The 136801-nt window shown below is 42.2% G+C and overlaps 2 protein-coding genes and 83 non-coding genes across 85 annotated transcripts; 84 read left to right on the top strand and 1 right to left on the bottom strand.

Annotated features, from left to right (window-relative positions):
* The first annotated feature begins 32894 nt into the window (after window positions 1-32894).
* On the top strand, window positions 32895-39054 carry LOC139452840 (grpE protein homolog 1, mitochondrial-like). The gene is made up of 3 exons (XM_071234475.1): window positions 32895-32980; window positions 36063-36240; window positions 38057-39054. Exons 1-3 carry the CDS (start codon window positions 32895-32897, stop codon window positions 38480-38482), a joined length of 690 nt encoding a protein of 229 aa, XP_071090576.1. The 3' UTR covers window positions 38483-39054.
* A 15386-nt stretch (window positions 39055-54440) lies between these two features.
* Window positions 54441-64760, top strand: LOC139452380 (dye-decolorizing peroxidase YfeX-like). Its single transcript, XM_071233840.1, is given in 10 exon segments — window positions 54441-54542; window positions 56450-56502; window positions 56504-56644; window positions 57735-57926; window positions 59267-59339; window positions 59594-59755; window positions 60338-60411; window positions 61265-61313; window positions 62601-62696; window positions 64489-64760. Coding segments are annotated over 10 exon segments (1152 nt in total). The 5' UTR covers window positions 54441-54481; the 3' UTR covers window positions 64740-64760.
* Window positions 64761-71627: 6867 nt separating this feature from the next.
* Trnak-uuu (transfer RNA lysine (anticodon UUU)) lies at window positions 71628-71723 on the top strand. The gene is made up of 2 exons: window positions 71628-71664; window positions 71688-71723. It is a non-coding gene; the product is annotated as a tRNA-Lys (tRNA).
* Window positions 71724-72028: 305 nt separating this feature from the next.
* Window positions 72029-72124, top strand: Trnak-uuu (transfer RNA lysine (anticodon UUU)). The gene is made up of 2 exons: window positions 72029-72065; window positions 72089-72124. It is a non-coding gene; the product is annotated as a tRNA-Lys (tRNA).
* Window positions 72125-72698: 574 nt separating this feature from the next.
* On the top strand, window positions 72699-72794 carry Trnak-uuu (transfer RNA lysine (anticodon UUU)). The gene is made up of 2 exons: window positions 72699-72735; window positions 72759-72794. It is a non-coding gene; the product is annotated as a tRNA-Lys (tRNA).
* A 305-nt stretch (window positions 72795-73099) lies between these two features.
* Window positions 73100-73195, top strand: Trnak-uuu (transfer RNA lysine (anticodon UUU)). Its single transcript has 2 exons — window positions 73100-73136; window positions 73160-73195. It is a non-coding gene; the product is annotated as a tRNA-Lys (tRNA).
* Window positions 73196-73769: 574 nt separating this feature from the next.
* On the top strand, window positions 73770-73865 carry Trnak-uuu (transfer RNA lysine (anticodon UUU)). Its single transcript has 2 exons — window positions 73770-73806; window positions 73830-73865. It is a non-coding gene; the product is annotated as a tRNA-Lys (tRNA).
* Window positions 73866-74170: 305 nt separating this feature from the next.
* On the top strand, window positions 74171-74266 carry Trnak-uuu (transfer RNA lysine (anticodon UUU)). Its single transcript has 2 exons — window positions 74171-74207; window positions 74231-74266. It is a non-coding gene; the product is annotated as a tRNA-Lys (tRNA).
* Window positions 74267-74840: 574 nt separating this feature from the next.
* Window positions 74841-74936, top strand: Trnak-uuu (transfer RNA lysine (anticodon UUU)). Its single transcript has 2 exons — window positions 74841-74877; window positions 74901-74936. It is a non-coding gene; the product is annotated as a tRNA-Lys (tRNA).
* A 305-nt stretch (window positions 74937-75241) lies between these two features.
* Window positions 75242-75337, top strand: Trnak-uuu (transfer RNA lysine (anticodon UUU)). Its single transcript has 2 exons — window positions 75242-75278; window positions 75302-75337. It is a non-coding gene; the product is annotated as a tRNA-Lys (tRNA).
* Window positions 75338-75911: 574 nt separating this feature from the next.
* On the top strand, window positions 75912-76007 carry Trnak-uuu (transfer RNA lysine (anticodon UUU)). The gene is made up of 2 exons: window positions 75912-75948; window positions 75972-76007. It is a non-coding gene; the product is annotated as a tRNA-Lys (tRNA).
* A 305-nt stretch (window positions 76008-76312) lies between these two features.
* Window positions 76313-76408, top strand: Trnak-uuu (transfer RNA lysine (anticodon UUU)). Its single transcript has 2 exons — window positions 76313-76349; window positions 76373-76408. It is a non-coding gene; the product is annotated as a tRNA-Lys (tRNA).
* A 574-nt stretch (window positions 76409-76982) lies between these two features.
* Window positions 76983-77078, top strand: Trnak-uuu (transfer RNA lysine (anticodon UUU)). The gene is made up of 2 exons: window positions 76983-77019; window positions 77043-77078. It is a non-coding gene; the product is annotated as a tRNA-Lys (tRNA).
* Window positions 77079-77383: 305 nt separating this feature from the next.
* Window positions 77384-77479, top strand: Trnak-uuu (transfer RNA lysine (anticodon UUU)). Its single transcript has 2 exons — window positions 77384-77420; window positions 77444-77479. It is a non-coding gene; the product is annotated as a tRNA-Lys (tRNA).
* A 574-nt stretch (window positions 77480-78053) lies between these two features.
* Trnak-uuu (transfer RNA lysine (anticodon UUU)) lies at window positions 78054-78149 on the top strand. Its single transcript has 2 exons — window positions 78054-78090; window positions 78114-78149. It is a non-coding gene; the product is annotated as a tRNA-Lys (tRNA).
* A 305-nt stretch (window positions 78150-78454) lies between these two features.
* Window positions 78455-78550, top strand: Trnak-uuu (transfer RNA lysine (anticodon UUU)). The gene is made up of 2 exons: window positions 78455-78491; window positions 78515-78550. It is a non-coding gene; the product is annotated as a tRNA-Lys (tRNA).
* Window positions 78551-79124: 574 nt separating this feature from the next.
* Trnak-uuu (transfer RNA lysine (anticodon UUU)) lies at window positions 79125-79220 on the top strand. Its single transcript has 2 exons — window positions 79125-79161; window positions 79185-79220. It is a non-coding gene; the product is annotated as a tRNA-Lys (tRNA).
* Window positions 79221-79525: 305 nt separating this feature from the next.
* On the top strand, window positions 79526-79621 carry Trnak-uuu (transfer RNA lysine (anticodon UUU)). Its single transcript has 2 exons — window positions 79526-79562; window positions 79586-79621. It is a non-coding gene; the product is annotated as a tRNA-Lys (tRNA).
* A 574-nt stretch (window positions 79622-80195) lies between these two features.
* Window positions 80196-80291, top strand: Trnak-uuu (transfer RNA lysine (anticodon UUU)). Its single transcript has 2 exons — window positions 80196-80232; window positions 80256-80291. It is a non-coding gene; the product is annotated as a tRNA-Lys (tRNA).
* A 305-nt stretch (window positions 80292-80596) lies between these two features.
* Window positions 80597-80692, top strand: Trnak-uuu (transfer RNA lysine (anticodon UUU)). Its single transcript has 2 exons — window positions 80597-80633; window positions 80657-80692. It is a non-coding gene; the product is annotated as a tRNA-Lys (tRNA).
* Window positions 80693-81266: 574 nt separating this feature from the next.
* Window positions 81267-81362, top strand: Trnak-uuu (transfer RNA lysine (anticodon UUU)). The gene is made up of 2 exons: window positions 81267-81303; window positions 81327-81362. It is a non-coding gene; the product is annotated as a tRNA-Lys (tRNA).
* Window positions 81363-81667: 305 nt separating this feature from the next.
* Trnak-uuu (transfer RNA lysine (anticodon UUU)) lies at window positions 81668-81763 on the top strand. The gene is made up of 2 exons: window positions 81668-81704; window positions 81728-81763. It is a non-coding gene; the product is annotated as a tRNA-Lys (tRNA).
* A 574-nt stretch (window positions 81764-82337) lies between these two features.
* Trnak-uuu (transfer RNA lysine (anticodon UUU)) lies at window positions 82338-82433 on the top strand. Its single transcript has 2 exons — window positions 82338-82374; window positions 82398-82433. It is a non-coding gene; the product is annotated as a tRNA-Lys (tRNA).
* A 305-nt stretch (window positions 82434-82738) lies between these two features.
* On the top strand, window positions 82739-82834 carry Trnak-uuu (transfer RNA lysine (anticodon UUU)). Its single transcript has 2 exons — window positions 82739-82775; window positions 82799-82834. It is a non-coding gene; the product is annotated as a tRNA-Lys (tRNA).
* Window positions 82835-83408: 574 nt separating this feature from the next.
* Window positions 83409-83504, top strand: Trnak-uuu (transfer RNA lysine (anticodon UUU)). The gene is made up of 2 exons: window positions 83409-83445; window positions 83469-83504. It is a non-coding gene; the product is annotated as a tRNA-Lys (tRNA).
* A 305-nt stretch (window positions 83505-83809) lies between these two features.
* Window positions 83810-83905, top strand: Trnak-uuu (transfer RNA lysine (anticodon UUU)). Its single transcript has 2 exons — window positions 83810-83846; window positions 83870-83905. It is a non-coding gene; the product is annotated as a tRNA-Lys (tRNA).
* Window positions 83906-84479: 574 nt separating this feature from the next.
* Trnak-uuu (transfer RNA lysine (anticodon UUU)) lies at window positions 84480-84575 on the top strand. Its single transcript has 2 exons — window positions 84480-84516; window positions 84540-84575. It is a non-coding gene; the product is annotated as a tRNA-Lys (tRNA).
* A 305-nt stretch (window positions 84576-84880) lies between these two features.
* On the top strand, window positions 84881-84976 carry Trnak-uuu (transfer RNA lysine (anticodon UUU)). Its single transcript has 2 exons — window positions 84881-84917; window positions 84941-84976. It is a non-coding gene; the product is annotated as a tRNA-Lys (tRNA).
* Window positions 84977-85550: 574 nt separating this feature from the next.
* Trnak-uuu (transfer RNA lysine (anticodon UUU)) lies at window positions 85551-85646 on the top strand. Its single transcript has 2 exons — window positions 85551-85587; window positions 85611-85646. It is a non-coding gene; the product is annotated as a tRNA-Lys (tRNA).
* Window positions 85647-86220: 574 nt separating this feature from the next.
* On the top strand, window positions 86221-86316 carry Trnak-uuu (transfer RNA lysine (anticodon UUU)). Its single transcript has 2 exons — window positions 86221-86257; window positions 86281-86316. It is a non-coding gene; the product is annotated as a tRNA-Lys (tRNA).
* A 305-nt stretch (window positions 86317-86621) lies between these two features.
* Window positions 86622-86717, top strand: Trnak-uuu (transfer RNA lysine (anticodon UUU)). Its single transcript has 2 exons — window positions 86622-86658; window positions 86682-86717. It is a non-coding gene; the product is annotated as a tRNA-Lys (tRNA).
* Window positions 86718-87291: 574 nt separating this feature from the next.
* On the top strand, window positions 87292-87387 carry Trnak-uuu (transfer RNA lysine (anticodon UUU)). The gene is made up of 2 exons: window positions 87292-87328; window positions 87352-87387. It is a non-coding gene; the product is annotated as a tRNA-Lys (tRNA).
* A 305-nt stretch (window positions 87388-87692) lies between these two features.
* Window positions 87693-87788, top strand: Trnak-uuu (transfer RNA lysine (anticodon UUU)). The gene is made up of 2 exons: window positions 87693-87729; window positions 87753-87788. It is a non-coding gene; the product is annotated as a tRNA-Lys (tRNA).
* A 574-nt stretch (window positions 87789-88362) lies between these two features.
* Window positions 88363-88458, top strand: Trnak-uuu (transfer RNA lysine (anticodon UUU)). Its single transcript has 2 exons — window positions 88363-88399; window positions 88423-88458. It is a non-coding gene; the product is annotated as a tRNA-Lys (tRNA).
* A 305-nt stretch (window positions 88459-88763) lies between these two features.
* On the top strand, window positions 88764-88859 carry Trnak-uuu (transfer RNA lysine (anticodon UUU)). Its single transcript has 2 exons — window positions 88764-88800; window positions 88824-88859. It is a non-coding gene; the product is annotated as a tRNA-Lys (tRNA).
* A 574-nt stretch (window positions 88860-89433) lies between these two features.
* Window positions 89434-89529, top strand: Trnak-uuu (transfer RNA lysine (anticodon UUU)). The gene is made up of 2 exons: window positions 89434-89470; window positions 89494-89529. It is a non-coding gene; the product is annotated as a tRNA-Lys (tRNA).
* A 305-nt stretch (window positions 89530-89834) lies between these two features.
* On the top strand, window positions 89835-89930 carry Trnak-uuu (transfer RNA lysine (anticodon UUU)). The gene is made up of 2 exons: window positions 89835-89871; window positions 89895-89930. It is a non-coding gene; the product is annotated as a tRNA-Lys (tRNA).
* Window positions 89931-90504: 574 nt separating this feature from the next.
* On the top strand, window positions 90505-90600 carry Trnak-uuu (transfer RNA lysine (anticodon UUU)). The gene is made up of 2 exons: window positions 90505-90541; window positions 90565-90600. It is a non-coding gene; the product is annotated as a tRNA-Lys (tRNA).
* A 305-nt stretch (window positions 90601-90905) lies between these two features.
* On the top strand, window positions 90906-91001 carry Trnak-uuu (transfer RNA lysine (anticodon UUU)). The gene is made up of 2 exons: window positions 90906-90942; window positions 90966-91001. It is a non-coding gene; the product is annotated as a tRNA-Lys (tRNA).
* Window positions 91002-91575: 574 nt separating this feature from the next.
* On the top strand, window positions 91576-91671 carry Trnak-uuu (transfer RNA lysine (anticodon UUU)). The gene is made up of 2 exons: window positions 91576-91612; window positions 91636-91671. It is a non-coding gene; the product is annotated as a tRNA-Lys (tRNA).
* A 305-nt stretch (window positions 91672-91976) lies between these two features.
* Window positions 91977-92072, top strand: Trnak-uuu (transfer RNA lysine (anticodon UUU)). Its single transcript has 2 exons — window positions 91977-92013; window positions 92037-92072. It is a non-coding gene; the product is annotated as a tRNA-Lys (tRNA).
* A 574-nt stretch (window positions 92073-92646) lies between these two features.
* On the top strand, window positions 92647-92742 carry Trnak-uuu (transfer RNA lysine (anticodon UUU)). The gene is made up of 2 exons: window positions 92647-92683; window positions 92707-92742. It is a non-coding gene; the product is annotated as a tRNA-Lys (tRNA).
* A 305-nt stretch (window positions 92743-93047) lies between these two features.
* On the top strand, window positions 93048-93143 carry Trnak-uuu (transfer RNA lysine (anticodon UUU)). Its single transcript has 2 exons — window positions 93048-93084; window positions 93108-93143. It is a non-coding gene; the product is annotated as a tRNA-Lys (tRNA).
* Window positions 93144-93717: 574 nt separating this feature from the next.
* Trnak-uuu (transfer RNA lysine (anticodon UUU)) lies at window positions 93718-93813 on the top strand. Its single transcript has 2 exons — window positions 93718-93754; window positions 93778-93813. It is a non-coding gene; the product is annotated as a tRNA-Lys (tRNA).
* Window positions 93814-94118: 305 nt separating this feature from the next.
* Trnak-uuu (transfer RNA lysine (anticodon UUU)) lies at window positions 94119-94214 on the top strand. The gene is made up of 2 exons: window positions 94119-94155; window positions 94179-94214. It is a non-coding gene; the product is annotated as a tRNA-Lys (tRNA).
* Window positions 94215-94788: 574 nt separating this feature from the next.
* Window positions 94789-94884, top strand: Trnak-uuu (transfer RNA lysine (anticodon UUU)). The gene is made up of 2 exons: window positions 94789-94825; window positions 94849-94884. It is a non-coding gene; the product is annotated as a tRNA-Lys (tRNA).
* A 305-nt stretch (window positions 94885-95189) lies between these two features.
* On the top strand, window positions 95190-95285 carry Trnak-uuu (transfer RNA lysine (anticodon UUU)). The gene is made up of 2 exons: window positions 95190-95226; window positions 95250-95285. It is a non-coding gene; the product is annotated as a tRNA-Lys (tRNA).
* A 574-nt stretch (window positions 95286-95859) lies between these two features.
* Window positions 95860-95955, top strand: Trnak-uuu (transfer RNA lysine (anticodon UUU)). The gene is made up of 2 exons: window positions 95860-95896; window positions 95920-95955. It is a non-coding gene; the product is annotated as a tRNA-Lys (tRNA).
* Window positions 95956-96260: 305 nt separating this feature from the next.
* On the top strand, window positions 96261-96356 carry Trnak-uuu (transfer RNA lysine (anticodon UUU)). Its single transcript has 2 exons — window positions 96261-96297; window positions 96321-96356. It is a non-coding gene; the product is annotated as a tRNA-Lys (tRNA).
* A 574-nt stretch (window positions 96357-96930) lies between these two features.
* Window positions 96931-97026, top strand: Trnak-uuu (transfer RNA lysine (anticodon UUU)). Its single transcript has 2 exons — window positions 96931-96967; window positions 96991-97026. It is a non-coding gene; the product is annotated as a tRNA-Lys (tRNA).
* A 305-nt stretch (window positions 97027-97331) lies between these two features.
* On the top strand, window positions 97332-97427 carry Trnak-uuu (transfer RNA lysine (anticodon UUU)). Its single transcript has 2 exons — window positions 97332-97368; window positions 97392-97427. It is a non-coding gene; the product is annotated as a tRNA-Lys (tRNA).
* A 574-nt stretch (window positions 97428-98001) lies between these two features.
* Trnak-uuu (transfer RNA lysine (anticodon UUU)) lies at window positions 98002-98097 on the top strand. Its single transcript has 2 exons — window positions 98002-98038; window positions 98062-98097. It is a non-coding gene; the product is annotated as a tRNA-Lys (tRNA).
* Window positions 98098-98402: 305 nt separating this feature from the next.
* On the top strand, window positions 98403-98498 carry Trnak-uuu (transfer RNA lysine (anticodon UUU)). The gene is made up of 2 exons: window positions 98403-98439; window positions 98463-98498. It is a non-coding gene; the product is annotated as a tRNA-Lys (tRNA).
* Window positions 98499-99072: 574 nt separating this feature from the next.
* On the top strand, window positions 99073-99168 carry Trnak-uuu (transfer RNA lysine (anticodon UUU)). The gene is made up of 2 exons: window positions 99073-99109; window positions 99133-99168. It is a non-coding gene; the product is annotated as a tRNA-Lys (tRNA).
* Window positions 99169-99473: 305 nt separating this feature from the next.
* Window positions 99474-99569, top strand: Trnak-uuu (transfer RNA lysine (anticodon UUU)). Its single transcript has 2 exons — window positions 99474-99510; window positions 99534-99569. It is a non-coding gene; the product is annotated as a tRNA-Lys (tRNA).
* Window positions 99570-100143: 574 nt separating this feature from the next.
* On the top strand, window positions 100144-100239 carry Trnak-uuu (transfer RNA lysine (anticodon UUU)). The gene is made up of 2 exons: window positions 100144-100180; window positions 100204-100239. It is a non-coding gene; the product is annotated as a tRNA-Lys (tRNA).
* Window positions 100240-100544: 305 nt separating this feature from the next.
* Window positions 100545-100640, top strand: Trnak-uuu (transfer RNA lysine (anticodon UUU)). Its single transcript has 2 exons — window positions 100545-100581; window positions 100605-100640. It is a non-coding gene; the product is annotated as a tRNA-Lys (tRNA).
* Window positions 100641-101214: 574 nt separating this feature from the next.
* Trnak-uuu (transfer RNA lysine (anticodon UUU)) lies at window positions 101215-101310 on the top strand. The gene is made up of 2 exons: window positions 101215-101251; window positions 101275-101310. It is a non-coding gene; the product is annotated as a tRNA-Lys (tRNA).
* Window positions 101311-101615: 305 nt separating this feature from the next.
* Trnak-uuu (transfer RNA lysine (anticodon UUU)) lies at window positions 101616-101711 on the top strand. Its single transcript has 2 exons — window positions 101616-101652; window positions 101676-101711. It is a non-coding gene; the product is annotated as a tRNA-Lys (tRNA).
* A 574-nt stretch (window positions 101712-102285) lies between these two features.
* Window positions 102286-102381, top strand: Trnak-uuu (transfer RNA lysine (anticodon UUU)). The gene is made up of 2 exons: window positions 102286-102322; window positions 102346-102381. It is a non-coding gene; the product is annotated as a tRNA-Lys (tRNA).
* Window positions 102382-102686: 305 nt separating this feature from the next.
* Window positions 102687-102782, top strand: Trnak-uuu (transfer RNA lysine (anticodon UUU)). Its single transcript has 2 exons — window positions 102687-102723; window positions 102747-102782. It is a non-coding gene; the product is annotated as a tRNA-Lys (tRNA).
* Window positions 102783-103757: 975 nt separating this feature from the next.
* Trnak-uuu (transfer RNA lysine (anticodon UUU)) lies at window positions 103758-103853 on the top strand. Its single transcript has 2 exons — window positions 103758-103794; window positions 103818-103853. It is a non-coding gene; the product is annotated as a tRNA-Lys (tRNA).
* A 574-nt stretch (window positions 103854-104427) lies between these two features.
* On the top strand, window positions 104428-104523 carry Trnak-uuu (transfer RNA lysine (anticodon UUU)). Its single transcript has 2 exons — window positions 104428-104464; window positions 104488-104523. It is a non-coding gene; the product is annotated as a tRNA-Lys (tRNA).
* A 305-nt stretch (window positions 104524-104828) lies between these two features.
* Trnak-uuu (transfer RNA lysine (anticodon UUU)) lies at window positions 104829-104924 on the top strand. The gene is made up of 2 exons: window positions 104829-104865; window positions 104889-104924. It is a non-coding gene; the product is annotated as a tRNA-Lys (tRNA).
* Window positions 104925-105498: 574 nt separating this feature from the next.
* Trnak-uuu (transfer RNA lysine (anticodon UUU)) lies at window positions 105499-105594 on the top strand. Its single transcript has 2 exons — window positions 105499-105535; window positions 105559-105594. It is a non-coding gene; the product is annotated as a tRNA-Lys (tRNA).
* A 305-nt stretch (window positions 105595-105899) lies between these two features.
* Trnak-uuu (transfer RNA lysine (anticodon UUU)) lies at window positions 105900-105995 on the top strand. The gene is made up of 2 exons: window positions 105900-105936; window positions 105960-105995. It is a non-coding gene; the product is annotated as a tRNA-Lys (tRNA).
* Window positions 105996-106569: 574 nt separating this feature from the next.
* On the top strand, window positions 106570-106665 carry Trnak-uuu (transfer RNA lysine (anticodon UUU)). The gene is made up of 2 exons: window positions 106570-106606; window positions 106630-106665. It is a non-coding gene; the product is annotated as a tRNA-Lys (tRNA).
* Window positions 106666-106970: 305 nt separating this feature from the next.
* On the top strand, window positions 106971-107066 carry Trnak-uuu (transfer RNA lysine (anticodon UUU)). Its single transcript has 2 exons — window positions 106971-107007; window positions 107031-107066. It is a non-coding gene; the product is annotated as a tRNA-Lys (tRNA).
* A 574-nt stretch (window positions 107067-107640) lies between these two features.
* On the top strand, window positions 107641-107736 carry Trnak-uuu (transfer RNA lysine (anticodon UUU)). The gene is made up of 2 exons: window positions 107641-107677; window positions 107701-107736. It is a non-coding gene; the product is annotated as a tRNA-Lys (tRNA).
* A 305-nt stretch (window positions 107737-108041) lies between these two features.
* Trnak-uuu (transfer RNA lysine (anticodon UUU)) lies at window positions 108042-108137 on the top strand. Its single transcript has 2 exons — window positions 108042-108078; window positions 108102-108137. It is a non-coding gene; the product is annotated as a tRNA-Lys (tRNA).
* A 574-nt stretch (window positions 108138-108711) lies between these two features.
* Trnak-uuu (transfer RNA lysine (anticodon UUU)) lies at window positions 108712-108807 on the top strand. The gene is made up of 2 exons: window positions 108712-108748; window positions 108772-108807. It is a non-coding gene; the product is annotated as a tRNA-Lys (tRNA).
* Window positions 108808-109112: 305 nt separating this feature from the next.
* Window positions 109113-109208, top strand: Trnak-uuu (transfer RNA lysine (anticodon UUU)). Its single transcript has 2 exons — window positions 109113-109149; window positions 109173-109208. It is a non-coding gene; the product is annotated as a tRNA-Lys (tRNA).
* Window positions 109209-109782: 574 nt separating this feature from the next.
* Window positions 109783-109878, top strand: Trnak-uuu (transfer RNA lysine (anticodon UUU)). The gene is made up of 2 exons: window positions 109783-109819; window positions 109843-109878. It is a non-coding gene; the product is annotated as a tRNA-Lys (tRNA).
* Window positions 109879-110183: 305 nt separating this feature from the next.
* Window positions 110184-110279, top strand: Trnak-uuu (transfer RNA lysine (anticodon UUU)). Its single transcript has 2 exons — window positions 110184-110220; window positions 110244-110279. It is a non-coding gene; the product is annotated as a tRNA-Lys (tRNA).
* A 574-nt stretch (window positions 110280-110853) lies between these two features.
* Window positions 110854-110949, top strand: Trnak-uuu (transfer RNA lysine (anticodon UUU)). Its single transcript has 2 exons — window positions 110854-110890; window positions 110914-110949. It is a non-coding gene; the product is annotated as a tRNA-Lys (tRNA).
* Window positions 110950-111254: 305 nt separating this feature from the next.
* Window positions 111255-111350, top strand: Trnak-uuu (transfer RNA lysine (anticodon UUU)). Its single transcript has 2 exons — window positions 111255-111291; window positions 111315-111350. It is a non-coding gene; the product is annotated as a tRNA-Lys (tRNA).
* A 574-nt stretch (window positions 111351-111924) lies between these two features.
* Trnak-uuu (transfer RNA lysine (anticodon UUU)) lies at window positions 111925-112020 on the top strand. The gene is made up of 2 exons: window positions 111925-111961; window positions 111985-112020. It is a non-coding gene; the product is annotated as a tRNA-Lys (tRNA).
* Window positions 112021-112594: 574 nt separating this feature from the next.
* Window positions 112595-112690, top strand: Trnak-uuu (transfer RNA lysine (anticodon UUU)). The gene is made up of 2 exons: window positions 112595-112631; window positions 112655-112690. It is a non-coding gene; the product is annotated as a tRNA-Lys (tRNA).
* Window positions 112691-113264: 574 nt separating this feature from the next.
* On the top strand, window positions 113265-113360 carry Trnak-uuu (transfer RNA lysine (anticodon UUU)). Its single transcript has 2 exons — window positions 113265-113301; window positions 113325-113360. It is a non-coding gene; the product is annotated as a tRNA-Lys (tRNA).
* Window positions 113361-113665: 305 nt separating this feature from the next.
* Window positions 113666-113761, top strand: Trnak-uuu (transfer RNA lysine (anticodon UUU)). The gene is made up of 2 exons: window positions 113666-113702; window positions 113726-113761. It is a non-coding gene; the product is annotated as a tRNA-Lys (tRNA).
* Window positions 113762-114335: 574 nt separating this feature from the next.
* On the top strand, window positions 114336-114431 carry Trnak-uuu (transfer RNA lysine (anticodon UUU)). The gene is made up of 2 exons: window positions 114336-114372; window positions 114396-114431. It is a non-coding gene; the product is annotated as a tRNA-Lys (tRNA).
* Window positions 114432-114736: 305 nt separating this feature from the next.
* Trnak-uuu (transfer RNA lysine (anticodon UUU)) lies at window positions 114737-114832 on the top strand. Its single transcript has 2 exons — window positions 114737-114773; window positions 114797-114832. It is a non-coding gene; the product is annotated as a tRNA-Lys (tRNA).
* A 574-nt stretch (window positions 114833-115406) lies between these two features.
* Window positions 115407-115502, top strand: Trnak-uuu (transfer RNA lysine (anticodon UUU)). The gene is made up of 2 exons: window positions 115407-115443; window positions 115467-115502. It is a non-coding gene; the product is annotated as a tRNA-Lys (tRNA).
* Window positions 115503-115677: 175 nt separating this feature from the next.
* Trnak-uuu (transfer RNA lysine (anticodon UUU)) lies at window positions 115678-115773 on the top strand. Its single transcript has 2 exons — window positions 115678-115714; window positions 115738-115773. It is a non-coding gene; the product is annotated as a tRNA-Lys (tRNA).
* A 15984-nt stretch (window positions 115774-131757) lies between these two features.
* Window positions 131758-131853, bottom strand: Trnak-uuu (transfer RNA lysine (anticodon UUU)). Its single transcript has 2 exons — window positions 131817-131853; window positions 131758-131793 (listed from the first exon to the last, which is right to left on the bottom strand). It is a non-coding gene; the product is annotated as a tRNA-Lys (tRNA).
* Between the last annotated feature and the right edge of the window lie 4948 nt (window positions 131854-136801).

The following is a 136801-nucleotide window of genomic DNA, read 5'->3' as shown; positions in this document are numbered from 1 at the left end:
TGCACTAAACAAGTAGACGACTCCAATCTGTGATACCATGTTTGGAAATAAATATCTCTCAAGGGTCTTCTAGATGCACACAAAACCATGTTCTTATCACCAACATCTTGGAATAACCACACATACGCAAAACCACTATTAAATCATGTTTGTCTTACATGTGATGCCCAATTGACTCAATTGACTTTACCATTCTCATCACATACTTTAAGCACAAGATTACCTTTGGAGGGGTAATCGACTTACATTCATTTGCAAAAGCTTAATCCAGTTTTAAATTTTCCTTATTTGTGTATTAATAAACGTACAATGACGCCCATGCTTGTATCTTTTCAATTCTGTCATGATATTTAATGCCCATGGGTGGATGGATGGAGTGATTGATTGATTTATCTGGGATATAGATGTACAATTTCTTCCTAAAAAGGAATAGTGTTCTATAACCTTACAGTTAATGGAATAAAAGAACACGCTGAGTGTTTTAGAAAATTATTTATTGTCCAACTGGCTCACAGGAGATGTTGAATGTGTGAAAGCAAACACTATCTTACAGGACTCGTGATCAACTGACTCTCACAGATGTTGAATGTGTGAAAGGAAACACTATCTACCAGGACTCGTGATCAACTAACTCTCACAAGAGATGTGATCAACTATTAGACAAATGGCGCAAGTGTCAGCTTGAGGTTGAAATGTTCAACTCTTAACACAGGTGATTCTATTGTAGATTCCCGTTTACTTAAAAACATATTTTCATTCATTTCAAATCCCACTTTTTCAAAATTGTTTATTTTATCAGATTGCATATTTCTCAATTCATTTTACTGTATAATTTCAAGATGGTCTGAAATGTCGACGTATTCATTAATTGAAGAGCTTTGAGCCAAAAGGGCCGAAATGCATTTTGGAACTTTTTACATATTTTTGCATCTACTTGCATCTACTTGCAAGCATACTTGCATCTGGAAATAACAAGTTCACCCTGAAGTTTTATTCAACTCATTCCAAATTCCCCATTGCACAAGTGGCTTCACCTCGTGGAAATACCACTGACGAACAACTGCACGAAATGCATGCAATATTGACAGCGATATTGAAGTCTGGTTATATCCAGTTTCACAATCACGTGCACCTTCCCTGAAACTACAATCATGGTTCTTGGTCTTCATTCACCAAATGTATTTTGTCAGATTGTATCGCAGTTGTGTAAATATTGAATAATTGTAGGTTTTGGTAATAATTAATTATTTTTAATAGTGAAACTGAGTTGGGCCCTTCCTTTTTGTTACTTGAGACCATATGTCAGACCCGTGAAGATCCGGGATAGAATAGGTCTTCAGCAACCTATACTTCCCGTAAAAGGCGACTATGCTTGTCGTAAAAGGGGACTAACGGGATCGGGTGGCAAGGCTCGCTGACTTGGTTGATTCACGTCATCGTATCCGAGTTGCGTGGATCGATGCTCATCATATTAATCACTGGATTGTCTGGTCCAGACTCGATTATATACAGACCGCCGTCATATAGCTGGAATATTGCTGAGTGCGGCGTTAAACAACAAACCAACAAACAAACATACATATGTCGTATGGTGAATCAACATAGTCGTTCGTAACCACTATTAAATGATAGTTTTTATATTTTTAGAAAATTTCTACTCGTTTTCAGGTAAGATGCGTTTACGAATCGCATTTTTCGTAGAAATTGTTTTCTTTTGTGATGATGTTTTCATACAATCGACTTTCTTCCAGATGCTCCACATGGCAATATCGTTTCCCACAGTTACGTCCCTTGTGCATGCAAGGATCTGATCAAATCGAACCCTAGATTCACACTGAATAAGACCCTAAGCTTGTTCAGATAGTTCCGGTGATCAAAAATAAATATTTAAAAAAACGTACCAAAAGACGTGTCTCTACGGCTTTATCATGTATTTTGAGAACCTGTATGTGGTGCCACGATGCATGGGTATCATAGACCAAATTCTGCAGACCAGTCCAAATAGTTTCAGCTTCGAAAAGCAAATGCATGCCAAAAATCAAGCAAACAGTAAACTACGGTTATAACGAACACGCATATAACGAACTTGCTTTTTTGGTCCCGACGACTTGCTGTAGTTATGCTTTATATGAGCTTATAACGAACTACGGTTATAACGAACTAAAATTAGTAGTCCCTTTGAGTTCATTATAACCGTAGTTTACTGTATTGTGAAGGAGTTGTAATTCGGTTTCCAAGCGAAACAAGGGCAGTTTGTCTAGACCCCCTAATGTGTCGACCCTTTCTGTATAAAGAGCACTTTGGTGTCATATATCTAGCGTGCTATAGGCAGGGACAAGCGCCGTGATTATCAAATAGAGGATGCTTGTAAGGCACCGATAAATCGGCCAGTTTCGGACCTATTTTTGTAATTCTTTAATCACGTGACCCATTCTACCCGATGCCCAATTCCATTGGCTAAAATGGCGGAATCCCTGACTTCCGGCTTAAATGCGAGCAAATTCAGAGAACACTCAAAAGCTTGGTGACTGACAATTAAATCTCATTGAAAAGCCCATCGCTAAGTATCCTTCAAATGGCTTATTTAATTGTGAAATAGACTTTATTGAGGTCTTTTCAATAAGATCAATAGCGCCTGCTCAATCCGCCTATTAGCGGTAAGTGAGGCCGAGTGGGATCCTTCATTTGTATCCGCCTTCCCGCGACATGGCGGACAGTATTCCAGGTTTTGACACTTGCAGTTTTTGTCGTCATGACAACCGGACGCCAGTGGCAGTGCCTCTTTTTGCTGTCTTTGTATCGAATATTGACTATCGAAGCGTTATGGCTGGAATCACATCTTGTCAGAACATGGACATTTTTTGCTCTAAGCCGATAGATTTATCGAGTACGTATACTTCAGTACACCAGCAAGACGAGACTTGCTGGGTGGGAGTTTCCTGGTGGGGGTTTAGAGAGAAATCTATCGGCGTGTCAGAGTTACCCTGTCAACTGTTACATTGCGAGTTGCATCGATAGAGTTGTGACTTAATATCAGATGTAACCAGCACCGTGGCCGACTCTTTAGGGCAGCGTTGAGCTCACTACGGCTGGTCTGGGTATAGGCGTGTTCACACGCGTGGTGGGAACAGAGAGTTGAGCTCCCAAGGGTGGACTGTGTAGAGAGTTGAGCTCACAAGGATGGTTTGTGTAGAGAGTTGAGCTCACAAGGGTGGTCTGTGTAGAGAGTTGAGCTCACAAGGATGGTCTGTGCAGAGAGTTGAGCTCACAAGGATGGTCTGTGTAGAGAGTTGAGCTCACAAGGGTGGTCTGTGTAGAGAGTTGAGCACACACGGGTGGTCTGTGTAGAGAGTTGAGCTCACAAGGGTGGTCTGTGTAGAGAGTTGAGCTCACAAGGGTGGTCTGTGCAGAGAGTTGAGCTCACAAGGGTGGTTTGTGTAGAGAGTTGAGCTCACAAGGGTGGTCTGTGTAGAGAGTTGAGCTCACAAAGGTGGTCTGTGCAGAAAGTTGAGCTCACAAGGGTGGTCTGTGTAGAGAGTTGAGCTCACAGGGGTGGTCTATGCAGAGAGTTGAGCACACACGGGTGGTCTGTGTAGAGAGTTGAGCTCACAAGGGTGGTCTGTGTAGAGAGTTGAGCTCACAAGGGTGGTCTGTGTAGAGAGTTGAGCTCACAAGGGTGGTTTGTGTAGAGAGTTGAGCTCACAAGGGTGGTCTGTGTAGAGAGTTGAGCTCACAAGGGTGGTTTGTGTAGAGAGTTGAGCTCACAAGGGTGGTTTGTGTAGAGAGTTGAGCTCACAAGGGTGGTCTGTGCAGGGAGTTGAGCTCACAAGGGTGGTCTGTGCAGAGAGTTGAGCTCACAAGGGTGGTCTGTGTAGAGAGTTGAGCTCACAAGGGTGGTCTGTGTAGAGAGTTGAGCTCACAAGGATGGTCTGTGCAGAGAGTTGAGCTCACAAGGGTGGTCTGTGTAGAGAGTTGAGCTCACAAGGGTGGTTTGTGTAGAGAGTTGAGCTCACAAGGGTGGTCTGTGTAGAGAGTTGAGCTCACAAGGGTGGTTTGTGTAGAGAGTTGAGCTCACAAGGGTGGTTTGTGTAGAGAGTTGAGCTCACAAGGGTGGTCTGTGCAGGGAGTTGAGCTCACAAGGGTGGTCTGTGCAGAGAGTTGAGCTCACAAGGGTGGTCTGTGTAGAGAGTTGAGCTCACAAGGGTGGTCTGTGTAGAGAGTTGAGCTCACAAGGATGGTCTGTGCAGAGAGTTGAGCTCACAAGGGTGGTTTGTGTAGAGAGTTGAGCTCACAAGGGTGGTCTGTGTAGAGAGTTGAGCTCACAAGGATGGTTTGTGTAGAGAGTTGAACTCACAAGGGTGGTCTGTGTAGAGAGTTGAGTACACAAGGGTGGTCTGTGTAGAGAGTTGAGCTCACAAGGGTGGTCTGTGTAGAGAGTTGAGCTCACAAGGGTGGTCTGTGTAGAGAGTTGAGCTCACAGGGGTGGTCTGTGTAGAGAGTTGAGCACACACGGGTGGTCTGTGTAGAGAGTTGAGCTCACAAGGGTGGTCTGTGTAGAGAGTTGAGCTCACAAGGGTGGTCTGTGTAGAGAGTTGAGCTCACAAGGGTGGTTTGTGTAGAGAGTTGAGCTCACAAGGGTGGTCTGTGTAGAGAGTTGAGCTCACAAGGGTGGTCTGTGTAGAGAGTTGAGCACACACGGGTGGTCTGTGTAGAGAGTTGAGCTCACAAGGGTGGTCTGTGTAGAGAGTTGAGCTCACAAGGGTGGTCTGTGCAGAGAGTTGAGCTCACAAGGGTGGTCTGTGTAGAGAGTTGAGCTCACAGGGGTGGTCTGTGTAGAGAGTTGAGCTCACAAGGATGGTCTGTGCAGAGAGTTGAGCTCACAAGGGTGGTCTGTGTAGAGAGTTGAGCTCACAAGGGTGGTCTGTGTAGAGAGTTGAGCACACATGGGTGGTCTGTGTAGAGAGTTGAGCTCACAAGGGTGGTCTGTGTAGAGAGTTGAGCTCACAAGGGTGGTCTGTGCAGAAAGTTGAGCTCACAAGGGTGGTCTGTGTAGAGAGTTGAGCTCACAGGGGTGGTCTATTCAGAGAGTTGAGCACACACGGGTGGTCTGTGTAGAGAGTTGAGCCCACAAGGGTGGTCTGTGTAGAGAGTTGAGCTCACAAGGGTGGTCTGTGTAGAGAGTTGAGCTCACAAGGGTGGTTTGTGTAGAGAGTTGAGCTCACAAGGGTGGTCTGTGTAGAGAGTTGAGCTCACAAGGGTGGTTTGTGTAGAGAGTTGAGCTCACAAGGGTGGTTTGTGTAGAGAGTTGAGCTCACAAGGGTGGTCTGTGCAGAGAGTTGAGCTCACAAGGGTGGTCTGTGCAGAGAGTTGAGCTCACAAGGGTGGTCTGTGTAGAGAGTTGAGCTCACAAGGGTGGTCTGTGTAGAGAGTTGAGCTCACAAGGATGGTCTGTGCAGGGAGTTGAGCTCACAAGGGTGGTCTGTGTAGAGAGTTGAGCTCACAAGGGTGGTCTGTGTAGAGAGTTGAGCTCACAAGGATGGTTTGTGTAGAGAGTTGAACTCACAAGGGTGGTCTGTGTAGAGAGTTGAGCACACACGGGTGGTCTGTGTAGAGAGTTGAGCTCACAAGGGTGGTCTGTGTAGAGAGTTGAGCTCACAAGGGTGGTCTGTGTAGAGAGTTGAGCTCACAGGGGTGGTCTGTGTAGAGAGTTGAGCACACACGGGTGGTCTGTGTAGAGAGTTGAGCTCACAAGGGTGGTCTGTGTAGAGAGTTGAGCTCACAAGGGTGGTCTGTGTAGAGAGTTGAGCTCACAAGGGTGGTTTGTGAAGAGAGTTGAACTCACAAGGGTGGTCTGTGTAGAGAGTTGAGCACACACGGGTGGTCTGTGTAGAGAGTTGAGCTCACAAGGGTGGTTTGTGTAGAGAGTTGAGCTCACAAGGGTGGTCTGTGTAGAGAGTTGAGCTCACAAGGGTGGTCTGTGTAGAAAGTTGAGCTCACAAGGGTGGTCTGTGTAGAGAGTTGAGCTCACAAGGGTGGCCTGTGCAGAGAGTTGAGCACACACGGGTGGTCTGTGTACAACATTGAGTTCACCATGTGTGGTCGGTGCAAAGAGTTGAGATCACCGTCTGCACATTGCCCGCCTGTTGTTGCGAGTGGTGTCTTTTATTAATTTAAGTTGACACAAAATGAAACTGTGTGAAATATTTTCAGAGTCGTCTTCTAAGGAACCGCACAGTCCAGGAATTTGAAGCAACACTTAGTGTTTCAGATTTGCTCAGATTTGTCAGTCCCAAAAATTCATTCAAACTTTTGAAACCACAAGGCCCACAGAAGCTGAACTTTATTCATTTGCCCAGGATCATAACGTAATTTGGAATTCTCTTTTTCATTTGTATTTTATGAAATTAAAAACAAACGCTTCTTATTCATAATCTTCTCAGAAAACAAAAGGCAAAGTAAGCTAGTATTTTAGCGGGGAACATTTTTTAATCGTGACATTTAGATTATGAATTAAAAGACGTTCTTATTTATACATTCCTAGGCGTTTTACGAAGACGAGAGTGGTTGGTCAGAATCATTTTCTTTCATCTGCCGTCTCAACTGTTCTTATTTGTTTCCTAAAGATTTCACTACAAGTACCACCCAGCCTAGTCTGATTGTGCTGGTGAGCTACAGAGCATTGTAAGTGTTTGTTCTCTTTCCTCGACATGTGAATCTCTACATGTGATTCTAAACATACAAGTGTGCGAATGTCTCTTCATTTCTGATATAGGGCAATCTAAATGTGAACGGGTCACAAATTGACTTCTATTTAGTGTCAGTGTCAGTAAAACAGAGACCAAAAATATTTTATGGTCTCTGGTAAAAGTTACAAAAACAGTATCAGTCCAAACTCAAAAACTGAAACTATTATACAATTTGCCATTCTGAATGTTCTTGCACGCCCACCACCTCGGGTCAAATCGCCGAAACGCACCCTGGAGACAGCGCACCGACGTTGCCTCTGATATTCAGCTACCAGCACAATGTTCCATGTACAAAAGATGTATATTTTCATCCCAGTGCTGATGATTCGGCATTGATTGCGCTGCAAAACTAGATTTCTCCATCAGCGTCCTCTAATCGTTCTTAGTTTTCGCTTCTGTCAAATCTAACGTAACTGGGAGATCTCAACAGCGGCATTGTTGACCATTCTCTTAAGATCCGTGTTCACTTGCCTGGCCATTGTCGCCATTGTGTGGCCCTACCGTGTAGTCGGACATGGAGGGAGACGGGCCCCGACTCTCTTCCTCTCGACTGACTTCACCCTGACAGGACAACGGGGCAGAGTCCTGGAAGTGACGAGCTTATTGGCTGGGTTTCGTCCACAGAATGTGGTCTGCGCTAACGACAGGAAGACTATTGGCGGCTTTATTCGCCTACAGCAAGGGAAGGAGACCAAGAATATGAATTATGCATGGTACTGTAATATGATGGCGAGCAAAACTGACAAATGGTGAAGAGGTCTTACAGTTGACCAAGGTCATCATCTTGTTAGAACTTCGTTGGGTATACATTTTTGCCTCATAGATCGGGCAATATGTTTAGTGTCGATGATAAATGATTTCCATGTAAAACCGCTGTGGCCAAGGGGAAATAAGCAAGCATAATACAGAAAATAGTATTTTTATTCCTAATATGTAATATTTACTGTACGGAAACATGCGAGGGTAATAATCGCTGTATCATGTCAAACCTATCGAAGTTTTAGACATATTTTCACTAATAGTAACACTAAAAGTAACACTTAAAGTTCAATGACCTCGTTTGCACATTTATTGGCTCGTGTTTCAGAGTCTAACGGACTTGATAATCACATCGATAACAATATCCATTAAATAAATTAAAATGAATGAAACTGATAAATTAGTGGCGATAAAAATAAAAAATTACAACCGTCAACATTTCGGACACTCTTTGGCAATTGAGGTAAGGAAGCAGTCAAACTTCCAGTGACGGTCTAGACGGTCTGGACATATTGTCTCTATGAAACCAGGGCATAGACGGTCAAGAAACATTACCTCTATGAAATGAGAGTCTAGACACATGGTCTCTGTGTAATCGGGGTAATTTACGGTCTAGACACATGGTCTCTATGTAAACAGGGTAACTGTCTGTCTAGACACATTGTCTCTATGTAATCAGGGTAATAGACGATTCAAACACTTTGTCTCTATTTAATCAGGGGAATCATTAAATGGTTGATTAATCGTTATTATAAATTTTGAGTTACTGGTACACGCGCGACTATATCATAGGCAAGTGTTGATGACATAGTGATGATACCAGGTGCATGTTCGCGAAAGGTTAGCGTATCCTGCCCCACTGTTGACGTTCGTCACAAACACATGCAAGGCATGTTAACTGTTCACCAGAAAAAAAACACGGGAACCTGTCCCCAACATGTCTTCCATTAAACGTTTTGAAAGCATTGCTGAGACCTTGAATGTTATGTCCTTGATTAAGGAGCTTTTGTGTCGTGTAACGCTCTTTGAAGTCTTCGTAGAAAGGGCATGCACAATACCTGTGAATTTTTTAAACACTAAAGACGGGAGCTGCTTGGATATTGCTCTACATAAAGGGAAAGCCGACTTTTGGAAAGCTGAAATCCCTCTTGTTGATCCTTTTTGTTACTCTGAATCTAAATGAGGATGATACTGATGAGGATGCTTCACTGGTCTGTTATTAAGCACTGGTAAATATGAAACATCGACGCCAGAGAATAATCAGTCTCGATTATGTGCCCAAACAGACACCATCGGGCACACAAGGCAAAACAGTGGTGACAATTACTTCAACACCAGTGTTCCATGTCTAGTTCCCGACCGCCTCCGTGGTCTAGTGGTAGAGCGTCCGCCCGGAGAGCGGAAGGTCCGGGGCTCGATCCCCAGCCGCGTCTTACCAAAAGACGTTAAAAGATGGTACTTGCTGTTACCCAGTCTGGCGCTCGGCATTAAGGGGCTAAAACAAGGACTGGTCGGCTCGGAGTCAGTATACTGTGTCTGAGTGGGGTATCCATGTTAAACTGAGGCATGGTCTCTCAGTGTGATAGCACTATAAATCGGCATCAGTCCGGACTAGTACAAGCAGCTACACGCACACACGTGCATGCACGTCGCTATATAAGTGCAATAATCTTGGACGCGACGTTAAACCCCATTTCACCTCACATCTAGTTCTCGAATACTCGCAAAGAAAAATTGTTTTGGACACACGCCAACAATTCAGAGCTGCAGTCGCAATGGCTCTGGACGACCCAATCACATATTCTACATTGTCAAGCGTAGCCCCGTTAACACGGACGGTACCGTTCCGAATAAAAGCCGCCAGATTAACCAATTTCAGAACAAAACATGGGTATGAAATAGTGTCCTAAGTTTTATGTCTGGACGTCCTTATTTTGGGCTTCCAGATCAACGGGTTCCTTAATTCTGTATATATGAGATTGAATTTGGTCATAACTAACGAAGACAATCATAATTTTGACCCGTGAAGAATCGGGTTTGAATTGATTTTAAGAATTGATGCGTATAACCCATGCGTGTCCCCTGTGAACATCCGGGTTAGAATTGGTCTTCTGCAACCCTTGCTTGTCCCCCGTGTAGATCTGGGTTAGAATTGATCTTCAGCAACCTATGCTTGTCCCCCGTGAACATCCAGGTTAGAATTGGTCTTTAGCAACTCGTGCTTCCCCCATGAACATCCGGTTTAGAATTTGTTTTCAGCAACCTATGCTTGTCGTAACGGGATCGGGTGGCCAGGGCTGATTGATGAATGTCAATCGGGTAGATCGATGCTCATGATGTCAATCACTGGATTGTCATGTCCAGATTCGATTATTTACAGACCGCCGTCATATAGCTGGAATACTGAAGAGATAAAAAAAAACATTTGTTTTATACTCATGTGTGTAATAAATGTGACATTTAGCATATTTGTTAACAGAGCTTTGGAAACTATGTCCTATAGTAACATGAGGCTTAGTAGAACTGGAGTTCAACTAATATTAAGGACATAACAAATTAAGGAGTGTTCTCGGTTTCTATCGTGTCGCAAATAATGATAGTGCCTTGATTAACAGTCATATTTTATGTAGTTGATGAATATCGACTTCCCTTTCACTCCTGTTTGATGGCAATCGTTTGGACGCTGCTAAGCAAACAGAAATAAATGACATCAATATGTTTATTTCATCGACAGTACAACACATTTCTGAGTAATGCAATTATTCATTCACTAACCTAGCTGTTAGTAACATTTAGTGTAAATCAAGATGACCCGCTTCAAACAGAAATACTCCACACAAAATCGTTTCATTTTGTGAGCTGTCAATAACAAAAGTTCTATTTCCGGATGCTAATTTACTAAAACAAAATGAAATTATTACCTGTCCAAAACATTTTATCACCATTGTGTTTAATCCTCGAAGGGAATAAGTCCCAGTTTATTGAAGTATTTGCGCAGCAACAGAAATTAATTTTCCGACTCACTGCAAACAAGACAGCAATACAAATGATGTTTTATTGAGTCTACCCGGTGGGAGTGATGGTTGTGATAAAACAACTGTGACATAATGGCTTGCTGCCGATGGCTAAGATTATATAATACGCTGGTTGGGTGTTATTGATACGTGATGTATCGATTAAGGGCAGGCACGATGCTAATCAGGAACTTTGATCTACAAATAACAATTGGTCATTGATCATTTAATCCTGTCAACGAAACACACTTCATTCCTGATTGCAGATTATTGATATAATTAAGTTAGAGGCCGGTATACATGCGTGCGACATTTGTAACCGTCTAAATCTGCAATGACACGTATCCTATAATCTAACAGAAAGAACGGTGGGATATCTGTGAGATATTTGTAAAGTATAATAGATTAATGTAAACGCTAATTTTCGATATTCCACCCAATTTTGGTCCTTATCATTAGCTGTTAAGAAAGATCATTTCAAACAAAGACATAATTCCGTTGAAGACACACATCTGATCTTTTTTTTATTTTTTCAGAATAAATAGTGAGTCATTCATTAGTTTCCGCATCTTCCCGAGGCAAGAGTTTTCACTAGCCTATATATGAAAGTATAGTTTCCACCCTCGCCAAATAAGGCTCACTTTCCTGTGCTAAATATGATTGGACTATCGCACATATCAATAGTCCAATTAGAGAACATTTCACAAAATCAACATCCGGGTTCCAAAAACATGGCCGCTGCCACAGATTTTCGAATTTGTGCTGAAGTCTTTTCAACAATTAAGCGAAGACAAGTATTTTTCTAAGTCTTTCAAAGTTTTAAATCAAGTCGCCCCAGTACTGTACGGTGCGATTATTAGAACAGTCATTCCCAGAACTGGTACACATTCGTATAAAAAATGAGGTACCGCTGCCGGTCTTCCTTGGTGCGAATGTGTCTTTTTCCATCATTTACATCCCTAAACGATTGCCTTTGTTTGTCTGTCAGGGATGAAATCGCGTTATCTGATCGACCAGGTCTTCGTCCGTGGTAGTCGCCATCTTTAAAGACTTACACGCTAAGAACAGCGATCTGATTGGATATCGCGTTTTCATTACAAGGGGCGCAACTCGTGAAGATCTGTCACGCATTGTGGGTATTTTTTACATCCTGTCGTTTATCAGCATGCACTAAGGTGTATTATTGACCACATTCCAAAATAGAAAGATGTTACACACAAAAACAAAAGGAGGAGAATATATGGATGTCAATCTCTTTATTATGAGGAAGACAACGTTTCGGAGTATATGCTTACTCCTTCATCAGGTGAAGATGGAGTCCAATTCACCTGATGAAGGAGTAAGCATATACTCCGAAACGTTGTGTTCCTCATAATAAAAAAGTTGACATCCATATATTCTCTTCCTTATGTGTATCACTTCTCAATGCCTTTCAAAGATATAAAAACAATATTAATATTTCATCAACTCAAAAGTCATGTCGTCTTACCATGTTAATAATTGTGCCCTGTTGGGGTTTTTGGCAGGTTCTGTGGAGGTGACCTTGATCTTGACGCAGACATCAAGACAAAGATAGTTCACCAACTTTGAACGAAGTTTCCAAGGACCACGGCTTCAAAGAACTTCCCAACTTTAAGTGGGGATGAATTTTGTTTTACACCAGAGGCAACTCTAAAAGAAGTGGTGTCTGGGCCAGACAAACCATTTGTTGAACGACCCTCGTGCTCAGTCAAGTAATACCTTATACCTGTTTTATTCCGTTCTTACAACGGTCTTGTGTGCAGACTCTGATATTGCGGATACCGGGAAAATCAACAAAACTCTTAAACTCATATTATAGAACTATAGTAAAAAGGAATTTTTATAATTAAACCCATCTAAAAAAACAAAACATATTTATTGAATCGACTGTAGCTGTGTGAAGTATTGAATTGATTATGTAATATTGCCCTGTAAACAAAGACGCACGAACGAGTGAGCTAGCTGTTTTCAACATATTCTTGGAATAGTATTTCACACATATCACGTCGTGCCAGCTCGACATGGGAGGAAGGCTCGGGTGGTGCCCACAACCTAGATATCGAATCACAACCCATGCCAAATATCGTGTCACAACCCATGCCAAATATCGTGTCACAACCCATGCCAAATATCGTGTCACAACCCATGCCAAATGTCGTGTCACAACCCATGCCAAATATCGTGTCACAACCCATGCCAAATATCGTGTCACAACCCATGCCAAATATCGTGTCACAACCCATGCCACATATCGCAAAACAACCCATGCCAAATATCGTGTCACAACCCATGCCAAATATCGTGTCACAACCCATGCCACATATCGCAAAACAACCCATGCCAAATATCGTGTCACAACCCATGCCACATATCGCATCACAACCAAGATAGCCTATCACAATAGTACAAAGAGTGAGTTCTTGTTCCAAAATGGAACACACGACCAGCGGATCATGACCCGACAAAGGGACGCGACTCTGCATAACTGGGCCAATAAAACTCAAATGTAACTAATTCTTTCATCATGCATTTTCCGGATCACGGAGAGATATTCAGTGAAGGCATCTCATCTGACGAGGGGAGGCCACGTCGATGACATTGACATGTTCCCTTCGAGACATTTGCTTCATGTTTTGAACCCAAAAACGATTGTCAGATAAAGTGCTTTTTTGTAGGGTTGAGGATGAAATCCACCATCTGTCACCTGTGACATTTGAAGAGACAAACATGCAAAACCCCTGCTCCCAAATAACGCGACAGCATTTTCCGAGCCTGATGTCAGATGCAATTCCTTATTCTGTCTTGTATCGTATGTTCCCATGTTTAATTCACTTGCCTTTGCATGTGTTTATGACAGGTGCCACCGATGGTGCAGGATACGCTCATTTCTTAGCAAACACATTTATCGTCACATGCTTGGGATTAATAAACACATGTGACCCGTGAAGATCTGGGGGTAGAAAAGGTCTTCACAAACCCATGCTTGCCGCAAAAGGCGACTATGCTAGTCGAAATGCATGCAATATTGACAGCAATATTGAAGTCTGGTTATATCCAGTTTCACAATCACCTTCCCTGAAACTACAATCATGGTTCTTGGTCTTCATTCACCAAATGTATTTTGTCAGATTGTATCGCAATTGTGTAAATATTGAATAATTGTAGGTTTTGGTAATAATTAATTATTTTTAATAGTGAAACTGAGTTGGGCCCTTCCTTTTTGTTACTTGAGACCCTATGTCAGACCCGTGAAGATTCGGGATAGAATAGGTCTTCAGAAACCTATACTTGCCGTAAAAGGAGACTGTGCTTGTCGTAAAAGGCGACTAACGGGATCGGGTGGTCAGGCTCGCTGACCTGGTTGATGCCTGTCATCGTATCCCAATTGCGTGGATCGATGCTCATGATGTCAATCATTGGATTGTCTGGTCCAGACTAGATTATTTACAGATCGCCGTCATATAGCTGGAATATTACTGAGTGTGGCGTTAAACAACAAACAAGCAATAATGAACACATGTTCATGATGTAGTCGAAATTGTACAATGGACTATGACAATTCTTACGATTATGGTAATATGGGGGTTTCTTTTCGCTTTTATTTAGTAATAGGGTCACCTTTATGGAACTAGCATTCGGAGCCATTAGCGTAGGTATACACTGTTACGTGGAAACAGGGAAATTCACTCTAACTTCAAATCAATGCGAATAAGGAAATTAATATATGAACACACACACATTTCCAATGTGGATTCGAATCAATAAATCTCAATCTGTGTGTCCCAGTGTCGTGGCGGACAGAGAAACGCCGCCATGTCGCCACTCCACTAGGCCAACCGGAAGTGCATTAAAATGCACTTTCCCATCAAAGACATACAACTGGGAATTAAGTAGATAACTTGACAAAAATACTTCTAAAATATCACGTATTGATCAAATATATTAAATGCTGTTTCACTCCTTGGTGAGCATGTTCGATAATTTCGCCTCTAATTTGGTCAAATTGGCATATACATTTCCATAACGCGTTCGTTATCAAGCGTAAAATGTGACAGCTAGACATAAACGTCAGAATCTTTCAGCGGAACATGGTTGAAAAATACGATATTCATGAATTATAACTCAATGATACATTGCGCAAGAAACGGAAGTAGAATAACTCCAGACGACAAATGGTCCAACGCTTTTGTTGAGAAGTAATGGACGAACACTAGTGCAGAAAGTTAAAAGTGAAATGTGCCAATTTGTCCCAGAAATCGATTCCATTTATCATTTGTATCGATAAACGATTTTCCTTTTAACGATTAGCGTGAAATGTAAGCAACAACGACGACCTGGAAAGGAAGACGTAATGGATTATGACGATTCCAATATGAAACACTGTTTTGATATAAAAAAAAATAAATGTTTTTGAAATAATAGTTTCCCTATGCATGTAAAAACATATTGTGTTCTCTTCTCAGACGTGACGACCGCCTCCGTGATCTAGTGGTAGAGCATCCGCCCGGAGAGCGGAAGGTCCGAGGTTCAATCTCCAGCCGCGTCATACCAAAAGACGTTAAAAAATGGTACGTGTTGTTACCCTGTCTGGCGCTCGGCATTAAGGGGCTAAAACAAGGACTGGTCGGCTCGGAGTATTCATGTTAAACTGCGGCATGGTATCTCAGTGAGCTAGCACTAATCATCGGCATCAGTCCGGCCACACAAGCACATGCACGTCGCTATATAAATGCAATAATCTTGGACGCGACGTTATACCCCATTTCACCTCACCTCCCAGATATAACGCAACTAAATCATATCTTGCACGACAGGCAATAGGGTCTAAAATACAAATGAACCGTGAAATAGTTTATGTCGGGGGACATCTTAAAATGCATTGACCGTGTAGGAACTCAAACTTGGATCTTCGGCATGGCAAGAGCCCTCGTATCAGTCACTGGGCTACCCCTCCGCCTCTGACAACTGCATGAAACTTTAAGCGACTGTAACAGTAAGGAACCAATACGGTTACAAGCACATACGTTAACGTTAACGACTCATATATTGCTGAACAACCAATGTTTGGTGTGCGGGTAATCTACCCTTCTGTCTGTCAGTTGCAGATTGGAATAACGGGTATGATAATAATCATATACATTATATTCACAATAATGATGATAATAATAATGATCTTGTACCGCGCCCAAACTGCAACAAATGAAACATGCGCAGTATTAAGTCGAAACATCTGAAGAAAAAAGTTTTCAACAGATGCTTGAACTGAACTGGTGACGTGTCAGACTTCAGCTGCTTTGGCAGGGAGTTCCAAAGGTCGACAGAGAAATGGGCAAATTTGTTTGTTTGTTTGTTTGTTTGTTTGTTTGTTATTCAACGCCGCACTCAGCAATATTACAGCTATATGACGGCGGTGTGTAAATAATCGAGCCTGGGCCAGACAATCCAGTGACTGACATCATGAGCAGCGATCTACGCACTTGGGATACGTCGACATGCATCAACCAAGTCAGCGAGCCTGACCACCCGATCCCGTTAGTCACCTCTCACAAACATAGTCGCCTTTTATGGCAAGCATGGGTTGCTGAAGACCTATTCTATCCCGGATCTTCACGGGTCACGGAAAGATGTACAAGAATCGAATGTCTTAAGTTTTGAAAAAGGAACACACAGTTTAAATTGAGAGCTTGATCTGTGAGGAAGTGCAGGTCGAGGTCACACAGGACGGCAGGAGCTGATGGACACACTGATAAATCAGTGATAATATTCTAAAGTTGGTTCTCTGATGGCTGGCCATTGAAGAGTTTATGAGGAGTGTAACATGACAATCTTTGACCTGTTTACAATCCGTGAGGCATTGTTCTGGAAGCTGTGTAGTGGATGTATGGGCCGAGGTGACGCTCCGGCTAGAAGACTAGTAACCTAGCCTGGATAGAAAGAGGGGTCCCGTTCATAGGGATGCTGTGGATTGAGAAGGTGCTCAAAAGAGCCAATGTTCCTCACGTGATTTTTTGTTAGTTGTTTAACGCCGCACTTAGAAATATTACAGTATGGAATATAGTCTGTCTTACAGACCCTGATACAAATATATCAACTACAGCCCATGCAAGTCTATAATGTTTGGCAAGTCTAAATCTGAAAATGAAGAGAATCACTGGGCTCCCTTTTTATTATATTTTTATTAAGATAACTGAACCACTGTTTTTTCTGTACGATATGTTCATTTCAGAGACTGGATGTTAGTCTATATGGAATACTGTAAGGGACATTCTCGCGATAACGCATTCTCGTGTATTGGGCACATTTAGCTCGTTTCCATAGGTCGAGATCGCAAGAATCCAAGATCGTGAGAATGTCCCTTACGGTATTCCATATTCCAGCAATATGACAACGGTTTGTAAATGATAGAGTCTTGACCAGACAATCTAGTGACTGACGGCATGAGGATCAATCTACGCAATTTGGATACGATGACATGCATCAACCAAACCACCCGATCCCGTTAGTCGCCTCTTACGACAAGCATTGTCGCCTTTTACGGAAAGCATATGGGTTTGTGAGGACCTATTCTACCCCGGATCTTCTCGGGTCACATGTATTTATTAATCCCAATCATGTGATGATATACGTGTTCGCTAAGAAATGAGCGTATCCTGCACCGCCGGTGGCACCTGTCATAAACACATGCAAAGGCAAGTGAATTAAACATGGGAATATACGATACTAGACAGAATCCTGCATCATTCTAAGTCCTATTCTACCCCGGATCTTCACAGGTCGTTTCTCAGATGAAACCAAAGGTATACTAAATAACGTCTTCAAATATGAAAACTCATGTACCGTTGTTTGTTTGCTTTCCTTGTTTGTAATTGATGACTTGTTCAATGGTGTTCAAGCTGCTACCTTCGTGAAAACTGTAATATCAAATCAATGGTGATGCTTTGTAAAGAAAAACTTTCGTAATTAAGACGAATGTTAATGGATGTCCATGTGTTCCAATAGTAATCCAACAATAGTACAACCGACATTTCCAATCAATGATAGTGACCCCCCTCCTACGCCGCAATCTACCCTTCATATCAGTAGCCCTGATCGAACCCTTTGTCTCATTGCCCTTCTCCAAGGGTCAGGGGTCAGCTGCTATGACGTCACAGGGACCTCCTGAATTGTGAGGCTCTCCACATGGGGATTACATTACGCTTGTGGTGAAATATTGCCGTATATGATAATGTTGGTTGACAGTGACACATTATCAGGGCTCAGATAAAGGCCGTATTGGCGTATGTACGGATGAAAACGTGCACGATGCGGGGGGTTGGGGGTGTGTGTGTGGGTGTGGGGTGGGGGTGGGGGGTAATTTGAAAAACGTATCAGATACGCACCACAGCATACATGTACTGTCTGACATTCATTTATAGACGTATTACCCCAAAATTCTATTCTGATTACAAACAGCGTATTTTCTTGAGTATAGCGCGCACTTTGTTTCCCAAAGACACAGCTGTATAAAGGGAGAGCGCATTTTACACACCATAACGAGTTTTGATGGGTTTTTTCCCCAACGCAAAGATATTACCGTGAGCATGTAACACCGGAAATACCATGTCAACAAATCTGTACTGCAGTACGCAAAATAAACATGTAATTACAAAAAATCCTCATTGTATACCTGGACTTATGTTTGTAACCTATTTTATTATTTTGTTCAAAATTTCATTCAATATTGCTTACATTAATTTTGGCGAAATCGTGTGTGAAGTGATCGGTAGATCACACAATTCACCGTGATTTACAGCAACCACGGTCGTATTACCGGTATTGACGCATTGAAACGAACTTAAGTTGACATAGAATAGATGCATATATCATAAATGCCATACTTTGACTCGTTAACAGTCATATTTGTTATAGTTCGACTGTTATATGTTGACATAGAGTTTTCGCGAGCGCAGGAGCCTCGTCGGTGATTGGTTGTACTGTTTAATACGTATATAATATAATAGCGATCAACTGTACCAAAGTTATTGCTACGCATGTGGTTATCATTATCTTAGATAGATAGATAGATAGATAGATAGATAGATAGATAGATAGATAGATAGATAGATAGATAGATAGATATGATTCCTTATTTTCTTTGTTCACCGTTGATGAGAAAGCAGGCGATGCCATAGATAGATAGATAGATAGATAGATAGATAGATAGATAGATAGATAGATAGATAGATAGATAGATAGATGTTTTATCTCAAATTTCAAATTTGACCAAGTTTATCATCACCTGTTCGTTTACATGACTTTGCTAAAGGGATACGATGTAAAATAAATCTGCTCATGATACTCGAATCCCACCCTCACACACACACATATAAGAATACTGTTCTATGTTACAATAGACGACACGTCAGGTTTATACCACATCCATTGTGGAGTTTTTAATTACAAAATATACTCACTCTAGATGTCACCAAGTATTTATGTCCGTGTTATTTTGAATGACTGCGGCCGCCTCTGTGGCGTCCGCACGGAGAGCGGAAGGTCGGAGCTTCGATCCCCGGTAGCGTCGTACCAAAAGACGTTAAAAGATGGTACCTGTTGTTACCCTGCCTGGCGCTCGGCATTAAGGGGCTAAAACGAGGACTGGTCTTCTCGGAGTCCGTTTGCGTGTCTGAGTGGGGTATTTATGTTAAACTTACGGTATATCAGTAGGCAAGCACTATAAAATCGGCATTAGTCCGCTCCAGTACAAGCAGACACACACACGCACAAACACACACACACACACACACACACACACACACACACACACACACACACACACACACACACACACACACACACACACACACATAAAAATTCTGAATACCCTAGAGGGGGGACGCATTATACAATAGCCATACAATAATGAATGACCGGCCTCATTTCCTCATCGTAATGCTGTGCCCGACTGTCGAAACTCTCGTACATTAACAAAGACTTACGAGAGTCGCAAGTCACATACGTTAAAATAGACTTGCATTATCGTATATCGTAACTACCACGGGTTAATACAGACATACGGTATCGTAACTACAATACATTAACATAGACTTACGATATCTTAACTCCCATATATGTACATGTATTAACATACACTTACGATAATCGGATATGTTCATATAGACTATACATCTTCGCTCAAATATAATGACATAGTCTTGCGATAATTGTAAGTCACACATATTAAATAGACTCACGATATCGTAACTCACATTCCCCAAGATATACTTACGATAATCGTAACTTCCAGACATTAATGTAAACTTTGATGTCGCAGCTCACATACGTTAACAAGACTTACGATAGTCGCAGCTCCAACACGTAAACATATACTTACGATAGTCGCAGCTCCAACACGTTGACATAGACTTACGATAATCGCAGCTCCCACACGTTAACATAGACTTACGATAATCGCAGCACGCACACGTTAACATAGACTTACGATAATCGCAGCTCCAACACGTTAACATAGACTTACGATAATCGCAGCTCCCACGCGTTAACATAGACTTACGATAGTCGCAGCTCCAACACGTTAACATATACTTACGATAGTCGCAGCTCCAACACGTTGACATAGACTTACGATAATCGCAGCTCCCACACGTTAAGATAGACTTACGATAATCGCAGCACCCACACGTTAACATAGACTTACGATAATCGCAGCTCCCACACTTTAAGATAGACTTACGATAGTCGCAGCTCCAACACGTTTATATAGACTTACGATAATCGCAGCTCCCACACGTTAACATATACTTACGATAGTCGCAGCTCCAACACGTTGACATAGACTTACGATAATCACAGCTCCCACACGTTAACATAGACTTACGATAATCGCAGCTCCCACATGTTAACATAGACTTACGATAATCGCAGCTCCAACACGTTAACATAGACTTACGATAATCGCAGCTCCCACACGTTAACATAGACTTACGATAATCGCAGCTCCCACACTTTAAGATAGACTTACGATAGTCGCAGCTCCAACACGTTTATATAGACTTACGATAATCGCAGCTCCCACACGTTAACATATACTTACGATAGTCGCAGCTCCAACACGTTGACATAGACTTACGATAATCACAGCTCCCACACGTTAACATAGACTTACGATAATCGCAGCTCCCACACGTTAACATAGACTTACGATAATCGCAGCTCCAACACGTTAACATAGACTTACGATAATCGCAGCTCCCACACGTTAACATAGACTTACGATAATCGCAGCTCCCACACGTTAACATAGACTTACGATAATCGCAGCTCCCACACGTTAACATATACTGACGATAATCGTGCAGTTTTATGGAACGATGACTTGTTGTGTATGACGGGTGTCCATATAAAATACCTTGCTCGTGCCATAAACCGCTGATTTGTGGGCCCTAAATGTTAGGTACTGGGTACCGTGACATAACTGTAATTATTGCCACCGAAAACTGCACTCACTGACTCATTCATTCAAAGCTTCGATGCTCGGGGACATTATGAATAATTCCCCAGATCAGTTTCTCCAGATTTGTATCCGAACATCGATATACATACATACACATTCATAGCTGTTCCCGTGTTTGATGCGTAGATCACGGATGTCAAAGCTGTCTTCCAGCTGAAATAGGAAGTTGTCTCTTCGAGGGAACCACAAACTGTCAGCGTTAACTCATACTTTGAGTTGAACACAAGAAAAGTGGCATATTGATATGGATCTATGTATATGAATACACGGGATAACAAAAGCGAACATCTCGTTGATGGAGTGGTGTTTAAATACACTGGTTGTTAGTTTATCTGTTACACGTGAAGATCCGGGGTAGAATAAAATTTCAGCAACCCATGCTTGTCGTAAGAGGCAAGTATGCTTGTCGTAAGAGGCGACTAACGGGATGGGGTGGTCAGGCTCGCTGACTTGGTTGATGCATGTCATCATATCCCAATGGCGTGGATCGATGCTCATGATGTCAGTCACTGGATTGTCTGGTCAAGACTCGATTATTTACAGACCGCCGTCATATAGCTGGAATATTGCTGTGTGCGGCGTAAAACAACATACAGACAAAAACAAAAACATTTGCCCATTTCTCTGGCGATCTTTGGAACTCCCTGCTAAAGCAGTTGAAGTCTGACACGTCACCTTTTCAGTTCAAGCATCTATTGAAAACTTACTTCTTCAGGTGTTTCGACTAAATACTGCGCATGTTTTATTTGTTGCAGTTTGAGCGCGACACAAGCATCATTATTATTATCATCATTATTGTGAATATAATGTATATGATTATTATCATACCCGTTATTCCAATCTGCAACTGACAGACAGAAGGGTAGATTACCCGCACATCAAACATTGGTTGTTCAGCAATACATGAGTCGTTATCCAAATTGCGTGGATCGATGCTCATGATGTCAATCACTGGATTGACTTGACCAGAGTCGATTATTTCTAGACCGCCGTCATATAGTTTGAATAATGCTGGGTGCGGTGTTAAACAACAAACAAACAAACAACACGGGGATAACAAAATGCGAACACTTCCTTCATGTAGTGAGATGTCACCGTCTCGTTGGTTTTTAAGTAGTGTATTAATACCCTTGTTATTCTTTTATTTGTAACCGGAAGTTTTAGTTCGAATTTGTTTCATGCACGTGTCCTAGTATAGCAATAGTGCCTTGGGGGTCTTCTGGACAAAACGCGACCTTTGGAGAACACATGGTTGATGAATATACGGAAGTGGTTAAGAGTGGTGACGGTGTTTTTTACATAGCTCTTATAGACCTTCTGAACAGCTAACTGGCATCGTTAGGCCGGGTAGATGGACAAAACGACGTCGTTCGACCGATTGGATGAAGACAATACCACATAAAAGAGCGGGTGGATTAACGTTTGGACGTCGTTAGACATGGTGGCTAAACATTGACAGGGAGGGTGAACAGATTCAGCGGGTGGATGAACATGGTGACGTGGTTAGGCCGGGTGGGTGAACATGGTGACGTGGTTAGACCGGGTGGGTGAACATGGTGACGTGGTTAGACCGGGTGGGTGAACATGGTGACGTGGTTAGACCGGGTGGGTGAACATGGTGACGTGGTTAGACCGGGCTGGTGAACATGGTGACGTCGTTAAGACAAGTCAAGGAGAAATGCATCAATAAACGTTACATGTGAATTAATGTGAACACCTAAGGAAATTTCATAAAAGACATGCCTGCTTCTTCTGTAAACAAATACAGCATCTGGTGTTTTCCCGGACATATATCCTTGTGACATGTCACAACAAGGTCAGATGAACCATGTATTGTATCATTACACAGTGCGTCAGATGTGTCTTCTCATGGCTGTCGGGATAACGCCAGATCAACCATCTTGTGAAGAGGGTTATAAATGACAGATCTTATCATGCTTTCTCGGATGAAATCGTTATCCGAAAACATAAAATCGACAGTTCTTTGGAAAAAAAGACGTTATACCGGTGCCACTTGCAGATTGCCTCAATGACGCAATGGGTTTTAGAGTAGAGGCATAAATATCGATATGTTCATCAAAATATCAACCTTTGTCGATCACACGGTGCGATAAATATCTTATTTGACATGGAAAGACAAATGTACTTTTTATATTGCACAGTGCTGAGGGAAAACCGGTGTCAGGGGCGGTCGGGTGGCCTAGTGGTTAAAGGGTTCGCTCGTAACGCCGAAGACCCGGGTTCGATTCCCGACATGAGTACAATGTGTGCAGCCCGTTTCTGGTGACCCCCGCCGTGATATTGCTAAAAGCGGCGTCAAACCATACTCACTCACTCACTCACTCACAACCGGTGTCACTGTCAATACCTTCTAATACGTCGGAGCGGTAAATGAAAGCCACAAAACTGCCATAAGCAGAGTCCGTCGTACGAGTCCGACTATATCATGATCATGTGTTTATGAACCAAATAGCGATGATACCAGTTGTTCGCGAAAAGGTGAGCGTACCCGGTCCTATTGGTGGCACGCGTCACAAACACATGCAAAGGCAAGACAAGTCAAATGTTCACTTAAGAAAACAGGAGACCATATGGTACAACTCAAAATAGGGAATTGGATCAGATAAACCTTTTGTCACTTATGCCAAATGGGGTCAGTTTCGGCGGATAATGAAGGGTTTTCATTTTCGTCTCTCGGGTACAAGAAACAGTACAACGGCAAAACAAAACAGTGGCGGCAAAATCAAGAACCTGTACGTTGTAAAGTAAAAGTGATGACGCCTGGTGTTCGCGGAAACAGTACGCATGTCATCTTATATAACACCTAGGGCTGTTACGGGTGAGGTGAGGTAAAATGGGATTGAGCGTCGCGTCCAAGATTACTGCACTTATATAGCGACGTGCATGCACGTGTGTGTGTGTGTGTGTGTGGCTGCTTGTACTAGTCCGGACTGATGCCGATTTATAGTGCTAGCACACTGAGATACCATGCCGCAGTTTAACATGAATACCCCACTCAGACACAGTATACTGACTCCGAGCCGACCAGTCCTTGTTTTAGCCCCTTAATGCCAAGCGCCAGACAGGGTAACAACAAGTACCATCTTTTAGCGTCTTTTGGTATGACGCGGCTGAGGATCGAACCCCGGACCTTCCGCTCTCCAGGCGGACGCTCTACCATTAGACCACGGAGGCGGTCTAGGGCTGTTACGATTCACTCGCGTATTCGGTGAATCGAACCGTATCCATTCATGAATTGAACTCGTTATTCGTGGTCACTAGAATCGAAATATTCATGAATATGCAGTAATGTGCATTTACATACCCTGACCCTTAAAATATCCATAAGAACATATTATATGCATAGATTTCTTCAGTGACAGTATTTTAGTCACTGGTCATTGTCGCATTTGAGCAGACACCAGTACCTGGATAAGTGAAGTATATTAATGTATAATAAATTAATAATTAACAAACCATGTCAAATAATTTATTTTGTTATTGTTTTACTGAATATCATAAATAATACATCAACTGCTGACTTGTTATTATTCTTGAATAAATATTCGTATTTGTTACCCTATCTTCATTATACGAATCGTATTCGCCTTATAGTGTATTCGTTGCAGCCCTAAAATTAACACCCATGTGATTTCTGACTCTATATATCAATGATGTATTCAAGATTTTGGCTCCATTAAAATAGAATTAGTCTAGAGTAAGTGAGTGAGTATGGGTTTTCGCCGCTTTTACCAATATTCCAGCAATCTCATCTCGGGGGACACCGCACTGCGTTTGGAAGACACACATGTGTATTGAGAACATTCTGTAGAATAATTCTTTTAAAGTATACACATACGCATAAAACTGTTTACTGTCGGGTGGGATCCGTGGAGGTCCGGGGTAGAATGGGTCTTCAGCATGCTTGCCGTAAAACGTGACTATGCTTGTCGTAAGAGCAGACTAACAGGACCGGGTGGTCTGCCTCGCTGACATGGTTGATGCATGTCATCGCATCCCAAATTACGTGGATTGCTGCTCATGGTGTCAATCACTGGATTGTCTGGTCCAGACTCGATTATTTACAGACCGCCGTCACATAGCTGGAATACTGTCAGTGTGGCGTCAAACAACGAACAAACAAACACTGTCGGGTGGTAATACATATCACTAAACTTTTGATAGGCATACTGAAATGTGTAATAGTGTATACCATTAATACATGCATATTAGGAGTAATCCGTGTTGTCTAATTTAATGATGGAAATAGGACATATTTTATCTCAGCGTGCAATCAGTTAAACAGTGTCATTGCTCTCTGTCTTTCGCGGTGACGACTACAAAATACATTATAACAAAAGAGTATTGCACATCTAAAATGAAACGTAAAACAAAAATTTATTTTTTATATTTTTTGTGTTCAGGCATTTCACATGACTTGACGTAGGAGGTTGGCCAACCACAGCGTGAAATCAAATATAGCAGGGCGTTGATTTGTACAAGGAAACTGATGTACTTTTTCGATTTTATTCAAAACTTTGAAAGTCTTAAACATCAAATCAATATGAAAGTATGGGGTTGATTTGAATGTAGAAACATTTTAAAGAATAGGCTCGACATTAACAAGCCTAATGTTAACAGCTGAGAAACCACCGACTGTTTTTCACATCGACATTAATCATTCATCGATTTGTTCAGATTTATCGCACATAAAATACCAATAAACTTTCATTTATGATATCGATTGGATTACATTTTTATGCTTTTTTTCAAAGAAATCATCACATTTTCTTTTCTCCTGTTTTGAAATTCAATATTTGTTTGAGGCGGGCAAACAGTTATAGATCAAGTTCATCCTTATCAACTGTTTTAATTCATAGTCATTTTAAACAGCTCGGGGCACAATATTTATCCTTGTCTTCGCCCTTTAAATGAACTTGTCTCGAGGGGCTAGCCACATTCAGTATGGACTTGAGGTAGCAGCCGGGTGAGTGTTTCAGTGTTAAGCCCCGGCTTATGTGGGTTCACTACGCATGCGTGTAGGTGAGCACAACACACGTGGGTGACAGAGATTGGAATACGTCAAACATAGTATTCAGTCATACATGCTCGCGGACGTGCGTGCGTGCGTTAAGCAGCAACTGCATACATGCATTTTGGACCTAATGTCATTGGTAACCTTCATCTCTAAACCCAACCAGCACTTTGACAGAGTTTCGGTGTAGAATATTGAGTAAAAACTCATGAAATGGTTGCTTTTACAGGAATATATTGTACAAATATAAGTAGATTTCATGTCAACATACGGTGATTGTTCTGTTCACCAAAACATATTCAGAGTAATTAAAATCAAATATAAAATTACAAGTACTAAAACACCACACCAAGCCACATCCAGCCACACCCAGGCACACCGAACCACACCAGCGACACCCAGCCACAGCGAGTCACACCAGGCCACCCCAACCACACCCAGCAACACCCACACCAACACCCACACCGAGTTACACCCAGCCACACCAAACTACACCCACACCCAGCCACACCCAGCCACACCTAGCCACACCAAGTCACATCCACACCCTGCTCCACGCCGAGTTACACCAAGTCACACCCACACCAAGCCACACCGCGTTACACCAAGCCACACCCAGCAACACCAAGCCAAGCCACACCAAGCCACACCAAGCCACACCAAGTCACACCAAGCCAAGCCACACCAAGCCACGCCCGGCCTCACCACGTTACACCAAGCCACACCAAGCCACACCAAGCCAAGCCACAGCAAACCACACCCAGCTACACCCACACCCAGCCACACCGAGCCACATCTAGCCACACCAAGCCACACCAAGCCACACCGCGTTACACCAGGCCGCACCAAGTCACACCAATCCACAGCGAGCCGCCAAGCAACACAAAGCAACACCCAGCCACACCGAAACACACTGAAACACACCAAGCCAAACCGAGCCACACCCAGCCACACCGAAACACACTGAAACACACCAAGCCACATCAGGCCACACCCAGCCACAGCAAGCCACACCCAGCCACACCAAACCAAACCAAACATCAACAACCCACACCGACCAAGCCACAAGCCACACCAAGCCACGACAAACCACACCAAGCCACACCGACCAAGCCACAAGCCACACCAAGCCACACCCAGCCACACCCAGCCACACCGAAACACACTTAAACACACCAAGCCAAACCAAGCCAAACCAAGCCGCACCAAGCCGCACCAAGTCACACCCAGCCACACTAAACCAAACCCTGCCTCAACAACCCACACCGACCAAGCCACAAGCCACACCAAGCTACACCCAGCCACGACAAGCCACACCAAGCCACACCGACCAAGCCACAAGCCACACCGAGCCACACCCAACCACGACAAGCCACACCAAGCCACACCGACCAAGCCACAAGCCACAAGCCACAAGCCACACCCAGCCACGACAAGCCACACCAAGCCACAAGCCACAAGACACACCAAGCCACACCCAGCCACGACAAGCCACACCAAGCCACACCCAGCCACGACAAGCCACACCAAGCCACACTGACCAAGCCACAACAAACACCGAGCCACACCCAGCCACGACAAGCCACACAAAGCCACACCGGGGATAAGGTAGAGTAGACATAAGCAAGTTCATTCATTGTAATAATTTACGAACAAAAATACTAATGGTCATTTATGTAAAATCCCGCCCTACGACCACCCCTGTGGGGCCTCGCAGTACTTCCCTTGTTTCACCAATCAATGGCGTCCAGTCATAAGCCTTGTCATGCCCGTTATAGATTTCCCATAATGGAAGTCATAAGTGTGTTGATAAATATTCATAGTATTTATGGTAATCAAGCCTGTTTTTCTTCGAATGTGGGAACTGAGAGACGCTCGGATTTGGGGAAGCCTTGGCGTTTTATTCACGATTCCGCCCGTCTCTCTTGACGAGCCTTCAACCCAGACGATGCACTGATGTCCTTCCCCAGTTTTCTCATCTCCGCTCAGGCAGATAACCCAGGGATAGGGGGTTGGGTGTGTGTGTGTGTGTGGGGGGGGGGGGGGGGGGGGGGGGGGGCTAGGGTTTGATGGTCTAGGCTATGCTGACTGTGTATTATAAAACAGATAGGAATGTTGTGTGTTAATTCATCAAGCTAGAAAACTTTTTTTTCAATGCTTTTATGCAACTTGGATTTACATTGTAATGACAGCATTGGTCTGCTTGTGGCGTTATTGGTTGGTGGTTGTATGGATAGAATGGCGTCTGTTTACGTGTTTCCCATGAGGGTGAGACTGGGTGTTGTGAAGGGAAGGCCACAGCAGACAGACAGACATATTGATGGAGGACGACTGATGGATGGAGGATGGACCGATATGAATGGTGATTGATTAATAAATAAACAGACAGATAGATAAATAAACAGAAAGATGGATGAATTAACATAGATGATAAATGAACGGATAGATGGAAGAATGTTAGTGGATAAATAAACAGATAGATGGATAACTGAAGAGAACGAAGGATAAATAAACAGAAAGGCGGATAAATAACCAGAAAGATGGATAAATGAACAGAAAGATAGACATCAGTAAATGGCGATTTACAGATAGATGTGTGGATGGATAATTGACAGATACATGTTTGGATGGCTGATTGACAGGTAGATGTGAGGATGGATGATTGACAGGTGGATGTGTGGATGTAATAGACTATTTGACTATTTGGAGAAAGAATATTTTCCCCGCCACTTCTTCAAGAAACGCGATGTTTGTCTGAAACACACATGTGTCAAGGACTCCTTCATATCCAACGAACAATTTGCTTATGTTTGGTAAAACCTGTCTATCTATGTTTGGTAAAACCTGTTTATCTATGTTTGGTAAAACCTGTTTATCTATGTTTGGTAAAACCTGTTGATCTATGTTTGGTAAAACCCGAGGGCATAGAACTATGGAACAATGAACCGGTTAGTTCTGCTTCCTGGGGATGTATTTTGTATGGAAATGTTATGTGATATTGTTTTATCAGAAATTTATATCTGAAAGCACAAGTCACGAAAAGCAGTTATGCAGACGAGCGCACCAATGGCTCAGCCATTAAGAATTATCAAGATTGCATACTGGACTGTTAGGCCCCGGTCCTCCCCACGCCTAAAGTAGGACGCGCCACAACCACCATCAGTACGAGGCACAGTGCGGCTGACATTCATTCCGTACATACACTGCCGGACAAAAGAAACTATACACCCATGTTTGATGGTGGCTAAAAATGAAACACACAAGAAATGGGTGTTTGATTGTGATGTACTTCACACTGGTATTACAGTTGTGCTAGCCACCGACAGATCCATCAGTCAATCATCCATCCACACATCCATCTATCAATCATCCATCTGTTCATTCAGCTCACGTACGCATGCACCCACGCACGCACGCACTCAACCACTCACTGACTCTCTACTCCCCCACCCTCCAACTCACTCGCATTTGTTATTGGGCTGTTGTACGCACTCAGCAATATTCCAGCTATATGACGGCGGTCTGTAAATAATGGAGTCTGGAACAGACATTTCAGTGATTGACATCATGATCATCGATCCACGCAATTGGAATACGATGACATGCATCAACCAAGTCAGCGAGCCTGACCACCCTATCCCGTTAGTCGTCTCTTACGACAAGCATGGGTTGCTTAAGACCTGTTCTTCCCTGGATCTTCACGGGTCATCTAATTTGAAAACCTCTTGCGTCATGTCCCCTCACAAGTATTCTAATGCACCAGATATTACCTAACTTCTTCAAAGCCATCTGAATAAATTACTGAGGATTCCGTGGAGCTTGATTGGCTGACCAAGTAATTTGTATTGCGTTTATATTTCCATAAACCGACAGAAATGTTAGGCAAATCCCACTAACGGTACTACTTTTTCCTGATTGGCGATTCATTTGTAAGAGTTGACTTCAATATGTTGTTTGCGTCTCTGAAGGTGTACATTCATACCTTCGTGAACAAGAGTGAGTAAGTGAGTAAGTTGGGTTTTACGCCGCTTTTAACAGTATTCCAGTTATATCACGGCGTGTCAGCTTAATGTGGGTGGAAAGCCCGAAGTGATGCAGGTCTCAGGCGTTTATCACTTCAGTGAAACCCACTGGCACGAGTACGGTGCTGACAAACCTAGAAACATAATCGGGGCGAACCGGGTTTCGAACCCACAATCATAGATTTCTGGCGTGCCCAAGGGACGCAACTCTGCACAGCGAATCGCGGCACCTTAGACGACTGGGCCACCCGTGCCCACTTCGTGAACAAGAAGTCGGTTATTTAGTAAACAAACTCTCTCTGCTACTGGTTCAACTTGAGCAATAGTCTCAATACTTAACGTAATTTCGTGTCATTTACAACAGCTTGGCTTGTGTGACAGGTGACATGATACCAGCAAGCATGGTGATTTAAAGAGGCCTAGGCTCGACTAATTAGCAGTCATTGCACATTTGATTTACGTCCCCCAAGTAATAGTTTATTTGTTTGCTAGTTCACAGTTTATGAGGTATACCACATCAGCAGTTAATGATGACCCTACCTACACAGGGACAATGTCTACACATTTAAAACATGGTATTAATTACAACATGGCAGAACATGGTACCAGTCAGTGGAGCATCAGCATAGACTTACACAGTCTCCCTTTAAACATAGCACAGTATAGACCAACACACTTTCCTTTTAAATCTAGCATAACTTAGACAAACATAGCCTCCTTTAAAACGTAACGCAACCTAGGCTACCGCATTCTTCACTTAAAAATAGCACAATAGAGACCAACACACTCTCCCTTTAAACATAGAACAACAGAGAGCAACAGTCTTCCTTTTTAATAGACCAACACCCTCTCCTTTTGTACACAGCACAACAGAGACCACACTCTCCCTTTGCAATAACACAACAGAGACCACACTTTCCCTTTGCAATAGCACAACAGAGACCACACACTCTTCCTTTATAATTGCACAACAGAGACCACACACTCTTCCTTTTTAATAGCACAACATAGACCAACACACTCTCCTTTTTAACACAGCATAGCAGAGACCACACACTCTTCCTTTTTAATAGCACAACATAGACCACACACTCTCCTTTTGAACACAGCACAACAGAGACCACACACTCTTCCTTTTTAATAGCACAGCATAGACCAACACGCTCTCCTTTTTAACACAGCACAACAGAGACCACACACTCTTCCTTTTTAATAGCACAACATAGACCAACACACTCTCCTTTTTAACACAGCATAGCAGAGACCACACACTCTTCCTTTTTAATAGCACAGCATAGACCAACACGCTCTCCTTTTGAACACAGCACAACAGAGACCACACACTCTTCCTTTTTAAATGCACGGCATAGACCACACACTTTCCTTTAAACACAGCACAACAGAGTCCACACACTCTTCCCTTAAGCAATAGCACAACAGAGACCACACACTCTTCCTTTTTAATTGCACATCATAGACCAACACATTCTCCATTTGAACACAGCACAACAGAGACCACACACTCTCCTTTTAAACACAGCACAACAGAGACCACACTCTCCCTTTGCAATAACGCAACAGAGACCACACACTCTTCCGTTATAATTGCACAACAGAGACCACACACTCTCCTTTTAAACACAGCACAGCATAGACCAACACAGTCACCCTTTCAACATAGAACAGCATAGACCAACCCAGTCTCCCTTTTAACATTGCACAGCATAGACCAACACACCCTCACTTTAAACATTGCACAACATAGGCCAACATTCTTCCTTTAAACATCGCACAGCATAAGGCCACCACAGTCCCCCTTTAAACATAGCACAGCATGGACCAACACACTCTCCCTTTAAACGTAACACAACACAGACCAACCAGTCTCCCTTTTAACAAGCATAGACCAACATAGGTAGACAGTCACACTACTAATTAAAAAATGTTGAAATCTAGGATCTTGTGTTTCGCGTGTGTTTCTTTTGAGGGTTCGTTGTGCGCTAGGGTAGCCTAGTGGTTAAAGCCTTCCCTTGAACGCCAACTGCCCGGTTTTCGATTCCCCACATGGGTACAATGTGAAGCCAATATCTGTGGTCACCCGATATTATATTGTGAGAGTATTACTTAAAGCTTCCATAGTCCATTACCCACTCACTATTGAAAATCTAAAAATGACGTTTTAATCAGGCTGTAGGCTGCAGTTGTATATAGCCGTATTATATTGTAGTAATAGATTGTAGTAATATACCTACAGTAATACATCTGTAGTATAGCCGTAGCTCAGCAAGTAAAAAGTAAAAAAAAGCAATTCTCTCTCTCAACAGAAAATATTTGACCAACAAACAGATCAGAAATGCAACTGACATGAGAAATGTAATAGATTTTACCACCGCTTCAAACCTTGGTCAGTCTGGAATCAAAGACGTTTGCAATGTTTCGGAGGCGTTTGTTATTATTGTTTGTTTGTATTTCAAATCTGTTTTCTTTGTAGTGATAATGACAAATGTTAAAATAACGATAAATCATGACAGAATCACTTCCATTAACGACGTACATTAGATGTAGATTTACTTACCCTATTATAGGCAGATAGTATTAATTAATTTACAATAAATCATAAACATCATGGAAACTTATAACGTTATTTTTGCAAAGTATGCTGAAAGAAATCGGGTTCATTGCTTATGTAACCTTTGGGCGTTCTAGATTTTTCTAGCGTGATGCAAGAATGAGAGAATAATTCTATATTTGAGTTAGCCCCCTTTAGCTAACGTGACTTTCAACATGGCTGCCACGATGAGCATGTGTGTTCGTCAAGTGATGAAGATTCCTTATTTTTCACAATCTGTTTTGATTCGAAGTCCTTCAAGGTATGTCATTTGATTACGTCAAGTTACTTTTAGAATGTACAAGAGTGGCAATCTATAGGCATACATAAACGATCGATAGGCGGAGTTCTTCAGTTCCGATGACATTCACTGGTTGAGTGTTCCAGAAACTGCACTTTTTTCAGTTTTTACAAAGATTCGTTGACTGGTACGAGGAAAACAGACAATTCCTTCTCACTGGCAGCTGTATATATTTATCATATCAACAGTGTTTAAATAGTTAAGGGAAATATTTCTTTTAATTTCATGTTTAGCAATATTATCTAAACAAGGAAAAGTCGGTCAAAAGTTAGAGTAAAACTTTAGAATATGACTAGGCCGTATGATCCTGTTTCTAGTATGTTGTACTTAAATCATGGGTGCTATTTCAAAAGCACCAAATTCATCATTGTTAATCTTAACTGGAAATGAGTGTTATTTAATATGTTATATGTTATGTAAATTTTCGGCCCCAATTGTCTGCTGTTCCACCATGTCCACAGTGGGGGATATTTCATGAAGGAAGGGATAAACATTTCAGCTAGCCTGTTAGTCCAAGACTAGTGTAAATCTAGATATGGATCCCTTGTGGATAGGACTAATGGAACATTGTTTACATTAAGTTGACATCACTGAAGATAAAAAAAAAATGGGGGTTGTGGAGAACCGCAAATTACTTGGTAATCCTTACTCTCAACGTAGCATCTCAGTTTGCTTGTTCAGGAAAAATTACAGTTTATCATATGATTGAATTTGATTTTTTTAATGCAATTTAACGTCATTAATTTCCTATTTTGATCATACTGCAACCATAAAAAAGAACCAACGACTTCTCTTGGAAAAAGTTGTCAGTCCAAGACAATGTTTTACCCAGACAGCAAGCTATAATTGGCTGACTCTTTCACATGCTGTTTGGTTTGCTGATCAAAAACTCATCGACGGTAGGAACCGTGAAGATCTGGGTTAGATTAGATCTTCAGCAACCCATATTTGCCTTAAAAGGCGACTATGATGTCAGACTGATTTGGTTGATGCTTGTTATTGTATCCAATTTTGTGGATCGATGCTCATGATATCAATCACTGGATTGCCCGGTCCAGGATCATGTATTTCCCAAATGATTTATTTATCAAATAGCTTGAAAGGTTGTTGAGTGCTGTGTTAAACAACAAACAAACATGAATGTAAGAGCAGCATTAGAAATTGGCTCTCGTCCTATAGTCCTTGCCAAACTGCCCAATAGTTAAGGTATGATAAGGACTGTCCTTTTGTCCTTTGCTATATGTTATCATTATAAGGACTAGTTGACTAAAACTGTTAGTTTCTATTGCTGGAGAGTATGCCTTTGACTGTCCCATCGCAAGATTTTGCCATAAATTGTTTTAGTCAAAAATTCAGTTGTGTCTTTAGAAGCTTTCCACTACCGCTGTGTTGCTGATTTTCCGACATCCATATTAAAAGCTTTACCCATGTTTGCATGCAGTTGGAGTAAGGCAAGCATAAGATTTTCTATAACTGACAAGAGCTAATCAAATACTTGGTTTGCGTGTCAGCTTGTTCAACAAAGCTCCTTACAACAATACTTCATTCCCTGTGCTATGATATGATAGTGGAAAGAAGGTCCGACACATTGTGATGAGCTTGCTTCATAAAATTGCACACTGCTCACTTCAGCATAAACACCCGCAAAAGAAGTATGTTGATGAATGTAAATAAGATAACATGGGTCTAAAATGCATGTTGAGCTGCATGTCGGTGATAATTGTGTCATTCTTGAAGAAGATGCGGCTGTGCCGTGATGCCTCACACAAGAATGAACACTGCTACAGAGCTCCAGATAAGCAGCGTATCTGCGTAAAATATGCATCAGAAATGCAGAAATGTGCAGTAAAATAAAATCCAAGCGTATCAAATACGCAACGAACATTACAGATACGCTACAAAAATAAAACTTGTGCGTATCATCAAAATATTGTGAAGTAACCCTGTGTATTCGATTAGCAAATCAGCAACTTATTTTGAAATTATAAACGGACATTCCGTCAACCTTGCCAAACTCCACGATGACAGTTACATCATGAACATTTGCCATTACACTTTCTTGTGGAAGTATCGTGGTATTTTTTAGTCCTATAAAGCTCTCGAACCCACACGACACCTGTTTGCAGGGACTAGATGAAAAGTGTTTTCAAATATTTAACTTAAATACCCACATGTGTAAAAACTAGTGGGAAACAGAAATTTGAATACCCAGATAGAATTACTGATACCCAATGATTTTAAGATGCATGGGTAAAATACCCACAACACCAAAAGCTTATATGTTCGTCCACCAAACCTTCAGGGTCATAGACATCCTGGAGTATAATCATAATACTATTCGTTTGTTGACCCATGTAGATCAGGGGTAGAATAGGTCATCAGCAACCCATTCTTGTCGTAAAAGGAGACTGTGCTTGTCATATGAGGCAACTAACAGGATTGGGTGGTCAGACTCGCTTGGTTGATGCATGTCATCATTTTCCAATTGTGTGGATCGATGCTCATGAAGTCAATCACTGGATTGTCTAGTTCAGACCCAATTATTTACACTCTGCCGTCCTAAAGCTGGAATATTGCTGAGCAAAATGCTAAGTGCGACAGCAAACAAACAAAAACAAACTATGCGTTTGTTCAGAAATAAGTGTCGGACGAGCTGTCACCCTGGGTCACAAATTGTGTTCAGTTGTTTTCTTTATCGTGTTCATCACCAACTGGTAAAAAAATCTCCTAACAATGCTGAAAGGAAAGGCAGTTAAGCCCCCAAGCATCAGTAGTTTCACAAGTACCTGAAGGGTCGTTGAAGGTATTTTGTCTGCACTAATGTAGTCTGTTTGTTACCATGATTAATTCCTACTTATTTTTAAGTAATGGAACCATTCAGATTTATCGACAGTCATTGATGTGATTATTATGTGAAAAGGTCATTGTATGTTCATGCAGAACATGGTGCCTAAATCATTAAGTGTTTCATTGCAATAGACAAAACTCTTCCCACTAGTTCCTTCGTCGAGTCACTTTTATCTTCCCTTACTGGTTCCCGCAGATGTTGCCGAGTCAGGATGACAACAACTGCTACAGATGGTAAGCCCTCGACAACGTCAGAGCAGAAGCCGGCAGAGGAGAAGCCATCTGAGTCTGCCCCCGCGGAAGACACATCAGCCGTGGAGAAACAGCTGAAGGAGGACAAGGTCAAACTGGAGGCGCAGGTATCCGACTTTAAGGTAGGACTGAACTGCTGCCTCAATTACCATGGTTACCCTGCAAAAATGATAATCTACTTAAGTTAAGATATCTATTCCAAGGATTTATTCACAAAGGACATTGGTTGTCCAGTTGGCTTACTGAGTTGCAAGGTGTCATGCAGAGTTGTGTCCCTTGGGCAAAAACCTGATCGTGGGTTCACATCCCAAATTCACTCTGATTATGTTTCTGGTTTGTCAGCACCAACTCATGATTGTGGTAGATGTGCCAGATAACTTCAGGCTCTCCTCCCACATCAGGTTGACAGGGCGTGATAAGTAGAATCTCACCCAAGTGCCTTTTGATGTCACTGATGAAAGCCTTTAAGATTTACAATTTTATCATCTTCCCGAGGCAAGGGCGTTAACTGACTATAGAAGTCAAGTTTCCACTTGCCGAATTCGGCTGAAATTTCCAGGCTCCATCTTAGCACCACCAGTTGCTACTAAGACTTATGTCCCGTCTATGTCCCTGCTAATGTCCTATTGACCAATCAGATTCCATATCAATTGCATTTGCTTCAAACAAATTGGCAGCACCCAGTCAAGACAATCTGATCGATAATCAAGATCAATATTGTAATAAAACAGGTTTTACCCCGCGAAGTGCATCAAATCGCGTGAGCACCTTGATTAAAAACATGAAAAGATTTGCAAAATATCTGTTGACGCCCATTTGACTGTACACATGCTTTGCAAATCCTGAAGTTCAAATCTGGAAGTTCAAATCTGTGTTGTTATGAACTGGATGTCTACTTTGTTACACGATTTTGATTGGGCTGTGCATAGACTTGTTAGCCCAGCAAAAATTTTACTCGGGTGAGATTCTACTTACAATGCAACATCATTCTTTCAATGTTGTCAGTTTGTAAACAGTAATTAGCTTGTCATAAGTGCAACAAACCAGTTTTAGTGATAGACAGATTAGTGATGTCATTTCATTGTGACATCATAGTAACCGATAACATTGGACTAGTCTGCAAAATCTACTTAAACTAGTCATGAGGAATGTTTTTCAGTGCATGTATTTTTTGAAAGTGGGATTCTTTACCTAACATTACTGGACTAATATTACTTTTATTACACCTGGGCTTCAGACAAGTGATGGGGTTGCAGACTTAGACCAACTGAAGTCCCAGCCCGTTTGTCCAGTTTTCTTGAGGCGGGTGTCTGATAGTTTCCTAGAATAGGTCTCTAGCAACCCACACTTGTTGTAAGAGGCGACCAAGCTTGTCATAAGGGGCAACTAGCAGGATCAGGTGGTCAGACTCGCTGACTTGGTTGATGCATGTCATCGTATCCCAATGGCGTGGATTGATGCTCATGATGTAAACCACTGGATTGTCTGGTCCAGACTCAATTATTTATAGTCTGCCGTCAAATAGCTGGAATATTGCAGAGTGCTGCGTTAAACAACAAACAAACAAGCTTATGTTTAAATATGCACTTTGATTAGATAACCTTTGAAATGAAAGACACTATCTATAGCTCGTGGGATGTACTGCCATACAATCTTAGCCATCTAGACCTTCCAGAATTATTCTTATTCAGTTTAACTCGAGAACTTTGTCAAAATATTTTACGAAGCGTAATCTGGAATGGAAAATTCAAAACTGTTGTCTTCATGTTAGTCATCTCATTGGTCAGTTAAAGTTCACAAAAAGTTGTATCAGGATGTCCTGACCTTCAGTATGACAGTAGCGAGCACCAAGATCTGATCTTAATGAGATTGTGTCATGATGTAGTTAGAATAATGCATAAAGTAGTGTAAAACCTCACTCACTCCTTGTTTCTTCAGGACAAATACATGCGTTCCCTCGCCGAAACAGAAAACGTCCGACAGAGGATGAAGAAGCAGGTAGACGATGCAAAGATATTCGGCATCCAAGCTTTCTGTAAGGACATGTTGGAGGTGGCCGACATCCTGTCCAAGGCAAACGAGAGTGTCCCACAACAGGAGATCTCTAGTAACCCTCATCTCAAGAACTTGTTCGATGGACTGACAATGACAGAATCACAGCTACAGAAAGTATTCGTCAGACACGGATTGCACAAGATAGCTCCATCAGAAGGGGAGAAGTTTGACCCCTTCCTCCATGAAGCGCTGTTCGAGGTGCCGACGTCTGATAAGGAGGGCGGAACGGTAGCAGTGGTGCAGAAAATTGGCTATAAGCTGCAAGAACGGACAATCAGACCAGCGCTTGTCGGGGTGTTTAAGTCCTGAGGTTTGCATGCAGTAGTTTGAATGTGATATGATGGCGTGAAAGTACAGACTGTAATTTTTGTTACGTGTTATACTGTATGGGTGTAACGATACAGCAAGTTATACACTGCTATATAATGTGTACAATGTTAGACCTCTTATAGTAAGGGTGTGATACATCGTGAATCGCCATGTTATACTGTGGAACAATCATTAAAACCAGATCTTTACTCCGATACGATACCTCTCTCTCTGCATCTGAGGCGGTATCAACTTCAGCAAACTTTGACCACCAAGCCTAAAAGAAGGCTGTGTGTGTTCTTGAGCCAATCAGAAGTCAGGTCCAAATGAAGGCTTTGTGTGTTCTTGAGCCAATCAGAAGTCAGCTTTTCGAAAGGATTCTGCTTCATATCTTTACCACTTTGAAAATCCACACAGAACACAGTTATTCAGTTATGGTACTACCATTTGGTGTAGATGAGATGTCACTCAGAGGCAACACTGTGTATAAAATGTCTACAACAATATAATGGACCGGCCCTGTTCAGCGACGTTCAGAGCTAGTTGTTCATTTGAGAGATATAAAAATCAGATATACCTGTGATAATCAGATATGTTGAAATATGCACTTTGATTAGGTAACATTTGAAATGAAAGACACTATCTATAGCTCATGGGATGTACTGCCATACAATCTTAGCCATCTTATACTTTCCGGAATTATTTTTATTCAGTTTAACTCGAGAACTTTGTCAAAATATTTTACGAAGCGTAGTCTGGAATGGAAGTCGCTGTTTCGAAACTGTTGTCTTCATGTTAGTCATCTCATTGGTCAGTTAAAGTTCAGGAAAAGTATCAGGATGTCCTGACCTTCAGTGTGGCAGTAGCGAGGACCAAGATCTCATCTAAATGAGATTGTGTCATGATGTAGTTAGAATAATGCATAAAGTAGTGTAAAACCACACTCACTCACTCATTCCTTGTTTCTTCAGGACAAATACATGCGTTCCCTCGCCGAAACAGAAAACGTCCGACAGAGGATAGTTGTTCATTTGAGAGATATAAAAATCAGATATACCGAGAATTTAGACATCCAATTAGAGAGTTCAGAGAGATATCATATCGGTGTAATAGATAAATCATAAAGTCAAGGATACTATCGCTGTTACATGTAATGTTTATCTCATGGAGTGTGTTGCTTTGGGACTGACTAATGGTTTGGTCCTTGTATGTCCTCAAATCACATTATGGGACATAGGGGTAGTCGAGTGGTTCATGCACTTGCTTGTCATGCAGAAGGGGTTTGATCCTCCCCAATGGCATCTGTAAAACCCAGCATCTACAGAGATGCCAAACATTCTGATTTTCACAGAATAATTATATCTTGAATTAAATTCCAGCAAGTTTTACGTGAAGTATTTGATAAGTTTTGTCATCTGTAATTTATACTAGATATTCATTTGGCAAAAGTCATTATCACAACCAATTAATACTCATGTTTTAGTTATGATACAATTTACTGCAGAAGTTGATCTATTTTCAACAAGAGCATAAAGTAAGACATGCTAATGTTTATGGTACTAATATTTTTAGCAAAAAAGCTTTCGGCTTGTTCAATGATTCATTTACATGTCTACAAAGTAAGAAGACCATTATTAGTGTGCCAGCTGTGATATTGCTGGAATATTGCTAAAAGTGGCAAAAAAACACAACTCACTATGAATGACTTTAATAGACAGAATCAAAACCATGGTCAGTTGAATTTTGTAATGTAGGGACATGATTCTCATATCTTCTTCCTCTCAGTACACATGAAACATAATTATATTTTATGCATGTTCTCCCGTCTCAACTAAGACAAGACCATTTTATTTTATTTTCAATTTTCAAGAGACCAAGAGCAATTTATCAAAAACATTTGAGGTTAATTTCTTCAAGCGATATCTTGAAGCATACTTTTATGTCAAAAGAAGGTTTTTAGGGTTGTTAAAAACTGTTGGATCAGTAAAGTGAGGAAGTAAACTGGTCTTGCCTAAATAAGAGTGTTGGAGATCATCTACTTTCTTATGGTGTTGTGTCATTCCAGTGATGTTCTTGTGTCCATACCTAGGTACAGAAACATATAACATGATGTGTGTCAGGAATAAATCAAACAGTAAGAAAATATGCCTTTGTTTTACCTCAGTTGTCATTGAAGCCGTTATAATGATTGCCACTGAACAGGAAAACATCTGAGTTTGTTTTATTGTCGCACTCGAATCTGGACCAGACATTCCAGTGATTGACATCATGAGCATCGGTCCACGCATTTGGGATACAATGACATGCAATAACCAAGTCAGTGACTCTGGCCACCTGATCCCGTTTGTCGCCTCTTAGGACAAGCAAAGTCGAGTTGTTGGGCAAGCATGGGTTGCTGAAGACCTATTCTGCCCTGGTAGAATGTGTACAGTGATGGGTGATCTTGAAACAGGTTGCTCTTTTCCAAGTGAGAAGTGTTGCTGCAAGTACCTGTATGAATCACTGACTCAGTTTCGCAAACTGAGTCCTGTCATGGACTCTTCTATTCACCCAAAGCACATGCACAGAAGTTGCCACTGTCAGCTGGCGTCGGAAGATTATTTTAACCAAGGGAGATAATTCTGTTTGGCTTGATGAAGACCGCCGGCTGTTGACATGCATGGAATCCATACACCATCATCTAAATAATATCAAAACGATGGTTACAGTCTAGCTAAAACAAGTGACGCCATTAGCAGTTTACCCAACTGATTTGTGGCTAAAAGCTGTAGGATCCATTTCCTGTAACTAATAGACTATAGTGAGCAGAAGCCATCCCGTGGCTCGGCGAGCTGGTAGCTTGTCATCGTACACCGATGGCGTTGTCGTTGTTCATAACTGGGTTGTCTGGTCAAGATTTTGATTATTTACACACAGACGTCATACAGTTGGAATATTGCTGAGTGCAGCGTTATTATGCTTAAACAACCAAGGATGTCTCATTTCGGAACATACTTTGATTACACTAAAATAGTCACCGAAATAAACTTATGAATACGAATTACTAAAACAAATCTGTTAGAGGAACCATTGCATATTAACCTTTGTCTCCTATTTCAGAAGTAATGAGACTGTGTGAGCTGAGAAGATGAGAATGCAGAGGGTGTGATTGTTATATGGCCTGTTAGAGACTAGCCCCTGATGGCTCCCGTTCGAGTTTGTGTGATATTGTACTCCAACTATTATAAGGTAGCAAACACAACAAATATAAAACGCTGAAAATCTTCAGAAGATAACCGTCACCAGAGTAACTAGAAAAGTATAGAATAGCAAGTCCGTATTTAGAACGTTACGTAAACGCACACAAGACGATAACAAGAAGAACGTTGTGTCATCCATATTTGAAGCAGCCGGAAGGACAGACTGTAAAATGGTTAGTATACAAGCCATGGAGTTGATAATATCTATTTTCCGTAATCTCGCTGCGAAGATGTCATGACCTTCTAGACACTTGACACAGCTTGAACAATCGTGGTTTGACAAGTACATTGTCACACCATTTGAATATTCTGTTGATTTGCCATTTATTGCTGTGTTAGGGTTTAATAGCTGATTGTGTGAGAGAGTATAGTGTTACGCCGCTTTTAGCAATATTCCAGCAATATCACGACACCAGAAATGGGCTTCACACATTGTACCCATGTCGGGAATCGAACTCGGGTCTTCGGCGTGACGAGCAAACACTTTAACCACTAAAAATCAAATCTAGCAATCATAAAAATCCTTACGAGACACGGATGTCTTAAAAAATAACATATTTGAAGAAAAAAAATCACCCTTTTCAGATGGAAATTCTGTCTTGACAACATCGAAACAAATGCTCGCCTAATAGCGAGGTTACAGCGTAGAGGGCCACCTGTTCTGGCATGTCAACCAAGCCATAAATACGCATACCTGACAATGTATTGTCACGCCCCCGGGATAGCATGTCACCTGTGAACTGGCAGTCACGCGTGGCGTGGAAAAGGGTTTCATAATTGAGTATAGTGTCATCAAGATGAGTTTACCTGAAGCCTAGCATATCGGGGTAGCGTAGTGAGCTGGTAGGGGTGTAGTTGTATAACACGAACTCAATCACTCGGGCGTAAACTGTCTTTTAAAGAAAGTTATATGTCAAGTTTGGTGATCCGTTTAATAAGCATAAAATATGAGTATATTTTGTGTAAAGAAGCACCGTTAGGCTCATATCATGCAGTGCATAAGTTGATGCACTCTCGGATGTACTTTCCGACAGGATGACGAAACATGAACTCACTGTCTATGTATTTAAGAACACGTGTCACGCGTAAGCATGTGTCGCCCTTGTCGATATGATGCATACTACTCAAAAGATGTTAAGGAATATAGTAATATGAAAGAATGGGGTGGTCCTTAACTTCTTTTGAGTAGTACATGTGTGGCCATGTTGGTTTTATTGTACCAATGCATATCTCAATATCACGACTGCGTTTCGGTGTTCAAATGTGTTGGACTTTTGTTGCATGGAGACTATGCAGTACGATTTGATGCCGCAGATCTGGATCAGCTAAATTGATAAACGTAATAACATTTAAGTTTACAAAGTTGGTTTAGATTGACCTGCATCAAATTTGTTGGTACTGCCAATATCCCAGATCAAGACTCTCTTTAACATCTGACAAACATCACAGGGCTGCAAATTGAGCCATCTCTGAGATGCGCCTTGATCGTACAGGTTAAAGTGTCCCTACATCAAGCCATCCATCCATCCATTCTTCGGCCAGCCAGCCACACATCAATCAATCCATCTCTGAGATGCGCCGAGATCGTACAGGTTAAAGTGTCCGTACATCCATCCATCCACCGCCCATCCATCCACCAATTCATCGTCCGGCCAGCCGTCCATCCACACATCCGTCCATCCGTCTATCAATCCGGGACTAAATTCCCAGTGTAACAATCCCTTGGGAATTCAGGGTCAGAATTGGTCCCAATCAACCGATGCTTGAAAGATTTCCGCATTACCCCTGCTTCAAATTTTAACCCTGACACTAAAATGAAATATTTGTAACTTATTATTAAATTATGTTTTAATACTTCTAGCCAGAGATAATGATTTTTAAAAAATCAAGGCAGGGGTTACGGTGGGAGGTTTTACCTCTTTGCTGGTCGTGAAAGGCGACTTAATAGACTTAATGGGTGGTTAGGGTCGGTGATTGGTTGGTTGACGGCGGGTCAACTCAACCCTACGGAGAACATCGTTTCCTACAATACCAGTCACTGGATTGTCTTACCCAGGCTCCGTTATTATTAGGTCGCCGCCATATAGCCGGAATATTGCTGTGTGTGGGGTTAAACAGTACGCGATACAAAGTTCAATTCAACGCGACGCCGAATTTATGGCTGGTTTGACAAATGATATATATGTGCTTGCACGATACACGGGACAGTGAAGGTGCTTTATCATGTCATGTACACACCCCGAACACAGCTGTCGAGACAAATCACTCCGCCAGACCCCGCCACGCAGAATGATACCAGCCTCAATTACGACTGTCATTGTCTGTGTTGAAACAAAGTTTATATTTCGTGATGTAAACTACTTGTCCGTCATACAGACCCTGCTACAAATTTATCCAATACAACCCATGCAAGTCTATAATGTTTGGCAAGTCTAGATTACTGTAGTAACAAGGTCTCTGAAAATGAAGAGTCTCTGGGCTCCTTTTTATTATGTTTTTATTAAGATAATTTAACAACTGTAAGATAAGATAACTGTAAGATATTTTCATTTCAGAGACTAGATGTTAGTCTAGTACAACTACCTGTGTGAGCGGTCGGCTAGTCTGTCTTACAGACCCTGATACAAATATATATCAAATACAGCCCATGCAAGTCTATAATGTTTGGCAAGTCTAGATTACTGCAGTATCAGGAAAATGAAGAGAGTCACTGGGCTCCCTTTTATTATATTTTTATTAAGATAACTGAACAACTGTTTTTTTCTGTACGATATGTTCATTTCAGAGACTAGATGTTAGTCTAGCGGTCGGCTTGAGGAGCAGCGGCCTCTCTATGGGGCGGGACCCTGACCTCGATATGACCCAGCTGTAGACGTGACACCGGTCTGTCTGGTCACAACAGCGAGATGTTTTCAGACCTCACAATAGGACGCGGTGGGGAACCACAGCATCAACGAAGGTTGCGGACTGGGCCACGTTGTTAGGTCCCATTGTGCCTACAGTCCCAATGTGCCCATTGGACCCGTGAAGATCCGGGGTAGAATAGGTCTTCAGCAACCTACAGAAAGTAGTGTACGCACAATGCGATATGACTTTCTCCCCTCTTAGAATAATGGAACATCCCTTATCGCTGTAAGTATCATCAATTACATGAAGTGGAAGACGTCATATCTCAGAATAAGGGAACATCCCTAAAAAGTGTCATGTAATTACATAAGTTGAGGACATATATCCAAATACATGTATACATTCTAAACAGATAGAGGGGTAGTACAATGAATTAGGTCCTTACCCTGAGTAGATACATCAATATACAATTATATATGTTTTAAAAACGCACATGGCATTGACATTGTTCTCTATTTGTATCCATTTCCCAGACTGACTTCACTTTGGTCAGTGCATGGACAAGTTCATTTATTATGGTTAAATTAGGTGCAAAGGGTTATACTACATCCTGACCATCCTGACTTTATACTGACGTGTGTGTGTGTGTGTGTGTGTGTGTGTGTGTGTGTGTGTGTGTGTGTGTGTGTACTAGTCCGGACTGATGCTGATTTATAGTGCCAAGCCCACTGAGATACCATGCCGCAGTTTAACATGAATACCCCACTCAGACACAGTATACTGACTCCGAGCCGACCAGTCCTTGTTTTAGTCCCTTTATGCCGAGCGCCAGACAGGGTAACAACAAGTACCATCTTTTAACGTTTTTTGGTATGATCGAACTCCGGACCTTCCGCTCTCCGGGTGGACGCTCTACCACTAGACTGCGGAGGCGGTCCCCTGAAATATTAGGAAGACTCAGCAAGTCTAGATGCGTTATGCTGCAGGTCGTTAATAACACACACAAACGCGGTCAGCATGATCTATATCCGACTACATAAGCGGTCATTATGTCAGTCACAACAATGCAACGATAGAGATTATTCTGGACTATTTAACCGCATGCCACATTCTAAACAGCAAAGTCTGAATTCGTAATCTAAATCAGGATACTTTTACATAAACCTCGTGTGGTGTGAATTTCGTGATTAAACTGCCTATAACCTGACATAACTGGCTACGATAAGAACAGGCGGCGCAGTAAAGAGGCCATGTTCCTCTAAAAACTATACCGTTATATTGTATGTTAATTGTTACCAGCGTGATTCAGTGTTATGTTGGTGTTGAATAATTACTGTATATAAAATAAGTTAATTACAATATTGTTTCTTTCATTACCTCATGTGTGGTTCCTAATTTTATTTCGACGCGTGGTATTTTTTTATATGAATTAGGCAAGGTATTTAGCATGCCTGTGTATAAAGTATTTAAGGGATGGGAATATTCGTGTGAATAGTATGTGTACAGCTTTAACCTTCAGGTACGCGCATGGTCCACACAGTGAACCAAATATGTGAGTGAGTGAGTTGGGTTTAACGCCGCTTTTAACAGTATTCCAGTTATATCACGGCGGGTCAGCTTAATGTGGGAGGAAAGCCCGAAGTGATGCAGGTCTCAGACGTTTACCACTTCGGTGAAACCCACGAGCACGGGTATGGTGCTGACAAACCTAGAAACAATCGGGGCGAACCGGGATTCGAACCCACAATCATTGGTTTCTGGCGTGCCTAAAGGACGCAACTCTGTACAGCGAATCGCGGCGCCTTAGACGACCGGGCCACCCGTGCACCCGTGAACCAAATGATCCAGAAGGACCGGGTGCATTTCCCCACACGTTTTCCATGTCCCAGGCCATGATGTATGGCTGGGTATTGTTTAAAACTACTCGCTCGCTCGCTCGCTCACTCACTCACTCACTCACTCACTCACTCCACGCTGAAAAACTGAAATGTTTAATTAAAAAATACAATACTTTCAATAATATTCAAAAACATTTCCTGCATATTCATGTATGCAAAATTATCCTCCTGGTCAATATCCCTATTGGGAGCCAGTCGTGGATAATAACATTTTACATTCAGAGCTAGATAGCCTCGAGTGATAATCATGAGAATGATTGCATTTAAGATTAGGAAATTTGCATGAATTCACCGAACATATTTAGATTCAATTAGACTGTATTGTGTCAGCACAACTGATGAATTAGATTTAATGACATAGCCTGCTGATCCACGCTTCTCTGTTGTAACGCACATAGTTTTAACTGTTGTGAGTGATGTCCGTCTTAGCTCACCTTGCTAATGTCTAAGTTAGCTTATGTCAGGTGGCTTCGTCCGTCTTCCATCAGTCCGTCCTTCCGGAAAACTCTCGCAATCCAATATCCCCCATGACACGTGTTTGATTTAAACATATTTTCTTCAGATTGAAATGGATTGGGAACAAGTTATCGAACTTAGGACTCCCTCTCCATGATATTTACAAAGCTTGTACAGTAAATCATATACAAGGAAAATAGAGAAGAATATGAGTGTAAAGATAACACAAAATGTACAAGAGAGAGACTAGTATAGTATATGTATATTAAAGTGTTACCCAAATCTCTTTGTATGACTTATAAACATTTGCACTGCTTTAAAGATGTGTTGATTTTCGATAATGGACAAACATTCATTTCCGTTTAACATCAAACTTAAATCTAATTTAACATTTTTGTTCACGGCGTTCTGTATAATGTCCTGAATTATTATTAACATAGTTTTTCTTTGGTGGACGTACAATGGACACTTTAATAAATAATTATGTGCATTTTCACATGGATTACCACATTGACATATTGGATCACATTTTATTTCTATTCTGTATAAAACATAATTTAACTGGCTCTTCATGTATCTTAATCGAGTATGATAAATATTCAACTTTCTAACACCATGGGAAAAATATGGAGGTGCATTGACTTGCTTTTTTTGTATGTATGTCTTGAATTGGGATGTACATGACACGTGTTCCAGTCCCGCCTGCAGCAGACAACCGTGTAGAAGGGAGAACCTTATCATTTAATATGGTCGCCGCCACGCCACATTTTATTGACAAAATACAACCTCCTCTCCAAGGTCATTCTGTAAATATTTTGGACAAACTGCTTTCAAATATTTGGAGGTTGTTCATAACAACTCCCTTTACAAAAGAGCATCGTTTTCATATTTTTTAAAAATTCAAAATGGCCGCCATAGTAAGAGTCTGACCCCAGCTGTACATCCAACTTAGTGAACCACTGCGCATTGTGTAAGTGAGGTTTCCGGCTATTAAACTGATCAAATATATGCAAAGATGATAGTTCTGAAATATGATAGGCTGACAAGGTGTCAAGGTCACTGCTTATGAAATAATCATACAAACAGATTTTGTCCCGGATAACTGGAGATTTTATGTATTGATATACATGACATCACAAGCAACGTATCTCTAGTTACATTAACTTTGGTCAAGGTCAAAGGCCAAGGTCCCCTGAATGCAGAAAGGTATTAATCAAAGTTAAAATTTGGAAAATGAGCAAAGTTTAAATGCTTCTTTTCAAAAAATACATCACTACTTCAAATATTCTTTTTGTTATTCAAACAGAAACACAGACAGGCAGACAGTGTGGTATGCCATGCTGTTATTATATTATGTTAGTGTCTGTCTGTCTGTCTGTCTGTTATTCCTACACATGCTGGAACCGCTTGTATCACTATTTTAGATTATACATTGTTATTAAAACAAAATTATCATGATTATACATGGGTAAAAAAGACTAGGTTTCAGGTGAAGGTGAAGGTTTTGCCACACTATTTATTTATTCCAATTTTTACAAAAACAGATGTTAGAATACAATTTATCAAACAACACATGTTGCTCGGATTCCCACAAAGAAACAACGACCCATTAAACGTGATACTAATACTCTCAAAACAACTAATATTCACGAATAGACAATCACAACAAGAATTCCAACTTTCCAGTTCCTACAGCGGGAATTGTATCAATCTCACACCATCACAAAATGTACGGCAATTTTAAGCTCAAAATTGGATATTTTTAAGAAATGCTGGTTGTTGAACCGATTCACCTTGTCGATTTGATATACCTGATAAAATTAGCTTTTATTGTAAAAGTGTATAATAACAGGAAATGTATATATAAAATGAATTTTGTTTTATAAAAGTTAAGAAAAGCTCTGTATTTCAGACATATTTCATTTGACGACTTTAAACTATAAATATTCGACACAGATATCTACTTTCGGCTAACCTCGCCCTTTTCCGTAACCGGAAAGCCTATTTTCAGCAGAAATGGCCGATCATGTTCAGAGTGAGATATCGGTACAGCATTCGTCCCCGCTTGCCTTTGTCCGAAAGCGGAATGACACGAGTAATCACGAACGATCTGTTCTGGTGAGGTGTACTTTGCCAATTCACTTCACCGTGGAGTTCAGCTCCCTCATTCATCCTATATTCGGGGGGCACGGGGGGGCCCAGTCGTCTAAGGCGCCGCGATTCGCTGTGCAGATTTGCGTCCCTTGGGCACGCCAGAAACCTATGATTGTGAGTTCGAATCCCGGTTCGCCCCGATTATGTTTCTAGGTTTGTCAGCCCTAAACCCGTGCTCGTGGGTTTCACCGAAGTGGTAAACGACTGAGACCTGCACCACTTCGGGCTTTCCTCCCACATTAAGCTGACACGCCGTGATATGACTGGAATACTGTTAAAAGCGGCGTTAAACCCAACTCACACACACACACACACACACACACACACATACACATACACACACATCCTATATTCGAAGAAGACAAATAATACGTCAGAGGTCACATGTGCTGACAGCTCTTGATAACACTGATAGGAGGTCGATATTATAAAAGGTCCCCCCTACACTACAGAGGATGATGGTGAAACCACGTGACCTTACATCGTCAGCAGTAAGTACTGAACCTGCATCCTCAGCTCCCTTGGGAGTATACATCCAAAGTTGCTTAATTAATTAAGTGATTCAACGTGGGAAAGGACCTCGGTACCCTCTGAGGTCAGGACCATTTCCCTCGGTACCCATAGGAGTCAGGACTATTTCCCTCGGTACCCATAGGAGTCAGGACCATTTCCCTCGGTACCCATAGGAGTCAGGAATATTTCCCTCGGTACCCATAGGAGTCAGGAATATTTCCCTCGGTACCCATAGGAGTCAGGAATATTTTCCTCGGTACCCATAGGAGTGAGAAATATTTTCATCGGTACCCATAGGAGTCAGGAATATTTCCCTCGGTACCCATAGGAGTGAGAAATATTTCCCTCGGTACCCATAGGAGTCAGGAATATTTCCCTCGGTACCCAAAGGAGTCAGGAATATTTCCCTCGGTACCCATAGGAGTCAGGACTATTTCCCTCGGTACCCATAGGAGTCAGGACCATTTCCCTCGGTACCCATAGGAGTCAGGACCATTTCCCTCGGTACCCTCAGGAGTGATGAATATTTCCCTCGGTACCATAGGAGTCAGGAATATTTCCCTCGGTACCCATAGGAGTCAGGAATATTTCCCTCGGTACCCAAAGGAGTCAGGAATATGTCCCTCGGTACCCATAGGAGTCAGGACCATTTCCCTCGGTAACCCCAGGAGTCAGGACCATTTCCCTCGGTACCCATAGGAGTCAGGAATATTTCCCTCAGTACCCATAGGAGTCAGGAATATTTCCTCGGTACCCATAGGAGTCAGGAACATTTCCCTCGGTAACCCCAGGAGTCAGGACCATCTCGGTACCCCCAGGAGTCGGGACCATTTCCCTCGGTACCATCAGGGGGTCAGGACCATTTCCCTCGTTACCCCCAGGAGTTAGGACCATTTCCCTCAGTACCCAAAGGAGTCAGGACCATTTCCCTCAGTAACCCCAGGAGTTAGGACCATTTCCCTCGGTACCCATAGGAGTCAGGACCATTTCCCTCGGTAACCCCAGGAGTCAGGACCATTTCCCTCGGTAACCCCAGGAGTCAGGACCATCTCGGTACCCCCAGGAGTCGGGACCATTTCCCTCGGTACCATCAGGGGGTCAGGACCATTTCCCTCGTTACCCCCAGGAGTCAGGACTATTTCCCTCGGTACCCATAGGGGTCAGGACCATTTCCCTCGGTACCCATAGGAGTCAGGAATATTTCCCTCGGTACCCTCAGGAGTGATGAATATTTCCCTCGGTACCCATAGGAGTCAGGAATATTTCCCTCGGTACCCATAGGAGTGAGAAATATTTCCCTCGGTACCCATAGGAGTGAGAATTATTTCCCTCGGTACCCATAGGAGTCAGGAACATTTCCCTCGGTACCCTCAGAAGTGAGGAATATTCCCTCGGTACCCATAGGAGTGAGAAATATTTCTCTCGGTACCCATAGGAGTCAGGAATATTTCCCTCGGTACCCCCAGGAGTCGGGACCATTTCCCTCGGTACCATCAGGGGGTCAGGACCATTTCCCTCGTTACCCCCAGGAGTTAGGACCATTTCCCTCGGTACCCCCAGGAGTCAGGACCATTTCCCCCGGTACCCCCAGGAGTCAGGACCATTTCCCTCGGTACACTCAGGGGTCAGGACCATTTCCCTCGGTACCCCCAGGAGTCAGGCTGCGGTCACCCACCCACCTTGTTTCCAGCGTTACTGCTCTCTGCTCGCTGGGTTGTGACATCCACAGGCCAGATGTCGCCAGTGTAGCGACATGCACTTTCAATATACCTGAGATAAGCAATGGCCATACCATCATCCATACATGTATCAGTCAAATGATCATTGTCTTTGAATTCAACATTATTAATTCAATATGTCACAATAAATGACATTCGGATTCAATGTGAACACAGCTGTCGAATTAGAGCATTCATTTTAGGATGCAAGGATATTCTCCTCGTTATTAAATTCACATACATTTACATACATTCACATTCACATGTATTGTTGATTATTGTCATGTCGAATATAACCCTGTATTGGCTCAGCGATATGGTATTAAAATGTTTCTAAATAGTCCAAATACCCATTAGTAATTTACAGCACTCTCGAGTGAGCCTGAATGTATTGTCGTTTTCAAGTAATCAGGTTATGTGACGTAATTATAGCTCTGACAACGAGGATAGGATGTTTAGTTGTTGAAATGGTTAAACCACTAGGCGCGGAACATTTCAATTATTTAACATCGGATCCGTGAGATCTAACCTATTTGACCATGGCCAACACAAACCTTAGAATCTAACAGGTTTAACAACATTGTTTTCATAACCGTATTTGAAGAGCTATTTAAGACGCGTTTGCTTAACAGTGAGAATAGGCCCCTGCGTGATGCACGTGACATTTGTGCCTATCGCACGTGCACCCTGCTCTGTGGTACAAATCGGGTTCCCAGAAGCCAATGCACAGGTTCCCAATGAAGGTTCTAGAGCAGAACAGTTTCCTTGTTTAAATCATTATGATGGCGTCACGCTATTGCTGTGGCAACAGATTCATAACCAGGAATGCACTTGCCATTCCAAACGTGCATCTTAAACAAGAACAACTGACGAAAAACTATAGGGATTTGAGCAAAAGTATAGAGAAATATAGATCAACTTAACATGGGTTAAGTCGGAGAAATCACTCGATATCTGGTGATTCCAGAAGTAGAATCCACAGATTCTCATGAGTTTTTCTATTACAGAATACGTTAAAGTTCTTAGCACGCTCTGCTTGTTGCAAGTGTCGATTAAACTGACTTCGCATTCACCCACTCCTTGCTGTGAATCTTTTTTTGTCAGTAGGTGATCTAGAGGCCTAAATAAATGCACTCCTTCTTTCAAACTATAGCAGGCACGGGTGGCTCAGTAGCCCAAGGCGTCCCATGTTGTTGTGGTAGAGAATAGGTCCTCAAGACCCCATGCTTGTCGTAGGAGGCGACTAACGGGATCGGGTGGTCAGGCTCGCTGACTTGGTCCATGCATGTCGTACCCCAATGCGTAGATTGATGCTGGTGATGTGAATCACTGGATTGTCTGGTCCAGACTCGATTATTTACAGACCGTCGTCATATAGCTGGAATGTTGCGGAGTGCGGCTTTAAACAATAAACAAACAAACAAACAAACCATGTCGTTGGGGTGAGTTGGACCCTCACGATCGTGTGTTCGGATCCTATATTCGTCCCGATTATAATTCTATGTCGTCAGCACCATACCGTGTTCCAGGGGTTGACCACAGTAGTAGACGAACATATAACCCGCATCACTTCGAGCTTTCCTCTCTTTCCCTACCTCAACCTTAAAAATGAAAGACACATAGCAGTAAAACTTCCACCCGTTATACCTGAAATATTGCTGAGTGCGACGTAAAACAACAAACCAAACAAAAAAAAATCATTCTGTTTTTAAATCATAACCCCTGGCTAGAAATGTTAAAATATATTTTATAAAAGACTTAAACACGACGTGGAACAAACAAACGATACAAGTACAGTAAACTACGGTTATAACGAACACGCTTATAACGAACTGACGGATATAACGAACTTGTTTTTTGGTCCCGACTATTTGCTGTAGTTATGCTGTATATATGCTTATAACGAACTACGGTTAAAACGAACTAAAATTAGTAGTCCCTTTGAGTTCGTTATAACCGTACTTTACTGTATTCGAATTTAGGGTGAGGGTCAACAATTTGAAGCAGGAGTTACGGGCATAAAAATCTTTCCCTCAAAGCGTGTTAAACCCGACACAAAGCTGGCTCCACTCCGCTGAAATGATTTTCTCCGTGAATTAAAAAGTCCGGTTTTTTTCGTTGGTCATGGTTTGAACGATTTCTACCCGGAAACACCGATAATACCCTGTCATTGGAGGATGTGATTCACCCCACGTAACAACGGAGGCGATGATCCACGCACCTGCTCAAGTACATGCTTCTGTCGGGGCAAGGCAACCTCGGGGTGTCTTTGGGTCTGTGTATCGTCGATTTGATTACCACTACGTATTCCCCTCATATATTTACAAATAACAATAATGTGGGTACTCGGGTAATTAAAACTACGTGGATCAATATAACGTCTGGTTCAGTTTTAACCAGTAACTTTAAACCTGAGCAATGTTCCACGCCATCGGATCACAATAACACGTCATCAGCCAAGTACAATTGAGTCGCCAGCTTTTTTTAGTTGTTGTTGTTGTTGTTGTTGTTGTTGTTGTTGTTGTCTTTAAAATAACTTTCATTGTGTTGGGCATTTCGGGAGGGATGTTGGGGTTGAGAGGGCGGTGTGTGTCTGTGTGTGCGTGTGTTTGGGGGTGGGGGGAGGGGGGGGGGGGGGGGGGCTGGTAAGAAGCATCGAGGTGCAGGCTGGGTTCTAACCCGGCTCACACGGAAAAGCTACATTAATTGAAGTTTCCGATACCCATGGGGGCGGGTGTGTGTGTGTTAGGGTAACTTAATTTCCATCTGTTTCTGAACAACACGGAGTCCCAGGGGATTTAAGCATGTTAAGTGCCTAGACTATTATATATTATGGTCACATGACCTTTAATTATTCCCATCAATCTGAAGCGTTGCTAGGTCACCGATATATATTTATAACCCTTATATGGCTTAAAAAACCGAGTGTCAGTTTATGTAATTCTCCGTCCCCCAGATGTCACCCCCGGGCTATATCGGGCTGAATAGATCATAAAATAAAATATTCGGTCGTAAATAGTTAATCATTCATTGATTTGTTTCATGCACCACTAACACTGCAAGTCACTGAATATTCGAAGCGATCCCAAACCAGTCTAGCTTGTCCTTACATCCCACGTGACCGCAGCGTTCTCCCACAAACCTGGAAGCTTCCCCGTTAGCGAGCAGACAAACATGTCGACTCTTCGTTCAACGCACAGCTTGTTGAGACAGGCGGTACGGTTTGGCAGAGCAGGTAAGATTGAGTACGACAACCATGCATCGGGAATTGAACATAGAGGCACATTTCTATGTGGTTGACAGGGTTGAAATAAGCCGGACTTGGTAAAAGAGCTGGGACGTGACATGCAGGACGAGTCGACCTATTTCCCTGTTATAACAACAGTTACAACATGCACGTCTATACGGCGGTGCTTGATCGAGCTTCTCACGCACGTACAGACGAGTCCGTGTGTACTTTGTCAACGCGTATTTCACGTGGGGTTTTCCTGAATTATTGCCACGATTCGAGATTGAATATACGGTGGAGGCGAGTAAATGCTATATCAGCAGTCTGTTAAATGTAAATGGTTATAAAAAAATGTGTATCGACAACGCTTTCGTCTTATTTGTAGCAGTTGTCAGATCTGTCAATCAACACCCAGTCTGTCAATCAACACTCAGTCAACACGCTGTATCTTGCATGGGATTAATGTATCGTCGTAGACTCACATACCCTAACACGCCTCGTCGTATTCACTCGAGATAAACTTACCACAAATTCACTTTTTTGCCGAATTCATTTATCTTATAAATGATACTTACATGTTTAAATATTTATATTAAAAAAACTATTTTTAACATGAAGTGATTTTTCCCTTCTCAATACGCACGTCGGCCCATTTTGCTGCGTCACGTTTGTATAACTGATCTATATTATATAAGGGCCAGCTTTGTGTTAATTTAGGTGAAAGGTTCACGACCCCCACATACCCGCTAAAGGAGTACATTAGCGTGAGTGTTTGCTGTGGGTTTTAAACCTTTAAGCATTATCACCAACCCATAGGCTTCAAAATGAGAAGATATTCAGATTTTGGTATACAAGTGTCTGCTATACATGTGTCATGCCGACCCGGACATGAAACCGACTTTCACACAACGAGCCCAATCCAAATTCCAATGCAAGCAGACAATCCCCGAGTTGCATTTCTACGACATGATCCGATGTGCATAAACATGCTTACAAAAGCATGAACGAATGTGTTATACTGTGATGCTTAAAGTGGCCCTACGTTTTCTTTATTTTTGGGGGCTATTTTTTTATAGTGTAAAAGAATGATGGAAGTCCCGCAAAAGAAACTGTGTTATAAGGGCCTAGGTTGTATACGTGTGACTCCTTGCACATTTTATGAAGATATTCAAAAGTTATAAAAACTTATAAAAAACACAACATGTTGGGTGTTTATCTATCAGGTCAGTTACCTGATCACCAGGAGATAATGTCCCCATTTGACACAAGTCACTATCATTACGTCTCGGCCCAGATAGCAAATGGGGCCTTGACCCCGTGGCCTTGACCCTTGAGCCCAGTTTCCTTGTAAAGCTTCATGAGATAACATGACGGTTATATATTTATAAAGGAACTCAAGTTTAAAGTGTTTTCATCGTAATAAACTGTTCAATAAACGCAATAAAATAGAGCCTAATAGTGCATGTATTTAAATAATGGTAATTATTATATCATTTTGACTTAATACAGAAATGTGCACCTGACTTCACATGTCTTGATGGTTAATTACAACAATCGCATTTATTATCTATGTGCAATTATTGCGTACATGTTGATTATCTCCCCCCCCCCCTCCCCCCCCCCCCCCCCCCCCACACCCCGTTATCTATTACTCTTCCCAAATGCAGTCACAGGGGCCTGTAACGCATCAAATAGCGAGATATATACGGTCACTGACGGGGTCATAGTACTATATAAAAGACGCATATGGTACTATGACCCTGTTAGAGACGGTATAGGTTACAAGCCCATGTGAATGATGTAATAGGCATCTATATACAACTAATAAATGTTTTTGCTTGTGTGATCTAATAAGATAACTATCGTTTGTCACTGATCATCGTCGTCTTTAAACCATGTTATTTTTTTAACAGCCAGCCGCTCCATCAGTGGGAAGGCGAGTTCAGGCGCCTACAGGAGCGCGCGACCCCCTCCTACTGGGCGCCATTACCGCAGGGGCGCTGGGGTACGGGGCGTACAAGACGTTCCCGGAGGAGGCGCGTGACACCCTCAAGTCCATCCAGCCAATGAAAGTACATGCTGCCAATGTTCCACAGAGCCAACCGTCTGTAAGTGATTATAGAAACCTACGATGGCCCATAAAGGACATGGAATCTGTTTTTCAAAATATTGAAAAACAGACTCCATGTCCCTTATGGGCCACCGTAGAAACCAGTCCAATACTGCCAGATTTGGCTTGTAAGATACTATTATTACACATAGACACCGAAAGCTCGTTGACTCGAATTTGCTATGTCCCTTAAGAAATTATGACGTTATTGTCCTCAAGTTCTTTGAATGCAAGATGCCATGGGAGCCGTGCTAATTTACACTTATCAGAGGGATACACAAAGTTCGTCATATAGACTACCAGTTGTCGGACGTTCATTTTTGTGGAAACCTCGGTGGTAGAGAGGGTTAGATCGCTGACTTTGTGTGCTGGCGATTTGGTGTCTCACTCTGAGAGGGATGTGTTCGAATCCCGGATGGAACTCAACCCTATAAAGTACTTGAATTTGTACTTCAGTGAGGAAGTGTTATCCCAAATATAATATTTGTTACTCTAAATTCTTATTTGGAATACGTCCAACAACACCGCCTGTCTGAGGATAAATCTGTGGAAATACATTGTCAGTGATACTGTGGCATTTTACTGGCAAGCCAAGCAGATTTTGTGTGTTTGTTTCCATGAACCAAATATAATTTAGGCCACGCCCGCTAGCAGACGACTGTTTCCTGATTGGTTGATAATAGAATGGGAGGGACTTGTGCCGTATTATTGCGCCGAACGATTTCATTTGTTTATCTACATGTTGCGTGTTAGTGATTAAATGTCCATTGTGTGATATTTTTGTTGACGTATATATTTATAAGAAGTTACTTCAACATAGTTTGGAGTTGTTAACGTTAAAACCTGTGTGCGCACTTTGCGGCGGATTTACATGGTATGCACACCGGCTTTACGTTTTAACCTCCATATTAGGAAATAAATGTTGACGTCAGTGTTTAAGTAGTTGATGATTCCGAGGACTGCGGTGTTACCAGATATCCCCGCATTAAGGATATGCAGTAACACCACATTTTTCAACATATTGCTTCTTCGCTAAATACTGAAATAACTGACTAAGCCGTAAAACAACATTCACTCTACTCCCCCAGGTGTACTCCCAGGGCAAGGACCACGCTGTCTACCTGTGGATCCACCTCAAACCCACAGCTAACTCCCGCGAGGTGGCGCGATCTGTGGCCAAGCTGCAGAAGTATGTCGACCAGGTCGTTGACCCAAGCATGCGAGACGAGGACGACGAGATCTGGGCAGGAGTCGGGTTCGGACCCAACTTTTATGGACAGGTGTGTTGTCTCTCTCTGCTGGCCCTTTGCGTGTAGAATGGTGATTGGATGGATACAATGGCGGCTGGTTAATTGGCTAAATAGACAGATGCATATCTTTGAAGGGGACCACTGAAGAGTTTCCGAGTTCGATGCTCACATTCCATTGATTGATTCGACCCAGGCCTAGTTGGTCCTGGGTTTTTTTCTATTTCAGCCTGTTAAATAGGTTACTAGTCTTATTCCGACTCACTCACTCATTTGTATGTATCCTCGGTTATCCAGGAAATTATATCTCCACATCTCCATGCTGAATACCCTGGACCCATTCCTTAACAGAGCTTCGTTTTAAATCTGATTTAAATGTCATTATATAAACATTTTAAGGCAATCAAATTTCACTCTTGGTGAGAGAAACTATCTGGTAAGTTAGTGATAAGAGAGATTGAGATGACTTCCGAAATGAAGCTTTGATGTGAGTGGGTCCAGGATATTTATCATAGAATAGAGATGTTATAGCCCGGATACTCGAGGATGGTATGTAACAGAAGATTACATATCTAACTCTGCTTGTCTTTGAAAGTAACCTCTTATAGCTTGTAACACATGTGAGTGAAGACTAGTTTCACAATAAAGTGGTGGTATTATTACATTTGTTAGCTCACCTGGTAGTTTTTGGAATAGCTGAAATAATAACTTTATTGATCGAGCGATGACAGGGACCATGACTTTAATATTTGAGTAAATTGGTCTCCAGTGTTTCGCGACTCAACCCACGGGACCAGACCAAAATTTTACAACCCGATTTAGTGTCCGTGTTAGAATAGGACCCCAGGGGCCCCATTCATGAAGCTAACTTAGAGCTAAGGTGATCGTAACTCAAACTTTAATACAGGCTTACGATAGTCGTAGCGCTAAGTTCGCTGCGTGCAACGCGGCCCAGTACCACATGCTGGTCATAACGAGGCCGCTAAAAACATCGTGTGGTCTGATTAGATGACTTGGTTCATTGCGGGGCGGTCGGGTAGCCAAGTGGTCAAAGCGTTCGCTCGTCACGCGGAAAACCCGGGTTCGATTCCCGACATGGGTACAATGTGTGAAGCTCATTTCTGGTGTCCCCGCCGTGATATTGCTGGAATATTGCTAAAAGCGGCTTAAACCATACTCACTCACTGGTTCATTTCGTGTCATCGTGTCACGAGGATGTGGATTGTTGCTCATAATATCAAACACTGGATAGTTTTGCCCAGACTCGATTATATACAGGCCGCTGCCATATTGCTGATACATGTTCATTACGAACTTAAACAATCTGACATTGATGTTTGATTCACACTAACCTCTACGTTATGTCTACCTAGGTCGCGGGGAAGACCAGGAAGAACTTCACATACCCCTACAGGAAAGGCGCCCTGGGAGAAATGCCGAGCTCAGGTGAGAGGGGAGCTAATCCTTATATGTACCGCCGATGTTCTTTAGTGAATGAAGAGTCCGCCGGGACAGCAGGTCTCGGGTTCGAATCCCGGCCGCATGGCAAGAGGATAAATTATATCTCGGTTTTTTTCTTTAAAAAATTAGATTCATTTTATAAACAGGGACTATCTATATATTCAAATATAGCTATAGTGTGAGCTACAGTTGAGTGTGCTGTGGAGAGTTGACATCCAAACAACCCTCTCTGTCCACAGGCGGTGATGTCTTCATCCATGCCAAGTCCAACCAAGTTAGCAAGTTGTTCGAGCTGGCCAACGTCGTCCTCAGAGGCCTCCCCAAGGACAGCGTGGACAGCTACGAGGACATCTACAGCTTCGTCTACCAGAACGGGCGAGATCTGTCGGGCTTCATTGATGGTAGGTAAATTCCATGGAAACCAGAGGCAGAATATGTCCCCAGTACCCAATGCTATACCCGTGGGATTCCAGGGCAGAAAAGCTCTATTAGTCTGAATTGGGTGGTTATAAGGTGTGACCACAAGGTCTTTTCCCAGGCACACGTTATTTATGGGGAGTTCGGTCTTTTTTGGCTTTTTGAGAGTGGTAATACCATATGTACAGGTGAAATGTCCTACCGTATTTTACCACTAAATAGTGCTGCTAATATTTTTGTCCGGTTATTGTGCCTGGTATCTCCTAGTCCGCCTGGCGATGTTTACTATGCTATTGTGATGTCCTGTGTTTTGACATGTATACACCGCTCCACTCTTGAATAGCATATTTTTCGCCTTCATTTTCTCCGATAGTTGACTGTGACCTCAGAACAAATAAAATACAAATAGAAATATTAACATTTTCACTTGAGTGAAATTTCATTTGATACTGGAACTCATTGGCTCTAGGATTGTCATTAACAACATACATATTCCCATCCAGGTTCTTATCTTATGAATTGACCACATTCTGATTGTTGTTACCATGGAAACATTACGTTGCCAGGCACCGAGAACCCCGCAGATGACGACAGCCGCCAGAGTGTTGCAGTGGAAAAGGAGACTGGAGGCAGCTACGTGGTAAGTCTATATCTCCATATAATGTGTATTGGTTGTTTACTCATCGAGACGATGAGTATTGGGTGGATTGTTAGGTAACCGCTACTTCAATGGCGTGTTAAGGCGCAGCAATATTGATGTTATAAGTTGCCTCCCTTTGCCGCGCCCGGTTCCGATTATCCTATGATCGATTCCAAAATTCGCTTCGTTTATGAACCTTAGTTTGTCAGTACCACACCTGTGCTTGTGTGTTTTACCAACGTGACAACTTTCATTACTGCGTGCTACGTTTCCACATTAAACTGACATGCAGTGATATAACACCAATGCTGTTCAAAGGTGCACTAAGCCCAACAAACTCACTCGCTAGCGTTTCCGGCTTAGCTCATTCTCATTCTAACGGGGGATGGTAGGGTAACCTAGTGGTTAAAGCGTTCGCTCGTCACCCTGAAGACACGGGTTCGATTCCCGACATGGGTACTAGTGAGTGAGTGAGTGAGTTGAGTTTAACGCCGCTTTTAACAGTATTCTAGATATATCACAGCGTGTCAGCTTAATGTGGGAGGAAAGCCCGAAGTGATGCAGGTCTCAGACGTTTACCACTTCGGTGAAACCCACGAGCACGGGTATGGTGCTGACAAACCTAGAAACATAATCGGGGCGAACCGGGATTCGAACCCGAAATCATACGTTTCTGGCGTGTCCAAGGGACGCAACTCTGCACAGCGTAAAACCACACTCACTCACTTACTCGCTCACTCACTCACTCTAACCACAGGGGAACTAACTCTTTCGCCTATTTATTTTTCTGTTTTATGTACATGAATATGTTAAAAACAAAGATTCACCATGTGATTTTTTCCTTGCATTTCAGATAACTCAGAAATGGCTCCATAAGTTGGATGTAATCCATACCGAAAAGGGTAAGGGCAGATAACCCATGTATTTTACCGGCAGACATTCACAATAGTGAAATATTATGTAGCCGATAAGTTTCCATGGCATGCTTGTTAGTTGACATGGGACATTGCTATCAAGAATACATTTGTGTTGTGTGATGAAAAGTAGGAAACTCGCCGCGATATATTTCAGGAGGAACCCAATGAATCAAATCATCTAATCAACAAGTCGATTCCTCCAGGTATATAAGTACATATTTGAACCCCGATTCCTCCAGGTATATAAGTACATATTTGAACCCCGATTCCTCCAGGTATATAAGTACATATTTGAACCCCGGTTCCTCCAGGTATATAAGTACATATTTGAACCCCGATTCCTCCAGGTATATAAGTACATATTTGAACCCCGATTCCTCCAGGTATAGAGGTACATATTTGAACCCCGATTCCTCCAGGTATATATGTACATATTTGAACCCCGATTCCTCCAGGTGTATACGTACATATTTGAACCCCGATTCCTCCAGGTATATATGTACATATTTGAACCCCGATTCCTCCACGTATATAAGTACATATTTGAACCCCGATTCCTCCAGGTATATATGAACATATTTGAACCCCGATTTCTCCAGGTATATAAGTACATATTTGAACCCCGGTTCCTCCAGGTATATATGTACATATTTGAACCCCGATTTCTCCAGGTATATAAGTACATATTTGAACCCCGATTCCTCCAGGTATATAAGTACATATTTCAACCCCGATTCCTCCAGGTATATATGTACATATTTGAACCCCGATTCCACCAGGTATATAGGTACATATTTGAACCCCGATTCCTCCAGGTGTATGTGTACAGATTTGAACCCCGATTCCTCCAGGTGTATGTGTACATATTTGAACCCCGATTCCTCCAGGTGTATATGTACATATTTGAACCCCGATTCCTCCAGGTATATAGGTACATATTTGAATAGCGATTCGTCCGATTGAATCCCCAAAGTAATATTTTGCTTTCATTACTGAAATTATGCATTAATAATTCATATAGGTCGGCTTTACGCTTTCTTGGGAATATTAGTATTTAGGTTATATCATCCGAAAACTAACCTTTTGAAAACATTAAATTTCATCTTAAAATCACCGCCTTTGAAACTCTTAAAATCCCTTTTTTCAAAACGATGCAACGATTTTGACTGAAGAAATAATTAATTTGCTGTTGCCTAAAGTAAACAGCTTTGCTGCTGAAAGGAACAGTAAAACTTTTTAAAAAAAGTTGCAAAATATTCTTCTTGTTTTCAGACAGGACGCTGGAAGGGTGGGTCGGTCGTCAGAAAGGCGACAGCACGGAACTCAGCCGCAAGTCGATCACGTCCCATGTGGCCAGGATGACTGGAGGTATGCGCCGTCCCGTGGGTCAGACGAACCAGCCTGGTTTCCTGGGTATGCTGCGGTGGCGCTATATTGTAGCGCCAGCGCAGCATACCTAGGGAACCAGGCTGCAGGCGAACTCCCAAGGACCGACCAGTGAATATGCGGAGAAGGGCCGGGGATTTCGTTAGATATGTATTTATATAAATGTTTCCATAGAGATTGAAGCGGGTTCATTTATAGTCCGGGTTTTATTCTTATGGACAGAGTGGTCTTGTAGTCGTGTATCGACACAATCGTCTTTAATCAACGGTCTTATCTGGACGGTCTTATTCCGAGTCGCGGTCGTTGCCTACGTAAGATACCAGATCCTCTGGAGGATGTCCACTGTTTCGAGTTACGGAGCTGTGACTACATTCTCTACAAGCATAGTCTCCTGCGACTGTGATCAGGAAACATAAATATGTCCTATTTTACGACACTTCACATGACCATTCCTAAATTGTTTCACAAGACAAACCATTTTCAAGTTAGATGGGTAGTGTGGTGCTGTTTCAATGATTATAGGGGACCCGTGAAGATCCGGGGTAGAATAGGCCTTCAGCAGCCCATGCTTGTCGTAAAAGGCGAGTGGTCAGGCTCCCTGACTTGGTTGATGCATGTCATCGTATCCCAGTTGCGTGTATCGATGCTCATGATGTCAATTACTGGATTGTCTGGTCCAGACTCAATTATTTACAGACCGCTTTCATGTAGCTGGAATATTACGGCGGCGTTAAACAACAATGAAAGAGAGAAACAAACAAACAAATAAATGCTTATACGGTCAAAGAGAAAGTTAAACCCAGAGTGGACATGGTTCAACACTGTACCGCCTTACTCCTGCATCACTTTCGGCTTTCCTTATACATAAAGCTGACACGTCCCGGTGTAACTAAAATACTGCTTAAAGAGACGTTAAACTAAACTCAACGAAAGAAAGGTGATTTTCTTTTCCCCCCTACTGTACAATACTGTCACATCTTATAGACTCGTGAAGATCCGGGGTAGAATAGGTCTTCAGCAACCCATGCTTGCTGTAAAAGGCGACTACGCTTGTCGTAAGAGTCGAGTAACGGGATCGGATGGTCAGGCTCGCTGACTTGGTTGATGCATGTCATCGATCCCAATTGCGTGGATCGATGTTCATGATATAACTCACTGGATTGCCTGGTCCAGACTCGATTATTTACAGACCGCCGTCATATAGCTGGAATATTGCTGAGTGCGGCGTTAAACAACAAACGAACAAACTTCTTATAGATACTGAACATGCCCAGGTATAACGTGTGATCCGTTTAATGTTTGCGTATGAATTCACGAGAAAATCAAACGACTCTGGTGGCGAGTATAAGATAAATCGCAAAGAACAGAAGTGGAAGGGATATGACAATAGGTATCGGGAGAAAAGGTACAGATAATCGACGTGAGGATTGTTAGAATATCTGGGAAATACCATTACCAAAACCATCTGTTCATAAAATGGACTTGTCCGACATTGCCGAGGTCGGATTCTATTCAGGGAGTCATCATTATTAAAATACGGGAAAATATTTGTTATAGCTTGTACATTTTATCATCACCCTAAAGAGGCTGTATATGATGTTGATATCTCATATGAGAAATAAACGACTCGTGGTCGTTGTTCATCGAACAATAAAATACTGCAGGCGCCCCTCATGGTTTATTCTCCATGCAGTGTTTTACTGTACGATAAACAACGACCACGAGTCGTATATTTCTTAAATATACTATTGGCAAGTATACGCATGTTTTACAGGTAGCGCCTTCAACCAGCCAAAGAAGTTCGAGATCGTTCGTCAGTCCATGCCGTTTGGTAGCCACGCCGGCGGGGCTGGCCTCTTCTTCATCGGCTACGCAGCGTCACCCGAGAACTTCGAGTTCATGCTTGACCGGATGGTGGGAGCCGGTGGGGACGGCCACAGTGACGACATCATGAAAGTCACCACGAACGTCAAGGGGACGTACTGGTACTTCCCTGGCGCCCAGGAGCTCAAGAAGCTGGAGTAGGACGTACAGGGGATGATTAAGGCGGGGGGGGGGGGGGGGGTCCTTGAAGGGGAAGCATAGGTTTGGGGAGTTCCTTGGATTGAGACAGGGAGGGGAGATCCTTGAGGGGGAAGCATAGGTTTGGTGAGATCCTTGGATTGAGACAGGGAGGGGAGATCCTTGATTAAAATAGAGATCCTTTACTTGTGACTGGGGATCCTTTACTCGAGAGGGAGATCCTTTATTTTAGGGGAGATCCTTAATTTGAGACAAGGATCCTTACACGAGACGGGGATCCTTTTCTTAGGGGGAGATCTTTTACTTAAGATGGGGAGGTGGGAGGTCCATGACTAGAACTGCTAGTAGTGAAGCCAGTAACCTTTTCAGCATGTTTCAATGCATGTTTTAGGGAATGAAAGAACAGAATAGACTTGTTTATTACATGAGGATGTTTGCTGTGACATGGGGCTTCGGTACTGTTACATATGGACATTTCTATCGTTTACACTTGACAAAAGTAAACTGGACATACTGGTTTAGGGCGACTCTTGCCACTGATATACTCTTCGAATTAATTTAGTCCTTGGACATGTTTTGTGGACTTGGACTATCATAAACAATGTGAAGATGAAGGGGTTTTGTATTTACAAGTAATAACCTGACATGGGTTCGTCTTGATGCATGTCCATATAGTACTGTATGAATGTTATGTCTTGTGTGTAACCTCATACGTCCTGGGAGTGCTTTAGTCAGGGTTGTTCTTCAGCGCGCCTTCTTAGTCAGATGATTTCGTTTTCGACGGGTGAACCGCCATTAAGTCCTTCTGTTACCTCTGCTGAAAAACCTCAACCCGTATTAGGTCCCTCCATGGTGGCAACACATTTATGCACTGTACTGTACTGCCCTGAAGCAAGGAGACAAAGTATTATTCTTCATGCTTGCTTACGTTTATTTCAATTTGAATTTCTTGAAAAAAATATGAAAGTTGACGATATCCATATTATATTGTCATAAATAAAATGTTAAATGTTACACCTTGTTTTAATGTTGAGCTGGTAGCCTTGCAGTTAGTCACGCCAAGAACGGGTTCGAATCCACCCATGGGTAGACCCCCGAAGATCCGGGGTGGAATAGGTCTTCAGCAACCCATGCTTGCGGTAAAAGGGCGACTATCCTTGTCGTAAAAGGCGACTAACGGGATTGGGTGGTCAGGCTCGCTGACTTGGTTGATGCGTGTCATCGATCCAAATTGCGTGAATCGATGCGCAATCACTGGATTGTCTGGTCCAGACCGGCGTCATATAGCTGGAATATTGCTGAGTACGGCGTTAAACAACAAACCAACCAACCAACTTTTGGGAACGTGTGACGTGGATGACGTACAGCTACATATCTCGTAAATTATATCTGAGTTGTGTCTTGTTAATACCGCATTTCGCAAGTCATTTAATCAAGTCTGGACCAGACAAACCAGGGATCGATTTTGTGATCAACGATCCTCGAGTTCGGGTAAAATGACACGCTATCATCTATGTCACCGAGTCTGATCGTCTGATCCATTAGTCGCCTCGACAAGTATAGGTTGCTGGGGACTTATTTTAACACGGAATCCCGGCAGGATTAACTTGTTAAATCCGAATACTCTGTGCGTCTTTGTGGTAGCAATGCCACATCTGGCACATCTTCCCGAGGCAACTGACTCTTAATGTCCAGTTTCCACCTTTGCCGAACTTGGCTGGGATTCCTGGGCTCGATCGTAGCGCCACCAGTGGTTATTAGGAGTTATGTCCCTTCTAAGCCTCTAATCAGTTTCCACCTCTCGTATCACTTGCACTTGTTTCAAACAAAATGGCGGCGCCGAGTCAAGACGATCTGATCGATAATCAGAGCTAAATTGCGATAAAACGGGTCTTACACCTTGATCAGAAAAGATTCAGAAAATATCTGTTGACAACGAGTTGGCGGTGCACATGCTTCACAAATCCTGCAATCGACCGAAATCTGCACGAAAGTTTACGAACCCGATTTCGATTTCGTTGCGCGATTTTGATTGGACTATGCATAGACTCGTTAGTCCAGCCAAAATGTAACTCCATAAAACCAGCCTAGTTCGGCAAGGGTGGAAACTGGACTTTAATAGTCAGTTAACTCTCTTGCCTCGGTTAGATGCATCTGGCACAGTGGGTTGACCTCGCCCTGACGGTGATTAAATGTATGTCCGCATACTACATTCGTGGATTTCAAAGATGAAAACATGTGTGGTCTGCCATATTTCGGGTTTGTCTCGCACATGTAGGCCGCCATGATGTGATGTAACAGAAATAATGTTCAAAACGACGTTAACCCGCAGTCACTCGCTCCCAATGTCGGTCACGCTTCCACAACTAACGCATACCCGAGATAGTGGTTGCACGTGGTGTCTAGGGCTTCGGTTTGCTGAATGTGATGTTAACGTTCACTCAGTTGTGTTTGTTTGTTTAACGCCACAGTCAGAAAAATGACGGCGATCTGTAAATAATCGAGTCTGGACCATACAATCCAGTGGTTAACATCATGAGCATCGATCCACGCAAATGGGGTACGGTGACATGCATCAACCAAGTCAGAGAGCCTCACCACCCGACCCCGTTAGTCGCCTCTGAAGACAAACACTGTCGCCTTTTACGGCAAGCATGGGTTGCTGGAGACCTCTTCTACCCCGGATCTTCTCGGGTCCTAATGATTTGGTCTTTACTGACAAGTGTTTTACCGAATCAATTTCATTCGATGGAATCCAAAGAGGATCGCGGTGTCGTATATCTTAACACCTATTTTACACATTTTAGTTGGGGCGATAAGGCGGCATATTGTGCGATAGAAAACTGTCGCATCACAATGTGCGTCAGGGAAAGTTGCCGGTGTGCGAAATGAGACGACGGTGTTGCATAGCGTGACTATGTCTCCAGTGACTACAGTATTATCAGTCTCATCATGGTATTTATCGTTCAAACAAATATAGTTGCTTCACCAACAGGTTTAGCTTTGGCGCAGATGATGCAGTCAGACATGTTTCTCGTCAAAAGAGGGGCACAGGCAGCCTGTCTTACAGACCCTGATACAAATATATATCAAATACAGCCCATGCAAGTCTATAATGTTTGGCAAGTCTAGATTACTGCAGTATCTGAAAATGAAGAGAGTCAATGGGCTCCCTTTTATTATATTTTTATTAAGATAACTGAACAACTGTTTTTTCTGTACGATATGTTCATTTCAGACACTAGATGTTAGTCTAGGGCACGGGTGGCCCAGTCGTCTAAGGCGCCGTGATACGCCGCTGTGCAGAGTTGCGTCCATTGGGCACGCCAGAAACCTATCATTGTGGTTTCGCCCCGATTATGTTTCTAGGTTTGTAAGCACCATACCCGTGCTCGTGGGTTTCACCGAAGTGGTAAACGTCTGAGACCTGCATCACTTCGGGCTTTCCTCGCACATTAAGCTGACACGCCGTGATATAACTGTAATAGTGTTAAAAGCGGTGTTAAACCCAATGCTGCGACAATGTGCACATCAGTCACGTGACACCAGCAAGTCGTCGGCTGGAACAATAATATGTCATTCTTTTTTCAAGACGTATTTTGGTAAACAACCGATCGGTGGTGTCACACATAGATACGCGTTCCCGTCATACATAGATACGCGTGTATACTGAACTGTACCTGTCAGGGGACGGAATGTTCTGTGTCGCTTGTGACGTTGAAGGCTGGTCCCAGTCCTGGTAGTATAGCCTTCAGATTTGTTTGTTTGTTGTTTAACGCCGCACTCAGCAATATTCAAGCTATATGACGGTGAGGTGTAAATAATCGATCTCATTGATCCATTGAATATTGCTGAGTGCGGCGTTAAACAACAAACAATACAATACAATTCAAATGCACCTGGTAAAGTACTCACGGAAATGAAAAATAACTGTTTTTCTCAATTTAAAAATCGACACAAAGTGTTACATAGCTGTAAATACGAAATACCAAAACAACTCGAAAAGTACTAGTCTGGATTTGCTAGTTTGATCTCAGTGAACAATACAATATGTACTTTACAGGAGGTAATTTGTCGGCACTTTCAACATTCAAAAATAAAACTAAGTCCAAATTGACATAGCAGAAACAGACTATAGGCATTATGCACCTGTTCTCACCTGTCGTCAAGGTGTCATAGGTCACCTTGATCTACTTACACCTGGTTATGCCCTGTTTCACAATAGTCTGTTTTATTCACATTTATACACACTTTTACGTGTAAAAAGGCATAAAAACATTTGATACGCTGTATTTGTGCCACGGCCCAATTAGTACTAATTTAGTTGTTTGAATATTTACATATTTTGTATATTAACTGCATTTATTTAAGATCTGAGGTCGAAAAAAAACAGGTTTTTTTCATTTCCGTGAGTACTTTAGTATCCGACACTCTCACATTGTTCGTGAAAAATGTATGTGCCAGTGGAGAAGGAGGTGTGAAAACTCCACGTGACAGTAAGTGAAAATGTGAGATTGCATCACATTGACAAGCGACTTGTCTTATTTAGTAAAATACTCTGAATGCCTAAAAATTTTGGGGTGTGGCGAGGGTTTTAATCAGAAAAGAGAGCTTAGATTTTTCCAGTCGCATTTCAAATTATACATGTAGACGGAATTTGAAATTTTCTCACTATCTACTTAAATATAATTTAACAGTACAGACATATGTGCTTTTATAACAATCCACGTATTTCTGCGTTAAAAAGAATTTGATTGATTTATGGCCCTATTTAGCTATTGGATCCACGCCCCCAGGCCAAGTTATCAAAACAAATAGCAAATATCACCGCTCAATAGCGCAGAGTAGTACGTGCTTCCTAAAAAGCAATAGTGTATATATATTATATCAATGTTTATTCTGTTTGCGGAGTAGATGTCACCAAAGTGGAAGTCTTCACCCAAGCAATGGTAATACTACCGGATGTCCATTATGTAATTTCTAGTTTTTGGATGACATATTGTTCTCAGTAACCATAATGTGGAAATAGATAGTTGATTGGTTTTATATTCAAGTTGGTATTTCCGCTATTCAAAGTGTTCAGTGAGGCCGTCTTATCAACAGTCATTTCTGAGACATAAATGCAAAGTATAATTACCGGTAATTAAGTCTACGCTATTTTTTTGCATTTGTAATTGACTCAAACGTTAATGTCAAGATTTACAGTACATACTATTCAAAAGAAGTTAAGGAACACCCGATTCCTTCATATGACTATGGTTAGTCATTAGAGGAAGCGACAAAGCGACAAAGCGACAAAGCGAGAAAGCGATGTCCCCTCTCGGCATCCATACTTTGACGGTCAAAAATGTCTTTGTGAATTTTTTGGTGTATTTTTTTTTTAATTTCAGATTCCTTTTTACCCTTCAAAGGGCATGTAAAGTGAAAAAAATGATTGCGGATATATATTTTTGTCTTGATACATTTAGTCTATTTTCGAGAGAAGAAAAATTCATAATATTCGTTGAAAGTAATTAAATGTCCAAGTAAAAGTGCTGAAATTGCACGCTCCATTATCGGCTCCCAAAAAACCTATTTGTACGACTAACGGGATCGGGTGGTCAGACTCGGTGACTTAGTTGATGCGGTCCAGACTCCATTATTTACACACCACCGTCATGTACCCTGAATATCGCTGAGTGTGGCGTTGAACAACAAAACAAACATTGTTGAATGTGTGAAACGGCCCTTGATCTTGACATGGCGAATAATTAAAATAACAATTCACAATCGGTAATTAGCGCTTAATTACTATCACCCTGGGCCCTATTCCACACAATAAATGACTGTCAGGGATGAATCCCCTGAGTAAACAACCGATGGCAGATTCGGTGTTGTTACCAAGGTGACATAATTTGTGGATACAGTAATCAAATGGATGAGGAAAATAACATCCCTTTGAACCCCATTAAGGGGAATCACCTCAGTGACGGATGTTTTCTTTTGGGGGACAATTTCGCCTGTCGCTTTTTATAAATTATTTTAGGCTATTTCCGTTATTTATTTAATTTTGGTCAGGTTGTCGTGATTAGTATCCCTTAAGTATTAAAATCTGCAAAGTTGCTATGTTGACTTTACTTCACCTTTAACCAGTTGTCACAATGTCTCAAGGATATGCACATTTCTTTTTTACTGTGGAGAAAACTAACAGCAATATGATGAAAACCAGGGCTTGAAAAAAGCTCTTGATCTCGAGGTTTTTTTTAAATATTTTTTATTAATTAGTAAACTCTGAACAACTGTCGTTAAAAAATCGTATCAAAACAATTACGCCTACATTTAGCCCCAAAATGTATCTGTTTCATTTTTGTATCAAAAGCTCAAGGGGACTTGGCCAATCAGGTTGACTTTTGATCCAAGGGAGAGAACCTTTATCTGACCTGCCAACTAGAAAACACCACCAACAACTTGTGTTCACTCTTCGTGCACACTTACACCTCGTTACTGGAATGCGTACTACTTTCATGTTCGTTCCATGTCAGATTAAAATGTTCTTCATTGAGCGTTAAGAAAAAGACCAAGCATACTTTTTACTGAACAAACAATGACAAATTGGATCTTATTCAGGTCGTGCTCTTTCGCAGTTACTACAAGGGAGGTAACTGATTCCTATATTTCAAACAGACTGAAACAGCGCGGGATCGATAGGAATGACGACACATTCGAAAGCGATTGGCAAGGCATTATACCTTATCATTCATCACACGAGCAGCGTCTATTTCCTCAGAAATATAACCATATTTCTTTCTACCGAGATGGCACTGACGTTGTAGTTATCCAAACACAGTCACTTGCGAATATGTTGAGTACTAATATCCGTTGATAGGTTTGAATTTCTTTCACTTCATCACGGCCCGGATAGCTCAGTCGGTAGAGCATCAGACTTTTAAGCGGTCTGTCACAATCAGAGTGATCTGAGGGTCCAGGGTTCGAGTCCCTGTTCGGGCGGTCCTCTTTTTATTTCACAATCATTATTCTACAAATTATATTTCGGTTTCACATTTCAAAAACAAAGTATTTTAACCAATCTATTCCATACAATATGATGGCGTCTGTACACCCGAAGAACAGAATGGGGAGAGAATATATTTTCGTGTATAAGAAATAATTCATTGAATGATGAAATATCTTGCATTGTATGTAACTCCTGAGCGGTGTACGACAAAAGGCCTTTGAGGAAGCAGAAATGTTAACAAACATTTGTGTTTGCTTGTCTGTCAGCTGAACAGATACATCTGGCTGGCTAGACAAGAGCCCGGATAGCTCAGTCGGTAGAGCATCAGACTTTTAAGGGGTCTGTCACAATCAGAGTGATCTGAGGGTCCAGGGTTCGAGTCCCTGTTCGGGCGGTCCTCTTTTTATTTCACAATCATTATTCTACAAATTATATTTCGGTTTCACATTTCAAAAACAAAGTATTCTAACCAATCTATTCCATACAGTATGATGGCGTCTGTACACCTGAAGAACAGAATGGGAAGAAAATATGTTTTCGTCTGTGAGAAATAATTCATTGAATGATGAAATAGCTTGCATTGTATGTAACTCCTGAATGGTGGACCCGTGAAGATCCGAGTAAGGTCTTCAGCAACCTATGCTTGCCGTAAAAGGCGACTATGCTTGTTTTAAGAGACGACTAACGGGATCGAGTAGTCAGGATCACTGACTTGGTTGATGCATGTCATCGATCTCAATTACGTGGATCGATGCTCATCATATTAATCACTGGATTGTCTGGTGCAGACTCGATTATTTACAGACCGCCGTCATATAAGATGGAATATTGCAGAGTGCGGCGTGTTTGCCAACCAACCAACCTGAATGATGTGCGATAAAAGGCGCTTGAGGTAGCAGAAATGTCAACAAACATTTGTGTTTGCTTGTCTGTCACCTGAACAGATACATCTGGCCAGCTTACCGAGTGCCCGGATAGCTCAGTCGGTAGAGCATCAGACTTTTAAGCGGTCTGTCACAATCAGAGTGATCTGAGGGTCCAGGGTTCGAGTCCCTGTTCGGGCGGTCCTCTTTTTATTTCACAATCATTATTCTACAAATTATATTTCGGTTTCACATTTCAAAAACAAAGTATTTTAACCAATCTATTCCATACAATATGATGGCGTCTGTACACCCGAAGAACAGAATGGGGAGAGAATATATTTTCGTGTATAAGAAATAATTCATTGAATGATGAAATATCTTGCATTGTATGTAACTCCTGAGCGGTGTACGACAAAAGGCCTTTGAGGAAGCAGAAATGTTAACAAACATTTGTGTTTGCTTGTCTGTCAGCTGAACAGATACATCTGGCTGGCTAGACAAGAGCCCGGATAGCTCAGTCGGTAGAGCATCAGACTTTTAAGGGGTCTGTCACAATCAGAGTGATCTGAGGGTCCAGGGTTCGAGTCCCTGTTCGGGCGGTCCTCTTTTTATTTCACAATCATTATTCTACAAATTATATTTCGGTTTCACATTTCAAAAACAAAGTATTCTAACCAATCTATTCCATACAGTATGATGGCGTCTGTACACCTGAAGAACAGAATGGGAAGAAAATATGTTTTCGTCTGTGAGAAATAATTCATTGAATGATGAAATAGCTTGCATTGTATGTAACTCCTGAATGGTGGACCCGTGAAGATCCGAGTAAGGTCTTCAGCAACCTATGCTTGCCGTAAAAGGCGACTATGCTTGTTTTAAGAGACGACTAACGGGATCGAGTAGTCAGGATCACTGACTTGGTTGATGCATGTCATCGATCTCAATTACGTGGATCGATGCTCATCATATTAATCACTGGATTGTCTGGTGCAGACTCGATTATTTACAGACCGCCGTCATATAAGATGGAATATTGCAGAGTGCGGCGTGTTTGCCAACCAACCAACCTGAATGATGTGCGATAAAAGGCGCTTGAGGTAGCAGAAATGTCAACAAACATTTGTGTTTGCTTGTCTGTCACCTGAACAGATACATCTGGCCAGCTTACCGAGTGCCCGGATAGCTCAGTCGGTAGAGCATCAGACTTTTAAGCGGTCTGTCACAATCAGAGTGATCTGAGGGTCCAGGGTTCGAGTCCCTGTTCGGGCGGTCCTCTTTTTATTTCACAATCATTATTCTACAAATTATATTTCGGTTTCACATTTCAAAAACAAAGTATTCTAACCAATCTATTCCATACAATATGATGGCGTCTGTACACCCGAAGAACAGAATGGGGAGAGAATATATTTTCGTGTATAAGAAATAATTCATTGAATGATGAAATATCTTGCATTGTATGTAACTCCTGAGTGGTGTACGACAAAAGGCCTTTGAGGAAGCAGAAATGTTAACAAACATTTGTGTTTGCTTGTCTGTCAGCTGAACAGATACATCTGGCTGGCTAGACAAGAGCCCGGATAGCTCAGTCGGTAGAGCATCAGACTTTTAAGCGGTCTGTCACAATCAGAGTGATCTGAGGGTCCAGGGTTCGAGTCCCTGTTCGGGCGGTCCTCTTTTTATTTCACAATCATTATTCTACAAATTATATTTCGGTTTCACATTTCAAAAACAAAGTATTCTAACCAATCTATTCCATACAGTATGATGGCGTCTGTACACCTGAAGAACAGAATGGGAAGAAAATATGTTTTCGTCTGTGAGAAATAATTCATTGAATGATGAAATAGCTTGCATTGTATGTAACTCCTGAATGGTGGACCCGTGAAGATCCGAGTAAGGTCTTCAGCAACCTATGCTTGCCGTAAAAGGCGACTATGCTTGTTTTAAGAGACGACTAACGGGATCGAGTAGTCAGGATCACTGACTTGGTTGATGCATGTCATCGATCTCAATTACGTGGATCGATGCTCATCATATTAATCACTGGATTGTCTGGTGCAGACTCGATTATTTACAGACCGCCGTCATATAAGATGGAATATTGCAGAGTGCGGCGTGTTTGCCAACCAACCAACCTGAATGATGTGCGATAAAAGGCGCTTGAGGTAGCAGAAATGTCAACAAACATTTGTGTTTGCTTGTCTGTCACCTGAACAGATACATCTGGCCAGCTTACCGAGTGCCCGGATAGCTCAGTCGGTAGAGCATCAGACTTTTAAGCGGTCTGTCACAATCAGAGTGATCTGAGGGTCCAGGGTTCGAGTCCCTGTTCGGGCGGTCCTCTTTTTATTTCACAATCATTATTCTACAAATTATATTTCGGTTTCACATTTCAAAAACAAAGTATTCTAACCAATCTATTCCATACAATATGATGGCGTCTGTACACCCGAAGAACAGAATGGGGAGAGAATATATTTTCGTGTATAAGAAATAATTCATTGAATGATGAAATATCTTGCATTGTATGTAACTCCTGAGTGGTGTACGACAAAAGGCCTTTGAGGAAGCAGAAATGTTAACAAACATTTGTGTTTGCTTGTCTGTCAGCTGAACAGATACATCTGGCTGGCTAGACAAGAGCCCGGATAGCTCAGTCGGTAGAGCATCAGACTTTTAAGGGGTCTGTCACAATCAGAGTGATCTGAGGGTCCAGGGTTCGAGTCCCTGTTCGGGCGGTCCTCTTTTTATTTCACAATCATTATTCTACAAATTATATTTCGGTTTCACATTTCAAAAACAAAGTATTCTAACCAATCTATTCCATACAGTATGATGGCGTCTGTACACCTGAAGAACAGAATGGGAAGAAAATATGTTTTCGTCTGTGAGAAATAATTCATTGAATGATGAAATAGCTTGCATTGTATGTAACTCCTGAATGGTGGACCCGTGAAGATCCGAGTAAGGTCTTCAGCAACCTATGCTTGCCGTAAAAGGCGACTATGCTTGTTTTAAGAGACGACTAACGGGATCGAGTAGTCAGGATCACTGACTTGGTTGATGCATGTCATCGATCTCAATTACGTGGATCGATGCTCATCATATTAATCACTGGATTGTCTGGTGCAGACTCGATTATTTACAGACCGCCGTCATATAAGATGGAATATTGCAGAGTGCGGCGTGTTTGCCAACCAACCAACCTGAATGATGTGCGATAAAAGGCGCTTGAGGTAGCAGAAATGTCAACAAACATTTGTGTTTGCTTGTCTGTCACCTGAACAGATACATCTGGCCAGCTTACCGAGTGCCCGGATAGCTCAGTCGGTAGAGCATCAGACTTTTAAGCGGTCTGTCACAATCAGAGTGATCTGAGGGTCCAGGGTTCGAGTCCCTGTTCGGGCGGTCCTCTTTTTATTTCACAATCATTATTCTACAAATTATATTTCGGTTTCACATTTCAAAAACAAAGTATTTTAACCAATCTATTCCATACAATATGATGGCGTCTGTACACCCGAAGAACAGAATGGGGAGAGAATATATTTTCGTGTATAAGAAATAATTCATTGAATGATGAAATATCTTGCATTGTATGTAACTCCTGAGCGGTGTACGACAAAAGGCCTTTGAGGAAGCAGAAATGTTAACAAACATTTGTGTTTGCTTGTCTGTCAGCTGAACAGATACATCTGGCTGGCTAGACAAGAGCCCGGATAGCTCAGTCGGTAGAGCATCAGACTTTTAAGGGGTCTGTCACAATCAGAGTGATCTGAGGGTCCAGGGTTCGAGTCCCTGTTCGGGCGGTCCTCTTTTTATTTCACAATCATTATTCTACAAATTATATTTCGGTTTCACATTTCAAAAACAAAGTATTCTAACCAATCTATTCCATACAGTATGATGGCGTCTGTACACCTGAAGAACAGAATGGGAAGAAAATATGTTTTCGTCTGTGAGAAATAATTCATTGAATGATGAAATAGCTTGCATTGTATGTAACTCCTGAATGGTGGGCCCGTGAAGATCCGAGTAAGGTCTTCAGCAACCTATGCTTGCCGTAAAAGGCGACTATGCTTGTTTTAAGAGACGACTAACGGGATCGAGTAGTCAGGATCACTGACTTGGTTGATGCATGTCATCGATCTCAATTACGTGGATCGATGCTCATCATATTAATCACTGGATTGTCTGGTCCAGACTCGATTATTTACAGACCGCCGTCATATAAGATGGAATATTGCAGAGTGCGGCGTGTTTGCCAACCAACCAACCTGAATGATGTGCGATAAAAGGCGCTTGAGGTAGCAGAAATGTCAACAAACATTTGTGTTTGCTTGTCTGTCACCTGAACAGATACATCTGGCCAGCTTACCGAGTGCCCGGATAGCTCAGTCGGTAGAGCATCAGACTTTTAAGCGGTCTGTCACAATCAGAGTGATCTGAGGGTCCAGGGTTCGAGTCCCTGTTCGGGCGGTCCTCTTTTTATTTCACAATCATTATTCTACAAATTATATTTCGGTTTCACATTTCAAAAACAAAGTATTCTAACCAATCTATTCAATACAATATGATGGCGTCTGTACACCCGAAGAACAGAATGGGGAGAGAATATATTTTCGTGTCTAAGAAATAATTCATTGAATGATGAAATATCTTGCATTGTATGTAACTCCTGAGTGGTGTACGACAAAAGGCCTTTGAGGAAGCAGAAATGTTTACAAACATTTGTGTTTGCTTGTCTGTCAGCTGAACAGATACATCTGGCTGGCTAGACAAGAGCCCGGATAGCTCAGTCGGTAGAGCATCAGACTTTTAAGGGGTCTGTCACAATCAGAGTGATCTGAGGGTCCAGGGTTCGAGTCCCTGTTCGGGCGGTCCTCTTTTTATTTCACAATCATTATTCTACAAATTATATTTCGGTTTCACATTTCAAAAACAAAGTATTCTAACCAATCTATTCCATACAGTATGATGGCGTCTGTACACCTGAAGAACAGAATGGGAAGAAAATATGTTTTCGTCTGTGAGAAATAATTCATTGAATGATGAAATAGCTTGCATTGTATGTAACTCCTGAATGGTGGACCCGTGAAGATCCGAGTAAGGTCTTCAGCAACCTATGCTTGCCGTAAAAGGCGACTATGCTTGTTTTAAGAGACGACTAACGGGATCGAGTAGTCAGGATCACTGACTTGGTTGATGCATGTCATCGATCTCAATTACGTGGATCGATGCTCATCATATTAATCACTGGATTGTCTGGTGCAGACTCGATTATTTACAGACCGCCGTCATATAAGATGGAATATTGCAGAGTGCGGCGTGTTTGCCAACCAACCAACCTGAATGATGTGCGATAAAAGGCGCTTGAGGTAGCAGAAATGTCAACAAACATTTGTGTTTGCTTGTCTGTCACCTGAACAGATACATCTGGCCAGCTTACCGAGTGCCCGGATAGCTCAGTCGGTAGAGCATCAGACTTTTAAGCGGTCTGTCACAATCAGAGTGATCTGAGGGTCCAGGGTTCGAGTCCCTGTTCGGGCGGTCCTCTTTTTATTTCACAATCATTATTCTACAAATTATATTTCGGTTTCACATTTCAAAAACAAAGTATTTTAACCAATCTATTCCATACAATATGATGGCGTCTGTACACCCGAAGAACAGAATGGGGAGAGAATATATTTTCGTGTCTAAGAAATAATTCATTGAATGATGAAATATCTTGCATTGTATGTAACTCCTGAGTGGTGTACGACAAAAGGCCTTTGAGGAAGCAGAAATGTTAACAAACATTTGTGTTTGCTTGTCTGTCAGCTGAACAGATACATCTGGCTGGGTAGACAAGAGCCCGGATAGCTCAGTCGGTAGAGCATCAGACTTTTAAGGGGTCTGTCACAATCAGAGTGATCTGAGGGTCCAGGGTTCGAGTCCCTGTTCGGGCGGTCCTCTTTTTATTTCACAATCATTATTCTACAAATTATATTTCGGTTTCACATTTCAAAAACAAAGTATTCTAACCAATCTATTCCATACAGTATGATGGCGTCTGTACACCTGAAGAACAGAATGGGAAGAAAATATGTTTTCGTCTGTGAGAAATAATTCATTGAATGATGAAATAGCTTGCATTGTATGTAACTCCTGAATGGTGGACCCGTGAAGATCCGAGTAAGGTCTTCAGCAACCTATGCTTGCCGTAAAAGGCGACTATGCTTGTTTTAAGAGACGACTAACGGGATCGAGTAGTCAGGATCACTGACTTGGTTGATGCATGTCATCGATCTCAATTACGTGGATCGATGCTCATCATATTAATCACTGGATTGTCTGGTGCAGACTCGATTATTTACAGACCGCCGTCATATAAGATGGAATATTGCAGAGTGCGGCGTGTTTGCCAACCAACCAACCTGAATGATGTGCGATAAAAGGCGCTTGAGGTAGCAGAAATGTCAACAAACATTTGTGTTTGCTTGTCTGTCACCTGAACAGATACATCTGGCCAGCTTACCGAGTGCCCGGATAGCTCAGTCGGTAGAGCATCAGACTTTTAAGCGGTCTGTCACAATCAGAGTGATCTGAGGGTCCAGGGTTCGAGTCCCTGTTCGGGCGGTCCTCTTTTTATTTCACAATCATTATTCTACAAATTATATTTCGGTTTCACATTTCAAAAACAAAGTATTTTAACCAATCTATTCCATACAATATGATGGCGTCTGTACACCCGAAGAACAGAATGGGGAGAGAATATATTTTCGTGTATAAGAAATAATTCATTGAATGATGAAATATCTTGCATTGTATGTAACTCCTGAGCGGTGTACGACAAAAGGCCTTTGAGGAAGCAGAAATGTTAACAAACATTTGTGTTTGCTTGTCTGTCAGCTGAACAGATACATCTGGCTGGCTAGACAAGAGCCCGGATAGCTCAGTCGGTAGAGCATCAGACTTTTAAGGGGTCTGTCACAATCAGAGTGATCTGAGGGTCCAGGGTTCGAGTCCCTGTTCGGGCGGTCCTCTTTTTATTTCACAATCATTATTCTACAAATTATATTTCGGTTTCACATTTCAAAAACAAAGTATTCTAACCAATCTATTCCATACAGTATGATGGCGTCTGTACACCTGAAGAACAGAATGGGAAGAAAATATGTTTTCGTCTGTGAGAAATAATTCATTGAATGATGAAATAGCTTGCATTGTATGTAACTCCTGAATGGTGGACCCGTGAAGATCCGAGTAAGGTCTTCAGCAACCTATGCTTGCCGTAAAAGGCGACTATGCTTGTTTTAAGAGACGACTAACGGGATCGAGTAGTCAGGATCACTGACTTGGTTGATGCATGTCATCGATCTCAATTACGTGGATCGATGCTCATCATATTAATCACTGGATTGTCTGGTCCAGACTCGATTATTTACAGACCGCCGTCATATAAGATGGAATATTGCAGAGTGCGGCGTGTTTGCCAACCAACCAACCTGAATGATGTGCGATAAAAGGCGCTTGAGGTAGCAGAAATGTCAACAAACATTTGTGTTTGCTTGTCTGTCACCTGAACAGATACATCTGGCCAGCTTACCGAGTGCCCGGATAGCTCAGTCGGTAGAGCATCAGACTTTTAAGCGGTCTGTCACAATCAGAGTGATCTGAGGGTCCAGGGTTCGAGTCCCTGTTCGGGCGGTCCTCTTTTTATTTCACAATCATTATTCTACAAATTATATTTCGGTTTCACATTTCAAAAACAAAGTATTCTAACCAATCTATTCCATACAATATGATGGCGTCTGTACACCCGAAGAACAGAATGGGGAGAGAATATATTTTCGTGTCTAAGAAATAATTCATTGAATGATGAAATATCTTGCATTGTATGTAACTCCTGAGCGGTGTACGACAAAAGGCCTTTGAGGAAGCAGAAATGTTAACAAACATTTGTGTTTGCTTGTCTGTCAGCTGAACAGATACATCTGGCTGGCTAGACAAGAGCCCGGATAGCTCAGTCGGTAGAGCATCAGACTTTTAAGGGGTCTGTCACAATCAGAGTGATCTGAGGGTCCAGGGTTCGAGTCCCTGTTCGGGCGGTCCTCTTTTTATTTCACAATCATTATTCTACAAATTATATTTCGGTTTCACATTTCAAAAACAAAGTATTCTAACCAATCTATTCCATACAGTATGATGGCGTCTGTACACCTGAAGAACAGAATGGGAAGAAAATATGTTTTCGTCTGTGAGAAATAATTCATTGAATGATGAAATAGCTTGCATTGTATGTAACTCCTGAATGGTGGACCCGTGAAGATCCGAGTAAGGTCTTCAGCAACCTATGCTTGCCGTAAAAGGCGACTATGCTTGTTTTAAGAGACGACTAACGGGATCGAGTAGTCAGGATCACTGACTTGGTTGATGCATGTCATCGATCTCAATTACGTGGATCGATGCTCATCATATTAATCACTGGATTGTCTGGTGCAGACTCGATTATTTACAGACCGCCGTCATATAAGATGGAATATTGCAGAGTGCGGCGTGTTTGCCAACCAACCAACCTGAATGATGTGCGATAAAAGGCGCTTGAGGTAGCAGAAATGTCAACAAACATTTGTGTTTGCTTGTCTGTCACCTGAACAGATACATCTGGCCAGCTTACCGAGTGCCCGGATAGCTCAGTCGGTAGAGCATCAGACTTTTAAGCGGTCTGTCACAATCAGAGTGATCTGAGGGTCCAGGGTTCGAGTCCCTGTTCGGGCGGTCCTCTTTTTATTTCACAATCATTATTCTACAAATTATATTTCGGTTTCACATTTCAAAAACAAAGTATTTTAACCAATCTATTCCATACAATATGATGGCGTCTGTACACCCGAAGAACAGAATGGGGAGAGAATATATTTTCGTGTCTAAGAAATAATTCATTGAATGATGAAATATCTTGCATTGTATGTAACTCCTGAGCGGTGTACGACAAAAGGCCTTTGAGGAAGCAGAAATGTTAACAAACATTTGTGTTTGCTTGTCTGTCAGCTGAACAGATACATCTGGCTGGGTAGACAAGAGCCCGGATAGCTCAGTCGGTAGAGCATCAGACTTTTAAGCGGTCTGTCACAATCAGAGTGATCTGAGGGTCCAGGGTTCGAGTCCCTGTTCGGGCGGTCCTCTTTTTATTTCACAATCATTATTCTACAAATTATATTTCGGTTTCACATTTCAAAAACAAAGTATTCTAACCAATCTATTCCATACAGTATGATGGCGTCTGTACACCTGAAGAACAGAATGGGAAGAAAATATGTTTTCGTCTGTGAGAAATAATTCATTGAATGATGAAATAGCTTGCATTGTATGTAACTCCTGAATGGTGGACCCGTGAAGATCCGAGTAAGGTCTTCAGCAACCTATGCTTGCCGTAAAAGGCGACTATGCTTGTTTTAAGAGACGACTAACGGGATCGAGTAGTCAGGATCACTGACTTGGTTGATGCATGTCATCGATCTCAATTACGTGGATCGATGCTCATCATATTAATCACTGGATTGTCTGGTGCAGACTCGATTATTTACAGACCGCCGTCATATAAGATGGAATATTGCAGAGTGCGGCGTGTTTGCCAACCAACCAACCTGAATGATGTGCGATAAAAGGCGCTTGAGGTAGCAGAAATGTCAACAAACATTTGTGTTTGCTTGTCTGTCACCTGAACAGATACATCTGGCCAGCTTACCGAGTGCCCGGATAGCTCAGTCGGTAGAGCATCAGACTTTTAAGCGGTCTGTCACAATCAGAGTGATCTGAGGGTCCAGGGTTCGAGTCCCTGTTCGGGCGGTCCTCTTTTTATTTCACAATCATTATTCTACAAATTATATTTCGGTTTCACATTTCAAAAACAAAGTATTCTAACCAATCTATTCAATACAATATGATGGCGTCTGTACACCCGAAGAACAGAATGGGGAGAGAATATATTTTCGTGTCTAAGAAATAATTCATTGAATGATGAAATATCTTGCATTGTATGTAACTCCTGAGTGGTGTACGACAAAAGGCCTTTGAGGAAGCAGAAATGTTAACAAACATTTGTGTTTGCTTGTCTGTCAGCTGAACAGATACATCTGGCTGGGTAGACAAGAGCCCGGATAGCTCAGTCGGTAGAGCTTCAGACTTTTAAGGGGTCTGTCACAATCAGAGTGATCTGAGGGTCCAGGGTTCGAGTCCCTGTTCGGGCGGTCCTCTTTTTATTTCACAATCATTATTCTACAAATTATATTTCGGTTTCACATTTCAAAAACAAAGTATTCTAACCAATCTATTCCATACAGTATGATGGCGTCTGTACACCTGAAGAACAGAATGGGAAGAAAATATGTTTTCGTCTGTGAGAAATAATTCATTGAATGATGAAATAGCTTGCATTGTATGTAACTCCTGAATGGTGGACCCGTGAAGATCCGAGTAAGGTCTTCAGCAACCTATGCTTGCCGTAAAAGGCGACTATGCTTGTTTTAAGAGACGACTAACGGGATCGAGTAGTCAGGATCACTGACTTGGTTGATGCATGTCATCGATCTCAATTACGTGGATCGATGCTCATCATATTAATCACTGGATTGTCTGGTCCAGACTCGATTATTTACAGACCGCCGTCATATAAGATGGAATATTGCAGAGTGCGGCGTGTTTGCCAACCAACCAACCTGAATGATGTGCGATAAAAGGCGCTTGAGGTAGCAGAAATGTCAACAAACATTTGTGTTTGCTTGTCTGTCAGCTGAACAGATACATCTGGCCAGCTTCCCGAGTGCCCGGATAGCTCAGTCGGTAGAGGATAAGACTTTTAAGCGGTCTGTCACAATCAGAGTGATCTGAGGGTCCAGGGTTCGAGTCCCTGTTCGGGCGGTCCTCTTTTTATTTCACAATCATTATTCTACAAATTATATTTCGGTTTCACATTTCAAAAACAAAGTATTTTAACCAATCTATTCCATACAATATGATGGCGTCTGTACACCCGAAGAACAGAATGGGGAGAGAATATATTTTCGTGTCTAAGAAATAATTCATTGAATGATGAAATATCTTGCATTGTATGTAACTCCTGAGTGGTGTACGACAAAAGGCCTTTGAGGAAGCAGAAATGTTAACAAACATTTGTGTTTGCTTGTCTGTCAGCTGAACAGATACATCTGGCTGGCTAGACAAGAGCCCGGATAGCTCAGTCGGTAGAGCATCAGACTTTTAAGGGGTCTGTCACAATCAGAGTGATCTGAGGGTCCAGGGTTCGAGTCCCTGTTCGGGCGGTCCTCTTTTTATTTCACAATCATTATTCTACAAATTATATTTCGGTTTCACATTTCAAAAACAAAGTATTCTAACCAATCTATTCCATACAGTATGATGGCGTCTGTACACCTGAAGAACAGAATGGGAAGAAAATATGTTTTCGTCTGTGAGAAATAATTCATTGAATGATGAAATAGCTTGCATTGTATGTAACTCCTGAATGGTGGACCCGTGAAGATCCGAGTAAGGTCTTCAGCAACCTATGCTTGCCGTAAAAGGCGACTATGCTTGTTTTAAGAGACGACTAACGGGATCGAGTAGTCAGGATCACTGACTTGGTTGATGCATGTCATCGATCTCAATTACGTGGATCGATGCTCATCATATTAATCACTGGATTGTCTGGTCCAGACTCGATTATTTACAGACCGCCGTCATATAAGATGGAATATTGCAGAGTGCGGCGTGTTTGCCAACCAACCAACCTGAATGATGTGCGATAAAAGGCGCTTGAGGTAGCAGAAATGTCAACAAACATTTGTGTTTGCTTGTCTGTCACCTGAACAGATACATCTGGCCAGCTTCCCGAGTGCCCGGATAGCTCAGTCGGTAGAGGATAAGACTTTTAAGCGGTCTGTCACAATCAGAGTGATCTGAGGGTCCAGGGTTCGAGTCCCTGTTCGGGCGGTCCTCTTTTTATTTCACAATCATTATTCTACAAATTATATTTCGGTTTCACATTTCAAAAACTAAGTATTTTAACCAATCTATTCCATACAATATGATGGCGTCTGTACACCCGAAGAACAGAATGGGGAGAGAATATATTTTCGTGTCTAAGAAATAATTCATTGAATGATGAAATATCTTGCATTGTATGTAACTCCTGAGTGGTGTACGACAAAAGGCCTTTGAGGAAGCAGAAATGTTAACAAACATTTGTGTTTGCTTGTCTGTCAGCTGAACAGATACATCTGGCTGGCTAGACAAGAGCCCGGATAGCTCAGTCGGTAGAGCATCAGACTTTTAAGGGGTCTGTCACAATCAGAGTGATCTGAGGGTCCAGGGTTCGAGTCCCTGTTCGGGCGGTCCTCTTTTTATTTCACAATCATTATTCTACAAATTATATTTCGGTTTCACATTTCAAAAACAAAGTATTCTAACCAATCTATTCCATACAGTATGATGGCGTCTGTACACCTGAAGAACAGAATGGGAAGAAAATATGTTTTCGTCTGTGAGAAATAATTCATTGAATGATGAAATAGCTTGCATTGTATGTAACTCCTGAATGGTGGACCCGTGAAGATCCGAGTAAGGTCTTCAGCAACCTATGCTTGCCGTAAAAGGCGACTATGCTTGTTTTAAGAGACGACTAACGGGATCGAGTAGTCAGGATCACTGACTTGGTTGATGCATGTCATCGATCTCAATTACGTGGATCGATGCTCATCATATTAATCACTGGATTGTCTGGTCCAGACTCGATTATTTACAGACCGCCGTCATATAAGATGGAATATTGCAGAGTGCGGCGTGTTTGCCAACCAACCAACCTGAATGATGTGCGATAAAAGGCGCTTGAGGTAGCAGAAATGTCAACAAACATTTGTGTTTGCTTGTCTGTCACCTGAACAGATACATCTGGCCAGCTTACCGAGTGCCCGGATAGCTCAGTCGGTAGAGCATCAGACTTTTAAGCGGTCTGTCACAATCAGAGTGATCTGAGGGTCCAGGGTTCGAGTCCCTGTTCGGGCGGTCCTCTTTTTATTTCACAATCATTATTCTACAAATTATATTTCGGTTTCACATTTCAAAAACAAAGTATTCTAACCAATCTATTCCATACAGTATGATGGCGTCTGTACACCTGAAGAACAGAATGGGAAGAAAATATGTTTTCGTCTGTGAGAAATAATTCATTGAATGATGAAATAGCTTGCATTGTATGTAACTCCTGAATGGTGGACCCGTGAAGATCCGAGTAAGGTCTTCAGCAACCTATGCTTGCCGTAAAAGGCGACTATGCTTGTTTTAAGAGACGACTAACGGGATCGAGTAGTCAGGATCACTGACTTGGTTGATGCATGTCATCGATCTCAATTACGTGGATCGATGCTCATCATATTAATCACTGGATTGTCTGGTGCAGACTCGATTATTTACAGACCGCCGTCATATAAGATGGAATATTGCAGAGTGCGGCGTGTTTGCCAACCAACCAACCTGAATGATGTGCGATAAAAGGCGCTTGAGGTAGCAGAAATGTCAACAAACATTTGTGTTTGCTTGTCTGTCACCTGAACAGATACATCTGGCCAGCTTACCGAGTGCCCGGATAGCTCAGTCGGTAGAGCATCAGACTTTTAAGCGGTCTGTCACAATCAGAGTGATCTGAGGGTCCAGGGTTCGAGTCCCTGTTCGGGCGGTCCTCTTTTTATTTCACAATCATTATTCTACAAATTATATTTCGGTTTCACATTTCAAAAACAAAGTATTCTAACCAATCTATTCAATACAATATGATGGCGTCTGTACACCCGAAGAACAGAATGGGGAGAGAATATATTTTCGTGTCTAAGAAATAATTCATTGAATGATGAAATATCTTGCATTGTATGTAACTCCTGAGTGGTGTACGACAAAAGGCCTTTGAGGAAGCAGAAATGTTAACAAACATTTGTGTTTGCTTGTCTGTCAGCTGAACAGATACATCTGGCTGGGTAGACAAGAGCCCGGATAGCTCAGTCGGTAGAGCTTCAGACTTTTAAGGGGTCTGTCACAATCAGAGTGATCTGAGGGTCCAGGGTTCGAGTCCCTGTTCGGGCGGTCCTCTTTTTATTTCACAATCATTATTCTACAAATTATATTTCGGTTTCACATTTCAAAAACAAAGTATTCTAACCAATCTATTCCATACAGTATGATGGCGTCTGTACACCTGAAGAACAGAATGGGAAGAAAATATGTTTTCGTCTGTGAGAAATAATTCATTGAATGATGAAATAGCTTGCATTGTATGTAACTCCTGAATGGTGGACCCGTGAAGATCCGAGTAAGGTCTTCAGCAACCTATGCTTGCCGTAAAAGGCGACTATGCTTGTTTTAAGAGACGACTAACGGGATCGAGTAGTCAGGATCACTGACTTGGTTGATGCATGTCATCGATCTCAATTACGTGGATCGATGCTCATCATATTAATCACTGGATTGTCTGGTCCAGACTCGATTATTTACAGACCGCCGTCATATAAGATGGAATATTGCAGAGTGCGGCGTGTTTGCCAACCAACCAACCTGAATGATGTGCGATAAAAGGCGCTTGAGGTAGCAGAAATGTCAACAAACATTTGTGTTTGCTTGTCTGTCACCTGAACAGATACATCTGGCCAGCTTCCCGAGTGCCCGGATAGCTCAGTCGGTAGAGGATAAGACTTTTAAGCGGTCTGTCACAATCAGAGTGATCTGAGGGTCCAGGGTTCGAGTCCCTGTTCGGGCGGTCCTCTTTTTATTTCACAATCATTATTCTACAAATTATATTTCGGTTTCACATTTCAAAAACAAAGTATTTTAACCAATCTATTCCATACAATATGATGGCGTCTGTACACCCGAAGAACAGAATGGGGAGAGAATATATTTTCGTGTCTAAGAAATAATTCATTGAATGATGAAATATCTTGCATTGTATGTAACTCCTGAGTGGTGTACGACAAAAGGCCTTTGAGGAAGCAGAAATGTTAACAAACATTTGTGTTTGCTTGTCTGTCAGCTGAACAGATACATCTGGCTGGCTAGACAAGAGCCCGGATAGCTCAGTCGGTAGAGCATCAGACTTTTAAGGGGTCTGTCACAATCAGAGTGATCTGAGGGTCCAGGGTTCGAGTCCCTGTTCGGGCGGTCCTCTTTTTATTTCACAATCATTATTCTACAAATTATATTTCGGTTTCACATTTCAAAAACAAAGTATTCTAACCAATCTATTCCATACAGTATGATGGCGTCTGTACACCTGAAGAACAGAATGGGAAGAAAATATGTTTTCGTCTGTGAGAAATAATTCATTGAATGATGAAATAGCTTGCATTGTATGTAACTCCTGAATGGTGGACCCGTGAAGATCCGAGTAAGGTCTTCAGCAACCTATGCTTGCCGTAAAAGGCGACTATGCTTGTTTTAAGAGACGACTAACGGGATCGAGTAGTCAGGATCACTGACTTGGTTGATGCATGTCATCGATCTCAATTACGTGGATCGATGCTCATCATATTAATCACTGGATTGTCTGGTCCAGACTCGATTATTTACAGACCGCCGTCATATAAGATGGAATATTGCAGAGTGCGGCGTGTTTGCCAACCAACCAACCTGAATGATGTGCGATAAAAGGCGCTTGAGGTAGCAGAAATGTCAACAAACATTTGTGTTTGCTTGTCTGTCACCTGAACAGATACATCTGGCCAGCTTCCCGAGTGCCCGGATAGCTCAGTCGGTAGAGGATAAGACTTTTAAGCGGTCTGTCACAATCAGAGTGATCTGAGGGTCCAGGGTTCGAGTCCCTGTTCGGGCGGTCCTCTTTTTATTTCACAATCATTATTCTACAAATTATATTTCGGTTTCACATTTCAAAAACAAAGTATTTTAACCAATCTATTCCATACAATATGATGGCGTCTGTACACCCGAAGAACAGAATGGGGAGAGAATATATTTTCGTGTCTAAGAAATAATTCATTGAATGATGAAATATCTTGCATTGTATGTAACTCCTGAGTGGTGTACGACAAAAGGCCTTTGAGGAAGCAGAAATGTTAACAAACATTTGTGTTTGCTTGTCTGTCAGCTGAACAGATACATCTGGCTGGCTAGACAAGAGCCCGGATAGCTCAGTCGGTAGAGCATCAGACTTTTAAGGGGTCTGTCACAATCAGAGTGATCTGAGGGTCCAGGGTTCGAGTCCCTGTTCGGGCGGTCCTCTTTTTATTTCACAATCATTATTCTACAAATTATATTTCGGTTTCACATTTCAAAAACAAAGTATTCTAACCAATCTATTCCATACAGTATGATGGCGTCTGTACACCTGAAGAACAGAATGGGAAGAAAATATGTTTTCGTCTGTGAGAAATAATTCATTGAATGATGAAATAGCTTGCATTGTATGTAACTCCTGAATGGTGGACCCGTGAAGATCCGAGTAAGGTCTTCAGCAACCTATGCTTGCCGTAAAAGGCGACTATGCTTGTTTTAAGAGACGACTAACGGGATCGAGTAGTCAGGATCACTGACTTGGTTGATGCATGTCATCGATCTCAATTACGTGGATCGATGCTCATCATATTAATCACTGGATTGTCTGGTCCAGACTCGATTATTTACAGACCGCCGTCATATAAGATGGAATATTGCAGAGTGCGGCGTGTTTGCCAACCAACCAACCTGAATGATGTGCGATAAAAGGCGCTTGAGGTAGCAGAAATGTCAACAAACATTTGTGTTTGCTTGTCTGTCACCTGAACAGATACATCTGGCCAGCTTACCTAGTGCCCGGATAGCTCAGTCGGTAGAGCATCAGACTTTTAAGCGGTCTGTCACAATCAGAGTGATCTGAGGGTCCAGGGTTCGAGTCCCTGTTCGGGCGGTCCTCTTTTTATTTCACAATCATTATTCTACAAATTATATTTCGGTTTCACATTTCAAAAACAAAGTATTCTAACCAATCTATTCCATACAATATGATGGCGTCTGTACACCCGAAGAACAGAATGGGGAGAGAATATATTTTCGTGTATAAGAAATAATTCATTGAATGATGAAATATCTTGCATTGTATGTAACTCCTGAGTGGTGTACGACAAAAGGCCTTTGAGGAAGCAGAAATGTTAACAAACATTTGTGTTTGCTTGTCTGTCAGCTGAACAGATACATCTGGCTGGGTAGACAAGAGCCCGGATAGCTCAGTCGGTAGAGCATCAGACTTTTAAGGGGTCTGTCACAATCAGAGTGATCTGAGGGTCCAGGGTTCGAGTCCCTGTTCGGGCGGTCCTCTTTTTATTTCACAATCATTATTCTACAAATTATATTTCGGTTTCACATTTCAAAAACAAAGTATTCTAACCAATCTATTCCATACAGTATGATGGCGTCTGTACACCTGAAGAACAGAATGGGAAGAAAATATGTTTTCGTCTGTGAGAAATAATTCATTGAATGATGAAATAGCTTGCATTGTATGTAACTCCTGAATGGTGGACCCGTGAAGATCCGAGTAAGGTCTTCAGCAACCTATGCTTGCCGTAAAAGGCGACTATGCTTGTTTTAAGAGACGACTAACGGGATCGAGTAGTCAGGATCACTGACTTGGTTGATGCATGTCATCGATCTCAATTACGTGGATCGATGCTCATCATATTAATCACTGGATTGTCTGGTCCAGACTCGATTATTTACAGACCGCCGTCATATAAGATGGAATATTGCAGAGTGCGGCGTGTTTGCCAACCAACCAACCTGAATGATGTGCGATAAAAGGCGCTTGAGGTAGCAGAAATGTCAACAAACATTTGTGTTTGCTTGTCTGTCACCTGAACAGAAACATCTGGCCAGCTTCCCGAGTGCCCGGATAGCTCAGTCGGTAGAGCATCAGACTTTTAAGCGGTCTGTCACAATCAGAGTGATCTGAGGGTCCAGGGTTCGAGTCCCTGTTCGGGCGGTCCTCTTTTTATTTCACAATCATTATTCTACAAATTATATTTCGGTTTCACATTTCAAAAACAAAGTATTCTAACCAATCTATTCCATACAATATGATGGCGTCTGTACACCCGAAGAACAGAATGGGGAGAGAATATATTTTCGTGTCTAAGAAATAATTCATTGAATGATGAAATATCTTGCATTGTATGTAACTCCTGAGTGGTGTACGACAAAAGGCCTTTGAGGAAGCAGAAATGTTAACAAACATTTGTGTTTGCTTGTCTGTCAGCTGAACAGATACATCTGGCTGGCTAGACAAGAGCCCGGATAGCTCAGTCGGTAGAGCATCAGACTTTTAAGGGGTCTGTCACAATCAGAGTGATCTGAGGGTCCAGGGTTCGAGTCCCTGTTCGGGCGGTCCTCTTTTTATTTCACAATCATTATTCTACAAATTATATTTCGGTTTCACATTTCAAAAACAAAGTATTCTAACCAATCTATTCCATACAGTATGATGGCGTCTGTACACCTGAAGAACAGAATGGGAAGAAAATATGTTTTCGTCTGTGAGAAATAATTCATTGAATGATGAAATAGCTTGCATTGTATGTAACTCCTGAATGGTGGACCCGTGAAGATCCGAGTAAGGTCTTCAGCAACCTATGCTTGCCGTAAAAGGCGACTATGCTTGTTTTAAGAGACGACTAACGGGATCGAGTAGTCAGGATCACTGACTTGGTTGATGCATGTCATCGATCTCAATTACGTGGATCGATGCTCATCATATTAATCACTGGATTGTCTGGTCCAGACTCGATTATTTACAGACCGCCGTCATATAAGATGGAATATTGCAGAGTGCGGCGTGTTTGCCAACCAACCAACCTGAATGATGTGCGATAAAAGGCGCTTGAGGTAGCAGAAATGTCAACAAACATTTGTGTTTGCTTGTCTGTCACCTGAACAGATACATCTGGCCAGCTTACCGAGTGCCCGGATAGCTCAGTCGGTAGAGCATCAGACTTTTAAGCGGTCTGTCACAATCAGAGTGATCTGAGGGTCCAGGGTTCGAGTCCCTGTTCGGGCGGTCCTCTTTTTATTTCACAATCATTATTCTACAAATTATATTTCGGTTTCACATTTCAAAAACAAAGTATTTTAACCAATCTATTCCATACAATATGATGGCGTCTGTACACCCGAAGAACAGAATGGGGAGAGAATATATTTTCGTGTCTAAGAAATAATTCATTGAATGATGAAATATCTTGCATTGTATGTAACTCCTGAGTGGTGTACGACAAAAGGCCTTTGAGGAAGCAGAAATGTTAACAAACATTTGTGTTTGCTTGTCTGTCAGCTGAACAGATACATCTGGCTGGGTAGACAAGAGCCCGGATAGCTCAGTCGGTAGAGCATCAGACTTTTAAGGGGTCTGTCACAATCAGAGTGATCTGAGGGTCCAGGGTTCGAGTCCCTGTTCGGGCGGTCCTCTTTTTATTTCACAATCATTATTCTACAAATTATATTTCGGTTTCACATTTCAAAAACAAAGTATTCTAACCAATCTATTCCATACAGTATGATGGCGTCTGTACACCTGAAGAACAGAATGGGAAGAAAATATGTTTTCGTCTGTGAGAAATAATTCATTGAATGATGAAATAGCTTGCATTGTATGTAACTCCTGAATGGTGGACCCGTGAAGATCCGAGTAAGGTCTTCAGCAACCTATGCTTGCCGTAAAAGGCGACTATGCTTGTTTTAAGAGACGACTAACGGGATCGAGTAGTCAGGATCACTGACTTGGTTGATGCATGTCATCGATCTCAATTACGTGGATCGATGCTCATCATATTAATCACTGGATTGTCTGGTGCAGACTCAATTATTTACAGACCGCCGTCATATAAGATGGAATATTGCAGAGTGCGGCGTGTTTGCCAACCAACCAACCTGAATGATGTGCGATAAAAGGCGCTTGAGGTAGCAGAAATGTCAACAAACATTTGTGTTTGCTTGTCTGTCACCTGAACAGATACATCTGGCCAGCTTCCCGAGTGCCCGGATAGCTCAGTCGGTAGAGGATAAGACTTTTAAGCGGTCTGTCACAATCAGAGTGATCTGAGGGTCCAGGGTTCGAGTCCCTGTTCGGGCGGTCCTCTTTTTATTTCACAATCATTATTCTACAAATTATATTTCGGTTTCACATTTCAAAAACAAAGTATTTTAACCAATCTATTCCATACAATATGATGGCGTCTGTACACCCGAAGAACAGAATGGGGAGAGAATATATTTTCGTGTCTAAGAAATAATTCATTGAATGATGAAATATCTTGCATTGTATGTAACTCCTGAGTGGTGTACGACAAAAGGCCTTTGAGGAAGCAGAAATGTTAACAAACATTTGTGTTTGCTTGTCTGTCAGCTGAACAGATACATCTGGCTGGCTAGACAAGAGCCCGGATAGCTCAGTCGGTAGAGCATCAGACTTTTAAGGGGTCTGTCACAATCAGAGTGATCTGAGGGTCCAGGGTTCGAGTCCCTGTTCGGGCGGTCCTCTTTTTATTTCACAATCATTATTCTACAAATTATATTTCGGTTTCACATTTCAAAAACAAAGTATTCTAACCAATCTATTCCATACAGTATGATGGCGTCTGTACACCTGAAGAACAGAATGGGAAGAAAATATGTTTTCGTCTGTGAGAAATAATTCATTGAATGATGAAATAGCTTGCATTGTATGTAACTCCTGAATGGTGGACCCGTGAAGATCCGAGTAAGGTCTTCAGCAACCTATGCTTGCCGTAAAAGGCGACTATGCTTGTTTTAAGAGACGACTAACGGGATCGAGTAGTCAGGATCACTGACTTGGTTGATGCATGTCATCGATCTCAATTACGTGGATCGATGCTCATCATATTAATCACTGGATTGTCTGGTGCAGACTCGATTATTTACAGACCGCCGTCATATAAGATGGAATATTGCAGAGTGCGGCGTGTTTGCCAACCAACCAACCTGAATGATGTGCGATAAAAGGCGCTTGAGGTAGCAGAAATGTCAACAAACATTTGTGTTTGCTTGTCTGTCACCTGAACAGAAACATCTGGCCAGCTTACCGAGTGCCCGGATAGCTCAGTCGGTAGAGCATCAGACTTTTAAGCGGTCTGTCACAATCAGAGTGATCTGAGGGTCCAGGGTTCGAGTCCCTGTTCGGGCGGTCCTCTTTTTATTTCACAATCATTATTCTACAAATTATATTTCGGTTTCACATTTCAAAAACAAAGTATTCTAACCAATCTATTCCATACAATATGATGGCGTCTGTACACCCGAAGAACAGAATGGGGAGAGAATATATTTTCGTGTATAAGAAATAATTCATTGAATGATGAAATATCTTGCATTGTATGTAACTCCTGAGTGGTGTACGACAAAAGGCCTTTGAGGAAGCAGAAATGTTAACAAACATTTGTGTTTGCTTGTCTGTCAGCTGAACAGATACATCTGGCTGGCTAGACAAGAGCCCGGATAGCTCAGTCGGTAGAGCATCAGACTTTTAAGGGGTCTGTCACAATCAGAGTGATCTGAGGGTCCAGGGTTCGAGTCCCTGTTCGGGCGGTCCTCTTTTTATTTCACAATCATTATTCTACAAATTATATTTCGGTTTCACATTTCAAAAACAAAGTATTCTAACCAATCTATTCCATACAGTATGATGGCGTCTGTACACCTGAAGAACAGAATGGGAAGAAAATATGTTTTCGTCTGTGAGAAATAATTCATTGAATGATGAAATAGCTTGCATTGTATGTAACTCCTGAATGGTGGACCCGTGAAGATCCGAGTAAGGTCTTCAGCAACCTATGCTTGCCGTAAAAGGCGACTATGCTTGTTTTAAGAGACGACTAACGGGATCGAGTAGTCAGGATCACTGACTTGGTTGATGCATGTCATCGATCTCAATTACGTGGATCGATGCTCATCATATTAATCACTGGATTGTCTGGTCCAGACTCGATTATTTACAGACCGCCGTCATATAAGATGGAATATTGCAGAGTGCGGCGTGTTTGCCAACCAACCAACCTGAATGATGTGCGATAAAAGGCGCTTGAGGTAGCAGAAATGTCAACAAACATTTGTGTTTGCTTGTCTGTCACCTGAACAGAAACATCTGGCCAGCTTACCGAGTGCCCGGATAGCTCAGTCGGTAGAGCATCAGACTTTTAAGCGGTCTGTCACAATCAGAGTGAACTGAGGGTCCAGGGTTCGAGTCCCTGTTCGGGCGGTCCTCTTTTTATTTCACAATCATTATTCTACAAATTATATTTCGGTTTCACATTTCAAAAACAAAGTATTCTAACCAATCTATTCCATACAATATGATGGCGTCTGTACACCCGAAGAACAGAATGGGGAGAGAATATATTTTCGTGTATAAGAAATAATTCATTGAATGATGAAATATCTTGCATTGTATGTAACTCCTGAGTGGTGTACGACAAAAGGCCTTTGAGGAAGCAGAAATGTTAACAAACATTTGTGTTTGCTTGTCTGTCAGCTGAACAGATACATCTGGCTGGGTAGACAAGAGCCCGGATAGCTCAGTCGGTAGAGCATCAGACTTTTAAGGGGTCTGTCACAATCAGAGTGATCTGAGGGTCCAGGGTTCCAGTCCCTGTTCGGGCGGTCCTCTTTTTATTTCACAATCATTATTCTACAAATTATATTTCGGTTTCACATTTCAAAAACAAAGTATTCTAACCAATCTATTCCATACAGTATGATGGCGTCTGTACACCTGAAGAACAGAATGGGAAGAAAATATGTTTTCGTCTGTGAGAAATAATTCATTGAATGATGAAATAGCTTGCATTGTATGTAACTCCTGAATGGTGGACCCGTGAAGATCCGAGTAAGGTCTTCAGCAACCTATGCTTGCCGTAAAAGGCGACTATGCTTGTGTTAAGAGACGACTAACGGGATCGAGTAGTCAGGATCACTGACTTGGTTGATGCATGTCATCGATCTCAATTACGTGGATCGATGCTCATCATATTAATCACTGGATTGTCTGGTGCAGACTCAATTATTTACAGACCGCCGTCATATAAGATGGAATATTGCAGAGTGCGGCGTGTTTGCCAACCAACCAACCTGAATGATGTGCGATAAAAGGCGCTTGAGGTAGCAGAAATGTCAACAAACATTTGTGTTTGCTTGTCTGTCACCTGAACAGATACATCTGGCCAGCTTACCGAGTGCCCGGATAGCTCAGTCGGTAGAGCATCAGACTTTTAAGCGGTCTGTCACAATCAGAGTGATCTGAGGGTCCAGGGTTCGAGTCCCTGTTCGGGCGGTCCTCTTTTTATTTCACAATCATTATTCTACAAATTATATTTCGGTTTCACATTTCAAAAACAAAGTATTCTAACCAATCTATTCCATACAATATGATGGCGTCTGTACACCCGAAGAACAGAATGGGGAGAGAATATATTTTCGTGTCTAAGAAATAATTCATTGAATGATGAAATATCTTGCATTGTATGTAACTCCTGAGTGGTGTACGACAAAAGGCCTTTGAGGAAGCAGAAATGTTAACAAACATTTGTGTTTGCTTGTCTGTCAGCTGAACAGATACATCTGGCTGGGTAGACAAGAGCCCGGATAGCTCAGTCGGTAGAGCATCAGACTTTTAAGGGGTCTGTCACAATCAGAGTGATCTGAGGGTCCAGGGTTCGAGTCCCTGTTCGGGCGGTCCTCTTTTTATTTCACAATCATTATTCTACAAATTATATTTCGGTTTCACATTTCAAAAACAAAGTATTCTAACCAATCTATTCCATACAGTATGATGGCGTCTGTACACCTGAAGAACAGAATGGGAAGAAAATATGTTTTCGTCTGTGAGAAATAATTCATTGAATGATGAAATAGCTTGCATTGTATGTAACTCCTGAATGGTGGACCCGTGAAGATCCGAGTAAGGTCTTCAGCAACCTATGCTTGCCGTAAAAGGCGACTATGCTTGTTTTAAGAGACGACTAACGGGATCGAGTAGTCAGGATCACTGACTTGGTTGATGCATGTCATCGATCTCAATTACGTGGATCGATGCTCATCATATTAATCACTGGATTGTCTGGTGCAGACTCAATTATTTACAGACCGCCGTCATATAAGATGGAATATTGCAGAGTGCGGCGTGTTTGCCAACCAACCAACCTGAATGATGTGCGATAAAAGGCGCTTGAGGTAGCAGAAATGTCAACAAACATTTGTGTTTGCTTGTCTGTCACCTGAACAGATACATCTGGCCAGCTTACCGAGTGCCCGGATAGCTCAGTCGGTAGAGCATCAGACTTTTAAGCGGTCTGTCACAATCAGAGTGATCTGAGGGTCCAGGGTTCGAGTCCCTGTTCGGGCGGTCCTCTTTTTATTTCACAATCATTATTCTACAAATTATATTTCGGTTTCACATTTCAAAAACAAAGTATTTTAACCAATCTATTCCATACAATATGATGGCGTCTGTACACCCGAAGAACAGAATGGGGAGAGAATATATTTTCGTGTATAAGAAATAATTCATTGAATGATGAAATATCTTGCATTGTATGTAACTCCTGAGTGGTGTACGACAAAAGGCCTTTGAGGAAGCAGAAATGTTAACAAACATTTGTGTTTGCTTGTCTGTCAGCTGAACAGATACATCTGGCTGGCTAGACAAGAGCCCGGATAGCTCAGTCGGTAGAGCATCAGACTTTTAAGGGGTCTGTCACAATCAGAGTGATCTGAGGGTCCAGGGTTCGAGTCCCTGTTCGGGCGGTCCTCTTTTTATTTCACAATCATTATTCTACAAATTATATTTCGGTTTCACATTTCAAAAACAAAGTATTCTAACCAATCTATTCCATACAGTATGATGGCGTCTGTACACCTGAAGAACAGAATGGGAAGAAAATATGTTTTCGTCTGTGAGAAATAATTCATTGAATGATGAAATAGCTTGCATTGTATGTAACTCCTGAATGGTGGACCCGTGAAGATCCGAGTAAGGTCTTCAGCAACCTATGCTTGCCGTAAAAGGCGACTATGCTTGTTTTAAGAGACGACTAACGGGATCGAGTAGTCAGGATCACTGACTTGGTTGATGCATGTCATCGATCTCAATTACGTGGATCGATGCTCATCATATTAATCACTGGATTGTCTGGTCCAGACTCGATTATTTACAGACCGCCGTCATATAAGATGGAATATTGCAGAGTGCGGCGTGTTTGCCAACCAACCAACCTGAATGATGTGCGATAAAAGGCGCTTGAGGTAGCAGAAATGTCAACAAACATTTGTGTTTGCTTGTCTGTCACCTGAACAGATACATCTGGCCAGCTTACCCAGTGCCCGGATAGCTCAGTCGGTAGAGCATCAGACTTTTAAGCGGTCTGTCACAATCAGAGTGATCTGAGGGTCCAGGGTTCGAGTCCCTGTTCGGGCGGTCCTCTTTTTATTTCACAATCATTATTCTACAAATTATATTTCGGTTTCACATTTCAAAAACAAAGTATTTTAACCAATCTATTCCATACAATATGATGGCGTCTGTACACCCGAAGAACAGAATGGGGAGAGAATATATTTTCGTGTCTAAGAAATAATTCATTGAATGATGAAATATCTTGCATTGTATGTAACTCCTGAGTGGTGTACGACAAAAGGCCTTTGAGGAAGCAGAAATGTTAACAAACATTTGTGTTTGCTTGTCTGTCAGCTGAACAGATACATCTGGCTGGGTAGACAAGAGCCCGGATAGCTCAGTCGGTAGAGCATCAGACTTTTAAGGGGTCTGTCACAATCAGAGTGATCTGAGGGTCCAGGGTTCGAGTCCCTGTTCGGGCGGTCCTCTTATTATTTCACAATCATTATTCTACAAATTATATTTCGGTTTCACATTTCAAAAACAAAGTATTCTAACCAATCTATTCCATACAATATGATGGCGTCTGTACACCCGAAGAACAGAATGGGAAGAAAATATGTTTTCGTCTGTGAGAAATAATTCATTGAATGATGAAATATCTTGCATTGTATGTAACTCCTGAATGGTGGACCCGTGAAGATCCGAGTAAGGTCTTCAGCAACCTATGCTTGCCGTAAAAGGCGACTATGCTTGTTTTAAGAGACGACTAACGGGATCGAGTAGTCAGGATCACTGACTTGGTTGATGCATGTCATCGATCTCAATTACGTGGATCGATGCTCATCATATTAATCACTGGATTGTCTGGTGCAGACTCAATTATTTACAGACCGCCGTCATATAAGATGGAATATTGCAGAGTGCGGCGTGTTTGCCAACCAACCAACCTGAATGATGTGCGATAAAAGGCGCTTGAGGTAGCAGAAATGTCAACAAACATTTGTGTTTGCTTGTCTGTCACCTGAACAGATACATCTGGCCAGCTTACCGAGTGCCCGGATAGCTCAGTCGGTAGAGCATCAGACTTTTAAGCGGTCTGTCACAATCAGAGTGATCTGAGGGTCCAGGGTTCGAGTCCCTGTTCGGGCGGTCCTCTTTTTATTTCACAATCATTATTCTACAAATTATATTTCGGTTTCACATTTCAAAAACAAAGTATTCTAACCAATCTATTCCATACAATATGATGGCGTCTGTACACCCGAAGAACAGAATGGGGAGAGAATATATTTTCGTGTCTAAGAAATAATTCATTGAATGATGAAATATCTTGCATTGTATGTAACTCCTGAGTGGTGTACGACAAAAGGCCTTTGAGGAAGCAGAAATGTTAACAAACATTTGTGTTTGCTTGTCTGTCAGCTGAACAGATACATCTGGCTGGGTAGACAAGAGCCCGGATAGCTCAGTCGGTAGAGCATCAGACTTTTAAGGGGTCTGTCACAATCAGAGTGATCTGAGGGTCCAGGGTTCGAGTCCCTGTTCGGGCGGTCCTCTTTTTATTTCACAATCATTATTCTACAAATTATATTTCGGTTTCACATTTCAAAAACAAAGTATTCTAACCAATCTATTCCATACAGTATGATGGCGTCTGTACACCTGAAGAACAGAATGGGAAGAAAATATGTTTTCGTCTGTGAGAAATAATTCATTGAATGATGAAATAGCTTGCATTGTATGTAACTCCTGAATGGTGGACCCGTGAAGATCCGAGTAAGGTCTTCAGCAACCTATGCTTGCCGTAAAAGGCGACTATGCTTGTTTTAAGAGACGACTAACGGGATCGAGTAGTCAGGATCACTGACTTGGTTGATGCATGTCATCGATCTCAATTACGTGGATCGATGCTCATCATATTAATCACTGGATTGTCTGGTGCAGACTCAATTATTTACAGACCGCCGTCATATAAGATGGAATATTGCAGAGTGCGGCGTGTTTGCCAACCAACCAACCTGAATGATGTGCGATAAAAGGCGCTTGAGGTAGCAGAAATGTCAACAAACATTTGTGTTTGCTTGTCTGTCACCTGAACAGATACATCTGGCCAGCTTACCGAGTGCCCGGATAGCTCAGTCGGTAGAGCATCAGACTTTTAAGCGGTCTGTCACAATCAGAGTGATCTGAGGGTCCAGGGTTCGAGTCCCTGTTCGGGCGGTCCTCTTTTTATTTCACAATCATTATTCTACAAATTATATTTCGGTTTCACATTTCAAAAACAAAGTATTTTAACCAATCTATTCCATACAATATGATGGCGTCTGTACACCCGAAGAACAGAATGGGGAGAGAATATATTTTCGTGTATAAGAAATAATTCATTGAATGATGAAATATCTTGCATTGTATGTAACTCCTGAGTGGTGTACGACAAAAGGCCTTTGAGGAAGCAGAAATGTTAACAAACATTTGTGTTTGCTTGTCTGTCAGCTGAACAGATACATCTGGCTGGCTAGACAAGAGCCCGGATAGCTCAGTCGGTAGAGCATCAGACTTTTAAGGGGTCTGTCACAATCAGAGTGATGTGAGGGTCCAGGGTTCGAGTCCCTGTTCGGGCGGTCCTCTTTTTATTTCACAATCATTATTCTACAAATTATATTTCGGTTTCACATTTCAAAAACAAAGTATTCTAACCAATCTATTCCATACAATATGATGGCGTCTGTACACCCGAAGAACAGAATGGGAAGAAAATATGTTTTCGTCTGTGAGAAATAATTCATTGAATGATGAAATATCTTGCATTGTATGTAACTCCTGAATGGTGGACCCGTGAAGATCCGAGTAAGGTCTTCAGCAACCTATGCTTGCCGTAAAAGGCGACTATGCTTGTTTTAAGAGACGACTAACGGGATCGAGTAGTCAGGATCACTGACTTGGTTGATGCATGTCATCGATCTCAATTACGTGGATCGATGCTCATCATATTAATCACTGGATTGTCTGGTCCAGACTCGATTATTTACAGACCGCCGTCATATAAGATGGAATATTGCAGAGTGCGGCGTGTTTGCCAACCAACCAACCTGAATGATGTGCGATAAAAGGCGCTTGAGGTAGCAGAAATGTCAACAAACATTTGTGTTTGCTTGTCTGTCACCTGAACAGAAACATCTGGCCAGCTTCCCGAGTGCCCCGATAGCTCAGTCGGTAGAGCATCAGACTTTTAAGCGGTCTGTCACAATCAGAGTGATCTGAGGGTCCAGGGTTCGAGTCCCTGTTCGGGCGGTCCTCTTTTTATTTCACAATCATTATTCTACAAATTATATTTCGGTTTCACATTTCAAAAACAAAGTATTTTAACCAATCTATTCCATACAATATGATGGCGTCTGTACACCCGAAGAACAGAATGGGGAGAGAGTATATTTTCGTGTATAAGAAATAATTCATTGAATGATGAAATATCTTGCATTGTATGTAACTCCTGAGTGGTGTACGACAAAAGGCCTTTGAGGAAGCAGAAATGTTAACAAACATTTGTGTTTGCTTGTCTGTCAGCTGAACAGATACATCTGGCTGGGTAGACAAGAGCCCGGATAGCTCAGTCGGTAGAGCATCAGACTTTTAAGGGGTCTGTCACAATCAGAGGGATCTGAGGGTCCAGGGTTCGAGTCCCTGTTCGGGCGGTCCTCTTTTTATTTCACAATCATTATTCTACAAATTATATTTCGGTTTCACATTTCAAAAACAAAGTATTCTAACCAATCTATTCCATACAATATGATGGCGTCTGTACACCTGAAGAACAGAATGGGAAGAAAATATGTTTTCGTCTGTGAGAAATAATTCATTGAATGATGAAATAGCTTGCATTGTATGTAACTCCTGAATGGTGGACCCGTGAAGATCCGAGTAAGGTCTTCAGCAACCTATGCTTGCCGTAAAAGGCGACTATGCTTGTTTTAAGAGACGACTAACGGGATCGAGTAGTCAGGATCACTGACTTGGTTGATGCATGTCATCGATCTCAATTACGTGGATCGATGCTCATCATATTAATCACTGGATTGTCTGGTCCAGACTCGATTATTTACAGACCGCCGTCATATAAGATGGAATATTGCAGAGTACGGCGTGTTTGCCAACCAACCAACCTGAATGATGTGCGATAAAAGGCGCTTGAGGTAGCAGAAATGTCAACAAACATTTGTGTTTGCTTGTCTGTCACCTGAACAGAAACATCTGGCCAGCTTACCGAGTGCCCGGATAGCTCAGTCGGTAGAGCATCAGACTTTTAAGCGGTCTGTCACAATCAGAGTGATCTGAGGGTCCAGGGTTCGAGTCCCTGTTCGGGCGGTCCTCTTTTTATTTCACAATCATTATTCTACAAATTATATTTCGGTTTCACATTTCAAAAACAAAGTATTTTAACCAATCTATTCCATACAATATGATGGCGTCTGTACACCCGAAGAACAGAATGGGGAGAGAATATATTTTCGTGTATGAGAAATAATTCATTGAATGATGAAATATCTTGCATTGTATGTAACTCCCGAGTGGTGTACGACAAAAGGCCTTTGAGGAAGCAGAAATGTTAACAAACATTTGTGTTTGCTTGTCTGTCAGCTGAACAGATACATCTGGCTGGCTAGACAAGAGCCCGGATAGCTCAGTCGGTAGAGCATCAGACTTTTAAGGGGTCTGTCACAATCAGAGTGATCTGAGGGTCCAGGGTTCGAGTCCCTGTTCGTGCGGTCCTCTTTTTATTTCACAATCATTATTCTACAAATTATATTTCGGTTTCACATTTCAAAAACAAAGTATTCTAACCAATCTATTCCATACAATATGATGGCGTCTGTACACCTGAAGAACAGAATGGGAAGAAAATATGTTTTCGTCTGTGAGAAATAATTCATTGAATGATGAAATAGCTTGCATTGTATGTAACTCCTGAATGGTGGACCCGTGAAGATCCGAGTAAGGTCTTCAGCAACCTATGCTTGCCGTAAAAGGCGACTATGCTTGTTTTAAGAGACGACTAACGGGATCGAGTAGTCAGGATCACTGACTTGGTTGATGCATGTCATCGATCTCAATTACGTGGATCGATGCTCATCATATTAATCACTGGATTGTCTGGTCCAGACTCGATTATTTACAGACCGCCGTCATATAAGATGGAATATTGCAGAGTGCGGCGTGTTTGCCAACCAACCAACCTGAATGATGTGCGATAAAAGGCGCTTGAGGTAGCAGAAATGTCAACAAACATTTGTGTTTGCTTGTCTGTCACCTGAACAGATACATCTGGCCAGCTTACCGAGTCCCCGGATAGCTCAGTCGGTAGAGGATAAGACTTTTAAGCGGTCTGTCACAATCAGAGTGATCTGAGGGTCCAGGGTTCGAGTCCCTGTTCGGGCGGTCCTCTTTTTATTTCACAATCATTATTCTACAAATTATATTTCGGTTTCACATTTCAAAAACAAAGTATTTTAACCAATCTATTCCATACAATATGATGGCGTCTGTACACCCGAAGAACAGAATGGGGAGAGAATATATTTTCGTGTCTAAGAAATAATTCATTGAATGATGAAATATCTTGCATTGTATGTAACTCCTGAGTGGTGTACGACAAAAGGCCTTTGAGGAAGCAGAAATGTTAACAAACATTTGTGTTTGCTTGTCTGTCAGCTGAACAGATACATCTGGCTGGGTAGACAAGAGCCCGGATAGCTCAGTCGGTAGAGCATCAGACTTTTAAGGGGTCTGTCACAATCAGAGTGATCTGAGGGTCCAGGGTTCGAGTCCCTGTTCGGGCGGTCCTCTTTTTATTTCACAATCATTATTCTACAAATTATATTTCGGTTTCACATTTCAAAAACAAAGTATTCTAACCAATCTATTCCATACAGTATGATGGCGTCTGTACACCTGAAGAACAGAATGGGAAGAAAATATGTTTTCGTCTGTGAGAAATAATTCATTGAATGATGAAATAGCTTGCATTGTATGTAACTCCTGAATGGTGGACCCGTGAAGATCCGAGTAAGGTCTTCAGCAACCTATGCTTGCCGTAAAAGGCGACTATGCTTGTTTTAAGAGACGACTAACGGGATCGAGTAGTCAGGATCACTGACTTGGTTGATGCATGTCATCGATCTCAATTACGTGGATCGATGCTCATCATATTAATCACTGGATTGTCTGGTCCAGACTCGATTATTTACAGACCGCCGTCATATAAGATGGAATATTGCAGAGTGCGGCGTGTTTGCCAACCAACCAACCTGAATGATGTGCGATAAAAGGCGCTTGAGGTAGCAGAAATGTCAACAAACATTTGTGTTTGCTTGTCTGTCACCTGAACAGAAACATCTGGCCAGCTTCCCGAGTGCCCGGATAGCTCAGTCGGTAGAGCATCAGACTTTTAAGCGGTCTGTCACAATCAGAGTGATCTGAGGGTCCAGGGTTCGAGTCCCTGTTCGGGCGGTCCTCTTTTTATTTCACAATCATTATTCTACAAATTATATTTCGGTTTCACATTTCAAAAACAAAGTATTCTAACCAATCTATTCCATACAATATGATGGCGTCTGTACACCCGAAGAACAGAATGGGGAGAGAATATATTTTCGTGTCTAAGAAATAATTCATTGAATGATGAAATATCTTGCATTGTATGTAACTCCTGAGTGGTGTACGACAAAAGGCCTTTGAGGAAGCAGAAATGTTAACAAACATTTGTGTTTGCTTGTCTGTCAGCTGAACAGATACATCTGGCTGGGTAGACAAGAGCCCGGATAGCTCAGTCGGTAGAGCATCAGACTTTTAAGGGGTCTGTCACAATCAGAGTGATCTGAGGGTCCAGGGTTCGAGTCCCTGTTCGGGCGGTCCTCTTTTTATTTCACAATCATTATTCTACAAATTATATTTCGGTTTCACATTTCAAAAACAAAGTATTCTAACCAATCTATTCCATACAGTATGATGGCGTCTGTACACCTGAAGAACAGAATGGGAAGAAAATTTGTTTTCGTCTGTGAGAAATAATTCATTGAATGATGAAATAGCTTGCATTGTATGTAACTCCTGAATGGTGGACCCGTGAAGATCCGAGTAAGGTCTTCAGCAACCTATGCTTGCCGTAAAAGGCGACTATGCTTGTTTTAAGAGACGACTAACGGGATCGAGTAGTCAGGATCATTGACTTGGTTGATGCATGTCATCGATCTCAATTACGTGGATCGATGCTCATCATATTAATCACTGGATTGTCTGGTGCAGACTCGATTATTTACAGACCGCCGTCATATAAGATGGAATATTGCAGAGTGCGGCGTGTTTGCCAACCAACCAACCTGAATGATGTGCGATAAAAGGCGCTTGAGGTAGCAGAAATGTCAACAAACATTTGTGTTTGCTTGTCTGTCACCTGAACAGAAACATCTGGCCAGCTTCCCGAGTGCCCGGATAGCTCAGTCGGTAGAGCATCAGACTTTTAAGCGGTCTGTCACAATCAGAGTAATCTGAGGGTCCAGGGTTCGAGTCCCTGTTCGGGCGGTCCTCTTTTTATTTCACAATCATTATTCTACAAATTATATTTCGGTTTCACATTTCAAAAACAAAGTATTCTAACCAATCTATTCCATACAATATGATGGCGTCTGTACACCCGAAGAACAGAATGGGGAGAGAATATATTTTCGTGTCTAAGAAATAATTCATTGAATGATGAAATATCTTGCATTGTATGTAACTCCTGAGTGGTGTACGACAAAAGGCCTTTGAGGAAGCAGAAATGTTAACAAACATTTGTGTTTGCTTGTCTGTCAGCTGAACAGATACATCTGGCTGGGTAGACAAGAGCCCGGATAGCTCAGTCGGTAGAGCATCAGACTTTTAAGGGGTCTGTCACAATCAGAGTGATCTGAGGGTCCAGGGTTCGAGTCCCTGTTCGGGCGGTCCTCTTTTTATTTCACAATCATTATTCTACAAATTATATTTCGGTTTCACATTTCAAAAACAAAGTATTCTAACCAATCTATTCCATACAGTATGATGGCGTCTGTACACCTGAAGAACAGAATGGGAAGAAAATTTGTTTTCGTCTGTGAGAAATAATTCATTGAATGATGAAATAGCTTGCATTGTATGTAACTCCTGAATGGTGGACCCGTGAAGATCCGAGTAAGGTCTTCAGCAACCTATGCTTGCCGTAAAAGGCGACTATGCTTGTTTTAAGAGACGACTAACGGGATCGAGTAGTCAGGATCATTGACTTGGTTGATGCATGTCATCGATCTCAATTACGTGGATCGATGCTCATCATATTAATCACTGGATTGTCTGGTGCAGACTCGATTATTTACAGACCGCCGTCATATAAGATGGAATATTGCAGAGTGCGGCGTGTTTGCCAACCAACCAACCTGAATGATGTGCGATAAAAGGCGCTTGAGGTAGCAGAAATGTCAACAAACATTTGTGTTTGCTTGTCTGTCACCTGAACAGATACATCTGGCCAGCTTACCGAGTGCCCGGATAGCTCAGTCGGTAGAGCATCAGACTTTTAAGCGGTCTGTCACAATCAGAGTGATCTGAGGGTCCAGGGTTCGAGTCCCTGTTCGGGCGGTCCTCTTTTTATTTCACAATCATTATTCTACAAATTATATTTCGGTTTCACATTTCAAAAACAAAGTATTCTAACCAATCTATTCCATACAATATGATGGCGTCTGTACACCCGAAGAACAGAATGGGGAGAGAATATATTTTCGTGTCTAAGAAATAATTCATTGAATGATGAAATATCTTGCATTGTATGTAACTCCTGAGTGGTGTACGACAAAAGGCCTTTGAGGAAGCAGAAATGTTAACAAACATTTGTGTTTGCTTGTCTGTCAGCTGAACAGATACATCTGGCTGGGTAGACAAGAGCCCGGATAGCTCAGTCGGTAGAGCATCAGACTTTTAAGGGGTCTGTCACAATCAGAGTGATCTGAGGGTCCAGGGTTCGAGTCCCTGTTCGGGCGGTCCTCTTTTTATTTCACAATCATTATTCTACAAATTATATTTCGGTTTCACATTTCAAAAACAAAGTATTCTAACCAATCTATTCCATACAGTATGATGGCGTCTGTACACCTGAAGAACAGAATGGGAAGAAAATTTGTTTTCGTCTGTGAGAAATAATTCATTGAATGATGAAATAGCTTGCATTGTATGTAACTCCTGAATGGTGGACCCGTGAAGATCCGAGTAAGGTCTTCAGCAACCTATGCTTGCCGTAAAAGGCGACTATGCTTGTTTTAAGAGACGACTAACGGGATCGAGTAGTCAGGATCATTGACTTGGTTGATGCATGTCATCGATCTCAATTACGTGGATCGATGCTCATCATATTAATCACTGGATTGTCTGGTGCAGACTCAATTATTTACAGACCGCCGTCATATAAGATGGAATATTGCAGAGTGCGGCGTGTTTGCCAACCAACCAACCTGAATGATGTGCGATAAAAGGCGCTTGAGGTAGCAGAAATGTCAACAAACATTTGTGTTTGCTTGTCTGTCACCTGAACAGATACATCTGGCCAGCTTACCGAGTGCCCGGATAGCTCAGTCGGTAGAGCATCAGACTTTTAAGCGGTCTGTCACAATCAGAGTGATCTGAGGGTCCAGGGTTCGAGTCCCTGTTCGGGCGGTCCTCTTTTTATTTCACAATCATTATTCTACAAATTATATTTCGGTTTCACATTTCAAAAACAAAGTATTCTAACCAATCTATTCCATACAATATGATGGCGTCTGTACACCCGAAGAACAGAATGGGGAGAGAATATATTTTCGTGTCTAAGAAATAATTCATTGAATGATGAAATATCTTGCATTGTATGTAACTCCGGAGTGGTGTACGACAAAAGGCCTTTGAGGAAGCAGAAATGTTAACAAACATTTGTGTTTGCTTGTCTGTCAGCTGAACAGATACATCTGGCTGGCTAGACAAGAGCCCGGATAGCTCAGTCGGTAGAGCATCAGACTTTTAAGGGGTCTGTCACAATCAGAGTGATCTGAGGGTCCAGGGTTCGAGTCCCTGTTCGGGCGGTCCTCTTTTTATTTCACAATCATTATTCTACAAATTATATTTCGGTTTCACATTTCAAAAACAAAGTATTCTAACCAATCTATTCCATACAGTATGATGGCGTCTGTACACCTGAAGAACAGAATGGGAAGAAAATATGTTTTCGTCTGTGAGAAATAATTCATTGAATGATGAAATAGCTTGCATTGTATGTAACTCCTGAATGGTGGACCCGTGAAGATCCGAGTAAGGTCTTCAGCAACCTATGCTTGCCGTAAAAGGCGACTATGCTTGTTTTAAGAGACGACTAACGGGATCGAGTAGTCAGGATCATTGACTTGGTTGATGCATGTCATCGATCTCAATTACGTGGATCGATGCTCATCATATTAATCACTGGATTGTCTGGTGCAGACTCAATTATTTACAGACCGCCGTCATATAAGATGGAATATTGCAGAGTGCGGCGTGTTTGCCAACCAACCAACCTGAATGATGTGCGATAAAAGGCGCTTGAGGTAGCAGAAATGTCAACAAACATTTGTGTTTGCTTGTCTGTCACCTGAACAGATACATCTGGCCAGCTTACCGAGTGCCCGGATAGCTCAGTCGGTAGAGCATCAGACTTTTAAGCGGTCTGTCACAATCAGAGTGATCTGAGGGTCCAGGGTTCGAGTCCCTGTTCGGGCGGTCCTCTTTTTATTTCACAATCATTATTCTACAAATTATATTTCGGTTTCACATTTCAAAAACAAAGTATTCTAACCAATCTATTCCATACAATATGATGGCGTCTGTACACCCGAAGAACAGAATGGGGAGAGAATATATTTTCGTGTCTAAGAAATAATTCATTGAATGATGAAATATCTTGCATTGTATGTAACTCCTGAGTGGTGTACGACAAAAGGCCTTTGAGGAAGCAGAAATGTTAACAAACATTTGTGTTTGCTTGTCTGTCAGCTGAACAGATACATCTGGCTGGCTAGACAAGAGCCCGGATAGCTCAGTCGGTAGAGCATCAGACTTTTAAGCGGTCTGTCACAATCAGAGTGATCTGAGGGTCCAGGGTTCGAGTCCCTGTTCGGGCGGTCCTCTTTTTATTTCACAATCATTATTCTACAAATTATATTTCGGTTTCACATTTCAAAAACAAAGTATTCTAACCAATCTATTCCATACAGTATGATGGCGTCTGTACACCTGAAGAACAGAATGGGAAGAAAATATGTTTTCGTCTGTGAGAAATAATTCATTGAATGATGAAATAGCTTGCATTGTATGTAACTCCTGAATGGTGGACCCGTGAAGATCCGAGTAAGGTCTTCAGCAACCTATGCTTGCCGTAAAAGGCGACTATGCTTGTTTTAAGAGACGACTAACGGGATCGAGTAGTCAGGATCACTGACTTGGTTGATGCATGTCATCGATCTCAATTACGTGGATCGATGCTCATCATATTAATCACTGGATTGTCTGGTCCAGACTCGATTATTTACAGACCGCCGTCATATAAGATGGAATATTGCAGAGTGCGGCGTGTTTGCCAACCAACCAACCTGAATGATGTGCGATAAAAGGCGCTTGAGGTAGCAGAAATGTCAACAAACATTTGTGTTTGCTTGTCTGTCACCTGAACAGAAACATCTGGCCAGCTTACCGAGTGCCCGGATAGCTCAGTCGGTAGAGCATCAGACTTTTAAGCGGTCTGTCACAATCAGAGTGATCTGAGGGTCCAGGGTTCGAGTCCCTGTTCGGGCGGTCCTCTTTTTATTTCACAATCATTATTCTACAAATTATATTTCGGTTTCACATTTCAAAAACAAAGTATTTTAACCAATCTATTCCATACAATATGATGGCGTCTGTACACCCGAAGAACAGAATGGGGAGAGAATATATTTTCGTGTATAAGAAATAATTCATTGAATGATGAAATATCTTGCATTGTATGTAACTCCTGAGTGGTGTACGACAAAAGGCCTTTGAGGAAGCAGAAATGTTAACAAACATTTGTGTTTGCTTGTCTGTCAGCTGAACAGATACATCTGGCTGGCTAGACAAGAGCCCGGATAGCTCAGTCGGTAGAGCATCAGACTTTTAAGGGGTCTGTCACAATCAGAGGGATCTGAGGGTCCAGGGTTCGAGTGCCTGTTCGGGCGGTCCTCTTTTTATTTCACAATCATTATTCTACAAATTATATTTCGGTTTCACATTTCAAAAACAAAGTATTCTAACCAATCTATTCCATACAATATGATGGCGTCTGTACACCTGAAGAACAGAATGGGAAGAAAATATGTTTTCGTCTGTGAGAAATAATTCATTGAATGATGAAATATCTTGCATTGTATGTAACTCCTGAATGGTGGACCCGTGAAGATCCGAGTAAGGTCTTCAGCAACCTATGCTTGCCGTAAAAGGCGACTATGCTTGTTTTAAGAGACGACTAACGGGATCGAGTAGTCAGGATCACTGACTTGGTTGATGCATGTCATCGATCTCAATTACGTGGATCGATGCTCATCATATTAATCACTGGATTGTCTGGTCCAGACTCGATTATTTACAGACCGCCGTCATATAAGATGGAATATTGCAGAGTGCGGCGTGTTTGCCAACCAACCAACCTGAATGATGTGCGATAAAAGGCGCTTGAGGTAGCAGAAATTTCAACAAACATTTGTGTTTGCTTGTCTGTCACCTGAACAGAAACATCTGGCCAGCTTACCGAGTGCCCGGATAGCTCAGTCGGTAGAGCATCAGACTTTTAAGCGGTCTGTCACAATCAGAGTGATCTGAGGGTCCAGGGTTCGAGTCCCTGTTCGGGCGGTCCTCTTTTTATTTCACAATCATTATTCTACAAATTATATTTCGGTTTCACATTTCAAAAACAAAGTATTTTAACCAATCTATTCCATACAATATGATGGCGTCTGTACACCCGAAGAACAGAATGGGGAGAGAATATATTTTCGTGTATAAGAAATAATTCATTGAATGATGAAATATCTTGCATTGTATGTAACTCCTGAGTGGTGTACGACAAAAGGCCTTTGAGGAAGCAGAAATGTTAACAAACATTTGTGTTTGCTTGTCTGTCAGCTGAACAGATACATCTGGCTGGCTAGACAAGAGCCCGGATAGCTCAGTCGGTAGAGCATCAGACTTTTAAGGGGTCTGTCACAATCAGAGGGATCTGAGGGTCCAGGGTTCGAGTGCCTGTTCGGGCGGTCCTCTTTTTATTTCACAATCATTATTCTACAAATTATATTTCGGTTTCACATTTCAAAAACAAAGTATTCTAACCAATCTATTCCATACAATATGATGGCGTCTGTACACCTGAAGAACAGAATGGGAAGAAAATATGTTTTCGTCTGTGAGAAATAATTCATTGAATGATGAAATATCTTGCATTGTATGTAACTCCTGAATGGTGGACCCGTGAAGATCCGAGTAAGGTCTTCAGCAACCTATGCTTGCCGTAAAAGGCGACTATGCTTGTTTTAAGAGACGACTAACGGGATCGAGTAGTCAGGATCACTGACTTGGTTGATGCATGTCATCGATCTCAATTACGTGGATCGATGCTCATCATATTAATCACTGGATTGTCTGGTCCAGACTCGATTATTTACAGACCGCCGTCATATAAGATGGAATATTGCAGAGTGCGGCGTGTTTGCCAACCAACCAACCTGAATGATGTGCGATAAAAGGCGCTTGAGGTAGCAGAAATTTCAACAAACATTTGTGTTTGCTTGTCTGTCACCTGAACAGAAACATCTGGCCAGCTTACCGAGTGCCCGGATAGCTCAGTCGGTAGAGCATCAGACTTTTAAGCGGTCTGTCACAATCAGAGTGATCTGAGGGTCCAGGGTTCGAGTCCCTGTTCGGGCGGTCCTCTTTTTATTTCACAATCATTATTCTACAAATTATATTTCGGTTTCACATTTCAAAAACAAAGTATTCTAACCAATCTATTCCATACAGTATGATGGCGTCTGTACACCTGAAGAACAGAATGGGAAGAAAATTTGTTTTCGTCTGTGAGAAATAATTCATTGAATGATGAAATAGCTTGCATTGTATGTAACTCCTGAATGGTGGACCCGTGAAGATCCGAGTAAGGTCTTCAGCAACCTATGCTTGCCGTAAAAGGCGACTATGCTTGTTTTAAGAGACGACTAACGGGATCGAGTAGTCAGGATCATTGACTTGGTTGATGCATGTCATCGATCTCAATTACGTGGATCGATGCTCATCATATTAATCACTGGATTGTCTGGTGCAGACTCAATTATTTACAGACCGCCGTCATATAAGATGGAATATTGCAGAGTGCGGCGTGTTTGCCAACCAACCAACCTGAATGATGTGCGATAAAAGGCGCTTGAGGTAGCAGAAATGTCAACAAACATTTGTGTTTGCTTGTCTGTCACCTGAACAGATACATCTGGCCAGCTTACCGAGTGCCCGGATAGCTCAGTCGGTAGAGCATCAGACTTTTAAGCGGTCTGTCACAATCAGAGTGATCTGAGGGTCCAGGGTTCGAGTCCCTGTTCGGGCGGTCCTCTTTTTATTTCACAATCATTATTCTACAAATTATATTTCGGTTTCACATTTCAAAAACAAAGTATTCTAACCAATCTATTCCATACAGTATGATGGCGTCTGTACACCTGAAGAACAGAATGGGAAGAAAATATGTTTTCGTCTGTGAGAAATAATTCATTGAATGATGAAATAGCTTGCATTGTATGTAACTCCTGAATGGTGGACCCGTGAAGATCCGAGTAAGGTCTTCAGCAACCTATGCTTGCCGTAAAAGGCGACTATGCTTGTTTTAAGAGACGACTAACGGGATCGAGTAGTCAGGATCACTGACTTGGTTGATGCATGTCATCGATCTCAATTACGTGGATCGATGCTCATCATATTAATCACTGGATTGTCTGGTCCAGACTCGATTATTTACAGACCGCCGTCATATAAGATGGAATATTGCAGAGTGCGGCGTGTTTGCCAACCAACCAACCTGAATGATGTGCGATAAAAGGCGCTTGAGGTAGCAGAAATGTCAACAAACATTTGTGTTTGCTTGTCTGTCACCTGAACAGAAACATCTGGCCAGCTTACCGAGTGCCCGGATAGCTCAGTCGGTAGAGCATCAGACTTTTAAGCGGTCTGTCACAATCAGAGTGATCTGAGGGTCCAGGGTTCGAGTCCCTGTTCGGGCGGTCCTCTTTTTATTTCACAATCATTATTCTACAAATTATATTTCGGTTTCACATTTCAAAAACAAAGTATTCTAACCAATCTATTCCATACAATATGATGGCGTCTGTACACCCGAAGAACAGAATGGGGAGAGAATATATTTTCGTGTCTAAGAAATAATTCATTGAATGATGAAATATCTTGCATTGTATGTAACTCCTGAGTGGTGTACGACAAAAGGCCTTTGAGGAAGCAGAAATGTTAACAAACATTTGTGTTTGCTTGTCTGTCAGCTGAACAGATACATCTGGCTGGCTAGACAAGAGCCCGGATAGCTCAGTCGGTAGAGCATCAGACTTTTAAGCGGTCTGTCACAATCAGAGTGATCTGAGGGTCCAGGGTTCGAGTCCCTGTTCGGGCGGTCCTCTTTTTATTTCACAATCATTATTCTACAAATTATATTTCGGTTTCACATTTCAAAAACAAAGTATTCTAACCAATCTATTCCATACAGTATGATGGCGTCTGTACACCTGAAGAACAGAATGGGAAGAAAATATGTTTTCGTCTGTGAGAAATAATTCATTGAATGATGAAATAGCTTGCATTGTATGTAACTCCTGAATGGTGGACCCGTGAAGATCCGAGTAAGGTCTTCAGCAACCTATGCTTGCCGTAAAAGGCGACTATGCTTGTTTTAAGAGACGACTAACGGGATCGAGTAGTCAGGATCACTGACTTGGTTGATGCATGTCATCGATCTCAATTACGTGGATCGATGCTCATCATATTAATCACTGGATTGTCTGGTCCAGACTCGATTATTTACAGACCGCCGTCATATAAGATGGAATATTGCAGAGTGCGGCGTGTTTGCCAACCAACCAACCTGAATGATGTGCGATAAAAGGCGCTTGAGGTAGCAGAAATGTCAACAAACATTTGTGTTTGCTTGTCTGTCACCTGAACAGAAACATCTGGCCAGCTTACCGAGTGCCCGGATAGCTCAGTCGGTAGAGCATCAGACTTTTAAGCGGTCTGTCACAATCAGAGTGATCTGAGGGTCCAGGGTTCGAGTCCCTGTTCGGGCGGTCCTCTTTTTATTTCACAATCATTATTCTTCATTATATATTTCGGTTTCACATTTCAAAAACAAAGTATTTTAACCAATCTATTCCATACAATATGATGGCGTCTGTACACCCGAAGAACAGAATGGGGAGAGAATATATTTTCGTGTATGAGAAATAATTCATTGAATGATGAAATATCTTGCATTGTATGTAACTCCTGAGTGGTGTACGACAAAAGGCCTTTGAGGAAGCAGAAATGTTAACAAACATTTGTGTTTGCTTGTCTGTCAGCTGAACAGATACATCTGGCTGGGTAGACAAGAGCCCGGATAGCTCAGTCGGTAGAGCATCAGACTTTTAAGCGGTCTGTCACAATCAGAGTGATCTGAGGGTCCAGGGTTCGAGTCCCTGTTCGGACGGTCCTCTTTTTATTTTACAATCATTATTCTTCATTATATATTTCGGTTTCACATTTCAAAAACAAAGTATTTTAACCAATCTATTCCATACAATATGATGGCGTCTGTACACCTGAAGAACAGAATGGGAAGAAAATATGTTTTCGTCTGTGAGAAATAATTCATTGAATGATGAAATAGCTTGCATTGTATGTAACTCCTGAATGGTGGACCCGTGAAGATCCGAGTAAGGTCTTCAGCAACCTATGCTTGCCGTAAAAGGCGACTATACTTGTTTTAAGAGACGACTAACGGGATCGAGTAGTCAGGATCACTGACTTGGTTGATGCATGTCATCGATCTCAATTACGTGGATCGATGCTCATCATATTAATCACTGGATTGTCTGGTCCAGACTCGATTATTTACAGACCGCCGTCATATAAGATGGAATATTGCAGAGTCCGGCGTGTTTGCCAACCAACCAACCTGAATGATGTGCGATAAAAGGCGCCTAAGGTAGCAGAAATGTCAACAAACATTTGTGTTTGTTTGTCTGTCACCTGAACAGAAACATCTGGCCAGCTTACCGAGTGCCCGGATAGCTCAGTCGGTAGAGCATCAGACTTTTAAGCGGTCTGTCACAATCAGAGTGATCTGAGGGTCCAGGGTTGAAGTCCCTGTTCGGGCGGTCCTCTTTTTATTTCACAATCATTATTCTACAAATTATATTTCGGTTTCACATTTTAAAAACAAAGTATTTTAACCAATCTATTCCATACAATATGATGGCGTCTGTACACCCGAAGAAAACACACAGCAAACCTATGCTTGCTGAACAGATACATCTGGCCAGCTTACCGAGTGCCCGGATAGCTCAGTCGGTAGAGCATCAGACTTTTAAGCGGACTGTCACAATCAGAGTGATCTGAGGGTCCAGGGTTCGAGTCCCTGTTCGGGCGGTCCATCCCATTACGAGTCACGTCAGAACCATCTTTCTCGAATTTTGACCGAACAATGAAATGACTGACAAGAAATCGACATTAGCCCATCAGAAGGCAGCTCTATAATGGCTTATAGATGGCCTAGGTTGTATGGATATAATCCTATAGACCGTCAATGTCTTTCGGAATACCTCGTGTTAAATATTTCGTGGTTGCATGATTAGAAAACACATTTCGACTGTCACTTTCATGATCTGGTAAGCGACGCTCTGATTGGTTGGATGAAAGGTTGTTCTGACGTGACCCGTAATGGGATGTCCTGAGATCTTTGTTTACCCATAGCGAGAACTGAGGTCTGATTTTAATGAGATTGTGTATATGTATAGCACTACATTAGGATGATGACAGCATTAGTCAACCACCAAAGTTCAGAATCATTCAAAATAGTTGAAATTACTTGGTATGGTTACAAGTTGAATCGGTTGAATCAGGTTGAATCAGGTTGAATAGTTTACTATAAAAAAAGGCCTCTGGAGGAGCTAATAAACATAAAGCTTATCTCAATAGTCTGCATCACGTTAAGAGCAGTACCGTGTTGATTCTGTTGAAAGAAACAAGTAATTATAATGCAATGAAATGAGGTTTCTTATTCAACTTGTCAGTTTGACGATCCATTGTATGAAGAAGTCGTGAGAAGTCACAGTCACATAAATATCAACCTGGTACATGTCTACACGGTCTTACTGCTATACACTGTCATGTAAATGTTACATTCAGAGGGCAGTGTGACGTCACGAGGCGCTCCTCGAGCAGAATGACATCACAATGCAGCCAGACGTCACATACAGGTGATCTCAGCGCAGGATGACGTACTGTAACAGCCTGTCAAAAATATTGTGTTGTAATCCTTTTCAAGAAGAAAAATCAGTGAGTGAGTTGGGTTTAACGCCGCTTTTAACAGTATTCCAGTTATATAGCGGCCTGTCAGCTTAATGTTGGAGGAAAGCCGGATGTGATGCAGGTCTCGGACGTTTACCACTTCGGTGAAACCCACGAGAACGGGTACGGTGCTGACAAACCTAGAAACATAATCGGAGAGAACTGGGTTTCGAACCCACAATCATAAGTTTCTGGCGTGCCAAAGGGACACAACTCTGCACAGCGAGTCGCGGTTCCTAAGACGACTGGGCCACCCGTGCCCCCAAAGTATCAATGGAAGTATCAACGGACACCTACGCCTGGCTCAGTTGTGTTGCTTGAACAATACATCTTTCGTTCTCATGACAGCTTGATGTTAAACTCTCTATGAACGTTTAAGCAAGGTTCAGTTCCCATGACAGTTTGATGTTAAACTCTCTATGAACGTTTAAGCAGGATTCAGTTCCCATGACAGTTTTATGTTAAACTCTCTATGAACGTTTAAGCAAGATTCAGTTCCCATGACAGTTTGATGTTAAACTCTCTATGAACGTTTAAGCAAGATTCAGTTCCCATGACAGTTTGATGTTAAACTCTCTATGAACGTTTAAGCAAGATTCAGTTCCCATGACAGTTTGATCTTAAACTCTCTATGAACGTTTAAGCAAGGTTCAGTTCCCATGGCGGTTTGATGTTAAACTCTCTATGAACGTTTAAGCAGGATTCAGTTCCCATGACAGTTTGATCTTAAACTCTCTATGAACGTTTACGCAGGATTCAGTTCCCATGACAGTTGGATCTTAAACTCTCTATGAATGTTTAAGCAAGGTTCAGATCCATGACAGTTAGATGTTAAACTCTCTATGAACATTGAAGCAAGGTTCAGTTCTCATGACAATGCATGATCAATACAGAAGGTCACTTTCATCGCCCTGCCAGCTTTGCCTGACATTAGGCTCCACAAACTCAGTGAGTGTCAGAGACTGTCTGCTCCCACAACCGCCTTGTGATTTGACTGTGATCGAGACTAGGGCTACCATCAGCACTACACACCCACCAACAACAGCCAGTACCAGTAGAATAGTGTCATCTTCGCTTCCAGCGCTGTTGTTTGATGTCGGGCGAGAGTTATCGCCTTTGTCGTGAGGGGTTGTGGAGGAATAACGTATAGTGATACTAGAAGCGTATTGTTCTGAGATGGATGTTGGCTGAATATGGATGAGGTCTGTTTCAGGGTGAGCCGTTGGTTTGTTGGTTCCTGACCCTGAAGCATTTATGGTGGTATCCGTACTCAAATAAGTGATTACTATATCTGTGTTTGTTGGAACACTATCCAACTTTGAATGGACAGGGACACTTCCCAACACTGTTTCTGAATGGACAGGGACACTTCCCAACACTGTTTCTGAATGGACAGGGACACTAGCCAACGCTGTTTCTGAATGGACAGGGACACTAGCCAACACTGTTTCTGAATGGAGAGGAACACTAGCCAACACTGTTTCTGAATGGACAGGGACACTACCCAACACTGTTTCTGAATGGACAGGAACACTAGCCAACACTGTTTCTGAATGAACAGGAACACTAGCCAACACTGTTTCTGAATGGACAGGGACATTAGCCAACACTGTTTCTGAATGGACAGGAACACTAGCCAACACTGTTTCTGAAAGGACAGGAACACTACCCAACACTGTTTCTGAATGGACAGGAAAACTTCCCAACACTGTTTCTGAATGAACAGGAACACTAGCCAACACTGTTTTTGAATGGACAGGAACACTTCCTAACACTGTTTCTGAATGAACAGGGACACTAGCCAACACTGTTTCTGAATGGACAGGGACACTGCCAAACACTGTTTCTGAATGAACGGGGACACTTCCCAACACTGTTTCTGAATGAACAGGAACATTTCCCAACACTGTTTTTGAATGGACAGGGACACTAGCCAACACTGTTTCTGAATGGACAGGGACACTAGCCAACACTGTTTCTGAATGGACAGGGACACTGCCCAACACTGTTTCTGAATGAACGGGGACACTTCCCAACACTGTTTCTGAATGGACAGGAACACTAGCCAACACTGTTTCTGAATGGACAGGAACACTAGCCAACACTGTTTCTGAATGGACAGGAAAACTTCCTAACACTGTTTCTGAATGGACAGGGACACTAGCCAATACTGTTTCTGAATGGACAGGGACACTAGCCAACACTGTTTCTGAATGGACAGGAACACTAGCCAACACTGTTTCTGAATGAACGGGGACACTTCCAAACACTGTTTCTGAATGAACAGGAACACTAGCCAACACTGTTTCTGAATGGACAGGGACACTAGCCAACACTGTTTCTGAATGAACAGGAACATTTCCCAACACTGTTTCTGAATGGACAGGGACACTAGCCAACACTGTTTTTGAATGGACAGGAACACTTCCTAACGCTGTTTCTGAATGGACAGGAACACTAGCCAACACTGTTTCTGAATGGACAGGAACACTAGCCAACACTGTTTCTGAATGGACAGGAAAACTTCCTAACGCTGTTTCTGAATGAACAGGAACACTAGCCAACACTGTTTCTGAATGGAGGGGAACACTCGTTAATACCGTTTTTGAATGAATAGGAACACTTCCTAACACTGTTTCTGAATGGACAGGGACACTAGCCAACACTGTTTTTGAATGGACAGGGACATTAGCCAACACTGTTTCTGAATGGACAGGGACACTGCCCAACACTGTTTCTGAATGAATTGGGACACTTCCCAACACAGTTTGTGAATGGACAGGGACACTAGCCAACACTGTTTTTGAATGAACAGGAACACTACCCAACACTGTTTCTGAATGGACAGGGACACTAGCCAACACTGTTTCTGAATGAACAGGAACACTAGCCAACACTGTTTCTGAATGGACAGGGACATTAGCCAACACTGTTTCTGAATGGACAGGGACACTAGCCAATACTGTTTCTGAATGGACAGGGACACTAGCCAACACTGTTTCTGAATGGACAGGGACACTGCCAAACACTGTTTCTGAATGAACGGGGAAACTTCCAAACACTGTTTCTGAATGAACAGGAACATTTCCCAACACTGTTTCTGAATGGACAGGGACACTAGCCAACACTGTTTCTGAATGAACAGGAACATTTCCCAACACTGTTTCTGAATGGACAGGGACACTAGCCAACACTGTTTTTGAATGGACAGGAACACTTCCTAACGCTGTTTCTGAATGGACAGGAACACTAGCCAACACTGTTTCTGAATGGACAGGAACACTAGCCAACACTGTTTCTGAATGGACAGGAAAACTTCCTAACGCTGTTTCTGAATGAACAGGAACACTAGCCAACACTGTTTCTGAATGGAGGGGAACACTCGTTAATACCGTTTTTGAATGAATAGGAACACTTCCTAACACTGTTTCTGAATGGACAGGGACACTAGCCAACACTGTTTTTGAATGGACAGGGACATTAGCCAACACTGTTTCTGAATGGACAGGGACACTAGCCAACACTGTTTCTGATTGGACAGGGACACTTCTCAGCACTGTTTCTGAATGGACAGGGACACTTCTCAACACTGTTTCTGAATGGACAGGGACACTGCCCAACACTGTTTCTGAATGGACAGAAACACTGCCCAACACTGTTTCTGAATGGACAGGAACACTAACCAACACTGTTTCTGAATGGACAGGGACACTGCCCAACACTGTTTCTGAATGGACAGAAACACTGCCCAACACTGTTTCTGAATGGACAGGAACACTAGCCAACACTGTTTCTGAATGGACAGGGACATTAGCCAGCACTGTTTCTGAATGGACAGGGACACTGCCCATAACTGTTTCTAAATGGACGGGGACATTAGCCAACACTGTTTCTGAATGGACAAGAACACTAGCCAACACTGTTTCTGAAATGAGGGGAACACTTCCCAACACTGTTTCTGGATAGGTGAGAACACTACTCGAGACTCTCCATAGGGAAGGTGTAACAAACACATTTTCTACTGCTGTTGTTATGGAGGACTGGTGGTTGTGTGTTGTAGATGCATACGACAAGCTTGTCAAATGAAGATCTTTCAAATATGATGGTGTAGTAGCTACACTCTGGGTTATATGAGTAATCGGGGACGGTTGTATATCCAGGAGGATCTTTGTAGGAGAGGGTAGAGAACCCCCTACAGCTGAAGGGTTAATGTCCACAGCAGACACGGCGTGTTGTCGTGTCGACCCAGCTACTTCATTAACCCCCTTGGTGACATCAACGATTGTGACAGCCTGTGTTGGAGGTGATGTTGACCCAGGTACGACAACATGATGCTCACTGTCTTCAACAAACAGTCCAGACGTGGGTAACGGTGCTGATTTGACAGAGTCTGACACCGACATGGGAGGCATGTGTGTTGCAAGGAACGTTCGTGTATATCTATCTGGCACTAATGTTTGTGATGTTAACGGCTGACTGTTCATTACAATTATTTCATTCAGCGCTGACTTTTTATAATTTGTTCTCAAAGAATGAGATTGCGTATCACCATTACTTGGCAATGATGGTGTAGAACCTGAACGTTCTGTACCAGATATAGAAAATGGCACAGTAGAAGTAAATAATGAACTGGGAGCAAGCAGTGTTTCGGTGACGTCCATGGAGGAAGTTCTAATAGAATCACGAGACATATCATGCAGTTGGGTTGTTTTATATTCAGATAGGTTATTGACAATGTCACCCAGTGACGAACTCAATGTTAGCTCCTCACTGTTGATTATCTGAGGTATAACAGTTGTCTTAGTTTCTTCCGTCGACATAATGAACGTTTCATGGACAACATGATCACTTGACATCACACCACGGAAGTATGATTGCGAAGGAACAACTTCTGCAGTTGGTTTATTTTGTACACTTTCGGTGTGTTCTATTTCCGAATTTGACATTTTTGCATCAGAATTTGTTCTCATCACTGCAGATGCTGTATGTGAGTAGCCCTGGAGGTCCACTAATGTAGTAGACTGTCCGCCTTTATTTGATGACTCCTGTTCCACTGACACAATTGTTGGAATTAAAGTATGATCCACTGTTCGACTTGTCATTATTGAAGTGACTTGTCCAATCTCCACGCTTGGTGTTTCATGGACAATTTTAGCTGTTCCAAAACCTGGTATCTGTGGATGGCTGTATGCTGTTGCATGATCAATCTGTCCTGTTCCTGGACTTGCTGTAGGCAATCCATTCTGTCCTGTTCCTGGACCTGCTGTAGACATTTCACTTTGACGTTTTGTTGGATTTGATGTAGGCATTCCACTCTGTCCTGTTCCTGGACCTGCTGTAGACATTTCACTTTGACGTTTTGTTGGATTTGATGTAGGCATTCCGCTCTGTCCTGTTCCTGGACCTGCTGTAGACATTTCGCTTTGACTTTTTGTTGGATTTGATGTAGACTTTCCGCTATGCCCTGCACCTGGACTTGCTGTGGGATTTCCACTCTGTCCTACTCCTGGACTTGCTGTGGGATTTCCGCTTTGTCCTACTCCTGGACTTGCTGTGGGCGTTCCGCTCTGTCCTACTCCTGGACTTGCTGTGTGCGTTCCACTCTGCCCTACTCCTGGACTTGCTGTGTGCATTCCACTCTGTCCTACTCCTGGACTTGCTGTAGGCAATCCACTTTGTCCTACTCCTGGAGTTGCTGTGGGCATTCCACTTTGTCCTACTCCTGGACTTGTTGTAGGCAACCCACTTTGTCCTATTCCTAGACTTGATGTAGGCGTTCCACTTTGTCTTGTTTCTGGAGTTGCTGTAGGCATTCCACTTTTTCCTACTCCTAGACTTGATGTAGGCAGTCCACTTTGTCCTACTCCTGGACTTGGTGTAGGCGTTCCACTCTGCCCTACTCCTGGACTTGCTGTGTGCATTCCACTCTGTCCTATTACTGGACTTGCTGTAGGCATTTTACTTTGTCCTACTCCTGGACTTGTTGTAGGCAATCCACTCTGCCCTACTCCTGGACTTGCTGTGTGCATTCCACTCTGTCCTACTCCTGGACTTGCTGTAGGCATTTTACTTTGTCCTACTCCTGGACTTGCTGTAGGCATTTTACTTTGTCCTACTCCTGGACTTGCTGTAGGCAATCCACTCTGCCCTACTCCTGGACTTGCTGTGTGCATTCCACTCTGTCCTACTCCTGGACTTGCTGTAGGCACTTTACTTTGTCCTACTCCTGGACTTGATGTGGGCATTCCACTCTGTCCTACTCCTGGACTTGCTGTAGGCATTTTACTTTGTCCTACTCCTGGACTTGCTGTAGGCATTTTACTATGTCCTACTCCTGGACTTGCTGTAGGCAATCCACTCTGCCCTACTCCTGGACTTGATGTGGGCATTCCACTCTGTCCTACTCCTGGACTTGATGTAGGCATTCCACTTTGTCCTACTCCTGGACTTTCTGTAGGCACTTTACTTTTTCCTACCCCTGTACTTGTTGTAGGCATTCCACTTTGTCCTACTCCTGGACTTGATGTAGGCATTCCACTTTGTCCTACTCCTGGACTTGATGTAGGCATTCCACTCTGTCCTACTCCTGGACTTGATGTAGGCATTCCACTTTGTCCTACTCCTGGACTTTCTGTAGGCACTTTACTTTTTCCTACCCCTGTACTTGTTGTAGGCATTCCACTTTGTCCTACTCCTGGACTTGTCGTAGGCATCTTACTTTGTCTTACCCCTGGACTTGCTGTGGGCATTTCGCTCTGTCCTACACCTGGACTTGCTGTAGGCATTCCGCTCTGTGCTACACCTGGACTTGCTGTAGGCATTCCGCTCTGTGCTACACCTGGACTTGCTGTAGGCATTCCGCTCTGACTTACTCCTGGACTTGCTGTATGCATTCCAGTTTGCCCTGTTTCTGGACTTGCTGCAGGCATTCCAGTTTGTCCTGTTTCTGGACTTACTGTGGGCGTTCCACTCTGTCCTACTCCTGGACTTGCTGTGGGCATTCCACTTTGTCCTGTTTCTGGACTTGCTGCAGGCATTCCAGTTTGTCCTGTTTCTGGACTTGCTGTGGGCGTTCCACTCTGTCCTACTCCTGGACTTGCTGCAGGCATTCCAGTTTGTCCTGTTTCTGGACTTGCTGTGGGCGTTCCACTCTGTCCTACTCCTGGACTTGCTGCAGGCATTCCAGTTTGTCCTGTTTCTGGACTTGCTGTGGGCGTTCCACTCTGTCCTACTCCTGGACTTGCTGTAGGCGTTCCACTCTGTCCTACTCCTGGACTTGCTATAGGCGTTCCCCTCTGTTCTACCCCTGGACTTACTGTGGGCATTCCACTTTTTCCTGTGTCTGGACTGGCTGTACCAGGTATCAACGTTGGTGCTTTGCTATTTTCTGAACCTTGGCCCGCTGTAGGTATTCCACTGTGTGCTACGTGTGCAGGAACTCCAGAAGTGGTGAAGAACTGTCTGATATAATCAGGTATAGTACTCAGAGACTTGTGGACAAAATATTTCGCAACCACCTCGTACACAAGAGAGCATATGTGTAGGTTATGGTCAAATATTACCGTTCCTCGTTGCTTGCATCGTGTTGGTAACGTTCTATTTCGGTCACACGTGACATAGAACGGCGACCAGGGCCTCTCGCTGTAGATGTAGTTGCCATCCGTCTTGCCGCGACAGAAGCTCCAGTCCAAGTCATGGTACACCGCGTTGTCTGGACACAGACACGTGCCAGTCTGGTTGGTGCTACAGTCGTCCATGTAGTCGCCTGAAACAGTAGGATCAAGGGAAGGACATTGGAGGATACTCGACTCTCATTGGTCAACTTCCAATTTATATAGCATGATTAAAATTACGGTACAATTGAGCATGCTCTTTCTATCACGATTTCAAAGAGCGTCATACGACTCCTGCTCAAAATTTGTTTGATCGAAGCTACAACATTCAAGGCATCAGCAAAGCTTTCAAAAAGGATTTTAGGTGGACATGTGGAGGACATTCCCTTATTTGACCCATCGGTGACAAAACCTTATTTTGACTTGTACAACATGTTCCCATTTGTTCAGGTGAACAATTTACTTGCCTTTGCGTGTGTTTGTGATGAGTGCGGGACATGCTCACCTTTTTGCAAACACGTGGCATCGTCACTCTTTCATAGAGACTCATAAACGTATGCTCATGACAAAGCCGAAATCCTAAATCGATCCCCCGTGTCTAATGGAAAGGGCTTTGTCGCTTTTATTTCCCGTTTCAGATCGGTAGGCATAAATTAAAACGTTGTATTACGTTGTTTCAATAGGAATTAGATTTTAAAAAAGCATACGATAAATTCAAAATGGTCATAGGTCAGGGTACAAAAACCAACTTACAATGTCGTGTTCTTGGATTCAGTAACAGGTGCAATAACGTTTATTGAGCACAAGTTCGACTCGATTTATATGAAATCAATTAAAAGATCATTTTGAATGCATATTTACAATCATCAAATGGGCAATCAAGAAATATTTCAGAGGTGAGGTGAAATTGGGTTTAACGTCGCGTCCAAGATTATTGCACTTATATAGCGACGTGCATGCACGTGCGTGTGTGTGTGGCTGCTTGTACTAGTCCGGACTGATGCCGATTTATAGTGCTAGCTCACTGAGATACCATGCCGCAGTTTAACATGAATAACCCACTCAGACACAGTATACTGACTCCGAGCCGACCAGTCCTTGTTTTAGCCCCTTAATGCCGAGCGCCAGACAGGGTAACAACAAGTACCATCTTTTAACGTCTTTGTGTATGACGCGGCTGGGGATCGAACTCCTACCTACACGCTCTACCACAAGACCACGGAGGCGGTCCAATATTTCAGATTGCAACATAAAAGTAAATAAAGATCCATCTTAAGGTTACTCGTTACACTGCGCATTTTGGCACTAAGTTCCCTTACGCCCTGCACCATATATACTGAATGAGTGAATGTGGTTTTACGCCGCGGTAAACACTATTCCTGTTATATAACAGCGGCCTGAAATCCCCAACAGTGGTTGAAGTTATGAGCAACGTTCAATGCCATCGGGGCACGATGACATGAAATCCATCAAATCACCGAGACTGATCACACGATACATCTCCGTCGCCTTTAACGACAAGCAGAGATAACTGGGGATGTGATATACCCCGGGAAATGCCAAGTTAGGACATGAAGACTTACATGGTGAGTAGAAAGTCTTTCTTCCACCGCAGTCCACCTTGCTGAAGGCTTCACAACCAAGGGATGGCATTGAAAATAATTCCGGATAGACACATGTTTGTTTCTGCCAGGTCCGCGTGGTGGGATTACACTTGTAGAAGACGGCGCAGTTTTTGCCAGGAACCAGGGGGTCGGATGTGCGACAGGACCCGTTGGGAATGTGGGGTGAGGCTGGAATAGCACACACATAGATAGGTAACAGTACACGTTGGGTATGTGGGGTGAGGCTGGAATAGTATACACGAAAATAGGTGACAGTACATGTTGGGGATGTGGGGTGAGACTGGAATAGCACACATATAGGTGGGTGACAGTACACGCTGGGTATGTGGGGTGAGACTGGAATAGCACACATATAGATAGGTAACAGTACACGTTGGGTATGTGGGGTGAGACTGGAATAGCACACACATAGATAGGTAACAGTACACGTTGGGAATGTGGGGTGAGGCTGGAATAGCACACACATAGATAGGTAACAGTACACGTTGGGAATGTGGGGTGAGGCTGGAATAGCACACACGTAGATAGGTAACAGTACACGTTGGGAATGTGGGGTGAGACTGGAATAGCACACACATAGATAGGTAACAGTACACGTTGGGAATGTGGGGTGAGGCTGGAATACACACACATAGGTAGGTGACAGTACACGCTGGGAATGTGGGGTGAGGCTGGAATAGCACACACATAGGTAGGTGACAGTACACGCTGGGAATGTGGGGTGAGGCTGGAATAGCACACACATAGGTAGGTGACAGTACACGCTGGGAATGTGGGGTGAGACTGGAATACACACACATAGGTAGGTGACAGTACACGCTGGGGATGTGGGGGTGAGACTGGAACACGATCATAGATATGTAACATATAATGTTACCCTGCAATTTGTCTTGTTCAGACGTTCAACATCAATGATGTTTTGTCAGTGATCTTACACATGCATTTTGGTCAATCTGAATGTTCAATACGTGAGTAGCCAATAAGGTTAGCGAGACACTCCTAATCCATTCTTTCACCCCCACACACTCGCTCACTCACTCACCAACCATCCCACCCCACCCCACCCTACTCCTCACCCAACCACCACAACCCCACATACACTCATCCAATGAAAGACAACGTTTTAAATCCATAAGACAACTCACTATGGGGCGGTGTGGTAGCCTAGTGGTTAAAGCGTTCGCTCGTAACGCCAAAGACCCGAGTTCGATTCCCGTCATGGGTACAATTTGCAAAGCCCTTTTCTGGTGTACCCCGTCGTGATATTGTTGTAATATTGCAAAAAGGGGCGTAAAACCAAACCACTCACTCACTCATTCGCACTGCCGCTTCTAACATGCCACTTACAGAAATTGCGCATCAGTTAATACAAAAACACTCTACATTACCTGCAGTTGTCGTCGGTGTTGCCGATGACGTCACCAGGTGGTGACGTAGAACATCTGGTACATCGGTCGAACCGAAATGTCTTTTTATCACAACGTCTACGGAAGAGCACGTTTTGTCAATAATATCAAACACACTGCCCTTTCCATCACAGCTTCTGGGGATAGTCCTGTTATGCCAACACTGTATGAAGTTGGGGGACCAGGGGCGTTGTTTGTAGACGTAGTTGCCGTCCCCCTGACCCCAGCAGAACCCCCAGTCCACGTCCATGTGACCCACGTGGGTGGGGCAGATACACGTGCCGGTCCCGTTGTTGCTGCACCCACGGGAATAACCACCTGGAAATCACGATATTTTTAATGCTGCCATCAATTTGGAAAATAATTGATTCTGATCGGTCAGAGGTTTCAAATAACAACAACCACCTCTTATTGAAACAGCTGCTTTGACGACCACATAACCGCGGAAGCTAATATACAAAAAACAAACAAACAAAAAAGTTAGGGATCATGATTATTTGGGGAATATTTTTATAGTCAAGACTGGGCACACAAATTCAAATGATATCCCCAAAAATATTCATGATCCCTTACTTTTTTTGTTCAGTATATTCTTAGAAGAGGTCATCTTTCTCAATCAACGTCAGTAGGCATTTTACTTATAGATTATAGTATGCAGAATTGAGGTCACTACAATTATGAAAATATATGTTGTAATACATTTTGGTTAAAGAACCCTTTAAAAAACTACTAACGGTGTATACAGGATGCATTGATTGAGCATATAGAACGTAATACATTAAATTGTTTGAAGGGTGTTACCGGTGTTACCTTAACAGTATATTAAACTTACATGGAGACAAAGACACCTCTCGGCCGCTGCAGTCAACGTTGCTGAAAGTGTCACATGTGTGAGTAGATGTGGAGAACAGGTCAGGATACACACACATCCGGGTTACCCACACACTGTCACAGAGGAAGTAGACGGCACAGTTGATCCCCGGGAAGGTGTCGCTGTCATTTCCACATTTGACTCCTGCGGTCACAGTCTGGGCGGCTACGGTCGCCATCAGCACAGAGGAGACTGAATAAGATGATGTGGAGTGTGCTTATCATAAAGACTTCCCGCAAATCAAAACGTCCGTCATGCTGACAAAACCACCAACACTATAAACCAGTTTTTCATTCTATTTAAAATATGTTACCTGTTCACGGGTAGTCCAAGTGAAAGAAGTGTTTACATGCATCGTTTTTTTTATATTAAACTAGGTTACCATGCAATGCATTGATTGCATGACAACACACTGACATAAACATGAATATTTTAGGGGATGGTCAAGCACACAGTTTCATAAAACTATCCCAAAAAATAATCATGACCCCTAACATTTATGGTGAGTGAGTGAGTGAGTGAGTATGGTTTAACGCCGCTTTTAACAATATTCTCTTCTAATGTCCATTGTACGATTCCTACAACATCTTGAACATCAGCTTCTGAATCAAATAGTTATGATAATGGGTATTCGCGAAAAGGTGAGTGTATCCTGCCAGGTGCCACCCGCTACAAACACATGCAAAGGCAAGTCAAATGTTCCCCTAAAAACACTGGAACATATATAAATAAGGAATTGCATGTCCTCCACATGTCTAACATATTAATACTTTTTTCAAAGCATTGCTGATGCTTTGAATGTTAACCCTTGTCAAAACATCGGAAGTAATCTTGTTTTATTGTGTAAAGGTCAGTCACAATATTGCTATCAAGGCTTTGAACAGTCAAAGAGTCAAACACCACGCCTGTCACAAACACCACAATCAGTCTGCTGAATAATTTACGAGTCTCTCTAATAATTCTTGACAACCTTCAACTTTGAACACAGTGATATCAGATATCAGATTTATTTTATTTATTTCATGAAATCAATTACAAAATAACATTATTTTAATCTTACATGAGGGTTTAAACGTGACTTCACCACAAGAGAAGAAATTAGATGGAAGTTAGCTGGCTCTGTGATTAACCTGGGACACTTCAAAATACAGAAACATTCATTTCCAAACACAACTGAATGTTTGTGTATTTGAAGTACCTCTGGTGTGCCGGGGCACAGTTCACACCGAATGACCTCACCTCCACTTGAACTAAGTCCTGATATCGTGTTGTTGTCGTATCTTATCAGTAAAGTGTGAGTGGGTGGGTGAGTGGTTCAACACTATTTCATATATTGTACAGCGTGTCAGCTAAACGTAGGAGGATGGTGACACCAAGGATGGTGAACCTGGGATTCGAACCCACGATCAGCGAATCCTGGTACGCAACAACTCGCCCTTCGCATCGTAATCGAACACTGGATAATCACTGCTCTCCATTAAAAGTGACTTACAGTATTATGTAGACATGTGGAGGACATTTCCAAATTTGAATTGTCCGATACAATTCCTTAGTTTGACTTGAACCACATTCGCGTGGGGTTTTTTCAGGTGAACAATTGACATGACTCTGTTTTATGCAGAGATTTCTATTGGATATGGAAAGGGTTTTGTCGCTATATTTACAGGTTGAATCGGAAATATTTACAGCACATAAAAACTTGTGGCACTACTATTTTAATCGGTATGAATAAATTGTCAAGGCGAGAGAATAACCAGTCTAGATTATCCGCCGGAACAGATTCCATATAGCTATAAAAGGTATATTATTGAACCACTGAAAATTAATGATGACATCAGGTATTCGCGAAAAGGGTAAGCATGTCCTGCCCTACCAGTAGCATCCGCCATTCATACAATTTGCACAAAGACGAAAGTATTTATTGCCTGACGCCGCATTCCAGTGCGCCTGCCATGCCATGTCAAGTCATATGATCATACTGTTTCAAGATATTGCATCGGGGGATTTTTAACGTCCACGGTTAGTTGGTTTATATTTCATCCTCGTACGGTAAATAAGTTGTTTATCATATTTGACCATAATCGTTAATCTTTATACATCAAATATAAGTCGCCTTACGTTATGTCGGTGCAAGTAAACAACTTCCAATTGAAACTGTAATTGCTTCTTAAAAGGACCATTCTCCAGATATGACTACAACCTTTATAAATGATGCATGGCTTGTTCAGGTAATAAATCAAGACACCGAGGCTAGCACTGATAAACTATTCAATACTATGCATTGACTATCGTATTTATTAGGCTATCATAGTGATTCCATCTGATGTCGTACTTATTGGGAATGGCGTGTATAATAAATCACTGAAGCTGGTTGTAAGGTATGGCCAACCCTTAATGCTACACGCATTACACATTCCGTAATCATCACACACTGACATTTTCAGCAGGAAGCGTGTTTCCGTCGTCGACACACTTTTATTATAGACTCTAGCAGTTATTGTCCAATGGGAGATCGCCATTTGGTCACGTGTACAGTTATATGTTACAACTGCGCATGCGTTCAGAGCAAAACGGTACATTTTGTCAAGCTCTTTTTAGACGTCAAGTATTTTCTTGAACAAATAGTATGTTAAAAACATTTCTTATATATACAGACCTACATGAAATGTTTGTAGTTGTTCCCACTGACAAGGCCTCAAACAACATGACCATTATAATGTTTTTATTATGTAAGCATCTGTACCTCAACTGTTTCATCAAAGAACTTGGTTTCAGTGACATATCAAATATCTCCACATACAAGGCCAAAATGTTAGCTGAGGAAGAAATCTGCCAAAACCATGCATCAGTACTATAAACTTTTGACTTGACTCTAAAACCTGAAGACATATCCATTCCACTTGTGTAAAAGGATTCCAAAGCTCAATAAAAATACACACACAGAGAGCTATATTGCTGGGTCCAGCAAATGTACCACCAAATCCCTGTCCCAAAGGTTAACCATCATTCTTAATACAACCAAGGAAGAAAGTTCTATATATTCACAGAAAGTATTTGAGACACGTGCAAGACCATGTGGATTCTCAAAAACTCAAAGTTTTTGCTTCACGTTTCACAATCTCAGAAATGTACTAGGTTCAATTTTGTCAAAACATTTGATTTTTCAATTTTGTACACCACTATCATATATGGCAAACTTAAGGACAATCTTCATCATTGACCCATAGGGCTTTTGTTACAAAACGTGGTGACAATAGATACAGTTACATATCTATCTTCAGAGGTTCATGTCATTTGTGAAAAAAAGCAAATGCCATCTGAAGTTTACTGAGAAAACAATATTTTGAAATGCTGGACTTCCTCATTGATATCATCTCATGTGAAATTTGGGCAAGAAGTAGGCATCCTCAGGGACACCAGTTGTGCTCCTCTTCTTGCGGACAGACGCTATCATATTGTATGGAATACATTGGTTAAAATACTTTGTTTTTGAAATGTGAAACCTGAATATATTATGAAGAATAATGATTGTGAAATAAAAAGAGGACCGCCCGAACAAGTACTCGAACCCTGGACCCTCAGATCACTCTGATTGTGACAGACCGCTTAAAAGTCTGATGCTCTACCGACTGAGCTATCCGGGCTCTCGGTCACCTAGCCAGATGTTTCTGTTCAGCTGACAGACAAGCAAACACAAATGTTTGTTAACATTTCTGCTTCTTCAAATGCCTTTTGTCGTACACCACTCAGGAGTTACATACAATGCAAGATATTTCATCATTCAATGAATTATTTCTCATACACGAAAATATATTCTCTTCCCATTCTGTTCTTCGGGTGTACAGATGCCATCATATTGTATGGAATAGATTGGTTAAGATACTTTGTTTTTGAAATGTGAAACCGAAATATATTATGTAGAATAATGATTGTGAAATAAAAAGAGGATGTTTCTTTATGCTCGGATTGGCAAAGTCAAAACTAGGTAATTTGGCCAAGAAGTTTAACTTAAGCTTCCCTTCCGCTGATTTACCCACTTGAACTAGAAATACAGGAGATACGCTTCATCTGTTCCATATTTAGATCTATGCATAAAGATTCAGAGTGGCAAAACACTCTCTGCAAGACAGGAGGGCAAAAGGGATGACTTCAACTTTCCAATAGTCAACTTTCCCTTCACGTCGTGCGATATTCCAGCAGCTCCAGCCTTTGGTGTCTACATTTCACAACTTTTGAGGTACTACCGAGGTTGCTCTTTCTAACAAGATTTCAAAATGTCATACACCTCTTGCTCAAAAGTTGTTTGCTCAAAAATACTTGAACTATATTGACTTTGCCTTTGCATGTGTTTGTGACGGATTCAACCGATTGGACAGGATACGCTCATCTTTTCGCGAACACCTGGTATCATCACTATTAAATAGTGATTCATAACCACATACTCGTGATATTGTCAGAAACGCACAATCGACTCTGTGTTTGGCAGATATTTCTTATGAATGTGGAAAGACCGCCTCCGTGGTCTAGTGGTAGAGCGTCCGCCCGGAGAGCGGAAGGTGCGGAGTTCGTTCCCCGGCCGCGTCATACCAAAAGACGTTAAAAGATGGTACTTGTTGTTACCCTGTCTGGCGCTCGGCATTAAGGGGCTAAAACAAGGACTGGTCGGCTCGGAGTAAGTATACTGTGTCTGAGTGGGGTATTCATGTTAAACTGCGGCATGGTATCTCAGTGAGCTAGCACTATAAATCGGCATCAGTCCGGACTAGAACAAGCAGCCACACACACACGCACGTGCATGCACGTCGCTATATATGTGCAATAATCTTAGACGCGACGTTAAACCCCATTTCACCTCACCCACCTCACATATGAATGTGGAAAGGGTTTTGTCGCTTTTTATCTGCTAGCTTTTGCAATAAGTCATCATAGGAACCTGTCAGGCTCTATTTTTACGTCCCAATGATCCCACATATATTGAATTGGCGACATGCCAGGGTATCGGGCTGACCATGGCAAAACTTTCGCATTGTTGGCATTGAGAAAGGTCTTGGTGATTCGCGCTGTGTGAGGTCGGGCGTTGTCTTGCTGGAATATGAGTGAGTGTGTGCGTATGGTTTTACGCCGTTTTAGCAATATTCCAGCAATATCACGGCGGGGGACAACAGAAATGGGCTTCACACAATGTACCCTATGTCGGGAATCGAACCCGGGTCTTCGGCGTGACGAGCGAACGCTTTAACCACTAGGCTACCCGACCGACCCTGCTGGAATATGGTCCAAGGGTTTTGTTGCAAACATAGGAGAACAACTGGGAGCATTACCTCGACAAATAGCGTTGTGTCGTGGTATTGGCGTTGAAAACTACCAGATCCGTTTTCTGCTGTCCACAGATACCACCCCAACCCATGACGCCATCACCGAATGGTACAACCTCAAGGATACAGTCACGTGCCGCTCGCTCAAGCCGTCGACCACGAATACAAACTCCGCCATCAGGACTGAAAAGCTTTAGTCAGGATAGAATTCCCATTCACAGTTTATTTTCTGCCACTGACTGACAGTCCGTGCCCGACTCAATATTCAAGAGAGGTGGTCGGGTAGCCTAGTGGTTAAAGCGTTCGCTCGTCACGCCGAAGACCCGGGTTCGATTCCCGACACGGGTACATTGTGTGAAGCCCATTTCTGTTGTCCCCCGCCGTAATATTGCTGGAATATTGCTAAAAGCGGCGTAAAACCATACTCACTCACTCACTCAAGATTCAAGAAATATTCACTTCACGTCTTACTCGTATATCCACGATCCACTGTGTTAGGAAAACAATTTCTACCATGCTATCACTGGAAATGTAATAAAACATTTATCATTAGTTGTTATTTATAGATCAAAATAATATTCTCAATAAGAGCTCTCTGTCATAGAAATTCATGTATAAGGTGCAAATCCTTCAAACGTGATCATTTATCAAGATGAGCATTTACCGTTAAGCCTTGGATTGGAGACTCCGTGGCCCAGAGTAGAATATCACCAAACTGTAGAAACTAATGTCCAAAAGAAGGTATACCAACTTTAAAGTTTTCCACTATTTTATTAACTTTAAAAAAATCAATATAAATTAAGACTTAAATATGTTGCACGAAGACAACCAAATGTTTTCTGTGAAATAAAAAGAACAGAATTGATATTTTTTGTGAAAATCGTGCACTTTGCCAAAACGACTTAGGTCAACTTAGAACGAAATGCACGTGCAAAAGCACTGTATAAAACGTTCAGAACACATCAACCAAAAGCACCAAGAAGATGTACCACATTTAACCGCTATAGAGAGGGAGAGGGCCGTTGGTATGGCGCAACAAGAGCCACGAACGCCGCCTTTTCAAAAACGTTTGGATGCAGCCGTGTCACCACTACCAGATCGATGCAAAGTTACAACAGACAGGACAGATATCAGACAGGCGTAAGAGCGGAGACGGCAGCGACAGCGACAGCACTGGGACACAGGGTCAGTCGACAGACAGTGTATAGGAGATGAAGAGAATGTAGTATCAGAGCACGTCGACGCTACCGCGGAGTGACGTTAACACGTCAACACCGACGAACAGGTTCACATGGGCGAGGCGAGTTTTAAGCTTGCAAGTGCGAGACTGAGGACGGTCATGTTCTCCGATAAGAGTAGATATTGCTTGTACAGAAATGATGGTCGGCAGCGAGGATACAGAACGTAGGTGAACGTTTTGCGCCAAATTGTGTTCAACAAGTTCAACCTTTTGGAGGCGGTAACGTCATGGTCTTGGGAAGTATCTGCGGTGATGTCAAAACGAGGCTTGTTATTATTCATGGAAACCTGAATACTCAGAGATATAGGGATGAAGTTCTGAGACCCCGTTGTCCAACCATTCATTCAGCGACAGCCACGTGGCATTGTCTTCCAGCAAGACAATGCGAGACCGCATACGGCAAGGCTCACACAGAACTTTCTGAATTGGCCTGACCGGGGTGTTCTCCTGATATGAACCAATCAAACATTTATGGGATCACCTTGACCGACAGATCACAAGATGACCAGCGGCTCCAGTCAACCGTCAAGAACTGAGCAATGTCTCCTTGAGGAAAGGCAGCGGAGGACCCACAACGTCATCCGACGTTTAACGTCATCGTGTTCAGCCGTGATTAATGCACAAGGCGAACATGCTCGGTATAAAGTTGGTTTTGAATGTGGTTTACGAGATTTTAAAGTCATGTTAAAGAAGTGTTGTGACAGTGAAATTTATCATTTTTGAACCCAATATGCCTTTCCGAACCATTATCGTTATAGTATTAATATACAATATGGTTCGGTGAATTCTATATGTTAGATCTGGTTCAAAATATTAATTAAAAGCTTCCTATGCTCGGGTGTAGTCACATCTTTTTACTGTCAATCGAGAAAATGGCACTTGCATTCATTTTCGGTTTGGCATGGACAGCGCTAACTCCCTGTGAAGGTATGTGTGTCGCGATTCTCGAGTACTACATCACATCATATGATGAAAAGAATGAGAGGATGCAAGGGACCAGAAAAATCATTAAAGTTCCGTCTTCTGCATTTCAAAGTAAGAATATTACTTATAAACAAAAACAATATTTATCGTAAAAGAATTAATACAGGGTACGTCATATATATTTTTTAATTGTATGGAAATATGAACAAAGTGGTGCTTACCTCTTTTCCATGTGTATATTTGCAAATTAATTGAAGGTGAAAATTATCCAATGTTTATTTGTTTGGGCGTTCAAGGCCCTAATATTTCCATGGTAAAAACAATTTACCAATTATATAAAGATACATAATCAAAACATAATTTTGTTACATTATCCCGCAGTTTCACAGAAACTCATCAAAAAACGGACATTCAAAGTAAAACACTCATGTATGATTATGTATGTAAATACAAACATATATTCATATTTATGAAAATAGTTTGAAATCATTAACTTCTACCAATGTTGTGGTGGCATGATGTCACAATTATGGAAATGTCCACTTAATCAATATAAACAAATTCTATTTATCATATACAATTGAAGTAACAACTTTAAAAACAATTGTTAAAAGTTATAAAATATACCATAATTAAGCGTAATATAAAAATATATAGATGCATGCCACATAAGTAAGATATTTTCAAATCGTTAATAAACCCACATCTCCCACTTACCTATAGAAATAAGTGGCAGTATCACTTTCATAACTCGAAAAGAGGTTCAAACCACGTCTAGTTCATCTACTTCACTCCACAACAATGACGCATATGTCAATTTCATTCGGACTGAAATCGACAAGTGGCAAAAATAAGTAGGTTATAAATCCTCCAACAAACGCAACCAAGACCTATACTGTCACATGTCGATGCTGTCTATCAACACGCAGATCAACAGAGCCATTCAATCTCCTTTGTACGTGTAAACGTTGGCAGACCCGAGTCTGTGCCATTTAAATTAGTCCTCTTGATGATTTCTCCTATCGCATCGACAGCTTAGCAGATAAAGAACTGTTTCTCGCGGTCAATCCTGTATCAATGTGTATGTTTGTAGGTGTGGCTACATATACCATC

Source organism: Haliotis cracherodii, unplaced genomic scaffold, assembly GCF_022045235.1.
Source record: "Haliotis cracherodii isolate W230 unplaced genomic scaffold, xgHalCrac1.p SCAF_9, whole genome shotgun sequence".
In the NCBI taxonomy this organism is placed as follows: Eukaryota; Metazoa; Mollusca; class Gastropoda; order Lepetellida; family Haliotidae; genus Haliotis; species Haliotis cracherodii.
The sequence above is the reverse complement of the archived record's forward strand: the minus strand, read 5'-3'. Positions and strand labels throughout refer to the sequence as shown.

Coding starts and splice junctions, on each gene's coding strand:
- LOC139452840 (XM_071234475.1), top strand. CDS start 32,895: ATGGCTGCCACGATGAGCATGTGTGTTCGTCAAGTGATGAAGATTCCT. Junction 32,981..36,062: donor TTGATTCGAAGTCCTTCAAG/GTATGTCATTTG, acceptor TGGTTCCCGCAG/ATGTTGCCGAGTCAGGATGA. Junction 36,241..38,056: donor CGCAGGTATCCGACTTTAAG/GTAGGACTGAAC, acceptor TTGTTTCTTCAG/GACAAATACATGCGTTCCCT.